The sequence below is a fragment of the Anolis sagrei genome, chromosome 2 (genome assembly GCF_037176765.1).
Source record: "Anolis sagrei isolate rAnoSag1 chromosome 2, rAnoSag1.mat, whole genome shotgun sequence".
Classification (NCBI taxonomy): Eukaryota; Metazoa; Chordata; class Lepidosauria; order Squamata; family Dactyloidae; genus Anolis; species Anolis sagrei.
Genome location: NC_090022.1, coordinates 155,002,490 through 155,130,561, shown reverse-complemented (window position 1 = coordinate 155,130,561; position 128,072 = coordinate 155,002,490). Strand labels below are relative to the sequence as shown.

Here is a 128,072-nt window from a genome sequence, read left to right as displayed (position 1 = left end):
TTCCCCAAACTCCACCAGTGTTCACATTTGGGCATATTGAGTATTCGTGTAGAGTTTGGTCCGGATCCATCATTGTTTGAGTCCACAGTGATCTCTGGATGTAGGTGAATTACAACTCCAAACTCAAGGTCAATGCTCGCCAAACCCTTCCAGTATTTTCTGTTGGTCATGGGAGAACTATGTGCCAAGTTTGGTTCAATTCCATCATTGGTGGGGTTCAGAATGCTCTTTGATTGTATGTGAACTATAAATCCCAGCAACTATAACTCCCAAATGACAGAATCATTTTTTGTGTGTGAAGGACATACATTGGGTTGTTTGGTGTCTTGTGTCCAAATTTGGTGTCAATTCATCCAGTGGTTTTTGAGTTATGTTAATCCCACAAACAAACATTACATTTTTATTTATATATAGATTTATATCTCGCCCTTCTCAACCCCGAAGGGGACTCAAGGCAGTTTTACATATAGGCAAGTATTCAATGCCTTGACACAACATATAATTAAAATAAGCATTAAAATTAAAATCAATACACATTAAAACATTTAAATACATTGCAATTACTATTAAAACCACGCCATCCATAATCGTAGTCCAGGCCCATTCCAGTAATCATTGCACATAATCTGAATCCATCAGTTCATCTATTTTACTGCAGTTATTCTCTGAAAGCTTGACCCCAAAGCTACATTTTCACTTTCCTTCTGAAGGCCAGGCGGGAGGGGGCTGATCTAATGTTGCTGGGGAGGGAGTTCCACAGCCACCACTGAGAAGGCCCTGTCTCTCATCCCCACCAGTCGTGCCTGCAAGGAAGGCGGGACAGAAAGCAGGGCCTCCCCAGACGATTTTAATCTCTGAGGTGGTTCATAGGGGAGATACGTTCGGACAGGTAAGCCATTCGCTTCTAGTCCTTGACAGATTTTTAGGAAAGAAAGAACTGTACCAAATGGTTACAAATGTCATTCCAGTCTCCAGCATACGGGAAAATAATATTTTCCATTTAATTTTTTATTAGGTTGTTTCATAAGCGAATTAAGGTATAACATCGAAAGAGTGAGAACAATCATTGGATAGAAAAGTTGGGAAAGAGAGATAATTTTGAAATAGCATCAATAGAGTGAAAGCAATTATTGGATAGAAAAGTTTAGAAAGAGAGAATTTTGAAAAGAAATCCTTCAAAAAAAAAAAACACACACACATGGTTTGACTTCCTTCTATTCATTGGTGGTTGTAAAGTCGTAGTAGTTGGCCTCTCAAGGAGGCTCAAAGTGGTGCTAGTCTAAACATCCCTGAGACTTTTGGTATTTTTTTGAGTGTTTGTTTGATCATATTATTATGTCTATCTTTAGTTGTTTAAGGTAGTTCTTAACCAAATCCCAGTTCATTTGGGCGCGGGGGGGGGGGGGGGGGATTCCTTGATTTGGAGTAATCCAATAAGTAAGCTTGTCCATATTCATTACTTCCAGAACTTTCTTCAACCAGTCCTCTTTTTTAGGAATCTCCTTTTGTCTCCAATTTTTAGCAAATGTAATTCTTGCTGCAGTAACTAGAAAGCAGGGCCTCCCCAGACGATCTTAATCTCTGAGGTGGTTCATAGGGGGAGATACGTTCGGACAGGTAAGCCATTTGCTTCTAGTCCTTGACAGATTTTTAGGAAAGAAAGAACTGTACCAAATGGTTACAAATGTAGTTCCAGTCTCCAGCATATGGAAAAATAATATTTTCCAATTCGCCACATCAGATTGTTTAAAAAGCATTGAGATACACAGTCCATTCTACCATCCACTGAGTGGTTTTAATGAACCCTATTTTTATCTTACCTTTTTATCATGAGCTCTACCAATGTATAGAAAGAAAGCTGTTCTCTTTAGGAATCTCTACTTCCTCGAGCACAGTGGTTCCCGATCTATGGTCTGTGGACCACCAGTGGTCCACAAGAACTAAGATATGGTCTGTGGCCTTACCGTTACAACACCATTGCAACAAGAGCAACTGGTCTCATAAAATCCTGTTATAGTGCAGAGGCCACAGGGATGTCGAGAGGGGAGAGGCTGACTATCCACAAAAGGCATGACAACAAGCCTTCTGACTGCTTCTCCTACTCCTTCCTCCTGAGCCGTTCCATGTGGTGCCTGGAAGCGGGAGTGGCTTCCAGGCACTGTTGCTGGGGGTTTGGGGGTGCTGATTCAGAAAAATTGCATTGGATAGACACATCTGCTCTAGATTATTAAATATGGTTTTCTGTGGGTGAGCAGATGGCAACTACTGGATGGCATATGTTCTGTATCAGAAACTAGAGCTGATATAGTCTATCCAATGCAATTTTCTGCATCAGCACCCCAAATAACCAAACCAAATCTAAAGCTGACCCAAAACTGATTCTTAGTCCTTTTAGTACTAATGTTGGAGAGTGGTCCCTGGTCAAAATGGTCCCTGGTCAAAAAAAGGTTGGGACCCACTTCTCTAGCACAACTCTGTGTTCAACTTCTGCTGTAAGCAGACCATAGAGTTGCATCAAGGACCAAGGGTCTTGAATTAAGTGTTAGCTTAACCAAGTTCAAGTTCACACAATAGGTCTGCTGTAGTTGGAACTAACAATTGAATTCAGGCTCTGTAACTTTAAGATGTGCTCTCATCATTTAATATACCATTTAGACTAAAATGCAGTTTGCAGATCTGTCTCTTACTTTAAGATCTGTATTGACTACTATGTACAGTCAGTTTTAACATGATCCTTCTTGCCAGCCACCCTTTTCACTTAGGAATGTGTACTGTTGGGAATTCGTAGCTTCCCACGATTTCTAGAGTGCAAACACAAATTCCAAAATTTGCAAAAGGGTAGATTTATTGGGCCAAAGAAAAAGCACAGCATATATGTGTATTATGCACTTTTTCAAAGCTCTACTGGCTTTTTTTATCAGACAAGAATGCTAAAATCAGGAGAAGAAGAAATTATTATATTATAGTCACAGGACCTAGATTTCATCTTAAGATGTTGGTTTTAGTGTCAGTTAAGATAGTTTGGAGCAGTAGTTCTCAACCTTCCTAATGCCACAGCCCCTTAATACAGTTCCTCAAGTTGTGGTGGCCCCCAACCATAAAATTATTTTTATTGCTACTTCATAACTGTAATTTTGCTACTGTTATGAATCATAAAGTAAATATCTGATATTCAAGATATATTTTCATTCACTGGACCACATTTGGCACAAATATCCACTATGCCCAAATTTGAATACTGGAAGGGGTTGGGGGAGGGATTGATTTTGTCATTTGGGAGTTGTAGTTGCTGGGATTTATAGTTCACCTACAATCAAAGAGCATTCTCAACTCCACCAATGATGGAATTGAACCAAACTTCCCACATAGGACCCCCATGACCAACAGAAAATACAGGATGGGTTTGGTGAACATTGACCTTGAGTTTGGGAATTGTAGTTCCCCTACATCCAGAGACCACTGTGGACTCAAACATTGATGGATCTGGACCAAACATGGCATGAATACTCAATATGCCCAAATGTGAATACTGCTGGAGTTTGGGGGAAATAGACCTTGACATTTAGGAGTTGCAGTTGCTGGGATTTATAGTTCACCTATAATCAAAGAGCATTCTGAACCCAGCAACGATAGAATTGGGCCAGACTTCCCACACAGAACCCTGGTGCAAGCCTCCGTCCAGCCTTGCATGCACTCCCTCGCCTGCACATGTGCACCACCCTGTCACGCACCAAGCACCCCTGCTCTCCTCTCCCCACTTGGAGACTCAGAAATGGCCCTACCCTTGACCGAGAGTCTGTCCAATCACGGTGGAGGAAGGCTTTTGGTGGGATGGGTTGCTTAAGCAAGTTAGCCAAGCTGCGTATTGGTAATTAATAAGAAGGACTACAGAGAGATCTTCAGCCTTCTCTGCCAAAGGGGTTCCTAAGACCATCAGGAATATATATTTTTTTCTGATGGTCTTTCGCGACCCCTCTGAAACCTCCTCGCGACCCCCCCAGGGGTCCTGACCCCCAGGTTGAGAAAGGCTGGTCTGGAGGAATATCAGTACAGCCAGAGGCCACTTATTTATTTGGCTATATAGGAACTAAGAAACAAAGAGCCATAAAGCCTGCAGTTAATGTTATTGTCTCAAATTATGGGCTAGAAAAGGTATTAAATGTTGAAGATTTTGAAATTGATGCTATTTTGCAATAAGGCCAACTTGACTATCTGGATTTTTCTATTTTGTGTTTCAATTCTTGATCAAGCCATTAGGTGGCATCATGACACAATGGCTGTAATTCAAAGTTCCTGGTAGGGATAGAAATCCCCTTGTAATAGGTATAATAAGGCATTCTGTGCAAAGATATGTCCATGAACTAGGTTGGAAAATTCATACAAGGACACCATTCAACTGTCCACATCTTCTAGTTATTCGTCAGCATTATACAAATGTAATTACAGAGACTTAGGTCAGCTGTAACAATTAATGACCGAGCAATGTTTTTACAATCTCTGAACATAGATCAGAAACATTATTTTGCAAGTCCCTAAGTTAACTTCATAAGTTCATAACGCAAAGATCTTGTGCCCACATTTCCCGTGGTTCCTTTAGAAAGTAATAATGTCAGTGCTGTGATGCTGGACTAGGTTTCTAGGAGACCAGGGTGCAAATCCCTGCTCAGCCGTGGAAACCATTGGGTGACCTTGGGTAAGTCATACTGGCTCATCCTCAGCGGACAGCAATGGCAAATCTCCTTGGAATAAATCTTGACAAGGGAATCCCTGATAAGTTCGCTTTAAGGTCACTATAAACTGGAAGTTACTCAAAGACAGACAACAACAATTTTTCAAAAATCTGAACAAGAACAAATTAAACTTGTTTACTAAAAATGAACAAATACTATTAAAAATTCATGCTATGGTTGCACATTGTTAATCAGTGTTTTTATTTGTCCTAAACTTTTGTATCCGGTATGATGACATAGGACCTCATCATATTAGAGAAATAATGCAGGTTGATTTGAGTTGATTCGGACCATAGAATCCTAGAGTTGGAAGAGACCTCGTGGGCCATCCAGTCCAACCCCCTGCCAAGAAGGACAATTGTGTTAAAGCACCCCATCAGTGCCATTAATGTTCAATGTTAGCCCATGTTTAAATAAAACAGAATTAATTCTCCACCATCACATTGTTCTTCTTAGGGGCCATGGTGGCACAATGGGTTGAACTTGCTGACCTGAAGGTTGAGAGTTTGAATCCATGGGATGGGGGGAGCTCCCGCTGTTAGTCCCAGCTCCTGCCTACCTAGCAGTTCGTAAACATGCAAATGTAAGTAGATCAATAGGTACTACCTCGGTGGAAAGGCAAAGGGCGCTCCATGCAGTCGTGCCGGCCACATGACCAGGAGGTATCTATGTACAATGCAGGCTCCCTGACTTGGAAATGGAGATGAGATGACGTTTTGCCTGCATCTATGGCAGGCATCCTCAGAGATTGTGGGGTCACAACCTCTGAGAATGCCTGCCATAGATGCAGGTGAAACGTCAGGAGAGAATGCTTCTAGAACACGGCCATATAGCCCAAAAAACCTACAACAATGCAGTGATTCCAGCCATGGAAGCCTTTGACAAAAAAACTTTATTTTTGCACAAATATATTTTTTTCTGTTTTAAAAAGTCTTGAATCACAAACAGCAGTTTACCATTTTCATAAAATGGTGCTTTGAGATATTCAGAGGTTCACTGAGGACAATTTTTTTAAAGAAATATTATTTACATTCTTATTATATATAACTTTTTTAAAATCAGTTATTATTTTTAATAATAATATTTGTATTGTCAAAGGCTTTCATGGCCGAAATCACTGGGTTGTTGTAGGTTTTTTCGGGCTATATGGCCATGGTCTACAGAGGCATTCTCTCCTGACGTTTCGCCTGCATCTATGTCAAGCATCCTCACCTCACTACCTCTGAGGATGCTTGCCATAGATGCAGGTGAAACGTCAGGAGAGAATGCCTCTAGACCATGGCCATATAGCCTGAAAAAACCTACAACAACCCAATAATATTTGTAATAATAACTTGTTGAAAAGTGGTGAAGCACATTCTGCAAAACCCTTTCTTAAAAACAGTCAATTCTCAAAAGTCCAAAGGAAAGACAGCAAAAGAAGGGAGTTCTAGAATTTAGGAATGGCCACTACAATAAAGAGTAGGGAGTGATCTAAACATGCACACAAATTCTAGCCATGTTTAATTTCTTAAAGTAAGACAAGTGGTAATTCATATTTTGAGGTAAAATGGAAAAACTCATGGGATTTTTTTCTGGACATTTTCTGTGTTTTTATATATATATAGGATTGCTCTTCAGTTACTCAAGTATGTCACTTGACAATGTGTTTGTACTCCAGATGCCCCGTTAAGGTTCTTGAATCTACACATCCTGTGACCTGTGTCTAGCTTTCCCCATTGGGGGGCCATTCATTAACGCAAATAGATGGCTGACTGAGGGCATTTGCGCTGAGGATGCACGTGCTGGGCACGGAATTCTTTGGCCTTTGACAATTGGACTCCTTAACTGTTTAAATCCAGCCTCAAGAGAGGCAGAAGGAGCTTAGCTAACTCATAAGAACAGGTTGATGATTTACAGCCCTCTGGTCAAGCACTGAGACACATGGGTTGGAAAGAGCTGCTAGGTAGGCTCCCTGCTGACTTTAGGGAGGTTGGTTCACATTGATTGGATTCACTGTATATATGAAGCAGTGCCTCTATGTCTTTCTTGCCGTGCTTCTATGTCTTTTGGAAGTCACATATCTGTTCGCATTTCTTAACAAACACAATTAAGTAAATCTAACTTGAGGAGGAGGAGGAGAAGTAGTAGTAGTAGTAGTAGTAGTTTACTTTTCTACCCTGCCTCCATCTCCCCAAAGGGTTGAAGTAGTCTGCAGTGCCTTTCATGTTCCTTGATTCATGTTTGGGTGCTGTGTTTGGTGGTCCCTATGTAGACTTGTCCACAGCTGCATGGTATATGGTAGACTCCTGCAGAGGTGAGAGGTCCCTCCTACATAGGGACCACCAAACGCAGCGCCCAAACTACTTCAAACAGAGAAGTCAGCCATAGCAGAGCACCTGATGAACCAGCCTGGACACAGCATATTATTTGAGAACACAGAAATGCTGGACCACTCCAACAACCACCATGTCAGACTACACAGAGAAGCCATTGAAATCCATAACCATATGGACAATTTCAACAGAAAGGAGGAGACCATGAAAATGAACAAAATCTGGCTACCAGTATTAAAAAACTCTAAAATTATAACAGCAAAACAGCAGAGAGGAAACAATCAGGCACATCTTAACACCTCTCAATGAAAGATTCCCCCAGGCTCAGCCAGGCCTTCAAATGCTAATGAAGGTGGTCAGTTGAAACATTCACACCTAGCTCCAGCAGAGAAGAGTTCTTTGCCCCACCCCAGTCATTCCACAGATATATAAACCCATTTTCCTAACTCCAACAGACTTCACTACCTCTGAGGATACTTGCCATAGATGCAGGCGAAACATCAGGAGAAAATGCCTCTAGAACATGGCCATGTAGCCCAAAAAAACCCACAAGAACCTAGCATATAGATAGGTGGGTGGAAATTAGTCAAAACAGACAGTCCGAGCAAGGCCTTCGATGTTCTGCCAGACTTCAACAGAAAAAGATAAGTGTCGCTCAAGGAAAGCAAAACCAGTTTCTGAGTGCTTGGAAAGGCTTAAAAGTACCAAGCATGGAAAATATCACCAGATGAAGCATTGTTTAGAATTTTGCTAAGTTCTTGTCCTCATCTCATAGAAGCCTTGCTTGGAAGATCCATGCTTAAAGATTTCTTGTTTTCTGGTTTGGTTTATGTCTCTTGTGATTACTTGCTCATGCCTTGGATCAACGTTTCCTGGTTCTTTAGATTTTGTTTGAGACTTGTGGACTTAGCTTTTGGACATTGCTGAACTCTACTTGGACTAATTTGTTCCTGCTTATCTTTTTACCTAATTGGATTTACCTATTCCTTTAAAGTGTTTTTTTACTTATTTTCAATAAAAGGATTGCTTTCCCTATTCAATGTGTAGTGTTTTAAAGTCAGAGGGTTATTCCTGTCCTGGAGTGCAACAAACACACTCACTGATTCCTTCCATGCTCCAGCATGGGGAATGTTTGGGAAATACTACAAGACCATCCTAATAATCCCTTACAATTAGCCATGTTGATTGGGGATTCTAGAGTTACACTTCAACAACATGTGGCAACTCATTGATTGAATCACCAAATATTGAGGACAGAGCCATGTTTGCACTGCAAAAAATGCTAATGCCATTTCCCCTGATCGGCTGGTTACCCTTTAAAAAATGTGAAGGGCTAATCTACAGGGTGTTTAAAAATATGGACCCAATTTGACAGTGTATTGCTGCAGTCTAGCCTTCTCTTCCCACAGCGGCTGCCAAATACTTATGGGAAGCCCACAACGAGGACATGTGTGCTCCCCTCCTCCTGCTCATGTTTCCAGCAGCTGGTCTAGAGAGGATTTTCTATGGGAGGAAATATATAGCCATCATAGCCAGTAACCCCTTAATAGCATTATCTTCCTTGAATTTGTCTAATCCCCCCTTAAAGCCACCCAAGTTGTCATGTTGTCAAAACAAGAGGCGGATTTTGGCAATATTTTGAAGTAGGCGAAGGGGAGAGGAAATTGCTCTGAGCACAAGCTTTCCTTACTATGTACTTTATATTCCTCAGTGGCAGATGAGGCGAGACATGAAAACATTGCACTGCATAAGGAGGTATTATTAGTGGGTCTCTAATCTGAATGGGATTAAACGTCACCTGTACAGGGCCATCATCTAATCAGTTCTGATTAAAACAGACAAATAAGCTTGAAGGAAACACTTTGAAGACTCTCCGAACATAGTATTTCGCTTGATATTTTGAAGTGTTCTGGTACATTCTGGTAGGATCATAGAATCATTGAGTTGGAAGAGTCCTTTTGAGCTATCCAATCCAACTCCGTGCCAAGAAACAGGAAAATCACATTCAAAGCACACCTGACAGATGGCCATCCAGCCTTTGCTTAAAAGCCTCCAAAGAAGGAGCCTCCACCACACTGCAGGGCGGAGAGTTCCACTGCTGAACAGCTCTCACAGTCAGGAATATCTTCCTAATGTTCAGGTTGTTCATAGTTTCTTTAGTCCTAATAGAAAACTAAAAGATGGAGAAAATGCTCTCTGTTCCCCACCTTGGTAATAAAAGACCCTCAAAACCCCAAGGCTTCTTGTATATACCCTAGACAAACAGAATAGAGAAGATGACTGAGCTATTTCTCATGAAGGTGGTAAATCTGATGGTCTGTTTTGGTTGCCAATGAAGGTCATAGAAAAGCCATTTGACTCCCCCCCCCCCCAAATCAATAAATTGGCTATCCCGGAGTCCTACTCATATCAAAACTCTCTATGGGTGAATCTACATGATCAGATTAATGCAGTTTGACACCATTAACAAGATCTAATGTATACTGGAAGGGCTAACAACTAGGCTCAAGACAGAGATCAAATACTGTGGAGTCCAGCTGTGCAATCTGCATTGCAGCTCCTGGGTGCATCTACGCTAGAGGTGTGCAAAATGCTAAAACTCATTTTGTTTCTAATTATGGCATTTGGATAACTCCCATTTTGTTTCTAAAGTGTTTCAAAAAATTGTAAGGGGTCAGTTTCATTTCCTAAAATTTTGTTATTATTTCGTTTTGTTATCCCCCATTTGCACCAATGGAGAAAATTATGGGGCTCCTTTCATCCTCATTTTTAGATCTATCAAGATGAAATGTATTACTGAGTCCCCTTCGAGGTGAGAAGGGTGGCATATAAATGTCGCAAATAAATAAATACAAGTGTAGCACACATTTACCATTATAAAACTCCCAAGACTCAAAACGTTTTGCTCATCCACTAATTTTTGAGACATTTTTGAAGTTTTATAAACAACTTTTTTTATATAAAAAAGCTACAAGAACTATCCCTTCAAATTTCTCTACAATGACACAACAGACCCAGGACAACAGTCCCTCCAAGTTTCAGAAAGATCTGCACATCTACTGATTTTTAGGAGATTTTAAAAGTTTCATCCCATTTTTAAAAAACTGCAAGACTACTGCACTTTGTAGAACGGAATTATACTTTTGAATCAATGATAATTTTTTAATATGGGAAAGGAAAGCAAAGAAAGAGGTTGGTAGTTGCAGTTGGTACTTGGTAATACTACAATCACCCAAAAGGAGAGGAATAATAATAATAAACTTTATTTGTACCCCGCCACCATCTCCCCAATGGGGACTCGGTGCGGCTTACATAAGGCCAAGCCCAAAACAACAATTACATAAAATAAAACCGAAAATGCAAATAATGAACAATAATAACGCAATTACATAAAACAAATGAAAACATAAAACACAAGTTGGTTGGTAGACTAAAATTAAAATAGACTAGAAAATAAAGAAGTTTCTAGAATTAATTAATTCTAATTAATTGATTGATTAATTTTAAATCAAAGAAACCCAAAAGGGAAACAATTAGAAAAAAAATGGAAAACTTCTCTTTCCCTCTCCTTCAACCCTGATAGGCAGCGGAGATCATGTGACATAGCATGTCTCGCTGCATCTCCCAGGAGAGTCTGCTTAAGCTGAAAAACAAGCTGACACACAGAGACCTGTGAAAATTAATTAACTTCTTACGAAAACTTCCTAAATGGGTGTTCTGATTCATTTGCGAAGAGGGAGAGTCTGGCTCTGGTTTCGTAAAGTAGGTCGTAAGTCCGGATTTACCGAAACACTTACAACTTCCGACCCACGACCGATTTTTTGCACAGCCTTAATCAACACTGTAGAATTAATGCAGTTGGATGCCAGTTTAACTGCCATGTCCCAATGCTATGGAATCATGGTGTTAGAGACCCTAAGTTTGGGTCTTTTCAGGTCCATGTCGCGGGAACACGGAAGGATGGAGACAGTCCCAATGAAAGATAAAAAAAACAAGGTTTTTATTTTAGTTTCTTCATGAAGAAAGATGGACAGCCAGGCAACTTGCACAGAAGTTACCTTCAAGTGACTGCCGTGCCGTCTTGGCTTTTGACCACCAAATATATAGCCTCAAGTAAACAGGAACATTTTTTGTCATGGAAAAGTACTCTCTTTCCAGCCCCCTCTCTTTGACCTTTTGATGGAAGTACCTTTTTGTGCACGTGGCCTCTGCACTTCAAAAACAGTCTTTGAAGCTAACCACAGGCATCCTGTGTAGGAAGTACCTTTTAAATGTCACTTCTTGTTTCTTTAAAAAAAACACTTTCTTCCATATTGCTCTTTTTAAGTCAGAGAAAGGGTATCTCTCTCTTTTGCTGATTTTTGTTAGCTTTTCACCCAAAAGCCCCTTCAAAGACCCTTTCAATTGAAGTTGTAGTTTTTGAAGGCCTTCTCTGCCTAAGAGTGCTGGTACCTCACCAAACATTGAAGGACTGCAAAGAAACTTAATTCTTTGCAGTCCTTCAAAGTTTGGTGAGGTACCAGCACTCTTAGGCAGAGAAGGCCTTCAAAAACTACAACTTCCATGATTCCATATCATTGAGCCATGGCAGTTAAACTAGTGTCCAACTGCATTGATTCTACAGTGTAGATTAAGGCTGTGCAAAAAATTAAATTGATTTATATATCTTTTACTTCTAAAGGTAAGGAAAGATACTAGAGATGTTTTCTCTGCCAAAACCAGTTTGGGTATTATATGGGTGAGGAAGAGAAAACCTTATCTTCCAGTATGCCTCAAGAAGCAAAATATCTGGGACTACTCCGGGTGAGCCTCCAGTTGCAGCTGAAATAGTCCAAGTTTACCTCCTTAGGGACAATTTGGAACATGTCTCAGTCTTTGTGGGGAAGAATCAGTTGTTGAACCCAAGATTGTTCCCTTTTCAACTCTTGTGTAGTATGGTCCTTGTTGTAAACGAACTATATGTCTATAAGTATTGTACATCCATGTCCAATCAGATCAAAGTGCTCTCTAGTCCCTTGTTCCTCCACGGTAGCCAACAAGATGCTTTAAGAAGCCCGCAAGTGACCATCTTCTCACTAATGTTCCCTAATAATTGGTATTAAGACCAATACTGAAACTGGTACTGTTTTATTATCCAGGTGGAGGCCACAAGGGGGGACTAGAGAGTGAAGGATAGTCCATTTTATGGGGGTGCAGGTTGGGTTGAAGTACTAAAACCATTTCCCCCATTTTCCTGTTATCCCCCCCCCCTTTATGTCCCCATTGTGGAAACAACCCGAGTGTATGATATGGGAAGGGGGGAGGGGGAATCATCAGTGATAATGAGGAAAATGGTTTTTCTCCTTCAACTCCCCCCGCAACCCCATACCTCTTCCTGGATAATGGGAGAGTACTGTGAAGCTTTATAGAGTCTAATTTTTATAGTATACTCTCATGAAAAACGTAAAAATCCAAATACTGTCACTTAAGAAATGCTGAGAAGGCCAGAACCATTCAGACCTGTAAGTAGTTGTTCCTGAGTGTAACCATGCCTTATCTAATAATAATTTGTTCTTGATCTAAGCTTATCTTCAGCCATTCAGTCTTGCCATCCTCAAGTACTGCTGATCTCCAAAGTCTGGAACAGTTCATGATCTTTTAATTACTCTTTACTAGTGGGTCATGGGTTAATCTTCTGAGACGGACGGACATTTGGTTTCCTTTGAAACCTGCAACGTGTTCTTCGAAGGCCATTTATCTTCCTCCCAATCACAAAAGGAAAGGGCCAAATACCGAACAACGTTCCTCTGTCTTAAAGGGTCAAGATGGTGAGAGAAGCCACAGTAGTCTATAGGACATATCTACCTGGTGGACTTACTTTTCTTGGAGAACTTTGGTGACTGCTGTTAGGAGATGGATATTTTTATGAAATGTCCCTCCTCATGACTGAATTACAGTTTCCAGATGTATTTGGAGAAAGCTGTGACATTAGATAGAGATGGGCCTAACAGCAGGAGAAAGCTGTTGATCTGTCTCCTTCCCCTGGCCGCAATGATGGCAGCTGGGAACTTGATGAAAGTATGCTAGCTATAGGCTTATGCAGAGTTATCAAGATCTGGTGATTGTGTTGATGTGAGTACTGTGCATCGTTGGGCGAGTAAGTTTAAAGATATTGAGGTGGGACCATCTGACTTGCGTGACAAACAAAGAGCTGGACGTCCTGTGACAGCAACTATTGAGTTTCACAAGCAAAAGGTTGACATATTGATTCACTCAGTATCACTCAGAGATAAATTTCAAGCATAATCGGCATTTCACAAGAACGTGTCGGTCACATTATTGCTTTGCTTGGCTACCGAAAGATCTGTGCACAATGGGTACCCAGGATGCTGACGCCTGAAATGAAAGCGCACAAACTTGAAACTTCAGAGACTGGATCTCACCACCATACAACATCCTCAATACAGTCCAGATTTAGCACCGTCTGACTTTCATCTGTTCCTGATAATGAAAGAAGATCTGCAGGACATCATTATGCTTCTGATGAAGATGTTGAGAGAACTGTGAGATCTGGTTGCGGAAACAGAGTGTCGACTTCAGAAAACTTGTTCATTGTTGGCAGAAATGTATCCAATTGTCTGGTGATTATGTGGAAAAGTGAATAGTGGTAGTTAAAGAGCACATTCTAAGAATTATTTCTGCGTTTGATTTATTAAAATATTCCCATCCAAACCCAAGTAACAAAGGTGGAGGCATTACTTTTCATTCAACCCTCGCAGACATGCATAATCTATTTACTAAGTGAAGATGTGTATCTACCAGCAAAAGACATATGATTTTAAGTCTTTGTTGTTCAGGGCAATAAGACATAAATAATGGTTTGAAGATAAATTAGTCAACTTCTTGCTTTTCTTTTGTGCTTGAGAAACTGCAAGTTGCTTCTTGTGTGAGAGAATTGGCTGTCTGCAAGGACATTGCCCAGGGGATGCCCAGATGTTTTACCATCCTGTGGGAAGCTTTTCTCATGCCCCCATATGAGAAGCTGGAGCTGACAGATGGGAGATCATCCCACTTCCCAGATTCCAACCGCCGACCTTTTGGTCAGCAGTCTTGCTGGGAGCTCCTAATTTCTTACTTTAAAGCAAGCAAGTCTGGTCTTGGCCAGAAAACCATCCGGAAACTCATATATAGTATTTTGAGCTTGTTGGGATGGCATTTCCTTTTTTGTATGATTTTAATGTTAAAACATCCTAGGTTGCATTTCTAATTTATTTGGCCACGTGCTCTATGGCAAAGGTGCTTCATTCATCCTTGTTGCATTGGTTCAAGATGATTTCTTTGCTTATGTAAAAGCTGTGTCTGTTTGGTAACAGCCAATTGACAATCCGGTGTGGGGATTACTGGTGATGGTTTTTACATAATGGATTATCCAAAGTTAAGCATCTTACTCGGGTCCAGGAGACAAATAGCCAATTAGGGCCGTTCCAGATATCTTATTTAAAGGTGGCTAGTCGAGAGTCATTCACTATCTGACTTCACCAGAGCAAGAAGAACACATCACCAGGAATAAATCCCAGAGCATTTCAACCAACCATCAGGTAGGTCTTCCAATAGCAATAGAGAATGCCAATCCATGTCGCGTTATTCCTGGTTTATTGAGATGTTTTACATTTCTGTCCATTTAGATGCCTGAATAATTTAGCGAGAGAGGGAAAACACATCTTTTACAACATTCTCAATCAATATTTATAAATTTAAAAAATGAGAATGGATCAGGAGATGGGAACGCAATGTAAAGGTGTTTGTTGTAATACATTGCTTTCAAATGTTTCTCACAAGACAGGGGGTGCATCTATACAGCAGAATTAATGCAGTTTGACACCATTTTAACGGACATGGCTCGATGCTATAGAATCCTGGGATTTGTAGTCTGATGAGGTACCAACATTGTAACTTCCTTCACTCCTAATATCGTCAACAGTGACAGGTAGCTTCAGTTGCTACCCAGCAAAACTGATGGTTGGTCAACTATAGCCTCAACATTGCATTAGAACAAAATAGCAGTTCACTTATCTCTACTTTTTCCCCAACCAGGGTGAGATGTGGCCATTACTATTTTTAGTAGCAAGTGTAAAAATATTCATCTCGATAATCCGTATAAGAATTGCAGTTTGATACCCCCTGATCTGCCATGGGATCCTGAGATTTCTAGTTTGGTGAGACACCAGTTCTCTTTAGCAGAGACGGTTAAAGACCATGTAAACCACAACTGCCCTGGTTCCATAACATTGAGTCATTGTACATTCCATCGATTCAGCGGGTCTGTTCTATCTGTATTTAACAACTTCACATAGGCCTGATAGAGCAAATTCATGTTGACTACAAACACTCGACTGATTCATGTCGAGTGTTTGTAGGGGTGCGTAAGTCACTGCAGTGTCCTTATTCCCACATTGCTAATGGTGGCATCTAAATAGTGGCAATTACTTGGAGGGGCCAATGATCAGGGCTGATCCAGGATATTTTGATGTCTCAGGTAAACGGCAAGCTGGCAACACTGGTCCATTGCATATACAGAATTCCATTTCTTGGACCTCGCTTCTTCTGGCCATGGCTGACAAAACTAGACTGGCAGGGCCAGTCCAGTCATTTGGTGGAGTATGACAGCTACTCTACCAGATGCTTCAACCTCCTCAGCCATTTCACTTCAGCCCTTTAGATTTTCTCCTCTCTTTAGAGCAGTGGTTCTCAACCTGTGGATCCCCAGATGTTTTGGCCTTCAACTCCCAGAAATCCTAACAGCTGGTAAACTGGCTGGGATTTCTGGGAGTACAGAAGTCAATGAGATTGGGTTTCAACTTGTGCATTTCCACTCTGCTAACAAATCAGAGTCCTCTTACCTAGTCAAGGGTAGTGGGGTAGCTTAGAGGATGCAGGAGAAACCTTATGACCTACATAGCTCCTACTCGGCTTCCTCTAAAGCAGTGGTTCTCAACCTGTGGGTCCCCAGGTGTTTTGACCTACAACTCCCAGAAATTCCAGCCAGTTTACCAGTTGTTAGGATTTTTGGGAGTTGAAGGCCAAAACATCTGGGGACCCACAGGTTGAGAACCACTGCTCTAACAAGAGGAGAAAATCTGAAGGATTGAAGTGAAATGGCTGAGGAGGTTGCAGCATCTGCTGAGTAGCTGGATTGGCCCTGCCAGTGATGGCCTTCTAATTTTGTCAGAAGAAGCGAGGTTCAAGAAAACTTCACCTCTTGACCCTACTGATAGCAAAAGCTCCCTTGCACTTGTGCCACCTGAAATCATTGGAAGGATGCCAAGGGATATCGCATTTTACGCACAAACCAATGCTCATTTGTTTAGGGTTTGGATTTGGATTATGGAAATCTGTTTACTTCTGATTGGCTTAACCCTCTACCCCCACTAATACTCTGGCTTGATACCACGTGGTGGATATCCTTTCTGGTGACCTTACAGGAAAAGGAGATTGCTAAGTATGAACCAAACACAGGTTGATATATACTTACTACAGACAAATTGCCCTGTTTCATCATAGACACTGCTATGAGTCTAGAAAAACAAATGGAAATGCACATCCCATCACAAGAAGTGGAGGAATCCCGATGCCAACAGACAGCATTCCCTGGAACATAATCACTCTCATTTTATACAGAATATTCAATATAGGCAGAGGCAGTGTGCGAGATGTGTTATTCATAAAATCAGAGTTGGAAGAGACCTCATGGGCCATCCAGTCCAACCCCCTAACAAAAAAGCAGGAAAATTGCATTCAAAGCACCCCTGACAGATGGCCATCCAGCCTCTGTTTAAAAGCCTCCAAAGAAGGAGCCTCCACCACACTCCGGGGCAGAGAGTTCCACTGCTGAACAGCTCTCACAGTCAAGAAGTTCTTCCTAATGTTCAGATGAAATCTCCTTTCTTGTAGTTTGAAGCCATTGTTCCGTTGCATCCTAGTCTCCAGGGCAGCAGAAAACAAGCTTGCTCCTTCCTCTCTATGACTTCCTCTCACATACTTATACATGGTGATCATGTCTCCTCTCAGCCTTCTCTTCTTCAGGCTAAACATGCCCAGCTCTTTAAGCTGCTCCTCATAGGGCTTGTTCTCCAGACCCTTGATCATTTTAGTCGCCCTCCTCTGGACACATTCCAGCTTGTCAATATCTCCCTTCAACTGAAGGCTTTCATGGCTGGAATAACTGGGTTGCTGTGAATTTTCCGGGCTGAATGGCTATGTTCCAGAAGCATCCTCTCTGGAACATGGTCATACAGCCCAGAACACTCACAGCGAGAGTGTGAGAGATGTTTTGGTTTGCCTCTCCTAGGTTAAGGTTGAGAGCACTTTGTTTGAGGGCCAGGGAAATGCTGAAAGTAGCTTTAATGTGTTCAGATCTGAATAATAATATTCCAAAGTATAGCATCATTATCTGACCACTACTTGACAGATGGATATCCATATTTCCAAGTTCATGGAGGTGTAGTTTCATTTGGAGAACATCCCATGATGGATGCTCTACCAACTGTAGTCCAAAATGGCACATTCCGAAACAGTAGTTATGATTTCAAGAAACAGATTCTAAATCTTATATTGGATTATTGTTCTGGATACTAAACAATAGAGAGGATGTATTGTCGAAAGCTTTCATGGCCGGAATCACTGGGTTGTTGTAGGTTTTTTCGGGATATATGGCCATGTTCTAGAGGCATTCTCTCCTGATGTTTCGCCTGCATCTATGGCAAGCATCCTCAGAGGTAGACCTCACTACCTCTGAGGATGCTTGCTATAGATGCATGCAAAACATCAGGAGAGAATGCCTCTAGAACAGTGGTTCTCAACCTGGGGTCCCCAGATGTTTTTGTTCTACAACTCCCAGAAATCCCAGCCAGTTTACCAGCTGTTAGGATTTCTAGGAGTTGAAGGCCAAAAACATCTGGGGACCCCAGGTTGAGAACCACTGCTCTAAAACATGGCCATATAGCCCGAAAAAACCTACAACAACCCAATAGAAAGGATTCGCATTAATGCAATAATAGTATGCCCTACATTGGGGGACTTGCTTTCAAGCCAACAAGTCTAGAATTGGGCTGCAGAGGGTTCTAGACAATTGAAAACAGGAAGCTGGGAACATTAATAATAATTATGTAGAAAGAGTTCGATCTAGCTGTGCAGTTGTTTTTTGTGGATTTAATAGTCTTACAGGAGGCCCTTTTTGGCAACCCTGTGTGTTATTTCAGTTGTCAACTGAAACAACACTCTTTCCTCCATTTCTCCTCCAGCATTTTGTACTTAATTGCTTCACAAGTTGGACCAAGACAAAATTCAAAGCTATTTTCCCACTCTGAGTTAGTAAAAAAGAAATATTGTGAGCTCACACATGCTTGCATATTTCAAACTCTGAATTCACATCTGTTTTGAGAATACCAGAATAAAAATAAGTTGGTCTCTACTCTTGTGAGGTTAATATCTCCTTCTGAATATAAACATACGCCTGTTTGTAGAAAAATATAATATATATTTGAAGTGAAAATAACGCAGCCCAACAAAAAAAAGAATCAGTGTCTTGGTTTTTAGGCCTGTTCTTGGGGTTATTTAAAGCACCGCATCAACTCTACTTTCTTAGATATGGTTATCATTGTTGTCTTTGGGACAGCAGATGAAGATTTGGTATATTGTGTATATGTTCTGTATCTCAAAAACTAGAGCCAATAAAAGGATGTTATTATGACCAGTATCAGCCCAGGTACTTACACAGGGTCTGTTTGGCTTTGCACGCATCACCTGCCACTTTTTGGATAGTGATGGGGGAGTAAATAGACTGTGAACCCTTGGACTCCAGACTCAGATGTCTTGGAGTCCTACTTTGCAGAAGACAGCCCTCTATTTGAAGAATGCATCCTCTGTTTGAATGGCTATTCAGTCCAAGTCCAGCTTAAAGATTAAAAAGGCCAGAAGACAGGAAAATCGCAGAGACTGTGGAAGTTTCCTATCAATCATGCTTGGACTGTGAACTGAGCAGGCAAACAAGTCAACAAGTACTATGTTCTAGGGCAATTTATGGCAATTACCATATCTAACTACTATACCCATAAATATGAGATAGTACATTCATAGTGGACACTCTGGCTTTAGACACCATGCACCTTGATAGGAGCCCCCAGTGGTGCAATGGGTCAGCGGTTTGAATCTGGGGAGTGGGGTGAGCTCCCGTCTGTCAGCTCCAGCTTCTCATGCAGGGCCATGAGAGAAGTTTCCCACAGGATGGTAAAACATACAAGCATCCCCTGGGCAATGTCCTTGCTGACGGCCAATTCTCTCACACCAGCTTCTCAAGTCGCTCCTGACACACAAAAAACTCTTGATTTAGGTAGATGGCAGGAAGGGTACACATCATTGTCACACCTCAGGTAAGAAAACATCTTGGGGTTTGGGCGGCCTGACCTGTATTTATTTATTATTTAAAACTTTTATATCCCAATCTTCTCAACCTCCGTACGGAGGTTGTGTAGAAAACACAGATGGCAAGAATACTGGCAGTTTCTTAGATGTGTTTGCTAAGATTTAGATGTCTATCTGTGGTAATGTTACAAATAGAGCATTAGATAATAATAATAATAATAATAATAATAATAATAATAATAATAATAATAATAATCTTTATTTATACCCTGCCACCATCTCCCCGGAGGGGACTCGGGGCGGCTAACATGAGGCCAAGCCCGTAGATACAATACAGCAAAATAAAATACAAAACAACCAAAATTACATCAGAATAAAATACATACAGTAGTAAAATAAAATAAATAAAGCAAAATAACATACTGGAAAATCAAACACAGTGGGCGGGCCAAATGCACAAGATAAAATGATAAAATCCTGGATGAGGTAGGAGTAGAAAAAGTGTATTTGAGAGGAGACCACAAAGGACCAACAGTGGGGATTTTTAGATATTTCATATTTGCAGTGTATTTGCATTGAGATATTTCATATTTGCAGGACAACCTGAATAAGCAAATGGGATTTTCACTCATGCTGAACTACTTTGTCACTTCACAGAATGAAATACACGCAGTATACCTTCCTGATGACCCTGATCTCCATTTTTGATTACTCTTCTGCTCAGACCTCTTGTACAGTTGAATCTTTTTCTGTGAAGGAGGACTTTGATCCCAAGAGGGTAACTATGAATCTTTTATATTAAATCCTTGTGTGTTATTGTTTATTGTTTATATGTGATTTATATTCATTGTATTGTATTTATTGTTTTGCTTATTGCTTTTTTTGTTTATTGCTTTTTTTGTTATTATTGTTGTGTTGTTGGGCTTGGCCTCATGTAAGCCACTCCAAGTCCCTTGGGAAGATGGTGGCGGGGTATAAATTTATTATTATTATTATTATTATTATTATTATTATTATTATTATGTTGTTGTTGTTGTTGTTGTTGTTGTAAAGGACAATGGTGGGCATACTTGGGTGTGTTCCAGATTGGGAGAAAAGCAGAATATACAGGGAAAGAATGAATGATTTGAATGAATGAATGCATGCCTCAAGGAATACAGTAGTTACAAGAGAGCTTTGAGACAAGCACTGCATACCTTTCAACTTGTTTATCTTGCATGAATACGAACAAGAGCACTATTTGGTTCTTCAAACTTGCTTTTAAATTTGCCGCCGCAGTGTTTTGCAGTCTATCTCTTTACTTCCAAACTTATGCTTCTTTCTGGTAAACAAATGGCAACCCAGCCTAATCCATCTATATGTTTATTAGTTACCGTACTTCTGTCTTCTGTTTTTCTTCCAGTGAGCTTAAGTCTTTCCTCTCTCCCAATTCACTTTGTCCCCATTGGAGTTTTGTGAGGTCAGCTAGGTTGAGAGACAATAAGTGGCCCAAGATCACCCAGCAGGTTTCGTGGTTCATTGCAGTCTTCAGTCTGAATCTCCAAACTCTTAGCTCAGCTTTCTCTAATTCCTACACAACACAGGTTGGATAGGCTAACTTACTAAGGTGATCCCTCGTTGTCCGAGTATGATGGTCTTCCAAGTCTAGTGTCTTGGAGGTGAATATGTAGGTGACTATGGAGTCCTATTCTTGATCTGCATGTTCTTCCACAGTGAGGGCATCAGTTTCCAGGTGGAAGGCAGTCCTGACCAGGATTGGCTTGACGTGCCTTCCTCTTGGCATGTTTCTTGGATAGGCTAGATCTGTGTTGGATGTGTGAGAAGAGGAGCTGCTCTGACCAGGATGGTTTCTTATCACTACTGGCAACATGTGAAGAAAATGATTGCACAAGTAGACCCAGCAATCATAAAACCACATAGCTATACAGCTGACTTTGTAGAGATCACTGATCCACTGATTTCAGGGAATGAAGAATTGAAGCACCTACAACAGATGGGACTTTGGTCTCTACTTGAAGATCTCTGGGACTGGAGTGTGGGAACCCCACTTAACTCATCCCATTGAGTTGCTCATATGGTCAATACTTATTATCTAATGTTCATCTGGTATTTGTGTTTCAGTAACTGAAGCTCATTAGTTCTAGTCTTATATTTTGGGAGCGATATCATTGGAAAACTCCAAGTGATTGTTGTTGTGTGTTTTGAAGTTTCTGATTTATGGTGACTTTAAGGCAGATCTATTTTTTCTCTCAGCATGATTAGTTCAGAATGGGGTTTGGTTTTTTCCTTCTTCTGAGACTGAGGGAGTATTACTTGCCCAGTGTAGAACTAATGGGTTTCCATAGTAGAGTAGGAATTCAAACTCTGATCTCAAGAATTGTAGCCAATGCTCAAACTACTGCCACACTGGTTCTCTCCAAGTGGTGTGCTCTAGGAAATGATTTTTTCCCCAAATTGTTTTTACTGAGAATAATAGATTTACAACAAAAGTGTGAGAACGATTTGTGAATGGAAAGTAGGAAAGGATAGAGAGGGTGCTCTAGGAAATGATTGATTACCTGATGGTGTGATGGAACCAGCTCTCCCCTTTGACATTGTGGTTTGCTTGGAAGGATTCCAGGGGATGTTACTACTCGGCTCTTCATCTGAACCAGTGCTTAATTGTTCTAAAGCTTTGGATTTGCCTGAAATGACACATAAGCAGTCTGCTGGCTTAGCCTTATTTCAAGTTACTGAAAGATTTACATGTACTTTCTGTCCTTCCCAGTAACCTTTAGGTGTTCTTTAACTTTCAGTATGCTGGTAAATGGTATGCCTTGTCCAAGAAAGACCCCGAAGGCCTGTTTCTACAGGATAACATCTCAGCTGAATACACCATTGAGGAAGATGGCACTATGATTGCATCGTCTAAAGGCAGAGTGAAACTTTTTGGGTAAGACAGAAAACCTCTAGAAGTAAACAACTAGTTTTTCACATGCATAATTGGGTTATCACTATGATATTACATTGGATTGCATCATTATATGACATTGTATGACTATCCCATTTTTGGTTATTGCTGGATTAGAAGATACAGGGGGGGGGGGGGAGGGCAAAATTTTCTGCACTCAGAATGACAGCAGGGAGCTTTGCTTGTATACTTAGCCCTCTAAATTCAGCAAGTTTAGGAATTCAGAAACTAGCACAAAAGTGGGGAAACAGTTAATTTTTGACCTGAGAGAGCATTTCTCTAGGAATCGCTTCGATCCTTCAGCATGACTCCATGGGCATCTTCTAATTGAAGTTGGCCATAGAATCTCCACTGGAGAACCTAGCAGTGGTTCTCCACTTGTGGGTCCCCAGGTGTTTTGGCCTACAACTCCCAGAAACCCCAGCTAGTTTACCAGCTGTTAGGATTTCTAGGAGTTGAAGGCCAAAACATCTGGGCACCCTCAGATCAGGGATGGGCAATTGTGAGAGGCCAGGAGGTCATGCTGCTAGCCCACAAGGAGACCTTGGAGAGCTGCATCTTCCTCAGTGCACCCTCTAGCGCTCTCTCTCTCTAATATTTAACGTTTATCTGGTGTGTGTGGGTGTGTGTGTTGTATTTGCCCTAAAATGCTCCCAAATTTAAGCATGTTTTCGCTCCTCTGGTCGTTAAAAATGGTGCAAGGACCCTCCCAAAAGAATATCGCACACCCACAAAAGCACATTTGGGACATTTTTGTTAACCTTTGAGGGGCCTTTGGAGCCAGAAAAAAAGCCCTGAAGCCTGCATTTTGCCCACTCCTGCTTTGGACAGTTATCTCATTTGTCCCTACCTCTTTCAATGTTCATGTATGTATTTTTCAAATATTTACAAATACGAAGAACAAATTCTGCTGCATTTGGCAGATCCTCCTGCTCTTTTTAAGGGTAAGGGCCTTGACCATTTCCTTTAAAGCCACTCCTTCGTCCCATTGCCTTATTCTGGCGAAATTATTCAAGGCTCCAATAAGCAAATGAAAGCAGAGCAATTTTCAGTTTCTTTCCCTGTGTTCTGGATCTTTCTATAGATGAGAGCAAAGGAGACTGAAGGTTGGGTTGGATCAGGAGAGTGCATTAAAGAGTTAGCTTCATAGTTTTTTTTTAATGTTTTTTTTTAATGTTAAGCAAATAATGTTGAACCTGGAATGAGGTGTCTGAATCCTACCATCTTACCTAGAATAAAATAGTAGTGTGCTGCCTGTACACTGAAGTTCATCTTATCCTCTTCCTCTTTCAGATTCTGGGTTATCTGTGCTGACATGGCAGCTCAATATTCAGTGCCCGACCCTACCACTCCAGCAAAAATGTTCATGAATTACCAAGGCCTGGCAAGCTATTTGTCAAGTGGAGGTGAGCAAAAGTTCCTTTCTTGCCCCTGGCTGAGAATGTGGAAAAAATGTGCATGGTACATACTCTTAAAACTGAAATGTCAAAAGTTGTGTCTTTCTGGATTAAGGTCCAATAAACCCCCAAACAAGGTGCTTAAATGAGGGGAGAGCTCTGTCCAACATTGTCAGAGTGGGGTTTGAGGCCGTGCAGATGGCTCCTTTCTTCACTGCCTGATGTGTTCTTTATATTAACATTTAGCTTTTCTATAAAACAGTCAAGGTGTCTTAGTCTAAGAATGAAAATCCATCCCCACAATCCCTCAAATGAGAATCTATAAAAGCATCATCAGAAATCAAAAATTAAAATTCCAAAGACAGCAACAACTCGTAAATTGAGAATTGAACTCTGCAATGAACCTGACAGACCCCTTTTGCAAGCTGCTGCAAATCTTGGGCATCGTAACTTTAAAAAACCCTTCAGTGGATAACATCTAGACAGAAAATCCAGATTAAACTGGGGAAGCTAGGAGTGGTCCTCCTCAAGCACAGAAAAGCAGGTGACGTAAGATGTCAGAAAAAGTGGAAAACTGTTAGTCATGTAAATTGTGGTTTTGTTTTAGTACTATATGTGGGATCATCTGCACCAGTTGCCAAGAAACTGGACTAGCCATGAATATCATATACCTTAATGCTGAAGAGAGGTGCCATGGTGGCACAGTGGGTTAAACCACTAAGCTGCAGAACTTGCTGACTGGAAGGTTGGCAGTTCAAATCCACAGGACAGGGTGAGCTCCTGCTGTCAGTCCCAGCTTTTGCCACCCTAGCAGTTCAAAAACATGTAAATGTAAGGAGATCAATAGGCACCTCTTCGGCAGGAAGGTTAACAGCACTACATGCAGTCATGCAGGCCACATGACCTAGGAGGCATCTTTGGCTTAGAAATGGAGATGGACACCACCCCACAGAGTCAGACACAACTAGACTTAATGTCAAAGGGAAACCTTTACCTTTACTAACTGAAGAGGGAGTTGCTGGAGGGAAATAATGAAATATCTTGTGACAGCCATGGGAATTGAACTTTCTTGCTCATAGGGAAGGAAGAGATTTTGGCTTAGTGATATCAATCTGATCATCTCCTGACATAGTTAGGGAATTTTTCATATCTCACCAGCTCCCAACCATTAAAGAAATATTATCTGAGGGATAGAGAGAGGGAAAGATTTACAGGAAGGGAATGAGTGAGAATGGCCCATAAACCAACTGAGATAACTGCTTGGTTGCCTGCTCTTCCTTACGTTGATTTCAAGCCCCTCCAACTTTCTTTCCTTGCTAGGCTCTCTAACAAAAAACTGTGTTTATTAAAAACCCCTTTTATTTATTTACTGTATTCCCTTGTACCATTGGTTCCCAACCTTTGGTCCTTCAGGTGTTTTGGTATTCAACTCCCAGAAATCCCAGCCAGTTTACAAGCTGTTAAGAATTTGGGAGCTGAAGTCCAAAACACTCGAAAGACCAAAGGTTGGGAATCACTGTGTTATACAAAACTGATGTTCAGAGAATCTCAGATATTCATCACTCTTGTGATTTTCCAATGGTCTCATGCAGCCATTTGAAAAACCAGAACCCTTCCCTTGACTTTGGATCTTTTGTATCATTCCAGGTGACAACTACTGGGTGATTGACACAGACTATGACAACTATGCCATTACCTATGCTTGCCGCAGCCTGAAGGAGGACGGATCCTGTGATGATGGCTATTCCCTGGTTTTCTCCCGCAATCCTCGTGGTCTGGCCCCAGCCATTCAGCGCGTTGTGCGCCAGAAGCAGGAGGAAATTTGCATGTCTGGCCAGTTCCAGCCTGTGCTACAGTCAGGTATGCAAAAATGCTTGTTTTGCTTCCCCCGTCCCCTCAAATGGTGAGCAACTGAGGTAGCTTTATGTAAAGCAATAATACATCTGTGAGATAAATTTTTTAACTATCAAAGTTGGTACAAAATGAGCTTACTTACAGAGCCTCACACAGATATTGTCATACACAAGTGACTCCTTTTGATATGCCATGATCCAGAAGGCAAGGCATACCAATGTTCAATGTATTGTCGAAGGCTTTAATGGCCAGAATCATTGGTTGTTATGGGCTTTTCGGGCTATATGGCCAAGTTTTAGAAGCATTTATTTATTTAGAAGTTTTTTATACCGGTCTTCTCACCTCTATGAGGGACTCAGGGCGTAGATGCAGGGGATAATCCTCTTGAAGGTGATTCCTGAGCCTCAAACTTTGATGACTGAAAACAATAAACAACTCAGTTGCAATGGTTGAAGTTCACTATCATATGTGGCCTACATACATGTTCCACATATTCTGATAAGTATGAAAAAGTTAATATTTTGGACTGCATGACCAACATAAGAACTCTTTTACACAAGGCAAGATCAAAGGACATTCTCATCTAGCCCTCCCTCTTTTGAATAACAAGTAGACATATCCTTGCCTTGGAAGATCAGGAAGGGATCCTGATGAAGATAGCTATGATCTGACACTTGCCCTCACCTTTTAGTGCTTAAGGGCATGTTGACCCTGAATGTGGAGATGACATTTAGCTTATACAGCTGATGCATGTAAGCCTTTAAATGCTATGCTAAAGGTCACCACCTCTTGTAGGAATAAATTACACGTATCACGTGTGTTTTGCATTCATTTCTTGTTGGAAACCAGCAACTGGTTAATTTCATTGAATGGCCAACTTCCAGTAATATGAATAATAACTTCTCTCTATTGAACCATTGAAAAATAAAGAATGCAAAAAAGTCTACCTGCCTCCCAATGATGATATCGCAACAACTGATGTGTTCTTGTTTTGTTTGTTGCCACAGGAGCCTGTTAAAGAAAGAAAAACTTCTGCAGGCCTGAGTTGGAGCAGAGGCCCAGCTTCTGCATCTTGAAGTTGTTTCCCACATATAGTTTGGATTAGAGCCTTGTCTCAAACACGCCTAAGTGTTGGTTTGTTGCTTCTGTTTTGCTTTTTTGCACTTGGGTATACCACACACCTGTGTAACCTCGAAGAATGGTACAATGTAATATTTGTCAATAAATGTTTTTAAGTAATCTTTTAAATGACTTCCTTGATCTGTGCTCACAAGCTTTGGGGTTGGCGACCTTCTATGGGACAGAGGAGCTGGGCAGGAATGGCAGCAAGCTGCTTCCCAAGTGACAAGGGAATGGACCCCAGTCAATTCCAATGGTTGCTTGCTGTTAAGTGGAGAATCAGCGTTTTCATGATCCATACATACTCCCTAAACAGCGGCAATGAATACATAAGAATCATAACTACATCAGTGGTTCCCAACTTGTGGGCCGTAAGATCTAAAATAAGATCAGTGGTTCTAGATGATTAAATATGATTTTCTGTGGGCAAGCAGATGGCGACAACTGGATAGCATATGTTCTGTATCAGAGCTGATGTGGTCTATCCAACGCAGTTTTCTGAATCAGCACCCCAAATAACCTAAATCTAAATCTAAAATTGACCAAAAACTGATTCATAATCCTTTTGATACTAATGAATGTTTGCCTTCTTTGTGTGTAAACTGACCTGAGTCCCCTTGGGGAGAGAGAGCGGTCTATAAATAAAGTTGTTGTTATTTTTATTTTTATTATTATTAATTAATGTTGGAGGGTGGTCCCTGGTCAAAAAAAGGTTGGTAACTACTGCTCTAGATTATACATTCATAATAGTGATACAAAATTCCAGCCATGACAGATATCACTACCCTGATCTCACATAAGATAAATCAAATAAGTTCTCGACTTAGATTCAAATGGAAAAATACCTGATTCATCCTTAAGGCCATTCTATAATACTTCCCTCCACTCTCAATATAGGCATATCATTTTAAGATTTCTTTTCTTTTGTTTGTCAGCCATCTTGATGGCCACCAATGCTGGGTATGGGTACAATAGTCGTCTAAATGAGAAAGCAGGAAAGAAACAAACACAGCAGGATGCAACATAGATAACAGCTTGTCTTTAAGGTTAAAGTGCATTGTGACCGCATTTAGAACACACTTCTCAATCTTTTGTGAAATCAAAGTCTGGCTCTTTTCTCCCTGCGTTCCGTCCAAATCTTATTTCAGGTGAACAAATATTTAGAGACAAACACAAGCAATAGCATTGCTCAGTAAGACTAGATAGTTCCACAGAAAAAAAAATCCTCCTTGCACAAATAATAAACTATGCTCTATGTTATTTCTGTTGCATTCCATTCCCAGCAAGGAGGGAAGCTTATTGTCCTCAAACGCTAGGATCTAAAGCTGCAGGCAGTCCCACTTGCTGATGCTACACAATACCGTAAAGGACCAGGAAAGCAAAACAACCTGGACTTTTCTCCCTCCTTTTCTCTGACCAAGACTGGAGGAAGGGGTTGCATGCTTCCTGAACAAGACCTTCACTGATTCAGAGTAGATTCGTAAGAATAACTGCACTCTCAATGTGGAATTTTCTGAATACCAGCTTATAATAATATTTTGGCATCTTGAACTGGAAAACAGGGCTGGTATGAATGCTACAAATGAATGCTCCTGCAAAGGATTGTTACCTTGTTGGAGGTGCTGAAGCTTGAGCACCTCAATGATGCCACAAGCAAAACCGTGAAGGGACACCCAAGACGGAAAGGTCATGGCAAAGAGGTCATACTAAATACAATCCCTGGGGAAGGTAATGGCAACCCACTCCAGTATTCTTGCCAGGAAAACTAAATGGACCAGTACAAGCAGAGATATGTTGGTATACCATCGGAAAATGGGACTCCCAGGTCAGAAGATGGTCAAAATGTTACTGGGGAGGAACAGAGGGTAAGTTCAACTAGCCCGAGACGAGACAGTGCAACTAGCTCAAAGTTGAAAGGAGGGCTAACGGCCAACGGTGCTGGAGGTGAACAACGAATTCAATGTTCTAAAGATCAACACACTATGAACCTGGAATGGAAGATCTATGAGCCAGGGCAAATTGGAAGTAGTTATTGGTGAGATGTCAAGATTAAAGATAGACATCCTGGGGGTCAGTGAACTGAAATGGACTGGAATAGGCCATTTCACAACTACTTTGGCCACATAATGAGAGGACAGGAAAGCTCGGAGAAGATAATGATGCCGGGAAAGTGGAAGAAAAAAGGAAGAAGGGCCGACCAAGGGCAAAATGGATGGATGGTATCCTTGAAGTGACTATTTTGACCTTGAAGGAGAAGGGGGTGGCGAGGGCTGACAGGGAGCTCTGGCGTGGGCTGGTCCATGAGGTCACAGAGTCCGAAGCAACGGAACGAGTAAACAACAATAAATGCTGCTCACCATCCCAAAAGCTTTTAAAAAATAATACATAATCACATCATATAACACTTAGTCTGAGATGATTATTCTACACTAGCTACTAACAGTAACAAGGTTGGTCTGCAAAAAGAGGAGTCCAGAAAGAACTACAGCTTTGTTCTAATGCAATGCTTGGATTGCCATCCAGCAGTCTTCTTGAACTGCATCTTGTCATTCCACACCACTGGATATATTGCTTAGGACTAATTGAAGATGAAGCCCAACACATCTGGGAGCTTGGAAATGTTGTAATATGTCTCTAAATATGTGGGAGTAATGGTTGGGTTGGGGGTCTCTGAAGTCAGAAACTGAAGGTGGAAATCAGGGCAAGGAAGATGACATGATACTTTGTGATTAAGGCTCTGGCTTGCATAGTATATAAAATATCCATGTGCAATCTGCAGAATTGATTCTGTAACATCTGTAGGGAACTCTCGATCCTTCTCAAGATGCTCCGTTGTAGTAAACTGGTAGAGAAAACAGGCCTGGCCTATTCCAATAATCCACAGCACGAACTTTGTAAAATCCTGTCACAGTCGTTCCTGGTAAGGGAAGGCCAAATGCATGTAGTTAGGCCACGGTTTCATATACTAGGGTATTTCTGCATGTATATAAGGACTCAGATTAATAAAACATAAAAATTGGGACCCAAAACTGTGTATTTTAAAAATGATGCATGAACACTGGCCCTGAATGAGCATCTAGAACAGGATAAGGCAGTGGTTCTCAGTGTGTGGATCCCCAGATGTTTTGGCCTTCATCTTCCAGAATTCCTAGCAGCTGGTAAACTGGGATTTCTGGGAGTTATAGGCCAAAACACCTGGGAACCCACAGGTTGAGAACCACTGCAATAAGGGAAACTGTGATCTTAGGACACATGTGGGGCTCTAGGGTCATATCTGTAGTCCTTGAGGATAAAAAAATGCATTTTTTTCCATTTTGGGTCTTTACAGGGTGTGGGGATATTTTTGTCATATTTTAATCCCCTCAGGTCAATGTAAGCACTTTTTGAAACAAGGTATGAATATAAAGTGTCTTCTATTGACTTCCTGTAGTTAAAAACAATGCATGTCTTGAGACTAAAATGTCTCAGGGGACCTAAAACATAGGGAAAACACCCCACTAACTTGTGAAAGATTCTAGAAAAATACAAACTCCCTGTGGGTCCTTTTTGTAAGGGAAAGTTCAGATGTGTAAATATGCCTTTCCAAAACCACTCTAAACCTTTGCCTGCAGCATCAGAAATCTTGGAATAATGTTCTAGGAGTGCAGAAAGAACCCCCTTAGCTTTTTACAATAATGAAAATGAACTCAATCCTGAATCTAAATGATATTTTTTCTTTCAAAGGTTGGAGGGAGTCCACATGAGGGATGGAAAACTGGGGTCTATGTTTTTGGACTACATTTCCTATTAATTCCCACTACCGGCTATGCCAGCTAGGAATAATGGGAGTTGCAGAGCAAAAAACATTGGATGCCAACATATTCCTTAGACAAGTTCTATACTTTCCACCATAAATCACATAGGTAAGGGTATCAAATGTCATTCACTAACTGATACAATATTAATTGACACTGATTCTAGAAGTAAACATAAAGAAAAAAGGGCTTTACCTGGACTATAGATTAGCATTGTAACTATGCTATCTTTCACACTGATCTGCTTGTATGCTTTCCCGTCTTGAGAGAACACTACTTCAAATTTTTTCAGACACCTATGAAGAAAAGTCATGGAATGAATTATAAGGTTTACAAACATATTGATGTATTGTTGAAAGCTTTCATGGCCGGAATCACTGGGTTGTTGTAGGTTTTTTCGGGCTATATGGCCATGTTCTAGAGGCATTCTCTCCTGACGTTTCGCCTGCAACTATGGCAAGCATCCTCACTACCTCTGAGGATGCTTGCCATAGATGCAGGCGAAACGTCAGGAGAGAATGCCACATAGCCCGAAAAAACCTACAACAACCCAAAAATATTGATGTTTATGTTTGCGAAGGTGATTCTTAGGTAAACATCTGCAGAAATGGAACAAATCTGTTCCAGATGCGTTTATTTCTAGGCAAAAGTAAACCACTACCACTCTACTCCACGGAAGTTATCTGTTTCATGATCTATTTTAACATCAGGGTTGTCTGCATAGTATTTTGGCTCACTGTATAAACTCGAGTATAAGCCGACCCGAATATAAGCCAAGGCACTTAATTTTACCAAAAAAAACCTGGGAAAACATATTGACTCGAGTATAAGCTGCGGATGGAAAATACAGCAGCTACTGGTAAATTTCAAAATAAAAATAGACACCAATAAAATGACATTAATTGAGGCATCAGTAGATTCGATGTTTTTGAATATTTACATAAAACTGTAATTTGAGATAAGACTGTCCAACTCTGATTAAACCTTCTTCAATGTAACCTTCTTCAATGTAAATGTGCTTACGTATCCTTCCAATAAATAATAATAATAATAGAGTAAAATAATAAATGTAATAAATAATAATAATAATAATAATAATAGAGTAAAATCGTGGAAATGTAATAACAGTAAAAATAGAGTAAAATAACAAATGCAAAAATAATAATAGAGTAAAATAATAAATGTAATAACAATAGAGAAAAATAATAAATGATAATAATAACAGAGTAAAATAATAATAATAGCAATAATAATAAAGTAAAATAATAAATAACCTTGACTCAAGTATAAGCCGAGGGCAGCTTTTTCAGCCTAAATTACAGCCTAAAAAAGGGCTGAAAAACTCGGCTTATACTCGAATATATACGTTAGCTAGACAACTGCCTGCCTTTAGCTTTCTCCTTGCCAAAAGGTATATTGGTTGGGTCCACTTTCACTAGGTTTAGAATGTGGCTATGTTTGCATACATTTCTTCCATGGTAGGTATTTTCCTATGTCTTCCTCCACCCCAAATGAATGCATTTCTGAGAGCATCTTTCCATGTCTTTTTTCTGACATATGTATATTTCTCCCAATGTATGTATTTTTCTATACTTCATTCCCCAATGTATGGATTTCAGAAAGCATTTCCTTGTATATAAAGAAGATCCAAATAAAATTCTCCATCCTTCCTGGAGATAAGAAGCAGGAAATGTTGGGGCGGCTGGAGACTGAAATGCTTGAGATAAAAGACATGGGGAATTTAAAAGACTAAGTGATTTCCCAGTGCCCTCAACACACTATCATTATTAGTTTGGGAGTGGACAGGGGAAGAAGAATGGTCTTTTTTCAACTGGAAACCCAAACCCAAACTGGAACTTGCAAAATACACTACAGTGAATATATTAGTAGCATGGTTTGATACAGAAAGTGATGGCAAAGACTCTACAAATGAATCAAACATAATTCCACATAGCTTTAGGGAGTAACTTACTTTGAATTCACACAGCTGTCATTCCACGTTACCAAAACTTGCCCCTTTGTGAGACCAATGAGGCGGATGTTGCTCACCTGGTAAGACAAGAGTGAGTTAGATGAAAAACCACATGTATAGAAAGTGTAAGACAAGACTTAGGTTCTGTAATGCAGTTGAATGAAAATTCATCATCTAAAGGAGACATGAGAGAAGCCTCCCACAAGGATGATAAAAACATCAAATCATCTGGGCGTCCCCTGGGCAACGTCCTTGCAGACGGCCAATTCTCTCACACCAGAAGCGACTTGCAGTTTCTCAAGTCGCTCCTGACACGACAAAAAAACAAACAAAACAAATCTAAAGCATGATCAGGGAAAGCTTACAAAGAGCTTCTGGTTTTAATTGTTTGGTTTTAATTGTAATTGTTTATTTGATATATGTGTAAGTCATCAAATTGCTGCCTGTTGTTATGTCGCCTTGAGTCCCCGCCGGGGTGAGAAAGAAGACATATAAATATGGTAAATAAATAAATAAATGGCTGACTAACTAACTCAGAAAACCAAACAATATTTATAATATTATAATGTAACACAATATAATACTAGTAATAACAATACAATATTATAATCATATATTTACATTACATGTAATATTACTAATAATATTACAATATAATGGTATAGTGCAATATAGTAATATATAATACTGATATTGTACTATACTAATAATATAATATATTGTATGAAAATATATCTTGTAAGCCGCTCTGAGTGAGTAAGTCTACCCATTTTTGAGGGGTTGAATTTTTAAACTAAATTTCTAGACCCATACAAGAATATATAGGGTACTTTTTCTGAATAAATATTTATTTATTTATTTATTTATTTCACTTACTTATACCCCGCCCTTCTCACCCCGGGGGGGGGGGGGGACGGGACTCAGGGCAGCTTACAGAGGAGGCACAATTAGATGCCCAAATCCATTGACAAGCAGTACAAAATACAAAACAATTCAACAGTTAAATTAAAATATCAATACATAATAAAATAATAAAACAATCTCATGCTCAGGGTTCAGAGTCCATATATCCATTCCATTCCATTTGTCCTTGTCTATCGTCAGATCCTTAAATTAGTTGTCAGAATGACCAAAGGCTTGGTCCCACACCCAGGTCTTCAGTTTTTTCCTAAATGCCAGAAGGGAAGTCGCCGATCTAATCGCCCCGGGGAGTGAGTTCCACAGGTGGGGGGCCACCACTGAGAAGGCCCTGCTCCTCGTCCCCGCCAACCTCACTTGTGATAGTGGCGGGGTCGAGAGCAGGGCCTCCCCAGAAGATCTTAAGCTTCGAGATGGGATGTAGAGGGAGATCCGTTCGGACAAATACACTGGGCCGGAACTGTATAGGGTTTTGTAGGTCAAAACCAGCACTTTGAATTGTGCTTGGAATTGGATCGGCAGCCAGTGGAGCTGACGCAGCAGGGGAGTGGTATGCTCCCTGTACGCCGCTCCGGTGAGCAATCTGGCTGCTTCTCGCTGGACTAGTTGAAGTTTCCGAGCAGTCTTCAAAGGCAACCCCACGTAGAGTGCGTTGCAGTAGTCCAACCGGGATGTGACAAGAGCAAACAGTTGCTTCCAACTCTGGATCATGAAATGTGGAATTTTCCTAGAATAGTGAGGCTCTTTCAGGCAAAATTTCGTACCCTCTGGACCTTTTGCAGCTGTCCATCTTATGATGCATAGGTTGCATACAGTTACCCACCTTTTTTATAATAATATTTATTAGAATATATAGTTAAACAAAATTAATATTAAAATGAGAGAGAAGACAAACAGACCATAGAATAGTGTTGTCAAGGACAGAGAAAAAGGAGAAAAAATAAAAAATGGAGGGGGGATAGAGAGATACTTATAGTGGTTATAAATATGTAAGTGAATATGAGTATACTAGTGATATAAAAAATAAACAATAGAGATTTTGACTTCCAGGTATCTTTCTGAGATCTTTCCTTTTCTTTTCTCCTTCTCCTTATCTTCTCACCCTCCTTTCTTGTGGTCTTTGTTTTCATATTGCCTATTTCTTTTCTACTAGTTCAACATCTTCTTGTTTCTTTGTTTATAATATTCAGTGACTTTTTTCCCCCAATCTATTTCCTTCACTTTTATTCCTTGAAATGAGGAAAGTGAGCTTGTCCATATTTCAAATCTCTAATATCTTCGCTATCCACTCGTCTTCTTCAGGTGTTTTTTTTTTGTTTCCATCTTCTCACATAAAATATTCTCGCTGCCGTGGTAATCAAAAATAGTAATTTGTCTATATATTTTTCTGCTTTCATCTCATGTATTCCTAACAAAAATACTTCTGGTTTCCAAGGTATCTGTATCTCTAAAAAAAAATGTATTTCTTTCTGTATTTGTTTCCAAAATCTTTTCGCTCTGTCACATGTCCACCACATGTGGAAATATGATTCCTGCAAGCATTACTCATATTGCTATAACATTTTCTAAGCTTCTTCGGGGTCATATACCACTTGTGTGACATCTTTATCCAATTCTCTTTTAAGTTGGTTGTGTATGTGTATTTTATTTTTTCTTCCATATTTCCTCCCACTCGTCTCGTCTAATTGTCCTTCCTATGTTTTCTTTCCACCTTTTCATATAATTGACTCTACTGCCCATTTTAATAGTTTTTTATAGATTTTACCCACCCTTGATGGTTTTACAACCAAGACACAACCATAGTTCCTTGATGAGGACTAGGTGCAGTTGTATCAGGCATGAGCAAACTTCGGCCCTCCAGGTATTTTGGACTTCAACTCCCACAGTTCCTAATAGACGGTAAGCTGGCTGGGATTTCTGGAAGTTGAAGTCCAAAACACCTGGAGGGCTGAAGTTTCCCCATCCCAAAGTTATAGGCTATGCCAGGGGCATCAAATTCATTTTCGCTGAGGGCCACATCAGCCTTATGTTTGCCTTCAAAAGGCCATTTGTGTACAATTGTATAAATGTAACTATGTTGTCCTGGCATTGAAAGTCTTGCAGGACACATAAAATGATGTGGTGGGCTGCATTCGGACCGTGGGTTTTGCATTTGACACACATGGGCTATGCTGTAAGAACGACTGATGAGCTGTTCCTTTTCCTTTGCTCCCTTCACTATTTGGACAGATTCTTTATCGAGTCCCCTTGGGGAGATGGAGGTGGGGTAGAAAAATAAAGTTCTTCTTCTACTACTATCACAGAACTATTTACAGTGTGGTGGGAGAACAGATCCATTAGGTGCATAGCAAGGTGAATTCTGCCTTGTATCAAATCAAAGTCACTGACAAGATTGACTTAGAAAAACAAAATCATCTGTAGCTGTTTCCTGAAATGCACCAAGAGATTTTGGGCTCCCCACTTTCCAAACAACGTGGTTCTATGGTGAACTCAAACAAGCACAAATATTTATTTTGAATTTGAATAAAGCTTCTACAAACATAAGCAAACAATGGCTAGGATGTGGTGCCCACCTGATTGGGAGCAGCAAGGGGCTTTGCGCAGATGTGGAGGAGCAAAACAGCTGGAACTGGGAGCTCTTGTTTCAGCATCAGATGGCCTGATGCAGGAAGTAGAAATGGCCCTTTCACCACAGGATCCTGTGAAATGAAAACAGGAACAAAGCCAGATGATTTCTAAGAAGCGTATATTGTATTGTAACCTTGTAAATATTAATTCTGCAGATATGCTGAGGGATATTCCGAAAGGTCAGAGTACATATGCACTCACTTCATTGTATGAAACTAATAAGTGCCTGGATAGGAAACCATCTTGTAATAGATGCTTTGAACTTTCTGAAGGAATAGTGTGAAAAGGTGCAATAAACCTGTTGCACTCCAGACCAGGAAAAGCCCTCTGACTTTAAACACCATGCAGTTGAGTAGGAAAACAATCCCTTTATTGAAGATAATTAAAAAGCAGTAAAGTAAAAAAGCACTTTAAAGAAATAGGTAAATCCAATTAGGTATGAAGATAAGCCAGAACAAAGTAGTCTAGAGAAATAGTCCATCAAAGCCCATGAAAAACAAAGGCAAAAACTTCTCTAATAAAATCCAAGAAACCAGGAAACATGAATCTAAGGCATGAATATAAAAACATAGAATCCAAGAATCAAAACAATGAAATAAAGCCACTTAAGCATGAATCTTTCCAAGCAAAGCTTCCAAGAAACAAGGACAAGAACTTGACTTGATTCCAAACGATGCTTCATCTGACTACATATCCTGCACCTGGGGCTTTTATCTCCTTGTTAAAGTACGTCCCAAGCGCTCAGAAACTGATTTCGCTTTAGCTTCGAGTCTCTTATCTTTCTCTCTCTGAGCCTGGCAGAATGCCGAAGCCACTTCGGCTCTTCTGTTTTGACTAATCTCCCCCCGTCTATCTATTTGCTCATTAATTTCTACAGCTGGGCCAGGTACCAGGTTGAAATAATTGGTGTGACCCATTTCCTTCTGACATATTGGCAAAAATAGGAGCACCATTTATAAAGACTTTTATTGATGGCCTATCAGTGACAACTGTTGGCTTCTATTTCAATGGGGTGGTGAATTTCCAGTAGGATTCAGCCGAGACATTAATGGAGGTATCCAAGGAACTCAACCATGGGCCCCCAAAAGGCTCTGTCTATCTGGTAGCTCTTTTTATATTTGGACTGCATGCCTCAACAGATTCACTACCCCATTGACAAAGAAGATGCCAATTATCCCTGTAGCCTATGTTCCCTTTTTCTAATGAGCTCAGGGAAATATTCATGGTATTTTCCATTTTTATCTTCACAAAAAACCTTATGTAACATGTTAGATATAGACTCTTCCAAAGACATGGCTGAATAGGGATTCACACCCAGCAATATTATTGCTTGGCACACTAACCACTATACCATATTTTCCTCCACAATTAATTGTTCACTCATGCGAAAAAAGATTGAAGAACTGATGGGCAAAGACAGGAGGGCCACAGATGGGAGACAATCACAAAAAAGTCGTTATGTAAAGCAGTGGGGCTGCACTTAGCTGCTATAGTAAGGTGGATTCTGGGGTAGACTGGCCCTTGATCACATCTAGTTGCCTTCCTTTGTTTTTACATTTTTTCCTCCTAATATATTTCCTCCTAATATATTCCTCCCGAATATGCAGTAATCTATTCCTCCCGAATAGATTACTGCAACACACTCTACGTGGGGCTGCCTTTGAAGATGGTTTGGAAACTTCAGCTAGTCCAACAGTTGGCAGCCAGATTACTAACTGGGGCGACACCCAAGGAACGTACCACCCCCCTGTTATGTCAGCTCCACTGGCTGCCGGTCTATTTCCAAGCCCAATTCAAAGTGCTGGTTTTGACCTATAAAGCGTCCAGGCCCAGCTTACTTGTCCGAACGCATCCACCCCTACGTCCCACCTCATAATCTAAGATCATCTGGGGAGGCCCTGCTCTCGCTCCCGTCAACAGCACAGATGTGTCTGGCGGGGACGAGAGACAGGGCCTTCTCGGTGGTGGCTCCCCACCTATGGAACACACTCCCGATTGAGGTAAGATCGGCTCCCTCCCTCCCGGCTTTCCAAAAGACATTAAAATCATGGTTTTGGGACTAGGCTTTCGGAAAATAGATGCAAGCAGCACTTTAGAAGGACATTGACCGGAACGGCGATACAGCTGATGAGATTGTTTTACTGTTTTAATGATTGCTTATGTATTGTTTTTAACTATGACTTATGTTCAATTGTGGTTTTATTATTGTAATTGCTATGTAGTGGCATCGTAACAGTGCCCATTGTAAGCCATCCTAAGTCCCCATTTGGGGGTTGAGAAGTAACAAGATAGAAATATGGTAAATAATAATAATAATAATAATATCAGAAATAAGCCCATCTGGTAATGATGATAAAGGGGAAATTTCACCAAAACAAAGGGTAAAGTGTTATCTTCAAATTAGATTTGTGGGTAAATAACGATGGGATGAGGCAATGATCCACCCCTACAAACCACCTTGGTCCTACATTAAAGGGTGTATGTTTGCTGAAAACAACTGAAGTTCTTCCTTTAGTAAAAGGTAAACACTAGATTAACTGTCCATTGAGCAGCAACCAGTTTGCCTTCAAGGGAGATCAACAGGAAACAGACTCCCCGGTGTTTAAGCATGTGTTTACAGAATAATATTGGATATGGATCACAAGTGAAACAAAAAGGGGAAGTATTTACATGAGCCTTGTTTGTCAAAATATTTTTAGCACAAATATTTATATATGACATACATTTCTCTATTGATATATATCTATATATGTAGATATTAGAGTGCTGCCTTAGCATACTGCAGAGTCGCCTCTAAGGAAAACAGCAATCAAAGCAAGCAACAAACGTCTAGAGAGCACAAAATTGATAATGCTGACAACTCTCGCCCCATATATGGAACTGGAGACTAAAACTGCAAGTGACAGGTAAGCAGAAAGAAAGTTGTATTATATTTTCTATGGACTAAGCTACACTACAATATCATTCATATTGATATAGGCTTCTCTGAAAGCATATTGGGAGTTGCAGTTTGATGAAGATACTGACCATTCTGCCTGCCCCATCTCTAAACTGCATTTACAGTATTCCCTGGGAAGAAGAGGGAATTACAATTAAGGGAATTTTAATATGCAGTGGGCTTTTAATATCTGTTGCTGGAGTTGAAGTCCAAAACACCTGGAAGATAAGAGTTTGGGAATATCTGTTCTAGAAGGATGGGGGGAAATTATCCAAGGTAAGGGACAACTACAGTATTACCAGGGATGTTGAGGAGGGAGATGGCAGCCATTGAGGTGTTCTAAGTAGATTCACCCAGAAAGAGAAATCTAAATTTTGCTTTGTTCATTTTCAGTTTTATTATTTCACAGTGAAACTGAAAACTTAAGATTAAGTCTTAGTCATACATACCTAAAACCCTGTCTATTCTTATTTGAGAGAAAAGCCCCACCAAATATTGTAGGTAAATCACTGTGGTCGGATCATCTCCAATTTTAATTGTGCGAAAGCCCTCCCGGCCACTGCCAACACCTGAGCTTCAAGAGTCAGCACTGAGTGCAGGACCCCCAGACTGCGAGACCTGTGTCCCCAGGGGGAGTGTAATCCTGTCGGGCATAGTTAGCCATCCTATACTTCGATTGGTCCCACGACTGATCAAGAGGACCTCTGTCTTGTCAGGATTGAGTTTCAGTTTGTTAGCCCTCATCCAGGCCATCACAGCTGATTCAGGACCTGAGCGGCTTCTGTATTTGGTGGGATTTGTTTTCCAATAATTATGTACAAACTGATTCTTGGTATTTGCTGGGGTTTGGTTCCAGGATGCTCATTGTTACCAAATTAGGGTGGGAGGATATTTTCAAGCTGTGGATGGTTGAATCCTTGGATTGTATATGAATATGGAGGGCTGACCATATTGCCCTGGATTGCATATGGAATTATTTCACACAAATAATACCTCAGCTTCTCTTATCTGCTCCATTTGCTTGAGAGAAGGGAAATCTGGAGCTCCCAGTTTCTTCCACTGCAAATATGGGTTGGTGAGGTTGTTATCCATGTAGTAAGTCACATAAACAAGTTCTTCAGGAACACAAGGGAAAGTAACATGTTACAAGTTTGAGTTTATTTAGTGTCAAGGTATAAACTGTAGACTTCAAATGCAGCACCCCATTGTATCATATTGCAGCAGAACAAATAGAGTTCACAAGATGACTGCTGTGCCCATACTTTGGGTACAGTGCCTTAAGGCGGCCAGTGTTATCAGGAATATGCTCCAAGGTCTCAAGTCTGTGGTCCAGTCTAAGATACCCAAATCTAAGATACCCATGACACCCAAATATGTTCTTTATAAAGTGACAGGTATTCTTAGAAATCTCAGATTAGGAAACCATACAGGAAACAGAGACAACAACAACAACACTTCATTATTTTATTATATTTTGTTGTTCGGGCTTGGCCTCATGTAAGCCGCCCCGAGTCCCCGTTGGGGAAGATGGTGGCGGGGTATAAATAAAAAAGCTGACACAAATATAAGCCGAGGCACCAAATTTTACCACAAAAAATACCCTGGGAAAACGTATTGATTTGAGTATAAGTCGAAGGTGGGAAATACAGATACCAATAAAATATATACCAATTAAAATACATTAATTGAGGCATCGATAGGTTAAATGTTTTTGAATATTTATGTAAAACTATAATTTAAGAGAAGACGGTCCAACTCTGAATAAACCATTATTCTAACCTTCTTCAATGTAGATGTGCTTATGTATCCTTCCAATAATCGTAAAGAGAGTAAAATAATAAATGTAATAACAATAATAATAGAGTAAAATAATAAATGTAATAATAACAAAAAGAGAAAAAAATAAATGTAATAATAATAATAATAATAATGAGAGTAAAATAATAATAATAATAATAATAATAATAATAATCCAGTAAAATAATAATTAGCTTTGATTCAAGTATAAGCCGAGGGAGGCTTTTTCAGCCTAAAAACAGGGCTGAAAAACTCAGCTTATACTCAAGAATATATGGTATATGAAATGCTTGTTTTTTCCACTTTCACAGAGGTCCTACACCCATAACATGCGTGAAAGTGAAGAGATTTTTTTATGCAAACATAGGACAGGTGCTAAAGTAAACTTTCTGGAAAACAAATCCTCTCACAAGATTTTAGATGCTAAAAACCTAACTCACATCAGAAGAACCAAAGAATATTTGCATCGCAACACTCACTAGTATTGAAACATGTGACTGTTGGATCGTATTCTCTCTATATCATGATTCAATTGTGTGGGACAAGTTCTGTAAATCAGCTATAAACTATGAATAATTTATCAATGGCAAAAACATGATTTGCATTTGGTAAATAGGCACAGAAACAATCAAGGCTCAATCTTACCTTTCTGTTTGGGGATGCTAGTTACATTTATTGTCACAGCACTGACGTTTGAGGAAGTCTGATTATCATTGCTGGAATAGATTAGTACAGATGCCTGCCAGCTGTCTGACTGTTGAAGCTCAATAGGTTTGTGAAGGCTAGCTATGACTCCAAGTGTATTTTGCTCCTCAGCATCATGACTGTAAATATTGGCAGAGACTTGTTCCTCTCCTGCTTAAGAGAGAGATAGACGTGAATAAAAAAGATTTTCGTTTAATAAGATATCGAAAATGTATGTATGTTAGAGAATGTAGAAGACGAAGAGGCTGTAGCTTGGTGACAGAAACAGTTCAATACCTGGTATGTCCCTCTACCACACTCAAGAAAAATCTAATGTTAACATGAAAATCTATAGAAACACTCGTAGGAACATCTCAGCAAACGAGAGACCAAAAGTGGTAGGCTAAAATCCGAAACCTGAAGTCATGGCTGATACCGAATGAAAGACTCTTCCACGGCACACAGAAGACTGGTTGACTGCGCTCTGGCCCCACAAGATGCAGAGCCAACCTTAAGAAATGGGGCTACAAAATGGAGTCCACAACATACGAGTGTGGAGAAGAACAAACCATGGGCCACCCACTACAATGCAGCCTGAGTCCTGCCACATGCACAATGGAGGATCTTCCTACAGCAACACCAGAGGCACTCAAGTGGCCAGTTACTGGTCAAAGAACATTTAGTATAATGCCAAGTTTTTAACTTTGTTTGTGTTTTTAAATACATTACAACTGTGCCCTCAATTTGCTTCTGACACAATAAATAAATAAGCATGAAAATCACTTTAGATGCATCTGTCTTGCTGCTTTGCTTTTGGAACCTGTTTCTGGAAGCCATGATAGATTGTGAGGTCTAGATTTGACTTTTTAAAAAGGCTGGAAATGATCTGCATGGCTGAGGGAGAAAAGTAGATGCCAGAAGAAGAGTAGGAAGAAGAGGAGGAGGAGAAGACAGCTTCTCAGAGAGGCAATCCAGGGGACACAAGGAGCTTGAAAAAGAAGGTTTGGGAAGCGGTTGTCCTGAGAAGATGAGAAGCACACACTGCTACTAGCACCAGAGGGACATAAAATTAGCAGAAAGAGTAGGGACAGAAAGGGTGAATATTGCCTTAGACCTGCACATGTGAGAAGGAACGGGTTCATATAGAAATCAAAAACAAATCCTTGGATGCAGATCTCTGCTTTTGTTGAATTGCAGTAATTCTCAACCTGTGGGTCCCCAGATGTTTTGGCCTTCAACTCCCAGAAATCCTAACAGCTGGTAAACTGGCTGGGATTTCTGTGAGTTGTAGGCCAAAACACCTGGGGACCCACAGGTTGAGAACCACTGTTGTATTGGTTCTTTGGCTTTGTTAACCCCCCACTCATTGCATCTCCAAAAACAACAACAATAACAACAACAACAACAACAACAATTTATTTCTAACCTTCTCCTCTCTGCCCGAAGGGACTCATGGCAGCTTCCAAATATAACATGAAAACATGGCAAACATTCAATGCCATAAAAAATAAAACATCTACACATACAATTAAAACAGAGGAACAACTTAGGCTAAACAGTGGTTCTCAACCTGTGGGTCCCCAGACATTTTGGTCTTCAACTCTCAGAAATCCTAACAGCTGGTAAACAGGCTGGGATTTCTGGGAGTTGTAGTCCAAAACACTTGGGGACCCACAGGTTGAGAACCAATGGGCTAAAAGGTTACAAATCAGTCAGTCAGGCATCGTTGATCGTACAAACAGTTAAACTCTGTATAAAAATATGAACTAATATATAGCTCTTCAATAAAATTAACTTAAATAGTCATTGTCAGCTTGGTCTACTAAGATGCCATCAGTGATATCATTAATCCTCCCTTTCATAAGCCAACAAACAAGAATAGGTTTTTAATTCTTTCTTGAAGGAGATGAGTGAGGAGGCTGTTCTAAGTTCTTTTGGGAGGAAGTTCCAGAGGGAAGGACCAACCACAGAGAAGGCCTTCTCTCTTATTCCCACCAGCCGCACTTGAGATAGTGGTGGGACCAAGAGGATGGCCCCCTCTAATGATCGCAGAGTCATTAGAGGGGTAGGTTTATAAACGTGGATGTGGGATGTCAAACAGCCTGGTCCCAAACCATTTAGTGCTTTATAGGTAATAACCAGCACTTTGTATTTAGCCCGGAAGCAGATCAGCAGCCAGTGGAGCTGCCGTAACATGGGAGTTGTCCAAACCCTGTATGGCGCTCTAGTCAGTAACCTGGCTGCCGATCTCTGAAGTAGTTGAAGCTTCAAAACTATCTTCAAAGGCAGCCCCACATAGAGTGTGTTGCGGTAATCCAAATGAGATGTGACTGAAGCGTGGACTACTATGGCCAGACCTGGCATCTCAAAGTATGAGCACAGCTTTAACTGTGCAAAGGCACTCCTGACCAACGCTGATACCTGGAGTTCCAGGGTCAGCAATGAGTCCAGAATCACCTCCAGACTTCAGACCTGTGTCTTCAGGGGGAGTGTGATCCCATCCACCACATGCTGTAACCCCACACTCTGGTTTGCCTTACAACTCACCAGGAATACCTATTTGTCTGGATTTAATTTCAACTTACAAACAACTCTTTCTCTGCAATTAAATGTGGTTGCTATCACTGTTAACCCAGCCATGATACTTCTTTCCGTTCTATTATATATAGCATGTGTAGCTTGCTAAAGAATGGGGCAGTAAGAATTAGACTATAGGGGGAACTACCACTGTTAATAAACGGTGACCCACAGACAACAGGAAACCTGAAACATCCATCATCTTAGATGCACTGATAGTTAGTAAAATATATTGTCTTATTTGACATTTGAGGAACAAAGGACTCTCCCATTCTAGTGATCTAGCATAGCAATTATGATTTTAAGTGTTTGCTGTACCTAGCAGGGCCAGCAAGCCCATCACAGTGAGCACAGGCTTCCTCACCATCTGGACGTGCGGGGGATTTGTGTTGTTCATCTGAAAGCGGGCTGTCAGTGTCCTCTGGGTGAAGTAATGTGGATGGTAGCTCAGAAAGGCATTGTCATTACTCAGCAAAGTGTAGTTTATAGTGTTGTTGGCTTGAGCAATCAGTAGGTTTTGATGCTGGGCAATAACCTGGCGAAGAAAAATGGAATTGCATCTTTAACCATTAGCAGCAATTACTGTGTTGGTCACACAGAGTACCATATCTGTGCCATATTGGTTAGATCTAAGAACTTTGTCAATCATCTCACTGAGGAATTAAGAAAAACATATTTACATCTTTTATTTCAAATTAATATATTGAAATATTAATTTATCTTGGGTTTTATGTAGACTGCACTTTATCAAAATTTCACATTAATTCAGTGATCTGCAGAACTTAAGTGATTTGCATGATTCTTCTGATTTTGCAGTAGTACTCTTTTGTCCTTAACCCAGTGGCACAATGGGTTAAATCCTTGTGCTGGCAGGACTGCTGACCGAAAGGTCAACGGTTTGAATCCAGGGAGTGGGGTGAGCTCCCATCTGTCAGCTCCAGCTTCCCATGCAAGGACATGAGAGAAGCCTCCCACAGGATGGTAAAACATCTGGGCATTCCCAGGGCAACCCCCTTGCAGCCAGCCAGTTCTCACAACAGAAGCGATTCACAGTTTCTCAAAAAAACCCTCTTTTCACATAAGTACTTCCCTATTTTTGATCACAAGGGTGAAGAAGAAGAAACTCTGCAGAGCATTGAATCAATACTTTACCTCTCTCCACAAGCTCTAGGGCTTCTGGTATTTCAGCACGTATTTATGAATTTGTATACTTTCAGACCTTTGCAAGCAACAAGACTAGGAAGTTGTTCATATTTATTAAAAGTTGAGACTCTCAGTTGCATCCAGAACCAAGATCACATTTTATAGATTTTCTGTGCTTTCTGCAGAAGCATATGCACTGCCTTAAGAATAAACAATAGGAGTGAGATCATAATTTTTCTTTCTCCCACCTCATTTGTCCCTCCATTGTACCATTGATAATACATTGGCACTCAGGACTACCTGTGAAAGAAATTAGATCCACGTGCAAGCTTTGAAAACAAGACTAACACCACCAAGATCCACTAAGAAGTCTCTCCAGTGGCTTTAGTTGACCTAATTCCCAGTCTTGCTAAAATTAGGAACTTAAGAGGAGGATTGCAATAGTGTAACTAATCAGATGTAAAGGGATTTGCGGCCTCTGCCCAAATACACAGGGCAGAAGGTTACCTTTTTAAGAATGTCCAGCTCTGCAAATAGGCAATCTGTTAAAAGTGTTTTTGAAACCAATATACTATTGAATGAGAAACTAGATTGTGCAACCAAGATTTTTGCACCCAACCGTGTTCTCTTTCAGCACTTTCAATTTGCTGTACACATGTTTAACAGAAACACATTAAAACCACGCCTCGTTCCCCTACCTTTTTCTAAGTCAGTGTTTCTCAACCTTCCTTATGCAGCCACCCCTTAATACAGTTCCTCATGTTGTGGTGACCCCCAAACATAAAATTATTTTTGTTGCTACTTCAGAACTATAATTTTGCTACTGTTATGAATCATAATGTAAACATCTGATATGCAGGATGTATTTTCATTCACTGGACCAAACTTGGCACAAATACCAATACGCCCAAATTTGAATACTGGTGGGGTTGTGTGGGGATAGATTTTGTCACTTGGGAGCTGTAGTTGCTGGGATTTATAGTTCACTTACAATCAAAGAGCATTCTGAACTCCACCAACAATGGAAATGAATCAAACTTGGCACACAGAACACATATGATCAACAAAAAATACTGGAAGAGTCTGGTGGACATCATTTATATGCTTATGTATTGTTTATTTTATGTGTGGCACTCTGGAATGCTTTTGTGAGCCATCGTGAGTCTCTTCAGGGAGATGGTGACAGGGTATAAATAAAGATGATGATGATGGTTATTATTATTATTGTTTATTTCAGTACCCAGCAGAAGCCTCTGCTTCTGAAAAAGGATGGCCAGTATTTTTTTTCAGGTTCTTTTGAAAAAACGCTGATGTAGCAATCATCCTCTGAGTCACAAGATGTGTGAGTCAGACTTTCCAACTTCCCAGGCTTACAAGCTCCAAAATCTGGACAGGTTTTTTAAAGTGCCTTGACTTTGTCTGCTGTGAACTGACTTTCACTTAGATTGACCTGTTTGTTCTGACTTCAATAGAAAATTACATTAGCCCCCCCCCCCCCCATTTTTCACAGTAGTTAGGGATGCAAGTCCCCCATGAAAATAGGGGAAGGGAGGGTTTGAAATATTTATTTTTTTTACTGAAAGAACACCTTTCTAGAAAATGCTACATCTTTCAGCACAACTACGTGGTCAACTTCCACTGGAGGTTGATCTCAGAATCATAGTGTAAGACTATAGTCAACTTCTGGTGGAAGTCCAAGGAGGACATATTAATAAATCTTGCAGATAATCAAATCTGCAAAAGTTAAGCCCACAGATATATAGGTCTGAATGTAGTGGTCTCATTTTCCCACAAACCGAATTAGAAAAGCAGAGTGCATACATGTGAATAGGTGGGAATGGAGGGGGAAAAGACCAAGAGATCAAAATTGAAAGGGACTAAGGGGATACCAACACACCATCAAGATGCAGCCCCTGATTCAATGCTTATGGTTGATCGTGGCTCTTAATGTTAAAAATGAATCATAGAGTTGGTAGAGACCTCATGGGCCACCCAGTCCAATGTCCTGCCCAGGAAAATCGCATTCAAAGCACCCTCGACATATGTTCTTTGGCATATGGAGGGGGAAGTGTCCATCCCTCTACTCCTAAAACTTTTTCTTGTATATAGAGATGGCATTTATTGTTGTTGTGTGTCTCCAAACATTAGTTACCAATGTACACTAACACTATTTGGGTTTTTGGGCAAGATTGGTTCAGAGGGGATTTTGGCTTTGCCTGCCAGTGAAGCTGAGAAAGTGTGGTTTACCCAACTCAGCCAGTGTATTTCCATGGGTGAATGGGGACTTGAACCTTGGTTTCCATGGTCCTGGTCTATACTCAAACCGTTACACTATGGTAGTTCTCTATTAGAAATTTAGTGATGATAGCAACAGTCAAAGATTTAGAAAGCAAACAGGGAATGCCTTCAGAAGCTGCTGACACAGATATCTGAATGGCTAAAAAGTGGTTAGAGATATTGCAGTGCTATGTCTGAGAAACATCTCAGCACAGTATCCTTTCTCCGTAGATAGCTTATCAGTAGAATGCCCTCTCATTCAATTGGAAGAAATTTGATAATTACCTATGTGTAAGCCACTTTGAGTCCCCTTCAGGGTAGAGAAAGTCGGGGTAAAAATAGGGTAAATAAATAAATAAAATAATAAATAAAAAGGTAAATGCAAATTTCCTTCTCTGTTTAACACAAAATAATTGCATCTGGCTGTAGACCACAAGTGGGAATTGCGTGGCATTTAAGATGTTTCTGGATTACAACTCCCACTGGAAAGCCAATGTGAGGAAAGTGGGACTTACAACGCAACAACCTTCGAAGGGTTGTATGATTCTCACCCCTAAGAGAATAATGCTGGTCCAGGCTAGTGCAGACTAGGATATGAAAGGCTGGGAGATGAGCCGGCTAGTGCAAACCAGGATATAAGGGGCCGGGAATGGTTAAAGTGCTGTAACCAGCAATAGTAATTATGGGCCTGTGGATGTTCATTTCCAGGGCCTATTAGAGGGCCATTCAGGATAATAGGTGGAATGTACAAGGCCGGATTCTTATAATGTCCAGGGCTGGGCTAATACTGATAATTCTCAAAGGCTTGGTGAAACCACTAGGGCTTCAAGCTCTTATGAAAAGAGGGGAGGGATGGGGCCTGACTTATTTCCCTTGGAAGGGCATTCCAGAGATGGGGGGCCACCACCAAGAAGGCCCTCTCTCTCATCTCTACCAGCTGTACTTGTGACGGTGGTGGGAGCGAAAGAAGGGCCTTCCCCGATTATCTTAGGGTTCGAGCTGGTTCATAGACAGAGATGCGATTGCGAAGATAACGAATATAAGAGAACACAGTGTCAAATATATTTGATGCTAAATAAAATATAGATTTTTTCGTATCTGTAGTATATGTGCTAGCTCCTCTTACTTGCCGTTCAAGTCAGGTACCTTTCAGCACTATGTATCAATGTGAGAAACGATGCCACCTTGTGTTTATTACAGAACACGTCTGGATTTTCAGGACTGAATTCTTGGTTTTGATTAAAACGTTTCAAAATTTGCTATAGTACATCTTTCTCAGTATCAACTTATATTATGAAAAATAGTCTTCTATATGTAAGCATGATAATAATGGATTCAATGCATTAAAATAAGCCATTGCCCACCAATGGCTGGAACAGTCCAGTCAGAGATTGCATGTGGCTGATATACTATGGCATACATAATAGAAGCTAAAACATTATTAGTGACAAGCAACGTTCCTTAGAATATATACAGTCTACTACCCCATTGCTAAATTTATCTATCAAAATTAGAAAGCAGTCATAAAACAGACCTTATTGTAAGATTATCCATGACCATCTTTTCTCCTACCAAGGTCAACGTGAAAATATTGCTTTTTTTTTTTACAAGGACTTGTAGGACTGTGTTGAAATGCAGATAGGAAATACTTAAACAAGCTAACAAACTCTATCCAACCCACTGACGCCTCATCCTGCTTGCTCCAGAATAAAGAGTGAAAAACCGCGATGTAAGGACGGTATACTGTATAAGTACAGTATAACTCTGCCCACTCCTCTCTCTCTCTCTTCTTTCCCCCTCCCCTCCTTCCTTTGCTGGAGCCATCCTTCTCCCTCCCTGCTTCCCCACTGGCATGGGGCTCTCACCCGGTTGCCCGAGGAAGAACAACCGGGAAGAAGCCCCTGTGGAAGTTGCCTTGGTGGCGGCCCTCTCCAACCCCAGAGGAAGAAGCCCCAACAGAAGCTGCCTTGACACCAGCCCTCTCCAGCCCCAGAGGAAGAAGGCCCGGCGGAAACTGCCTTGGCACTGGCTCTCTCTAACCCCAGAGGAAGAAGCACCGGTGGAAGCTGCCTTGGCGGCGGCCCTCTCCAACCCCAGAGGAAGAGGCCCCAGCGGAAGCTGCCTTGGCAGTCCTCTCTGCACCCCTCGCCGGCGCCACTTCGGCAAGTGAGCTTTATAGATCTGTGTATACAGTGTTCCCTCAGTACTTGTATTTTAATATATTTTTTTTGAAAAACCACGAAACAGCGAGTTCGCGGGAGTACTGAGGGAACACTGCATTGGTCCATACACTTCTACTGTATCTGTTGATTAGCCAGGTAAGAACACTGCCAGCTTTCCTTAGGCTGCGATCAAGTGAGAGGCACCTTTTGTTTGCCACATTTCTGTTATCAGTTTCTGGGTGAAAATCTCCATTGAATTGTGGGAGATTCCACTTGAGAATGTACTTTCCAACCCTAGAAGTTTACGGGTTTGGTCTAGCTGTGATATCTCAGATATCTATCTGAGCAAACAAAAAGGACTGAGAAAGAAGCTTCAACCGGTTTACTCTTTGTTTTGCTATATTCCAGTTACCAAAAATGAATAGAAAGGGATAATGCCGATATTGTTAATCAAGTGTGGGCTCACCTTTGCCACCATAGCTGCATAGGTTACATCCGCTCTCCAAGGCTGTGGGAACGACCAACCCACCAATGGATCTGCTTCATCGTTGTATATTGGCACAGAAGCAAAGCTGGGAAAGCTCTTCTGAATCTGTCCCACTGCTTCAATTTCTTGTTCTAAGATGTGAAGTGAGCTCCCACCTCCCTGTGATAACAAATATTGTTCTTGATCAGGTTATTAAATAGATTTTAACCCGATCTCTCTCATGTTATTGCTCCCCTTTAGAGATCACAAGATAACGTATATGAAGCATTTTGAATGTAAAGAACTATCTAGTATAAAACTATCTCTGTAACATAGAATGGCGATTTTTCAAATTCAGTCCAGATCATCAACATCACATTCATTTTGGAAAATGTGAAGCTCCATAACCATTTGGGAAATGGGATTCATAACCCTTTGGTAAAACCACTGGTCAAATGACCTTTTGGAAATATATATAGCAGAGTTACAGAAGTGTTCTGGTTAGCTGCCCAGAAAACATCTACTCTCCCTTAAAATATATTTGCCTTTAAATCACGCTCTCAAGAGACAAAATAAATAGTCTTATTTAAAAGTAACAGAGTTGGTTTACTCAAAAACTTCATGTATACAGCATACAAGCACTTTGCTTGTGAATCCAGTTACAATAGGATTTTGTAGTCGTTTCTCTGTATAGGTAGCACAGGGCATTTTCCTTAGAAACAATAGCCCATAGTCCAAAACATCTCTCTGTTTTATCTCTAAGCATATTGTCCCTGCATTGAAGTCTAAACTGAATTGCTCCTGCAGTTTTCCTAAAGGCAAACTGTTCTTATTGAAGTCTAAAGCAAAACACTGAACTGAAATGGAGTCACAGTCTCGAACATGTTCAGCTCTGATCACATGATCTGCAGCCCCTCCTACAACAAAAAAGGTAGGTAAAATTGCAAACCAATACACGCATACAATACAGTAAGCAATTATATACATAACAAACCACCAGTGCTATTTTTTTTTACATGAGAGAACACTTCTCTAGGAATTTCTAGGTCCTCCAACATGACTTCATGGTCAACTTCTGCTGGAAACTGACCACAGACTCATATTGGAAGATCCAGATATTACCAGAGAAGTATATTTCTAGGGTTTTGTGTGTCCTATGGAGGTCACAGAGATTCCCAAAGGGAATATTTTAATCAAATCCATGAATATAATCAAATATGTAAAAATCAAAACTGCAAAGGAGAAGGGATGACTGTAGTCATTTCCTTCGGTGTATGAAGGCAAACAAACATGAGTGTTTTCACTGGGCATTTTACAGAGCATTTTACATGTCATGGATTCCACATCAATTGAAACACAGATCTGACCTTCTTATGCATTGCAATGTAATCCAGCCTGACACCTGTTTCTCCAGTAAAGAAATTTGTTCCATTGTAACAGTGACTGAGGAGGTGCCAGCATATTGGGGACTTTGGAAAGGGGTGGAAAGAGTCTCCTGGGCCTCCCAGTTTCAGCTGAGGACTGGCTTTCCTTAATCCTTCAGAGCAAGCATCATAGTAGTTGAGGAATCCTAGGAGTGAAATAACAGAGTCATTGTAAGAAAAATATATTTTTAGATAACAGTATTATACAATCTAAGAGAATGAGTGTGGTGTAGGTCAGTGGTTCCCCAGATGTTTTGGCCTTCAACTCCCAGAAATCCTAATAGCTGGTAAACTGGCTGGGATTTCTGGGAGTTGTAGGCCAAAACACCTGGGGATCCATAGGTTGAGAACCACTGGTGTAGATCTAAGAGAGTGAGTGTCAGACTATGACTCCAGTAGACCTGGTTTTAATTTCTTCTTCACCATAGAAACCTACTCAGCTCAAGTCACACTCTCCAAGTCTGAGAGAAAGGCCATGACAACAAAGGCTGTATTCACATTGCACAATTATAGCAGTTTGACACCTCATTAACTGCCGTTGTCTGATGCTATGGATTTCTGGAATGTGTCGTTTTGTGTAATATTTACCTTTCTCAGTCAGAGAACTTTGGTGCCACAGCAAACTACAAATCCCAAGATTCCACAGGATGGAGCTACTACACTTAAAGAGGTGTCATGTTGCTGTAATTCTGCAGTATGTATACTCTGAATGGCAGGAACATATGTCTCTTTAACCTGACCTCATTCACAAGTAACCCCTCTAATTCAGAAATAACTCATTAGCAGCAATGGCATTGCACCTCCCAGCAGAGAAGAGCTAGGTGACCCTGACCCACAAAAAAGGATTGATCTGTGTCACTTTATATATATAATTGCAAACCAGTGACTCCCAGCTCATTTGGTACACCCAAATTCTACTTTTTAAGAGCAAAGGTCAAACGATTCATGGCTTCGTAAAAGGTTAGACAAAGAACACAAACACTCTACATCATTAAAATGGCTATAAACATTCAATTACTACAATTTACTTAGTCACATCTAAGTAATATACCTGAAGTCACCTTTATGTCCAGTTTGGTAAATGATTTATGTTGACTTAACTTTTAGAGTGTTTGAACGGCAAAGGAAGTATGTGTGAGATGAGAATGGAAACAGGCTTTTACAAGATCTAAAGTGGAATATGTCTTTATTATCCCTCGCCATTTATTCTCCCCTCTTCACTCAGTTAAAAACAAAAAGGACTGAAAAGAAGCAGTTTACCATTAATTGTCATAGAGACATTGTCAAAATCCTGGTGATCTGGCTCATTCCACGTCTCAAAATTCCACTTAGAAACATGATTCAATCCATACCGCTCTGGAAATGGAATTTGCATTAAGGATAACTTTGTGATATTACACAGGACTCTTTCATGTGATCAGAAATTTAAAAAATCCCAAATGAAACACTGACGTTCAAAATTGTGTTCTTCCAATAAAACAAGATCTAGTAGACCCCTTCCATACAGCTAAAAAAATCCCACATGATCTGCTTTGAACTGGAATATATGGCAGTATGGACCCAGATAACCCACACAGCCCTATATGCCAGAATATCAAGTCAGAAAATCCCATTATCTGAGTGTGGACTCAGATAACCCAGTTCAAACCAGATATTGTGGGATTTTCTGCCTTGATATTCTGGGATATATGGCTGTGTGAAAGGGCCCTCAGTCTTTTTCTCAACCTTGTATTCCAAAACGTATTCCTTTTTTATGAAGTACAGCTGAAGCATTTGCTTCTTATGGTTGCTAGTAGATTCATGTGAATGTCTGGAACAGCTACTAGGTGCCAAGGTACATATTTTTTTTACGACCCCAACATTCAATTACAGATACTCCAAATGAGGTCCTGACCCATAGTTCAAGAAGCTTTATCCAAGAGGACCCAAATTTGGGGTCCACTGGTAATCTAATTTAGTCCTGTCTATTCCATAGACCTATATGAATGGGTTCCTGAATTAATACATATAACACAATAGCCCACTTGTACACAGAAAGAAAAATAAATCAATTCAGCCACTAATGTGACTGGTGAAACTTATTATACAATTCCAAATAATAGCATTCAAAAAACAATATTATATATGTTTGGTACAGTCTCTCAAAAAAGTATCAACGCTGTATGTTCTTGAGTCGTATTGAACTTAAATCCATAGCCCACGACCGGTTTCGGTCTCACTCCAGGCCTTCCTCTGGTGGACTAAAATTATATATATATATATATCAATATTTACTACAAATAAATTCATAGACAATCATGTACATAAACACACATAAAGATACATATAAGAATACTAACAGAGTTATGAACTTGATATTTATCATATACATCAATGTTTGTTGTAAATACTGTATAATATAACTGTATAATAAGTTTCACCAGTCACATTATTGGCTGAATTGATTTATTTTTCTTTCTGTGTACAAGTGGGCTATTGTGTTGTATGTATTCCATAGAACTGTCTGCCAATGTCCTCCCATCTATAAAATTACTATTGTTTACAGCCATAAGCCACAGAGCACCCAAACAAAGGGTAAATTACAGAAATATTCAATGATAAAAATATTTTAAAATATAACTTTGTGTCAATACTGAACTGAAAAATGACATTTTTAAAACTCACCTATGTATCGCTGAGCCAACTGTGTTATCAAGTCCTTCCATTGTCTCACCTGATTTTTATCTTCAAAGTCAGTGAAATATCCTGAAGGGCTTCCCATCAATTCAAATCCTGTTTGAAACAACAAATAAATAAATCAATTCAATTATAAATTAACATGTTTTAAATTCATAGGTAATAATATTCCTTTAGTCCTGCTTTGAGCATGATGATAAAGAACTGAAGATCCATAGGATCAGTTTCATATATCGACATGGGGTGCACTATAAACACAAATAAGGAGGTGAGCGAGGGAGTCACTTTTTGCACCATCATAATGACTTTTAGGACAAAATTATGCACACATAACCTCAGAGGTACTCTATGTCAATGATAATCAGAGAAGATTCAGCCATTCAGGCTTCTATATTAAAAAATAAGGCTGAAGAAAGTACCCAGTGAGAGTAACAATAATATTATGTTTTATAGGGAGATTTTGCAGATAGGGGACTATGGAAGATAAGAGAAACATTTATTATTTGTGAATGGTAAAAAAAATAAAATAACTGGGGACTCTCCAGCTCATTCTTTTAATCAACAATTTTACTTCTCTGTTGGCATTTTATCTGATTTGCTGTCTTAAAAAGCTTTGATGTAACTGAAGGAGGAAATACTGTAGTTCCAGGAATGTTTTATTAGATAAACTCATATCAAGGCATGCCCTATCAGGCTGACCAAGGTCTGGCCTACCATACTTTAAATAATAATAATAACAACAATAATAAAAAAAATATAAATGATGAAGTAAACAGTACTTTTACTTATATTTGCTTCTTTTTACATGTAAACTTTATTACTAACAAATACAGTTTATGCATACTTATTATAAAACAAAATCTTCCCACTCATAATTAACTAGTGTTAAATGTACATTTACATATGAAGGAATCATGGATTTGCTGACATTAACTTTCAAATGATGCTGACAGTGGTGGTAAATATTCGTTTCAATCAACTACATAGTCAATATCATTCCTTTCCCTACCAACTACATCTCACCTACTGGTTTTCCACTAAATTTCAGTGGCAAACACAATGATAATTTTGTGGAGGAAAAGTATGGGGACAACCAAAAACCTAAAACAAAACAAAAGCTACCCCAAGTTTTTGTTTTGTTTTGTTTTTTTGGAGGACCCCATATATGAGATATACACCTGACAACGTTTCCACAAATTTTGGTGAATCCCATATATGAGATGCACATCTGACAATGTTTCCACAAATTCATCTGGCATCATAAAACTCCAGTATAGGCCTCGATTCAACTGATAGCCTCAACCAGGGCCCTTCCACACAGCCCTATATTTCAGAATATAAAGGCAGAAAATCCCACAATATCTGCTTTGAACTGGGTTATCTGAGTCCACATTCAGATAATGTGGGATTTTCTGCTTTGCTATTCTGGTATAGTCAATATCATTCCTTTCTCTACCAGCTATGGTTCTTAAGCAACTTTTAATGTGAATATAAGTGATTTTAATGTTTGTATATATTATGGTTTTATGTCCCCGCATTTAATGTTTACCATATATATGTTGTGCTCCACCCTAAGTCCCCTGCGGGGTGAGAAGGGCGGAATATAAATGTTTTAAATAAATAAATAAACTACATCACACCTACTGGTCTTCCACTAAATTTCAGTGGCAAACACAATGGTAATTTTGTAGAGGAAAAGTATGGGGACCACCAAGAAAACTCAAAACAAAACAAAAGTTATCCCAAGCTTTTGTTTTGGTTTGGTTTTTTTTGGTGGACCCCATATCTGAAATATACACCTGACAACGTTTCCACAAATTTTGGTGGTGCCCACATCTGAGATACACATCTGATAACATTTCCACAAATTTATCTGGAATCGTAAAACTCCAGTATAGGCCTCAATTCAACTGATAGCCTCAACCAGGGTCCTTCCACACAGCCCTATATCCCAGAATATCAAGGAAGAAAATCCCACAATATCTGCTTTGAACTGGGTTATCTGAGTCCACATTCAGATAATGTGGGATTTTCTGCCTTGATATTCTGGGGTATAGGGTTGTGTGGAAGGGCCCCCAGAGTGGATCTACTGATTTAATGGAAATTAAAGGAGTGTTGGTTTATTATTTTGCAGTGGATTCAGTAGTTTGCCTCCAGTTGGGATTAATACTTTGTTTTAATACATAGTTCCCAATTTGTGATAAACGTGGATGTAGCCTGGACCATTTTAGATTACAGGCGAGAGCTCCTCCAGTAAACGAAAGCAATAAAAGCCACACAAACCTTACACATGGACGATCTGAAATAAAATGCAGTCTTTTTGCTACGTTGGCGGAAAACATTCTGCTGCTACCAAAGTACTCAGATTCCCCTTGCCCTTGAGGCATGGCAAACATTCCTATTAGACTCAGCAGAAGTTTAACTTAAAACGAATTGTAGCAATGGTTTGTTGAATTGCCATTGCTTTCAGTAGCACAGAATTTTCAAAAATCTTTAGCTAAAAACTAGAATCTAGAATGCATATTTTTTTTACAAAACTCCACCTGGGCTTAGCTTGTTTTCCCATAGAAGATCCATGAATTTGTCCAGCTTGGTGAAATTGAAGTGAGGCATCCCATTTTCAACCCTGAAGATGAAAACAGATTTAATTACATCCTTTTTCCACAATTTCCTATCAAGCACCAGGACTACGGACTGCTTCACACATGTGTACCTATCCCATGATGAATATCACATGAAATGACAAATAACATTTATGGATGAGCTAGAACAGTGCCAACATCATAAACTTTCAGGTCACTTATATTCATCTTAAACACCGTATTTTTTTACCCAAGTTTCTTCAGATAGCCATGCACTGAATAAATATGAGCAGGTTGTCCTTAAGAAATTATGTGTCCAATCTTTTATGTGGGACAGAATGGAAGATAATGGTGTATTTTTATGCATGCTAACAAGAACTGGATAAAATACGGCTTTCAGCGGACCTGGTGATGTCAATAGAACAATGAGCCACAACTAATTTAAGTACTGCTGATCTCAATGCAACTGCTTGAAGCTTGACTTAACTTTGATCCAGTTCAATTATCTTCTCAATTGTAACTGAACTATATGAGCAGGTTACAGCACAACCAGTTCTAGCCTGACAGAGATTCTGGAGGAGAAAGGCCCACATTTATAAAAATAAAAATGTAATGTTCATTTGTGGGATTAACATAACTCAAAAACCACTGGACAAATTGACACGAAATTTGGACATAACACATGTATCAGGCCAACAAGTGACCATCACTCATAAAAACACTGAAAACTTAGGAGAAGATACTTAAAAAGTTAAAAAAATACATTACAACGCATGCGCAAAACAACATATATATAAGCAAACACACACACACACACACATACACACACAGAAAACACATATACACAGACTGGGCCACAGCAACGTGTGGCAGGGAATGGCTAGTAGTTTTATAATAATTATGTGTACAAATAGCAGAACACCATGGATGAAGGGGATTGGCTTGACCCCCATTTCAGTCTGCTTTCAGGCCTGGACATGAAATGGGGACAACTTTGGTAGTCTCGGTGGATGATCTGCACTTGGTACTGGTATTTATTTACCACACTTGTATCCCACCCTTCTCACCATGAAGGGGACTCAGGGCAGCCTCACAAAGGCAAAATTCAATGCTGTATACACATGTCCTTTTTGGTTTTGCTGGATTGCTCAGTGTTTTTGATACCATTGGTCACGGTATCTTTTTGGACCAAAGCTTGGAGGTATTCTTCTACAATGACTCCTTTCCTGAAGGGCTGCTCTCAAGAGGGTGGAGCTGTGGGGCACCTGTTCAACTTCTTGACCACTACCCTGCAGTGTGTCCCAGGTCTGCTTTCCAACCTTTATGCTTTTAACATATACATGAAAGGTTGTACAATTTGGGATCAGGTGTCACCAGTATGTTGATAGTGTTGTTTATTCGTTCAGTCGCTTCTTACTCTTCGCTTCTTCCTCTTTGCTCAGGGTTGAATCCAGAAGTACTTCCAAACTGTGAACCTGCTTTTTGTGGGGGAGTATTACCCCATCTAACACACCCCAAACCCATAATATTTCCAGCTCTGTCTTGTAGCTGTCCAGGAACACCTCTAACTTGTCTGGATTAAGCTTCAATCTGTTTGCTCTCATCCAAGCCATTGCTGCTGCTAGCTACCGATTTAGTACAGGAGCAGTTTCCTTGGAATTAGGAAATTAGTAATAGTGTGGGGTACTATCAGCATTCAGAAAATAAAGCCCAACTGCACATTGGAGGGAAGGATATTAGAGGCAAAGATGAAGTACTTTGGCCACATCATGAGAAGACAGGAAAGCTTAGAGAAGACAATGATGCTGGGGAAAATGGAAGGAAAAAGGAAGAGGGGCCGACCAAGGACAAGATGGACGGATGGTATCCTTGCAGTGACTGGCTTGGATCTGAAGGAGCTGGGGGTGGCGACAGCCAACAGGAAACTCTGGCATGGGCTGGTCCATAAGATCCGAAGCAACTGAACAAATAAACAACAAACATAGTGGGCCCTCATATCCCACTGGGGTTGGATTCCAGGAACAGACCAGGCATACCAAAATCTGTGGATGCTCAAGCCCCATTATATACAATGGCACAGTAAAATGGCAAAATCAAGGTTTGCTTTTTGGAATTTGTTTTGGAATATTTTCAGGCTGTAGAGTGTTGAATTCCTGGATGCAGAATCTGTGAATACAAAGGACCGATTGTACACCAAATGTAAAGGTGCCTAGGAAACATTTCAAATATATGTATCATGTCAAATGATCAAGGGAAGCGTCTCACATATTTTCTATTATTTCCCCTTCTCCTTAAACATGAGTAAACACAATTCTCACAATTAAAAGCAAATAATATTGACATTTTCTGTTGTGCTTATATGCATATGCATAAAAGGGGCACATTCAAGATACAGACATGTGCACAAACAATGAGAGCCTTCAAGCTGCTGAAAAACGCGGCCTGCGATTTCCTACTTCTCTGTGAGCCTCGCTCAGTTAGCTGATGCTCCGTTCCTCCTCCAGCAATGCATGCGCGGCAGGAATGAAGCCGAGAAAGAGACAGGCAAAGGAAGAGAGATGCAGACAAAGAATAACCCGCTCCCCTGCTCAATGGAGGTGAGTGTGTTTCTAAGCTAGCATCACACGTAATCATTGTGGCCTTTCATTTTAAAGGGGGAAAGCAGGGAAGTGAAACAAAACAAGTCTACCTTGTAGGCTTTTTGTTTTACAGCAGCAAATCTGCTCAAAGCAGGTAACATCCATATTTGAAGGTTTCATCTCAAAATTTGTGCTTCTGGAAATGCCATTTGGGCTGTACCATAGCAGATGGGGCATTTCCATAATGGGATATTTTGATAACAAGCTTAGAAAGCAATTGCAATTATCAATCCAAATAGCACTGTGGTTTTGAAAAATTGCATTCATACACACTCATAACATTGGTAATTCTCCCTCTAGCTCCCCATACATTCCTATTAATTGTTTAAAAATTGCTAGCATTGGGTAAGTATCTATATGCTTTTTTTAAAATAAATATTTGATAGCAAGTCAAATAGTGTTTGCTGAATGGGAACAAATGCTCTGAATGATCTCTAAACAGAATGCTTTTACCATTTATTTTAGTGTAACAGGTGCAAGAGGGCTTAGCCAACTTTCTCTAAGAGAGATAGAGTTAAGTTTTGTCTTTGCAGGATAGCCATGGAGTGAGCAACGGAAGTGGCTGAACACAGTGCTGAAATTATCCTTTAATGATGGTGTTGGGCAATTATTGGTGTTGTTTCTAAAAATAATAGTTTATTTGCAAATGCTCAAACCAATTTAAAAAGTCTACTCTCACTAAAAGAGTGGTTCCCAATCTGTGGTCCATGGACCACCAGTGGTCCGCAAGAACAAAAATATGGTCCGCAGCCTCACCATTACTACACCATTGTCTTGAAACCATGCGGCAACTGGTCTTGCGAAATCCTTTAATAGCACCGAGGCAACGGGGATGTCGGGAGGGGAAAGGCTGACTACCCACAATAGATTACTACTACTACTACATCAGCTCTAGATTATTAAATATGGTTTTCCGTAGGCAAGCAGATGGTGACTACTGGATGGCATATGTTCTGTATTAGAAAGTAGAGCTGATGTAGTCTATCCAATGCAATTTTCTGAGTCAGCCCCCCCAAATAACTAAATTGAATCTAAAGTTGACCAAAAACTGATTCATAACCCTTTGGTACTAATGTTGTAGAGCGATCCCTGTTCAAAGTGGTCCCTGGTAAAAAAAAAAAAAAAAAAGTTGGGAACCTCTGTGCTAAAAGAAACTTCGAAAGTTTGATTTCTGTTAAGAAATCAGGGAAAGGGGAAGGGGCGGCTCAACCCATTATGCAAAGTAAGCATTCGCAGTATAGTTGATTTTGCCCAGGGGCGCTCTTGGGGGAAAATAGACCTTGACATATGCGAGTTGTAGTTACTGGGATGTATAGTTCACCTAAAATCAAAGAGCATTCTGAACTCCACCAATGATGGAATTGAACCAAATATGGCACACAGAACTCACATGACGAACAGAAAATATATATCAATGATTGGTTGGGGGGGGGGGCAAAATACTGTTTGCTTACCATCAAAAATTACCTAGGGCCACCTCTGGAAAGGGGAAACAATGCACCAATATAGTTGCATTAAAATAAAACCTAATCAGAATTCATATTCATAATGCTCATAAAATTATGACACATCGATGATGCTTCTGTTCAGAGATCAGGAGTTTGCAAAATAAAATTGACCACACGTAATTACAATGGTAGAAGGTGAGGATATGATTTTTATAATATTGCTGGGATGATCTAACTCCAGTTGCAAGAGTTAAATAATCTTTCTTTCCTAAGCAATCTAAAGTGTAAAGCAATTTAAAATGTAAAGAAGAAAGGGGAAAATGTACCCCAAGAACATTCAGCTGTACTCTGGGTGATGGGTTTCCAAGCACTACAAACATCAAGGAGAATAACAATATTGTAATAATGGGTAGCAAGTATTAATACAGTTGCCCCTCTGTATCCATGAGTCCAACCACCCACAGCTTGAAAATACGGGGGTGGGGGAGGGTTCAAAAGCCAGACTTTGATTTTGCCACACACTGAGAATTACATTGACGTGTAGATATCCCTTGTTGTAGCAGCCTAAACATATTTTGGCTGTGTTTGCAGCCCATTCACCTTGCTTGAAGCCACAGGTGCTATTTGAAATGCAATCTGAAGTAGTACTATTACTACTACTACTAGTAGTAGTAGTAGTAGTAATAATAATAATAATAATAATAATAATAATAATTGTAGACCACCCTATCTCCCAAAGGGACTCGGGGCCGTTTCCAACATGTATGGTGAACATTCAATGCCAAAAAGGGGGGAAAAACACATTCAAACAAATTACATCAGGACAGACCATATTGAACAAAATAAAAACAACCTAACTTTAAACTTATTAACGAAGTAACCAACAGTAAGACCTTAAATAACCCATGAGTGTGTACACATGGCCTGTGCTGCCCTAGTCAGAAGGTATGCAACCAAAGTTACAAGTAGAAATAATATATCTGTCATATCATCCAGTGGGATTATAACCCACCCACCCCCACCCCCCCGTCACCTACAGCGAGGGTTTGATTTCCCACAGACATTACTATTATCATAAATGTTAGACTTGATGGTAAGAAGAATACTAGACAATACTTTAGTGGGGGACAGCAGGCAAACTACTTATTATTTGGTTTGCTCTGTGGGGTTTGGGCTTTTTTAAAACATTGTTTTGATTTCTTAAGTGTTTTGCTGCCCTTCTGTGGCTGTTGCACTGCCAGAGGTCAAAATGGAAAATGTGTGATGCCATGTTCATTTGACAAAATTTGAGTCAAGTTAGTTTTGTTCAGAGTATTAAAAATTTAAGAACTGTAATATTTTCATAACTTGTTCAGTATCATAGTAACAATTGAGGATGTAAGGATGTGTTTGGTCTGCAACTCTAAACAGATCTGGCCTGCATAGCCAATGGTGAAAAATCCTAAGAACGGCAGTTCTACAATATCAGGAGATTGGCATGACTCCTACTCCAGTCTGGATGATGGAGGCCACCTATCAGAGATGCATTAGCTATGGTTTCTGGGCTGGACTAGATTATTTTTGGAGTCATTCCTAATTCTTTGAGTCTAAGGTTTTAAAACCGGTGGCGCAGTGGGTTAAAGCACTGATCTGTTGAGCTTGTTGACCAAAAGGTCGCAGGTTCGATTCCGGGGAATCGTGAGCGGTGTGAGCTTCCGCTGTCAGCCCTAGCTTCTGCCAACCTAGCAGTTCGAAAACATGCAAATGTGAGTAGATCAATAGGTACCGCTCCGGCGGGAAGGTAATGGTGTTCCATGCAGTCATGCCGGCCACATAACCTTGGAGGTGTCTATGGACAACGCCGGCTCTTCGGCTTAGAAATGGAGATGAGCACCACACCCCAGTCAGACAGGATGGACTTAATGTCAGGGGACAACCTTTACCTTTACTTAAGGTTTTTAAAAACATTATTCTATTGGAATAACACCTTAAGCATGAACATATCCATACTGAAGTGTATTACAAAAGTAAATAACTTAACAGTTACTGTGAAATCATCATATTAAAACCCTGTAATGAATTATTTCATTTTATTTCTAAAATGTTGTGCTGCCCCTCAGTGGCCATTCCCAGGGCAGCTTTCCAAATATGACACAAGCAATAAAATGGTATAACACAGGATAAGATCTTGTAGTAGCTTAAAAGAATTAAAAGCTTTATAGGAACATAATAGTCTGGATTTTTTTTTTTTGTGGCTTATATTATATATGAAATCATGACTGGCCAAAATTGAGTCCTTCGCTACTAAAACCTGTGTTTGTTCTGGTTTCCATTTCAAGATTTTAACAGTCACTGTAACTGGCCATTGATGGAAGATCTGTTGCTTTGAAGTGATTGCTTCATTTGGTCCAACTGTAGGGCCAATTTAAGCTTAATTCTTGGCTTCCCCAAATAGTTTGACAATATTTGGGTGTTGTCATATATAATAGGTAGCCAACTGACAATATTTGACCAGTTAGTTGGCAGACATGCCAATTAAACTCTTGGTTAACCCCAAAGGCACTTGTTGACAAGTTAAATACTAACGGTCAACCTGTTAAACATTGTCTGGATGCAATATCAGGAAGAACTTTGGTTGTTTTAAGATCTGGGTGAAAGGAAGAAAAAAACATTTGCAGGATTTCAAATGCAACATATTATATGTTTCATTAAATAACCAATTGCAATCAAATATTCAATCAGAAAACTGGATTTTTCTGAAACAACTTTTCAGTGATAGCTAATCTAAAAATTCCTGCAAATGACACCCACTGGCTGCCTTCCCTATCTGGAACTTACATTAAGAAGTTCAAAGAAAGAGCAATACGTTTAACATTAAAAAGTAAGTTTTATGCATTCAAGTTTCCACAACTTAAATAAAAATAGTAGAACTTGGGATTTATGGTAGCAGGGTTTCTGATCCACCTAGGACCCTAAGATCATCCGGGGAGGCCCTGCTCGTTGTCCCCCCCATCATCACAATCGCGGTAGGTGGGAACAAGAGACAGGGCCTTTTCTGTGGTGGCCCCCTCGGCTGTGGAACTCCCACCCAAGCAAAATTAGATCAGCTCCAGCCCTCCTGATCTTTCGGAAACAAGTGAAATCCTGGCTATGGGATCAGACCTTTGCAGACTAGGCTGACCTGCTGGCAAAGCGACGGCTTTAATGGACTTGACGGACTGCTTTTAGGACGATTACTTAAATCAGACTGTTTGAATGTTTGATACTGATTTTATATTGTTTTTATTTAAATTGTATATTTATGTTTTTGTTTGTGGACACCATGGTGTGACGGTTGTTAACTGCCCTGAGTCCTTCTGCAGAGGTCAAGATAGGACGGGATACAAATGTCCGAAAATAAATAAATAAATAAATAGTTCCTCTTTTTCCCCATTCCCCTATTATGTGTTCATTACTGAACTTATCCTAGAAACCTTCATTCCAATTCGAAACCCATGAATGCATCGCAATTTACAAAGCAGTTCATAGTAAATGTACAATCTCTTTCTATATAAGTCAAAGTATGTATCCAATCACAAAGACTGTTGCTAGATGAAGTGGCCCTTTGTGATGTTACTGTATTGCCTGTTGCTACTGAAGATTTGCCTGTTGCTAGGTGAAGTGCCCCTTTGCTATTTCACTAGATTGGCTGCTGCTAGGTGAAATGGTCCTCTGTAATATCACTGGATTGATTGCTGCTAGGTAAAGTGGCTTTCTGAAATGTCACTGGTTGCCTGTTGCCAGGTGAAGTGGCCCTCTGTGATGTCACTGATTGGGCTGTTGCTAGGTAAAGGACTGCCTGTTGCCAGGTGAAGTGGCCCTCTGTGATGTCACTGATTTGGCTGTTGCTAGGTAAAGGACTGCCTGTTGCTAGGTGAAGTGGTCCTTTGTGATGTCACTGATTTGCCTGTTGCCAAGTGAAGTGGCCCTCTGTGATGTCACTGATTGGGCTGTTGCTAGGTAAAGGACTGCCTGTTGCCAGGTGAAGTGGCCCTCTGTGATGTCACTGATTTGGCTGTTGCTAGGTAAAGGACTGCCTGTTGCTAGGTGAAGTGGTCCTTTGTGATGTCACTGATTTGCCTGTTGCCAAGTGAAGTGGCCCTCTGTGATGTCACTGATTGGGCTGTTGCTAGGTAAAGGATTGCCTGTTGCTAGGTGAAGTGGTCCTTTGTGATGTCACTGATTTGCCTGTTGCCAGGTGAAGTGGCCCTCTGTGATGTCACTGATTGGGCTGTTGCTAGGTAAAGGACTGCCTGTTGCTAGGTGAAGTGGTCCTTTGTGATGTCACTGATTTGCCTGTTGCAGGGTGAACTGACCCTCTGTAGCATCGCTGGTTTGGCTGTTGCTAGGTAAAGGGTTGGCTGTTACTAGCTGAAGTGGCCCTCTGTGAAGTCAAATTGCATGTTGCTACTGAAGAATTGCCTGTTGCTAGGTGAAGTGGCCCTCTGTAATATCACTGGATCGACTGTTGCTAGGTGAAGTGGCTCTCTGTGATGTCACTGGGAAAGAAAGGGGGAAGGAAAGAAAGAAGGACAAAGCCATAAAAAGAGCCTGAATGTTGCCATGGAGACATTGTGAGGCAGGTCCTCTTAGAGATGGAGAAAGGAGAAAGTAGGTGGGCAGCTGTCCTAACAACACCTAGGCAACGCCAGGTGTATACACTATTATTGTAATAACCACATTCTCGCCCCAAGAGATAAAGGGAAGACAGAAGGAAGTTAAAGTGTTCATATACCCATTAGTGTTGACCAAAGTAAACTGAAGATCGGCTTTCAATTATCTTGTAGGCTTGTAAATGTTAAGTTAATGCGCTGCTTTCTGAAGATGCAGCAATTTTCATGCAAGAGTGGATAATTTCCAATGTGCTTGTAACTCTTTAAATAAATAGACAGATCATCGCATGCAAAGTCCATGGCACACTTCCCAATAAGTACTTTATTAAAAGTCATCTTCTCCACGTTTATAATTCGACACACCTAATCACAGATGGCTTTTAGATAACAGAACTGGGTCTCTAATGGGGAGAATCCATGACCATCTGTTTCATGTAGAGAAAAAAATATCAACGGAGAAGTAGATTTAAAGTTCAGTGATATTTGTCTAGAACCCTAGCTGTTGAACAACACACTTGCCCTTTATTTAAATGGCACCACTTGACTTATTTCGACTTGGCTATGGATGAGAAATAGTTCAACAAATGGTTTCTGCAAAGTAAAAGAAGGAAAGAAAGAGGGCAAGAAGGAGAGAAAGAGGGAGGGAAGGAAGGAAGGAAAGAGAGAAGGAAGGATGGAGCCAAAGAGCAAAGGAAGGTCTAATTTTGGTGGAAAGCTGGGGAGATATCCCTTAAGTTTTCTTCATTTATTCCAATAGGTCAGAAAGTTAGACTTTGCAATATGTTTTATTAGTAAGTACTTTTTCCTTTTTATTGTACAACTAGCTGTACCCATCATGCGTTGCTGTGGCCAACCTTCCCTCCCTCTTTCTCTCCTTCTTTCTTTCTCTCCTTCCTTCCCTCTTTTTCTTTCCCTTCTTCTTCCTTCTCTACCTGTTTCTTTCCTCCCTTCCTTTGCTCTTTGGCTCCATCCATCCTTCCTTCTCTCTTTCTTTCCTTCCTTCCCTCCCTCTTTCTCTCCTTCTTGCCCTCTTTCCTTCTCTCCTTCCTTCCTCCTCTACCCTTCTTTCGTTCCTTCCTTCTCTTATTCCCTCTTTCTCTCCTCCCTCCCTCCCTTCCACTTTTCTGTATATATATGTTTTGTGTGTGTATATATGCATATATGTGTGTGTATATATTTGTGTATATGTGTATATATGTGGTTTTGTGCATGTGTTTATTTATTTACTGTATTTGTATACCACCCTTCTCAGCCTATCGGTTGTAATGTAATTTTTTTTTTTTGCTTTTTAAGTCTCTTCTGCTGTTTTTCAGTGTTTTTATGAGTGATGGTCGCTCGATGGCCTAAGAGGTGTACTGTGTCCAAATTTGGTGTCAATTCGTCCAGTGGTTTCTGAGTTATGTTAATCCCACAAACTAACAGTACCTTATTATTTATATAGATTGCTTTAGTAATTATACTTGTGTGGTGTCCCATCCTGTTTCATCTCAGGACAACTGGCCCTTCATATCAATGTGTTGTGAATCCACGAATTTAACCCCCTACGGCTCTTTTCGTTAGTCCATTATGGTTGGAGAATGACACTACGTAGGTCACAAGATTCAAGTCACTACAAAGGCAGGACTATTGGAAACTTTCTTTATTTTCACTCATTATTAGGTTTTGATATAAGTTAATTGTCAGGTTAAAGATTTTAAACCAACAAAAACAAAGAAGACTGGAAGAGAAGTAATTTCATTTGAATCCAGGAAGGCCTCATGTGTTCTACACTGGGCACTATATACAGTTTTTTTTTCATCCTTCTCAAGAAAGTTAATTAAAAATAATAATTTTGTATTACACACAAACAACATTTATTATGGCCCACTGACACATCAGTGAACAAATAGCAGTTACTAAATTCTCCCATCTCAGGAGAAGTTCATTATCCAAGATTATTATAAATGGTTTGAAGTAATACCCCTATCCATGGTTAGTTTCTTTGTTGCCACAGCAAGGAATCTTGCACTATGAGGGTCGCCCTGTGGCACTTGTCCTCTAAAAGATATCTAACAAAAAGCCATGAAGAAAAGCCATCATCCAAACGAAGTCCAAAGCCAAAGAAATCGAAGTCCAAGGTAGCGAGATTCCTAAGTCCACAAAGCAGCAGCATCGTCAAAAATCCGCACTTACGAGAATCCAAGCCGAGAAGTAACATGAAGATAAACAGCAACCTGCAGATCCAGGACCCAAGCCCAACATGAAAGCAGCAGTGACAAAATCCAAGGCAGGAAACCAGCACTTTGCCTTCTGCAAAGTTCTAACATTTTGGTGCCTACTTTTATCTTACAACTTGATGATGAGTTGCCCTTCACCCCGTCCTCATCACTTTTAGCTGGCTTAGCCTCCACATCTGAGTGCCAACGCCCATCCCTCCAACTCTTCCACCTCTTGTCAAGACTTAGGCCTCCCCAGGATCCCACAGTATCACCCGATTGCCAATCCCTGCCACCAGAAAACCCTGCAAATGTGTCACTAGGTGTTGGTTGAGTACACACATCCTGAACCTCTTGAACCTTGGTCCAATCCAGTGATTCATCCCCGTCCCCATCACTCTCAGACCCATCATTCCCAGAGAAATCCATGAAATCCTCCTCTTCTGTGGGAGCAGTAAGTATCTCCCGGATCTTCTTCCTTTGACGCTCCTCATCTGACTCCTGCTCTCGAGTAACCCTCTTAGTTCCTCTTGCTGTATCTCCTTCCTCCTCTTCACTCATCTCGCTTTCAGAAAACTCCTCAAAGGAATCTTCATCAGTGGGTGACATAAGTATCTCCCGGATCCTCTTCCTCTGTTGCTCCTCATCTAACTCCTGAGCACACCTTTTCCCTCTTTACTCCTTGTACTACCAGTTGTATAATTGCCAACAGACTCGACTACAACAGTTCCATTAACCAGGTGGATGTCAAAGGAGTGCATAGACAGAGGATAGCCAATGGGGGGGGGGGGGGGGGGTTGAAGAAGGAAAACAATTTCCACCATTTTTACTGGTTATTCACCCTTCCCCCTTTCCAATTTCATCAATGAGGGTTGTTTCCACGATGTCAACATGGGTAGGGGGGAAAACAGGAAAACAGAGGGAAATGGTTTAACTCCTTCAACCACCTTCCCCCCATCCCCCATAAAGTGGACTATCCTTCTCTGTCTAGCACCCCTTGTAGTCTCTATTCAGATAATGGAACAGTACCGTTTTCTGCTAACATTCTTATTTCTGTGTTTAGTAAAAGCAACATTTTCCTAATGGCATGTTTGGCGAAAAACAAAAAACAGTGTGTGAAAGTCTAGATAAGCAAGATGGTCAAATCACGTCTAGACATTTCTTGTTTCCAAACAGTCTTTAGTAGACAATATGTCATAGGTGGGAGGAAAGTCAAAGTTAATCAGCTACCCTAAAGTTTTGCTGTTTGTCTTGTTACGCTGAGCAGTCAAACTAATCATTACAATATTGACAATCTGCAAATACATCCAGCGGTAAGAAAAATATGTGAAAGAAAAAATAATAAACTGAGCATTTATAGCAATTGCATCATCATAGGCATCTTTCCCCAAATCCAATTGGAATACATGGGAGCCTTTCCAACACATTCCAGAATTTCTCCACATAACTTACATCAGCAATTCTCAAGCACCATTATATTGTTGACCATTAACTCTGAACTAAATTGCTCGTCCCACTGAAACACAATGGCTGCATTTTTCCTTCATGGCCGCAGTTCAACACACGTAGCAACTCATTGAGAGAGGAGGGATCAAGGAGCAAGGCACACAGCTAGAGGTTCTTTCAGTGGCTCCTTCCACCAGCTGCACTGGTAAACAAGCCACCTGTTTTTTTAGTCTAGATTTTAATTATTAAACCAGAGGTCTTCAAACTAAGGCCCGCGGGCCAGATACAGACTTCTAAGGTCATTTCCTTGGCCCCTGCCTTGAACTTTAGACTTAGGGTCACCCTAAGTCTGAATCGACTTGAAGACACACAACAACAACAACAATCCAAATCAACTTCACTATCTCATCAGCCAAAAGCAGGCCCACAATTCCCATTAAAATACTGGTAAGTTTATGTTGGTGAAAATTGTTCTTCGTTTTAAATATTGTATTGTTCTTTCATTTTTTTTGCACAATAAATAAGGTACATGCAGTGTGCCTAGGAATTCATGCTTTTTCAAATTATAGTCCTCCCCGGAACAGTCTGAAGGACTGTGAACTGGCAAAAGTTTGAGGACCCCTGGTTTAATCCAAACGTAGGTTTCTTCATCAGCACATAGTGAACATTTCAAACAAATCTCCATCTCTTTGGTGCCTTTATTATTTTTTAAATAGAAGATCACTTAAAAATGGATGAGATTTTTAGATGACCCGGAGAGAAAATTAAAATGATCTCATGTGTGATGGGAAGTTGCTGCGAAATGTGAGAGAAATAAGTTTGAACACTGTGAAAGCCACCCACTACATGGCTACCAGCCTCCTCCCAGTAGACTCAAATCAAGGTAAAGCTTTATGAGAACTACCACTACTCTTGGCGTCCCTCCAGCAACAGCAAGGGTATCCTTCTGTGCAGCTAAACCAGGAAATCCCAACTGGATGGCCCCCACCAGGGTCTTCCTCTAGGGGCAAACCAAGAATGGGCAACTTGGAGGTCCCTGAACAGACTCAGAAGTGGAGTGGGCAGATCAAAAGACAACCTGGCAAAATGGCACTCCCTAAAAGAATCCCACATCTTGTGTGACTGTGGAGCAGAACAGACAACTCCGCATCTGTATGCATGTCCACTATGCCCTGCCTCATGTACAGAGGAAGAATTATTGGAGGCTACAGACAATGCTGTTGCTGTTGCCCGTTTTTGGTCAAAAGATATTTAGCCACCTGCGCTCCTTCTATTTTTATCGGTTTTATACTAATTTATGCAATGCTTTTGATACGAAATAAAATAAATGAAATTCCATAGGTGGATAAAAATGCTAAAACTTTTCATTTGGACTACAATTGGCATGCTTGACTTATACACACCTAAAATCTTTACCAGATGTAACAGGAGCTTGAGAAATTGCATGTTCTGTGGCTAAGAAAGCAGTTAAGCGTTGCACAGGACAGCAATACCATGATTCTCAAGAAAATTTATTTTTCTGTTGCTAATAGGACTGAAATGTGATTGTTTGTCATTTGTTGCCCTTTGTCCCTGGTCCCCACATAGCATACATCACTGCTTCTCAAACTATGGATCTGACCCTAATGAGTTTCCTTTATGTTGGAGTCCTGAAAAATTTGCAACAGTAAATGTTTTGCCACTTACTGGCTCCTTTAAGCATTTACATGACTCTGCTAGCATCAATGTGCAGCATTTACAGGGAACTCTGCAGAAAATGCTTCAGCTGTACTCCAGAAAAAGGAAAATTAGCGTGCTTAGCAAGCCTAGCAAATAATAATAATAATAATAATAATAATAATAATAATAATAATACACCCTCTTTATGTTCCACTTTTTCTCCGTGGAGGGACTCAGAGCGGATTACAATACACAAATTAGGCAAACATTCAATGCCTTTTTACACACATAGTAACCATTGACATACACAGACAAAGGTAAAGGCCTTCCCCTTTTTCCATCTATGGTGTCTGGAGGCGATGTTCAACTCCGGCCATAGGGAGGTGCTCTTGTTCCATTATCCATGCCAAGGAGCCTGTTGTCCATGGACATCTCTGACTGTGTTGCCAGCATGTCTTCATATCTGCATGGGGCACCCTTTTTCCTTCCCGCCAAGTCAGTTCATATTGATCTACTCACATTGCATACTTTCGAACTGCTAGGTTGGCAGGAGCTAGGGCTGACAGTTGAGAGCTCACCCCAACTTGCGGCTTTGAACAGCCAACCTTCCAGTCAGCAGCTTTTCTGCAGCTAGTGATTTAATCCACTGTGCTACCGCAGCCCTTTTACTGATTTGTTATCAGTAAATTTTTGATTTTTATAGCTATTCTATATACCTTTATAATTGGGGTCACATAAAAATTTCTTTAGTAGAAAGAAATCCCTCCAAAGTAAGTGAACATCAACAGAAACAACACCTGTCATAAGCCTGTGATGCTACGATCACCACACTTACTCTCATATATGTTTTTTAAAGAATCCTTTGCTTGATTTTGTGCATTTCCGTGACTCATTTGTAGATCTTGCTTAAGGGCCAACACTGCTACCTCCAAATAACTTGCCTGGATCAGTTCAGGCATTTGGCAGGAACGGTCTGTCCCATTTTTTGAATGAAGAGAAAATGGGCTAAACAGCAAGGGGAAGTGGAATCACGGAGGGGGATGGATCTGCCTCTTAGGCAGTGGTTCTCAACCTTCCTAATGCTGTGACCCCTTAATCCATTTCCTCATGTTGTGGTGACCCCCAACCATAACATTATTTTCGTTGCTATTTCATAACTCTAATTTTTCTACTGTTATGAATAGCCATGTAAATATTCAGAATGTATTTTCATTCATAGGACCAAATTTGGCACAAATACCCGATACACTCAAATTTGAATACTGGTGGGGTTCGGGGGTGGTGGTGGTGTGTGGATTGATTTTATCATTTGGGAATTGTAGTTGCTGGGATTTATAGTTCACCTACCATCAAAGAGCATTTGGAACTCCACCAATGATGGAACTGAACCAAACTTGGCACATAGGACTCCCACAACCAACAGAAAATACTGGAAGGGTTTGGTGGGCATTGACCATGAGTTTTGGAGTTGTAGTTAGCCTACATCCAGAGAACACTGTGAACTCAAACAGTAATGGATCCGGACCAAATTTGGAATAAATACTCAATATGCCCAAATGTGAACACTGGTGGAGTTTGGGGAAAATAGACCTTGACATTTGGGAGTTGTAGTTGCTGGGATTTATAGTTCACTTACTATCAAAAAGCATTCTCAACTCCACCAATGATGGAATTGAACCAAACTTGGCACACAGAACTCCCATGACCAAGAGAAAATACTGGAAAGTTTTAGTGGGTATTGACCATGAGTTTTGGAGTTGTAGTTCACCTACATCCAGAGAGCACTGTAGACTCTAACAATGATGGATCAGGACCAAACTTGGCACGAATACTCAATATGCCCAGATGTGAACACTGGTGGAGTTTGGGGGAATAGACCTTGACATTTGGGAATTGTAGTTGCTGGGATTTATAGTTCACCTACAATTCTGAACCCCAGCAACGACAGAATTGGGCCAAACTTCCCACGCAGAACCCTTTTGACCAACAGAAAATACTGTGTTTTGTGATGATCTTTGCTGACCCCTCTGACATCTTCTTGTGTCCCCCCCCCCAGGGGTCCTGACCTTCAGATTGAGAAATGTTGTTCTTAGGTAATATGTAGTCAGTTTAACCAAGGAAATTATATCCCTTAACAGAAAAAAAAAGGTTGGCCAACCTAACCGAAATGAAGGATCTGGAGAATTCACACATTTTTGTGATTTTTGTGTTGATGAAAGCACTGCCTTAATAGGGATTTTTGAATTGAGTTCTTATAATACTGTGAGTCATACAGTTTATACTGGGTTTGTATGGCAAGGACCAATACTCTTACCTAGTTCTGCAGCTTAATATACTAGAACGGATTGATCCAGCTATTCAATAAATCAATTGTGAGCTTCATAACCGCAAAATTAAAAAGGATAGCTGGATTTTTTACATCCAATTTCCGTACTGAAACACCTAGGTCCTGAGTCCTCTTTTTAAGGCACTGCTGTTGCCAGAAGCAAGTTCCTGAAATCAATTATTATACAAGGTTTCCTTTAAAGAATTACCACTTGTTTAATGTTTGTCCCTGGAAACTGAGCAAGTAAGATATTGAGGTCAAATGGTTTATGGTTGGGAGCAGCAGAAGCACAGGAGAGGTTTGGGATCACACTTTGTGGTTTCTTGTTTATGTCCTTCCGTGTTTACCTAGCACCGTCTATTGCTTGATGATGGTACTGCCCACTAGTATTAAAAAGCACATCCACTTCAGTTCTTAGCACTGCCCTGCCTGGATGAACTTGGCTGCAAAGACTACAAAAGACGGATGGCATCCTCCTTTGACACTTGCTACACATATGCTCTGCGCTATACGTCAGGTAAGAAAAGTCAGTTTTCCCTTCTTATTTTCAGATCTCTAAAAAAAGGGAACAGTACAAATCCAAATTGAGCATGAAAAATAGGTTTCTACTTGATGACACCTATCACGTTTTAAGCATTTGTGGCTGTCTATATTGTTGATTTTTGTTTTTGCAGAATATGTATTTTCGTTTGTTTTGGAGATCACAAAGAGTGTGTCTTTCTTTCAAGGGAATATTGATTTAATCTTTCATCGGGCTCCTCCAGACAAGGCAAATGTGTTGGGAGATCACACTATCCACTGATATAGTTCAAAAGATGTTTCTGTGTTCCTGGCAATATCTGGCTAAGAATTAATCCAGCCAAAATGATTATTCCAACCCTTAAGTCAGTTTCTTTCCAATCATGAGATACAACAAAATAAAATCTTATTTTCTCTTCCTTTCACTAGTTTTGCTTACAGTACTATAGTGCATCAGTGGATTGGCACTTTTGTACTGTAAGTAAGGTTTCAGAGGAGAAAAATTGCCTTTCACCTCAATAAACCCCCCCCCCCCCAAATAAAAGTCATTTGGAAGAATATTGGCAAAAATTCAAGAAATTGCTATGAACAACGACCCAAAATAATGGAATGAATGGATGTGGAGGCAACAATGCAAAAGAAATAGGAGACCAATCTGGGAACTATTGATTGCGAACTTTTATATATTTCTGAATAAAATTATTTCCATGTGGCTTGTAAAAATGTTTCTTGTACATATTGTTGATGCCACAATATATTCCCGATGCTCTCTTTGTACCTGGACAAGTTTTTTTTTTAAATGACAACCTTAATATTAGTGATAATTCAAAGAAAAATGCAGTGTTTTTCCTCAATGATCCAAATTAGGGTGCATCTATATTGTAAAATGAATGAAGTTCGAACCCACTTTAACAGCCATAGCTCCGTGCTATGGAATCAAGGGAGTAATAGTTTTACAAGGTCTGGAAAAGTGCCGGAACCTCTCCAAACTCCAATGATTCCATCAGCGATGATAATTAAAAGTGGTGTCAAATTGCATCCTGCAGCTTCCAATTATTGTTGAACTGCAAATCCAGAAGCCCTTGCCAACATAGCCAGCAGTAAGGAATGCTGGAAGTTGCAGTTCAACATCATCACCCCTGGAAGGCAAGTCAGTCTTATGTTTCAATTAATATTTTGATTAAGAATATAGAAACTGTTCATTCAGTTGGGAGGTAGAACTCATTTGCAATCAATCATGGAGCATTTTAACGCTGGTGTCAGAACTATGGAATACCATATATACCACTCATCAGGCATGTAGCCGGGGGGGGGGGGGGGCTTGGGGGGCTTCAGCCCCCCCCCCTGAAATTCTGATGGTGGTCTGCGAGAAGGCCTTACTGGTGCATTATTTAAACTGCTATGTTTATTCATATCATGATCTGATCACTATACTCAATATATCCCATATGCACGGGGGTATAGGGGTAACAATACAAAAGAAGACCCTCTTTCACTCAGACTCAGCCCCCCCCGAACCGAACTCAGCCCCCCCCCCCCGAAACAAAATCCTGGCTACGGGCCTGCCACTCATGTATACCCCGTATATCCCGTAGTCGCCCACGGATGTGAGAGCTGGACCATAGGGAAGGCTGAGCGAAGGAAGATAGATGCTTTTGAACTGTGGTGCTGGAGGAAAGTTCTGAGAGTGCCTTGGACAGCGAGAAGATCCAACCAGTCCATACTTCAAGAAATGAAGTCTGACTGCTCATTGGAGGGAAGAATAGTAGAGGCCAAGATGAAGTACTTTGGCTACATCATGAGAAGAAAGGAAAGCTTAGATAAGATGCTGGGGAATATGGAAGGAAAAAGGAAGAGGGGCCGACCAAGGGCAATATGGATGGATGGCATCCTTGAAGTGACTGGATTGACCTTGAAGGAGCTGGGGGTGGTGACGGCCGTCAGGGAGCTCTGGCGTGGGCTGAAGTCATGAATAGTCGGAAACGACTGAATGAATGAACAATAACAACACTCGTGTATATATCTATACGTTTTAGTAAAAACAACTGGAACAATTTATTCATAAGTCAATGTGAATAATGAATCTTAATGCTTAGCAGAAAACTCTTAGCAGAACCATCCCTTTCTCCGAATAGACTAGTGGAAGGAAAGGGCTTAGTCCATCCAAGAGAACCTGAAAAAAGCACTGATGCTGTCTACTGTCTCTGCCATGGCACCACTGCTGGCCTTTTTGAATACCTGGACAGGAAAATGACAGTGGCCAGGGATGACTAGCCTTCTGAATCAGCACTGGTGCTTTCGCACTACAGAAAATGACCTAATTGTGTTTGCCTTAATTCTCTGCCCTTTGACATGGTAGTTTGGAATGACTGCATAACAACTATGTTGATGTCTTTAAATTTTCACTCTGTTGTTAATCTCGGATTCTAAGCCACTTATTAATTATAACCCACTTTTAGCAATTGAAAAACAAGGATAAACTTATTTTGAATGCATAATATCCCCACATAACTGAGGCTAAGAAAATGATGTGGTAAGTGAAAATTGCTTTGCAAAGAGAAAACAAAGCATTTGTTCTTGCTTCAGCACCCAAATGCAGAACAATGTAGCAACACATATTTTAGGTTCATTGTTTGAGGCAAAAGCAAATGCTTTGTTTGACTGTTTACAGGAACCTAACTATCCTAAAAGGCACCAGATCCTATCAGTCCTTTGAAGCTAAGCAGAGTCTGCCCTGGTTAGTACTTGGATGGGAGAGAACCAGATGCTATAAGCTGTTTCCTAGGGAAGAATTCACAAAAAACACATCTGAGTATTTCTTGTCTGGGAGCACATCAACACTGCCAAGATATCTCATGATATGCATATGTGCATATGTTTTGTTGTTCATTCGTTCAGTAGTTTCTGACTCTTTGTGATCTCATGGACCAGCCCACGCCACAGCACCCTGTCGGCTGTCACCACCCCCAGCTCCTTCACGGTCAATCCAGTCACTTCAAGGATGCCATTCATCCATCTTGCCCTTGGTCGGCTCCTCTTCCTTTTTCCTTCCATTTTCCCCAGCATTATTGTCTTCTCTAAGCTTTCCTGTCTTCTCATGATGTGGCCAAAGTACTTCTTCTTTGCCCCTAATATCCTTCCATCCAATGAGCAGTCGGGCTTTATTTCCTGAGGTATGGACCGGTTGGATTTTCTTGTGGTCCAAGGCACTCTCACAACTGTCCTCCAGCACCACAGTTCAAAAGCATCTCTCTTCCTTCGCTCAACCTTCCCTATGGTCAAGCTCTCACATCCGTAGGTGACTACAGGGAATACAATTGCTTTAACTATGCAGATCTTCGTTGCAAATGTGATGTCTCTGCTCTTCACTATTTTATCGAGATTGGTCATTGCTCTCCTCCCAAGAAGTAAGCGTCTTCTGATTTCCTGGCTGCAGTCTGCATCTGCAGTAATCTTTGCACCTAGAAATACAAAGTCTGTCACTGCCTCCACATTTTCTCCCTCTATTTTCAAAAATCCAAAACTATCCCAAATCCATGTCATTCCTGGTCCCAAGCATTTCACCTAGGGATACTCTATCTGAAATGACGTACCTCTTTCTTCCAAGTTTGGCTACAGGAACTCTGTCAGGTACAAAACAGCCAAGCTGAAAAGGCTGTTTCCAAGGCATATCATAGATAATTGTGACTTGGCAAGTATAACTGGTGACTTCACTACACTTTGCCCAGAGTGGACTTTTCAACAACTGGGGAAGGAGCCCTCTGTGTTTATGCCACCTCCATTCCTTCAAGGTCAGCTTGGTTCCAAAAATGCAAATGGAATTCACAGAAAAGAATCACAACAGTTTTATGATGCAGGCCCTCAACAAGCAAAGAAAGAACAGGGAGCTTTGTGACGTTGCTCTCAGTGTGGACCAGAACGTCTTTCATTCTCACATCTGTGTCTTAGCAGCGATGTCTTCCCAAGTAAGGAATCTGGTCTCCAGCAACGATATAAAAGCAGACGACGAACTTGTCATGATAATTGACTCCAAGTTCTTGAGCTCTGCCTTGGTGGAGGAGTTGCTGAACTACTTTTATACCGGGAAGATTGTGATTACAGAGAAGAACGTGGAAGACCTTCTGAAGGGAGCCAAGTACTTCAACTCTCAAACACTGAAAAGCCACTGCTCTGACTTCCTCCAGAAGACACTCAAGAAGAACAACTGTCTCAGGTACCTTCTGTTGGCCACAAAGTATGACCTAAAAGAGATAAAAAATTCAGCCTATGATGGCATCCGAGACAATTTTGATTACTGGGCAGGACCACAGGGCAGAGGAGAATTGATGAATTGCCCATCTTCCATCTTTGGCAAGCTCCTCAAGGATGAAAATCTTCATGTGCAAAATGAGGACCAGGTCTTTCTGGTTCTCCTTCAGTGGGTGAAATATAGAAAGGCAGAAAGAGAGAAGTTGTTTAAAAAGTATTTGCGTTACGTACATTTATCTGCCGTCTCCACCAAGACACTGCTTGCTGCCTGCCGTGAAGTGTTGCTCTTTACCGACCATAGTGGCCCACTGGCCCAGATAGAAAAAATCTTGAGTGAGCGTAAACAGGGCAATCCCCATAGTCTGATGCTGAACCAGAGGAAGGGGGCACTCACAGATTCTGTAGTGATTCTTGGAGGGCAAAATCAGCAGGGGAGTTATAGCAGTGGTGTTTTTGCCTACATCCTTGGAGAAAATATCTGGTTGAAGCTGACAGAAATGCCTTACAGAGCTGCAGCTCTTAGTGCCACTTCACTGGGTAAATATATTTATGTCTCTGGGGGAACAAATGAGCAAATAATTGGCCTGAAAACAGCATGGAAGTATGACATGGATACTAACTCTTGGCTTAAGCTTCCAGACCTGCCCATAGGTTTAGTCTTCCACACCATGGTGACTTGTGGGGGTGCTGTCTACTCCATCGGAGGAAGCACAGCTCCAACAAAATATATCTCAAGTATCTATAAGTACGATGAAATCAAAGAGAAGTGGCTTCTCGCTGGGAAAATGAGCATACCTATGGATGCGACAGCAGTGATCACCAAGGAAGACAAGATGATTTATATTGTGACAGGGAGGTGCCTGGAGAATGGACGTGTCACTCGCGTAGGTATGCTGGATTGTTTTGATACAGAAACCCGGAACATGGTGCAATGCATGACATTCCCCATTCAGTTCAACTACAAACCCTTGTTGTCCTTTCCACAGGAGAACATCTTGAGTGTTCAAAGCCACAAAGAGAGTATGGAAATCAGCCTCCAGAATATTAAAATTAATAGATCCACAAAACTTCTTCCTTTCTTACCAAACAATTATCGGTTGGATCTCTCACAGGCAGTGTGCCCAGTTGGGAATAATGAAGTCTTTGTGTGTGGGGGTCTCATTTGTCGAGCTGACCAGCGTCCCAGGGAACTTTCCATCAATCGACAAACATACATGTTAGATCAAAGCACAGGGGAATGGAGGTTTTTGGCTCCACCTCCAGAAGCTCTGGATTCCCCAGCTTGTTGTACAGCTAAGTTGCCATGTAAAGTGCTCCACAAAACAGTCATCAACTAATTTGGGAAAGCAGAAACACATCCAAGTTCTAGCAATAAAGAATGACTGAATAACAGATCAAAGTTGCTTCCTTTTGTCTCTTAATCAAATTTTTTATACATAGTATAACCAGGATTGGATGACCTGACCCATTTCCTTGGGAAAAACTCAAAGTAGGATCTGAAAATGAGCATCTCAATCAAACAACATATATTTACAATTACATCTTCAATTATGTGATGTGATTTTCAATGCAGAACACACAATATCCACTGGGCCTTCCACATTTACTGGGGTCAAGGGCACATAATAACTCAAAAATTGAAAAAAATACAAATAATTAAAAAATAACATGAGAGAACATCTCTTTAGGAATCCTTTCTGGCCCTCTATGGCCAGAAATTGACTAGAGTTGTGCTAGCAGACCTAGAGATTCCTAATGATAACAACTTAATAATGAATAATCAAATCTGCAAATGCAGAGGATTGACGGCGTTTTAAAAATTGTAGCTTGAGGTGTACAACATACATACCCACCCACAACCACCCATCTGTTTCTGTGGCTCCTTCTAACTTGTCTTGGTCCCATTGCTACTACTGTCAAATGAATAATGTCATCCAAAATTGGTAGACCCAAACATTTTCCTGCCTCTTACCCAGTTTTCCTGCTTTTGGGAAGGGAAATGAAGAGAGTCTGGTATATAGTAGAAGACAGTGAAGTGTGAAATGGTGCTTTGGTACGTTCCAGAGCCATATAGAAGATGCCATGCTATCATATTTTAGAGACAATCGTGGTTGGGCCAGAATCCCATCACCAATGCAGATCCATATATATATATATCTCTCACTAAGGCAGTTGCTATATTTTTTGCCCTTGCAACTCCATAGAAAATATGCTCACTAAATTTTAACAGTGTTTTCTTAGTTAATTGCCATGTTTTGTAAAGAGAGGGGCAGAGTTTTACAACCCCTAAAAATATCCGAAGGCCGTTCACTTTTTCTTGTAACCTCATCTGCTAGATAAGGTAGTAGGCATCACTTTCATTAAAACTGATGTTGGAAGGGACATTATAATTGTATCTAGCCTTCATCCAAGCTCTGTTACGCAGGGTTAGGGGGAATGCAGCTGATTTAGCATCATTGGCATTACGAGGATGCTAAGAGCGGACCAAAGAAAGGCTTTTGATGTCAGGGTGAAGGTTTTTTTTTCATGTCAGGAGCGACTTGAGAAACTGTAAGTCGCTTCTGGTGTGAGAGAATTGGCCGTCTGCAAGGACATTGCCCAGGGGAGGCCCAGATGTTTTACCATCCTGTGGAAGGCTTCTTTCATGTTTCCGCATGAGAAGCTGGAGCTGACAGATGGAAGCTCACCCTGTTTCCTGGATTTGAGCCTCTGACCTTTTGGTCAGCAGTTCTGCTGGCACAAGGGTTTAACCCATTGCACAACTGGGGGCTCCTTAGGGTGAAATAGCTTTTCTGTTTGCATCAACAATGCAATAAACAGAGATGGAGCTGGGAAAGGGTAGCATTGTAACTTAGTCAACCCTATTGGATAATTAAACTGTATTATGTAGGTCTATACTGACCTTCTAATGCAGTTTCAAACTGCATTATATGGCAATGTAGATGGGATCTAAGAAAACTCTATAAAATTTATGGAGTCACCATAAGTCAGCACACAACTTGAAGGCACACACACAGAGTCCTCCCCCCATATTATTATGTAATTCAAACAACACTCTTAGTATTCAAGTCACTTAAAAGATATATCCTGCCAAGAGGCTTTCTTTGGTTCATTCATTCATTCATTCATTCATTCAGAACACAGACACATGTCCTTAAGTAATACATACTTTTTGTTACCAATGGCTATTAAGGTTAAGGTCCAGGCAACTGAGGACAGGGGCATTTCATTGGTTTTTGAGCTCTATGGTGTTCAGCATTTTCATTTCCCTATTCTTTTAAGTACAGTAGGAGACATGTCATACAGTGCTATACTACATGCAGGAAACTATAAATATATTTTATGGCAAAGCAATACAAAGGTTTTTCAAAGCAGAAGCTTATAATTATGCTAGTAGTATGCAATGTTACTTAGGTTTTCTCACAGGTTCAAATCCGAGTCTCTGATTTACTAGAATAATGTTCCTTTTAAGCTTCGTATGAAGTCAAGATGCCTGATAAGAGTTCTGCTCATAGTTAAAATTCCAGACTTAGATTTACTATAATTAAATGATTTCCCTGCAACCACTATTTTTATGATTTAGCTGGTTCAATGAGGCTTATTCCCAAAAGAATATTTACAGGCTTACTTTACCAATGTTTGATGTTTTGCTAACTGGCAATTAAACTGAAAGCCACCTTATTTAAATAATACTTCTCCAGAAAACATTGAAAGCCTGTGCGTCATAGTGGTCTGAATGCTGCATTAGGACAATGCAGTCTGACACCACTTTTAATTACCATGGCTCAATGTTCTGGCATCATGGCTGCTGTAGTTTGGTGAGGTAACAACACTCTTTAGCATGGAAGGCTAAATGCTTGCAAAATTACAATTCCCAGGATTCCAGAACATTGAGGTATTGTAACTAAAGTGGTGTCAAGCTGCATTATTTCTGCAGTAAGATGCATGCCAGGATTCAAATTTTCACCCAGGATGGTTCGACACAGACACATATTGAGGGCTGGAACCTGCATCAAAAACAACGGTTATGGAGCTTCTTAGCAGTGGCAAGGCATCCCTACTGTCCAACTGCACTGAAACCGGTTCAGTGCCACTGAGTAGAGACCCAACTGTCACCCTCGTTTGCCAGCTACCGGGGCAGGATTTGGGCTTTCCGATTTGTTTTAATCCAGGATGCAGCGCATGAAGCGGCTTCCCCCAGGATAATCTAGATCAGTCTGTGCGGATTTTGTGGCCACCATGGGTTGATCCAACCCCAAACCCAACTAAATGGCCAGTGTAGATGGGGCATCGGAAAGCCACTAGATGGCCTTAGATATGTCACATTCTTTCATCCTTAACAGGAAGATAATGCCAAATCTCCTCTGAATAATTCACTCTGAATTGTGGAGTCAATCCGAATGCACATAACAATTCTGGGAGGAGGGATAACTGGTTCTTAGGATGCTACCCTCCTCCCAAACAGTCCTTGAGGCCTTAAAAAGAGAGATATCCTTCATTTTTAGAATGCTGTGGTGACAGCAGAAGAATGAAACCATCCTAATGCAGGACAATACTTTGGATTTCTTTTGAAATACTTTATCAGCATAATTACATAATAACAAAGTTCTGGAGAGACTTATTTTGCATAGAATTATGGAAAAAATAGACCCATGTCTGATTCCACAGCAAGCTGGCTTCCAGAAAGGCAAAAGCTGCACATCGCAAGTGCTGAACCTGACTCAGCACATAGAAGATGGCTTTTAAAGGCAGCAGATCACAGGAGCTGTCTTCATAGACCTGTCAGCGACTTATGATACTGTAAACCACCGCCTCCTCCTGAGAAAAATGTATAATATCACAAAGGACTACCACCTCACCTGCCTCATAGGAAACCTGCTACAAAACAGGAGCATTTTTGTTGAGTTCCAGGGCCAGAGAAGCAGATGGTGGAAACAGAAGAACGGCCTGCCTCAGGGAAGCGTGCCTGCTCCATCCATGTTCAACATTTACACAAATGACCAACCACTGCCAGGAGGGACAGAGAGCTTCATCTATGCTGATGATTGTGCCATCACCGCTCAAGCAGGGAGCTTTGAGATGGTAGAACAGAAGCTCTCCAAAGCTCTAGGTGCCCTTGCCACCTATTACAGGGAAAACCAGCTGATCCCTAACCCATCTAAAACACAGACACGTGCTTTTCACCTTAAGAACAGACAAGCATCCCAAGCTCTGAGGATTACCTGGGAAGGAATCCCACTGGGGGTCATGGGGGTTCTGTGTGGGACGTTTGCCCCAATCATGTCATTGGTGGGTTCTGAATGCTCTTTGATTGTAGGCGAACTATGAATTCCAGTAACTACAACTCCCAAATGTCAAGGTCTATTTCCCCCATTCTCCATCTGTGTTCATATTTGGGCATATGGAATATTTGTGCCAAGTTTGGTCCAGATCCATCATTGTTTGAGTCCACAGTGCTCTCTGGATGTAGGTGAACTACAACTCCCAAGCTAAAGGTCAATGCCTACCAAACTCTTCTAGTGTTTTCTGTTGGTCATGGGATCCTGTGTGCCACGTTTGGTTCAATTCCATCATTGCCGGAGTTCAGACTGCTCTTTGATTGTACGTTAACTATAAATCCCAACAACTACAACTCCCAAATGACTAAATCATTTTTTTAGTGATGGTCACTCCTTGGGTTAGTAGGTGTCTTATGGCCAAATTTGCATTTCGTCCAGTAGTTTTTGAGTTACGTTAATCCCACAAACGAACATTACATTTTAATTTATATACTAGCTGTCCCCTGCCACGCGTTGCTGTGGCCCAGTCTGGTGATCTGGAAAATAAAGTAATGAGAAAGTGTTGGTTTCTAATATATGTAATTCCTTTATGCTTTGAGTAAACAGTATTTCTTGTTGTTTCTTTGTCAGTGTTGATGTGGAGAGTGTCTGGTTTGCCTACTCTGGAATATGCAACATATCATAGTCCTTCTTTAAGGGTCTTTTTCAAATCTATGATACTATATCTGTGTGTGTGAGAGAGAGAATCATATCTATCTATCTATCTATCTATCTATCTATCTATATTTATGACTGGATGGCTCTTTGTCAGGAGGGCTCTGATTACATTTTCTTGCCCTGGTGAAGAGAGCTGGACTGGATGGCCTTAAGTATTTTCTGTTGGTCATGGGGGTTCTGTGTGGGAAGTTTGTCCCATTTCTGTCGTTTGTGGGTTTCAGAATGCTCTTTAATTGTAGTGAACTCTAAATCCCAGTAACTACAAATCCCAAATGTCAAGGTCTATTTCCTCCAAACTCCATCTGTGTTCATATTTGGGCATATGGAATATTTGTGTCAAGTTTGGTCCAGATCCATCATTGTTTGAGCCCACAGTGCTCTCTGGATGTAGGTGAATTACAACTCCCAAACTCAAGGTCAATGCCCACCAAACACTTCTAGTGTTTTCTGTTGGTCATGGGATCCTTTGTGCCACGTTTGGTTCAATTCCATCATTGGTGGAGTTCAGAATGCTCTTTGATTGTAGGTGAACTATAAATCCCAGTAACTACAAATCCCAAATGTCAAGGTCTATTTCCTCCAAACTCCATCTGTGTTCATATTTGGGCATATGGAATATTCGTGAGGATGCCTTCCATAGATGTGGGTGAAATATCAGGAGAGAATGCTTCTGGAATGTGACCATACAGCCTAGAAAACTCAGCTACCCAGAGTTGTTTCGATACCGCAGAATATCAACAGAGAAAGGTAAAATAACAGATTACGTCGAGAGTTGGGAAATATCTTTTTAAGACTACAATTCTTGCAGTTCCTCTGAAAGTTTCTGGGACTTCTTGTTGCTGTTTTGTGCCTTTAAGTCATTTCTAACTTATGGCAACCCTGGATTTATTCAGAAAGAGCTTGCCTTTGCTTTCCTCTGAGGCTGTGATTTGCTAATCTAGATCTAATCTAATGGTTCTCCTCCAGCTCTATAACATATTTTGTGGGTGCAGAAGAGATGGATGCAGAACATTTTCTTTCCACGAATAAAAGCAGTTATGTCAGCAGAACAAAAAGCAGATCCTAGGCATGGTTAGCTTGAGCTTTCATATGAGAAGCACAAATGCTGTATTGAGATCACACCAATTCAAATGTTAATCTCTTTCTCCCCTAGGAACTGATTAATACAGAGCCAGAATGGAAAAGGAAATGGAAACAACTAAGTTGGAAAATGGATCCCATCTCCAGTTCTATATGGAAAGAAAGATTCCACCCAGGATCAGCAAAACAGCAGTGATAAAAAGTCAGCTGATGAAAAACTGTTTCTGTACCAGAGAAAGAATGAAAAAAACAGTCATGGACTTTTTCCCTGTATTACATTGGCTTCCCAAATACAAGTGTAAAGAGTATATTTGGGGAGACGTCATGTCAGGCTTGGTCATTGGAATCATTTTAGTGCCGCAAGCGATCGCCTACTCCCTGCTAGCAGGCCTGAAGCCCATATATAGTCTTTACACCTCTTTCTTTGCCAACATTATCTACTTTCTCATGGGCACCTCCAGACACGTTTCAGTCGGCATTTTCAGTTTATTAAGCTTGATGGTTGGACAAGTTGTTGACAGGGAACTGCTGTTGGCAGGGTTTGACCTCAACGATGATCCTCAGGAGGCCACTGGAGGCAGAGAGTCTTTGAATGTCACCGTTCACAATTTAACCCTCGGCACAATGAGCATGGAATGTGGGAAAGAATGCTACGCCATTGGGGTGGCGACGGCACTGACTTTCCTGGCTGGGGTTTATCAGGTAATGTCCTCTTCTACCACTTTCCAATACTTAGGCATTTGCTTACGTATGATGTATTTTACTTCTGAGAAAAAGCATTTTCCAAGGCAGCAGTAGAGGGGAAAAGAAAGAACTGTCCCTTTCTTTTTGTTTCTTTTTTCTAAAGTATTAGATGGGTGTATATAATCACACATTCTTCTATGTATTTACGGTAAATGGTTCCCCTTGACATTAAGTCTAGTTGTGTCTGAATCTGGGGGGTGGTGCTCATCTCCATTTCTAAGCCGAAGAGCCAGCATTGACCGTAGACGCCTCCAAGGCCATGTGGCCTGCATGACTGCATGGAGCGCCGTTACCTTCCCTCCAGAGCAGTACCTATTGATCTACTCACATTTGCATGTTTTCAAACTGCTAGGTTGGCAGGAGCTGGGGCTAACAGTAGGAGCTCACTCTGCTCCCTGGATTCAAACCACTGACCTTTTGGTCAACAAGTTCAGCAGTTCAGTGGTTTAACCTGTTGCACCACCCGGGGCTCCGGTATTTAAGGTATATGATGCTAATAAGCAATGGTGTGGGAGAAGATGCATCTTTATTTAGTGTACAGTTAGCCCTCCATATCCATAGATTCTGTATCCATAGATTTCACCTGTTCCCACATTCCAAAAAGAAAAGCTTGGCTTTGCTATTTGAAACAGAGGGGGGGGGGGGCACCATTTTATGATGCAATCTATATAAATAAAAATGTAATGTTAGTTTGTTGGATTAACATATCTCAAAAACAACTGGGCGAATTGACACCAAATTTGGACACAATACACCTATCAGGCCAACGAGTGACCATCACTCATAAAAACACTGAAAACACAGCGGAAGGTACTTAAAAAGCCAAAAAAGCAAAAAGATGCTACAGCGCATGTGCAAAAATGACTCCCCCGGCAAAAAAACACACACAGTAGCTTATCCACACTCTCTTCCAGACTACAGCTCCCAGCATGCCCTAGACCAGGCCCTTTAGGAGAGGAGGATGATTCAAATACACTGCTTCCAAGATGCAAGCTTTCTTCTCCTTGGATTTCTTTGAGAGCATCTCAATCCCTGCATATTTCCAATTTTCTATTCCTGGACTGCAACTCCCAACAATCCTCCAGATAGATAGATTAGAAAGAGATAGATAGAGTGATCAGGAGGAATGCTGAGAGTTGCAGTCCAATAATAGGTAGAGAAGGAAGAACAGGGAGAAAGGGGAAGGGAAATAAAAGGGGGGAAGGAAGGGAAGACAAAGAAGGAAGGAGAGAATGAAAGAAAAAAGGGACGGAGAGAAAGAAAGAAAGAAAGAAAGAAGGAGAGAAAGAAGGAGGGAAGGTTGGCCACAGCAACGCATGGTGGGTACAGCTTGTTATATATAATGGAAATTGAGCATCCACAGATTTTGATATCGACCAGAGGTCCCGGAATCAAATCCTAGTGGATATCAAGGGCCCACTATGCAACAAACATTGGTGAGAGGGAGAAGCAACTCAAGAAGGCATAAAGGTATGAATGACGTTCTGTTGTTAACCAATGCTTCTCTTTCCCACTTCTTCTTGTTTATTTTCCAGGTTCTAATGGGAATCTTCCACCTGGGCTTTGTGTCGATGTATCTTTCAGAGCCAGTACTTGATGGCTTTGCAACGGGTGCTTCAGTAACCATTCTAACAGCTCAGGTTAAGTACCTTGTTGGCATCAAAATCCCTCGGGCCCAGGGATACGGTGTCTTAATCACCACCTGGGTTAACATTTTCAGCAACATTTCCCAGGCTAATGTCTGTGATGTGATCACAAGCACGATATGCATCACAGTACTGGTCACTGCCAAGGAACTAGGGGACCGATATAAGCACAAGCTCAAGGTTCCTCTTCCCACAGAGCTGATTGTGATTGTGATGGCCACACTGGTTTCCCATTACGGACAGCTGAAGGAAATGTATGGCTCCAGTGTTTCGGGCGAAATCCCCACTGGATTTATTCCTCCCCAGGTGCCCAGCGTGACCCTCATGCAGAGAGTTGCCGTTGATGCCCTCCCTCTTGCCATTGTTGGCTTTGCCTTCACTGTTTCACTCTCAGAAATGTTTGCCAAGAAATATGCCTATACTGTCAAGGCCAACCAGGAGATGTTTGCCATCGGCTTTTGCAACATCATCCCAGCTTTCTTCCACTGCTTTGCCACTAGTGCGGCCCTGGCCAAGAGCCTGGTCAAGGCATCGACAGGATGTCAGACACAGGTATCCAGCCTGGTGAGCGCTGTGGTAGTGCTCCTGGTGTTGCTTTTCTTTGCACCCCTCTTTTTCAGCTTGCAGAAGTGCGTCCTGGCGTGCATTATCATTGTCAGCCTAAGAGGAGCCCTTAGGAAATTCAAAGACCTTCCCCAGCGCTACCGCCTAGATCGAGTGGATGCCCTGGTGTGGTGCGTTACCATGCTCTCCTCTGCCTTGATCAGCACTGAAATGGGCCTTCTGGTTGGGGTCGTGTTTTCCATCCTGTGCATAATCGGCCGCACCCAGCGCCCCCACGTTGCCTTACTTGGGCAGATTGGGAACACTGTCTTCTATGAAGACGACGAGGAATACACAAACCTCCTGCCTGTTCCAAAGGTGAAAATCTTTCGCTTCGAAGCACCGCTTTATTATGCAAATAAAGATTTTTTCCTCAAGTGCCTCCACAGCAAAACGGGGTTTGACCCTACGATTGAAATTGCCAGGAGAAAAAAGGCCAAGAAGAAAGGGCAGCCAAATTTTCACAAGGGACATGAACACGGAGATACAGGTTTATCTCTTGTCACTAAACCCAGAGACATTCAGGCCATCATCATTGACTGCTCTTCCATTCCATTTTTGGACACAGCTGGTGTGAGCGCATTACAAGAAACATTCAAAGACCACCAAGAACTGAAGGTCACAGTTCTCCTGGCTTGCTGCAGTCCCTGTGTGATAGCTTCCCTGGAAAGAGGGGGCTACTCAGCCAGCGCAAAGAAAGACATGCATGAACTTGTGTTTCATAGCATACACAGTGCTGTCCAATTTGTAAAGGAGAGGAAGACTACAGCAGATGATTCAGTTGTATAGCCCAAGGACCCATATTGTATCGTCAATAATCAGCAGTTGTGAGGATTCAGCATTCACTGCATTTATGTTGTGGCCTTCAAAATGTTCAGACTTGGGATCCTACTTGAATCCCAACATACAATACGGGGTCCTATTCTGTTTTTTAAAATCTTTTTATAGATACTCAGTAGTATAAACATAACATGAGATAATGTAATTTTAAAATCTAGGTATGATGAACTGTACAAGTGGATCCAGTTTGGACATAATACGACACCATTGTTGAATGTTACAAGAATGTGCCATGCCTCCTTGCTCTTCCCTTCCAACTTTTTTGGTATCCAGAGTTCAATACAGGCAGTCCCAGAGTTTCAAATATCTCACTTACAGGGTTGTTGTAGGTTTTTCCGGGCTATATGGCCATGTTCTAGAGGCATTCTCTCCTGACATTTCTCCTGCATCTATGGCAAGCATCCTCAGAGGTAGTGAGGTCTGTTGGAACTAGAAAAGTGGGTTTATATATCTGTGGAATGACCAGGGTGGGACAAAGGACTCTTGTCTGTTGGAGCTAGGTGTGAATGTTTCAACTGACCACCTTGATTAGAATTTGATGGCCTGGCAGTGCCTGGGGCAATCTTTTGTTGAGAGGTGATTAGATGTTCCTGATTGTTTCCCTTTTGTTGTTTTACTGTTGTAATTTTAGGGCTTTTTAATACTGGTAGCCAGATTTTATTCATTTTCATGGTTTCCTCCTTTCTGTTGAAATTGTCCACATGCTTGTGGATTCCAATGGCTTTTCTGTGTAGTCTGGCATGGTGGTTGTGAGAGTGGTCCAGCATTTCTGTGTTCTCAAATAATATGCTGTGTCCAGGAAAAAACCTACAACAACCCAGTGATTCCGGCCATGAAAGCCTTCAACAATACATCTCACTTACAAATGAAGAACAGAATGAGACAATAGGAAATGAGTGAAATTTTCCCACAAGGGAAATTCACTCCTGGAAGAGTTAGCATGGGGAAAAGGTGTCTCCACTGAAGGCATACCAATACTTGTTTCCACAACAAGCCAATTTTTTCAAAATCCAATTATTGCAGGGACAGAAAGTGGGGGGAAATCTTCTGAACAGGGGCACAAACAGTTGACCTTTCCCTGTGCTCTATGTATGTGTGTGCATGTCTGTGTGCGCAAACACACACACACACACACACACACACACACACACACACTTTGGATAGCATATATATGTGGTGTGTGTGTGTGTGTGTGACTGGAGTCATATACATATAACTGGCGTTACACTTAAAAATGTATGTGTTCAGACTTACATCCAAATTCAGTTTAGGAACAATCCTATAGAACCCATTTTGTTCGTAACTTGGGGACTGCCTGTATTAAATTAGCTGGAACTTCTCTCTTCAGTGATAAACAAATTGGTTTCTCTGTAGTTCCAAACCTAAGAAACTGTTGTACGGTTAGCCCAAACAAATCTGGATGAAAATATAGTATCTAATTGATTAATTCACCATAACCCATTGTTCTATTGCCATAGCATTCTTTCATGTTACAGCTGACCCAGGCCATATTGTCCCAGTTCTCTTTTGAATCAATAAAATGAGTATCCATTTTTTAAACTCTCTAGCCCCTGTGCGCATGTACGGATCACCAGATCACATGTTTCTTAATTGATTTCATCATGCAAGAAGATTTACCCCTGCATGCACTGATGCGCATGATGGGATCTATTCCAGAGTATTCCCCCAGTTTTGCTCTTAATTCACATTGCTGTGTGGGTTCTCACTGTGTGTCATTTAAACATTGGATTTTCAATCTGCCTTCAATCCACATTAAGGGATGTATGTTCTCTAGGCCAGGTCCCTTAAGACTGGAGCTAGAACAAAATTTGGAAAACTTACTTTTTGGACTCAACTCTCCATATCCATAGATTCCCTCAACTATGACTTTGAAATATTAAAATAAAAATCCAAAAAGGAAATTTTCATTTTGTGAAGAGGGAACACCATTTTATGATGTCATTGTATATAATGGGACTTGAGATCCATGGATTAATATCCGCTGGGAGTCTTGGGGCCAAACTGCAGTGGATACCAAGAGTTAGGTAAAGGTAAAGGATTCCCCAGACATGAAGTCTAGTCGTGTCTGACTCTGGGGGGTGGTGCTCATCTCCATCTCTAAGCTGAAGAGCCAGTGTTGTCCATAGACACCTCTTAGTTCATGTGGCCAGCATGATTGCATGGAGCGCCATTACGTTCCCGCAGATGCGGTACCTATTGATATACTCAAACTTGCATGTTTTCAAACTGCTAGGTTGGAAGAAGCTGGGCCTAACAGAGGGAGCTCACCTCACTCCATGGATTTGAACCGCCGACCTTTTGGTCAACAAGTTCAGTGGTTTACCCCACTGGGCCACCACGGGGCCCTATATCAAAAGCTAACAGGCTAATCAGAACTTGGAAATAATGAGTTACAAGCCAGGTAGATGCTTATGATTTCCTTTTCAGTTCCTCTTGATAATAACAGTATAACAAAGTGACATTTCAAAAATAACATGATGAGTGGGAACAACGATACCCCTTTTGGTCCTGGTTACTTTTAATTTTGAGGATAATGTTTCAATGTTTGTGCCAGTCATTCCCCAGAGGGGCAATTCACCTGTTTTATCACAAAAAAGGCAATTTGGGTGAATTGTGTGTGAGTGTGTGTGGTAAAAACAGCCTTGTAAGGGGCACATGCAGTCCCAGAGAAGCCTTTTTCCATCCTTCATGTAAAATCACTGGGAGTTCGCTTCCACATTGGCCCTTAGAAGAAATTCCTGAGCTCAGACAACAGAGGGTCCTCCACATTTACTGGGCTTGCAGATGCAGGAATATTGTGAAAGGAAAAACAACAGATAAAGAAATTGCTACGTTTTGGTTTTTGACTTAAGAACACCTCTCCAGAAATGCCTAGGTCTTCCAGTTGGAAGCTTCCCATAGAGTTGCACTTGAGACCTGGACAGCCCTACAGCGCTGTTCTCTCTAAGATCAGTAGTTCCCATCCTGTGGGTCCCCAGATGTTTTGGCCTACAACTCCCAGAAATCCTAACAGCTGGTAAACTGGCTGAGATTTCTAGGACTTGTAGGCCAAAACACCTGGCGACCCACAGGTTGAGAACCACTGAACTAGTGGAAAAGTGGATGGAGAGTGTGGGAATGATTCAGACCTCAGCATACACACCATTGGTACACCTCTTTTGTTTTGAAAAGCAGACTCCCTGAACTTAAGGATTTTATAGACAGCTGGGATAAATGCATGCATAAAGAGACAGACCTGCCATTGCTGTTTCTAGTTGGCTCCTAAACATAATCAAAGCAAACACTGTGTTGATTGTTTGTTTTAGGTGAAAGCATACAGGAAAGAAACAGAGCTAAATAACAAAACATACCCCTTTCATGCAGGGGGTCAACTCCTAGCCACCTCCATTCAGTTAAGTCATCTTATTTTGTTAAACTGCAAAATATATTTGCTGGAGCCCTTGCAGACTTTCCTGCCATGACTGGAGGAAGCAGACCAAAGTAAGGAGGACTTTGAGACTCCTAGAAATGATGTTTTTAAATAAATCCAGGAATAATCAAGTCTGCAAACATCAAAATTGTAAACTGGGAGGACAACAATACTGTAATTCTAAGTATGTTTGTTTACCAGGTTCCAATCCAACATTTTTGATATTTTAGTAGAAATGCAGAATTCCAGAAGTCTATCTACTGCTATCTTCAAGCAAAAGCTGCATTTCATACAACTGATATTTCAGGGGGGATTAATATAAGTGATCAGGAAATATTGCAGGAAACCTATGTACCATTAGAATCAAAGAATCAAAGTGTTGGAAGAGACCTCATGGGCCATCCAGTCCAACCCCCTGCCAAGAAGCAGGAATATTGCATTCAAATCACCCCTGACAGATGGCCATCCAGCCTCTGTTTAAAAGCTTCCAAGGAAGGAGCCTCCACCACACTCCGGGGCAGAGAGTTCCACTACTGAATAGCTCTCACAGTCAGGAAGTTCTTCCTAATGTTCAGATGGAATCTCCTCTCTTGTAGTTTGAAGCCATTGTTCCGCGTCCTAGTCTCCAAGGAAGCAGAAAACAAGCTTGCTCCCTCCTCCCTGTGGCTTCTTCTCACATATTTATACATGGCTATCATATCTCCCCTCAGCCTTCTCTTCTTCAGGCTAAACATGCCCAGCTCCTTAAGCCGCTCCTCATAGGGCTTGTTCTCCAGACCCTTGATCATTTTAGTCTTTACATTGACAAACTTACTTGGCATACAATGTAGAATTGTTTTGTTTTTAAAAAATTGGACTTCTCTTCCAGTTGCAGGCAGCCAGCCATGCAATTTTAGTGGAACTATTTGAGAGATTAGTTACCGTAGTCATTTTCTTCATACCCAAACAGAACAGATAGCAAGGCATCCATATAGTTCAGTGGTTCCCAACCTGTGGTCCATGGACCACCAGTGGTCCGCAAGAATTAAAATATGGTCTGAGGCCTCACCTTTACTACACCATTGCAACAAGAGCAACTGTCCCGCAAAACCCTCTAGTAGTGCCAAGACTTATTAACTATGGTTTTCTGTGGGCAAGTAGATGGGACTACTGGATGGAATATGTTCTGTATCAGAAACTAGAGCTGACGTGGCTATACAATGCTATTTTCTGAATCAGCACCCCAAATAACCAAACCAAATCTAATGTTGACAAAAAACGGATTCGTTACTAATGCTGGAGAGTGGTCCTTGGTCAAAGTGGTCCCTGGTCAGAAAAAAGTTGAGAACCATTGATATAGTTTCAGGACGTACTCCATAGCGACATAACTAACTTACAAGAATAGGTGTGACTAGCTTAGGCCACAGGACTGTCAAGTCATTCAGACAAGACCAGAAAGAAAAAGCAAATTAATACAGAATATGACTTACCCAACTTGAACAAGTTCCAGAAGCCAGTGAATTCTGATTTGTTTGATGCCATTGTGTGGTACAGAAGAAATGTAAGCCAGATTAATTGCCTGGTCTTTACTGAGATCAAATAGATCTGCCTGGCTGTGTGGCAAAGGAGGACTGAAAAGATGAGGAAAAACAATATTAATCATTTACACAGTATAGACAAACCCAAAGTCGCAGGCTTTACATATGACTCACAGTTAAAAATGGGGCTGAGACCACAGGAAGTGAGAGACATCTGCCCCTCAAAGGGAAATTCACTCCTGAAAGAGTTATTATGGGGAAAAAGTGTCTCTGCTGAAGCTTCCAACATCAATCCTTGTTTCCACAACAAGCCAACTTTTTCAAAATCCAATTATCACAGGAACATAATCTCTATGCTCATCTCTATTATTAAGCCGAAGAGCCAGCGTAGACACCTCCAAGGTCATGTGACCGGCATGACTGCATGGAGTGCTGTTACCTTTCAGCCGGAGCGGTACTTATTGGTCTACTCACATTTGTATGTTTTCAAACTGCTAGGTTGGCAGAAGCTGGGGCTGACAGCGGGAGCTCATGCTACTTCCCGGATTTGAACCTGCGACCTTTCGGTCAACAAGTTTAGCAGCTCAGTGGTTTAACTCACTGCACCACCGGTGGTTCCTCATTTAGCAACACAGTAATTTAATTTTGCTAGCGAAGTAGAGGTTAATCCAGGCATGGGCAAACTTTAGCCCTCCAGGTGTTTGGACTTCAACTCCCACAATTCCTAACAGCCTGGCATAACCATCCCTTATATGAGTTAGAGACACATACATAAATTTTAATAATGAAATCTATGGGGATACAACATAAAAGCTTTCGTTTATATTTTTAAAATACATGATTTATTGCTTATTTTACATTGGCTCAGAGGTTTCTTGTTACGGCATATTATTCGTGCAACAAACCTACACACTGCAGCCAACTCTCTAACATGTTATAATGCACAGTTTGGAAAGCTCTGCTCTAACTGCTCTTCTGTTGTTGTTGTGTGCCTTCACGTTTCAGACCTATGGCAGCCCTATCAGAGGGCTTTCTTGGAAAGATGGGTTCAGAAGAGGTTTGCTGTTGCCTTCCTCTGAGGCCCCTTCCACACAGCTGTATAAACTCCACATTGAACTGGAATATATGGCAGTGTGGACTCAGATAAACCAGGACCTTTCTACACAGCCTTATATCCCAGAATATCAAGGCAGAAAATCCCACGTTACCTGAGTGTGGACTCTGATAATCCAGTTCAAAGCAGATACTGTGGGATTTTTACTGTGGGACCCTGATATTCTGAGTTCTACGGCTGTGTGGAAAGGCCCCGAGGCGGAGAGAGTGTGATGTTCCAGAGTTATGCAGGCCCCTCTACACCAGCATATAATCCAGTTTCTGGATCCAGATCTTTGAACTGGATTATAGGGCAGAGTAGATTCATATACTCCAGTTCAAAGCAGATGACTATGGGCCCTTTCACACAGCCATGCAACCTAGAATATCAAGGCAGAAAACCCCACAATATCTGCTTTGAACTTGGTTATCTGAGGGCCTTTCCACACAGCCCTATATCCCAGAATATCAAGGCAGGAAATCCCACATTATCTGAGTGTGGATTCAAGGCCCTTCCATACAGAAAATCCCACAATATCTGCTTTGAACTGGGTTATCTGAGCCCACACTCAGATAATGTGGGATTTTCTGCCTTGATATTCTGAGATATAGGGCTGTGTGGAAGGGCCCCCAGAATATGAAGGCAGAAAATCCACAATGTCTGCTTTGAACTGGGTTATCTGAGTCCACACTGTCATATATTCCAGTTCAAAGCGGATAATGTGGGATTTTATTCAGCTGTGTAAAAGGGGTCTATATCACAGTGTAGATCCAGCCTGCGGGAGACCAATTAAGGACCTCCAAAAGGGCATCTACACTCTAGAATAAATGCGGTTCGATACCATTTTCACTGCGATAGAATCATAAGAGTTTGTAGTTTGGTTAGGCACCAAACTTCTCTTTGGTGGAGAAGGCTGGAAGAGGAAACTTCTATACACTATCCCAGAATACTTGTAGGGTGTCAAAACACACAAAATAATCTGTGTCAGGAAATAATACTCAAGGAACATAAAGTATATGATATTTAGTATATAGTTCAGTGTAATTCAGTGTGATTCACATAGAGTGAAGGGAAAAGGAGCAGCCACTTTCAAACATAATAGTTGTAATACAGTCATGTAAAATTATATATATAGATCTCTATATAAATAAAAATGTAATGTTCATTTGTGGGAATTACAGAAATCAAAAACCAGTGGGCGAATGGACACCAAATTTGGACAGCATACACCTAACAACCCAATGTATGTCCTTCACTCATTTTTTTTAATTTTGTCATTTGGGAGTGGTAGTTGCTGGGATTTATAGTTAACCTACAATCAAAGAGCATTCTGAACTCCACCAATGATGGAATTGAACCAAACCTGGCACACAGGACTCCCATGACCAACAGAAAACACTAGAAAGGTTTGGTGGTCATTGACCTTGAGTTTGGGAGTTGTAGTTCACCTACATCCAGAGAGCACTGTGGACTCAAACAATGATTGATCTGGACCAAACTCTACACGAATACTCAATATGCCCAAATCTGAACGTTGGTGGAGTTTGAGGAAAATAGAATCTTGCCATTTGGAGTTGTAGTTGCTGGGATTTATAGTTCGCCTACAATCAAAGAGCATTCTGAACCCACAAACGACAGAATTGGGGCAAATTTCCCACACAGAACCCCCATGACCAACAGAAAATACTTAAGGCCATCCAGTCCAACTCTCTTCACCAGGGCAAGAAAATCTAATCAAAACCCTCCTGACAAAGAGCCATCCAGCTATAAATAAAGATAGATATATATGATTCACACACACACACACACACACACAGAGAGAGAGAAATAATATCATAGATTTGAAAGGGACTCCTAAAGAAGGACAGTGATATGTTGCATATTCCAGAGTAGGCAAACCAGATACTCTCCACATCAACACTGACAAAGAAACAACAAGAAATACTGTTTACGCACAAGCAGAAAAAAATAACATAGATTATAACCATTACTTTATTTTCCAGATCACCAGACTGGGCCACAGCAACGCGTGGCAGGGGACAGTAGTCTATATAAATAAAAATGTAATGTTCATTTGTGGGATTAACAGAACTCAAAAACCACTGGACGAATTGACACCAAATTTGGACACAAGACACCTAACAACCCAATGTATGTCCTTCACACAAAAATTGATTTTGTCATTTGGGAGTTGTAGTTGCTGGGATTTATAGTTCACCTACAATCAAAGAACATTCTGAACCCCACCAGTGATGGAATTGAACCAAACTTGGCACACAGTTCTCCCATGACCAACAGAAAATACGGGAAGGGTTTGGTGGGCAATGTCCTTTGGTTTTGGAGTTGTAGTTCACCTACATCCAGAGATCACTGTGGACTCAAACAATGATGAATCTGGACCAAACTCTACACGAATACTCAAAATATCCAAATGTGAACGCTGGTGGAGTTTGAGGAAAATAGAATCTTGACATTTTGGAGTTGTCATAGCTGGTATTTATAGTTCACCTACAATCACAGGCATTCTGAACCCCACCAATGAACCCCATGTGGGCCACAGCAACGCGTGGCAGGGGATGGCTAATGTATGTGTGTGTGTGTGTGTGTGTATGTATGTATGTGTGTATATATATATATATATATATATGTAATGTTCTTTGTGGGATTAACATAACTAAAAAACCCTTGGGCAAATTGACACCAAATTTGGACACAATACACCTGTCAGACCAACAAGTGACCATCACTCATAAAAACATTGAAAAACATAGCGTAAAGGACTTAACAAGCCAAAAAACAAAAATACATTAGAATACATGTGCATAACCACACATGTACACAAATATATACACACACATATTATGCACATATATGCAAACACAAAACACATACACAGACTGGGCCACAGCAACACGTGGCAGGGGACAGGTATATATATCCCTGTAGGATTTTTCCCGGCGAAGATTTCTCTTGAGAGCTATGCTCCATCGTCATTTGGATATTACTGCCATTTGAACTCTCTTCTGGACGGTGGACTTTATGACTCATTGTCTTCTTGCCTTATTTGAAAAGAGTTATATTACTTATGCTTCCCTGAATCCCTGTATACATTGGGATCTTGCAACTGTAATGTTTGACTGTATTACAACTATTATGTTTGAGAGCAGTGGCTCCTTTTCACTTCACTCTATGTGAATTACACTGAACTATATACTGAATATCATATACTTTATGGTCCTTGAGTGTTTTTTTCCTGGAAGAAGAAGATTGTCAAAGGCCCAGGGATTCCACAGTATTATTGAGCCATGGCGCTTAAAGCGGTGCCGAACTGCGTTAACTCCAGTGTAGATGCCCCCACAGACCCTTTCTGTTTGGTTTCCTCCTCCTTCCTTGATTCCTACCAGAAGCCGGTGCTTTCCCAGAAGTGCTTCAACTCCCTTTCCGCCTGGGAGGCGTCCACATTGATAAGAACCGTAGCCTCCAGGCTGGCTTTCCCCATTAAACCCAAAAGCAGGAAGGAAAGCCATCTCCTGAGAGGCTCCATGGGAGTCAACCCAATTAGAAGAGTCCTCAACCCCAGGCTCAGCTCCCTGGAAGCTTCCATGCCTACTTCTCTGTGGGGGGGGGGATCACAGGGGCATCCCAACTCATGCTCCCCATTTCCTGGGGTCAAAAAGCATGGTTTACCCACCCGGGGCCTTCCTTAAGACATCTCTCTGAAAGGACAAGGTTTGGCTCTGAAAACTGCTCCGGTTTTGTCCCCAAATTGGGATTGAGTGTTTAAACACCCCCCTCCCTTTCAGACAAGATGGTCTCTTCCTGGGAACAAGAGAGTCCTAAGTGAAGCCTCGCCTTGGTACTAGCTTGATTCAAACTAGCTTTTGTGCCTCCAACTCCCAGAAGCCCTGGTCAGCTTGTTCAATGGCAGGGAATTATGGGAATTGGATGAGATTCAACCTGATCAAGAGGGAGGGCCTTCACAAAGCACGCGCAGCACGTGTTTTGGCCCTCCCCGGATGCACCAATCAGCGCTCTGCCGCTCCCTCTCCCCGGTCCTCTGATTGGCCGCTCCGCCTCCCTTCGAAGAGAACGCCTCGCCTCCTAAACCCGCCGCGCTTTGTGATTGGTCGACCCATCAGGAAGCGCTTTTGAAAAGTCTGGCGCTTTGTCGTTGAGCCTCAGTTTGAGTTTTGGCGGCGGAGGTGGATCTTGTGGAGGCTTCTTTTTCCTCTCATAGGCGGTGGGATTGGAAATGCCGAAAGCGATGAGGGAAAGGTAAGCAGATAAGCTTGGGATGGAGGAGATGAGGTGTTTTATATCCCGCTTCCCTTTACCTCAGCTCTTTCCAGAGGACAAAATGGGTAGGCCATTCCCCCCAAATAAGCGTTCTGTGTCCACAGTAAGTTTATTCTCTCTCTCCAAAGCTTCCTTCCCTCAATAACACTATGTAACAAAATGTGAAACCTTTTCCATTCCTGGTTTGAAAGTTATTTCCTGTTTAATTCTTGAAAGTAGTTGTTATTTTCCAGAAACGTCATTTTTGTAGCTGTCACAAACAATCTATATACATCAAAATGTAATGTTCGTTTGCAGGATTCACATAACTCAAAAACCACGCGGCAAATTGACACCAAATTTGGACACAATACACCTATCAAGCCAACAAGTGACCATCACTCGGAAAAACACGGAAAAACACAGCAGAAGAGACTTAAAAAGCCAAAAAAGCAAAAAGATGCTATAGCGCATGTGCAAAAATGACTCCCCCGGCAAAAAAACATACACAATACCATCCACACTCAGAAAAACACAGAATAAAAGACTTAAAAAGCAAAATTAAAATTAAAAATACATTACAATGCATGCACAGAACCACACATATCTATATAAATAAAAATGTAATGTTTGTTTGTGGGATTAACATAACTCAAAAACCACTGCACAAATTGACGCCACATTTGGACACAATACACCTATCAGGCCAACAAGTGACCACCACTCATAAAAACACTAAAAAACACAGCAGAAGGTACTTAAAAAGCCAAAAAAGCAAAAAGATGCTATAGCGCATGTGCAAAAATGACTCCCCCGGCAAAAAAACACACACAATAGCATATCCACACTCAGAAAAACAGAATAAAAGACTTAAAAAGCCAAAAAATTAAAAATACATTACAATGCATGCGCAGAACCACACATATCTATGCAAATAAAAATATAATGTTCGTTTGTGGGATTAACATAACTCAAAAACCACTGGATGAATTGACACCAAATTTGGACACAACACACCAATCAGGCCAATGAGTGACCATCACTCATAAAAACTGGAAACACTGCAGAATGGACTTAAAAAGACGAAAAACACATTACAACGCATGCGCAAAACCACACATATACACAAACACACATATATACACATATATATACACGCACACATATACACAGACTGGACCACAGCAAAGTGTGTCGGGGATGACTAGAACACATATATACACACACATTAAACACATATACACGGACTGGGCCACAGCAATGTGTGGCAGGGGACGGCTAATAAACTATAAAAGGTGCTGCGGAATGTCCCGCAAAAACAAAGTTTGTGCATTATAATAAACTTTTTCCACGTTTTTATGAAAGAACCAATTTAGTAATGACATTTAGAACACAGGAACAAAAATCATGTCACATACTGTAATATTTAGTATTAAGTCTATGCATTTAATTGGCTTTCAGTGTGATTTAATTTCCTGTGAAGCAGACGAGGCGTAAATCCTTTGTGAAATTATACATTTTTCTCAGGAGAAGCCAATATTTATAGTTTCATAAGCTGTTGACAGGTCTGCAATCTGCTGTCTTTCAAAGCCACCTTCTATTTCAAAGCCTCTCAATTACACTTTTTTTATTCCTACCTCATCCATTTGCCTGCCAATTGTATTTGATTTTATATTATGTCAATTTGCATGGTTTATTTTATTTTGCTACTTTATTTTATTTTGCTGTCATTTCTGTTGTCTATATTCTGTATTTTATTTTGCTGTATTGTATCTTTGGGCTTGGCCTCATGTTAGTCACCCCGAGTCCCCCTCGGGGAGATGGTGGCAGGATATAAATAAAGATTATTATTTTACTGACACAAAATGACAGTATGTCACAGCAAATGAGATCTATATGCTGGATTTCGTATCAAAAAATCACAAGTCGAACACTTCCCAAACGTCTAGGACTGTGTTATGTATTTTCGAATGATGTGTGCAGATCCAAGTACGGCGGCCTTTTGCAGTTGTCAGATCATGATTTTGTCGATGTTTATTGTTTCCAAATGCCAGCTGAGATCTTTTGGCATGGCACCCAGTGCGCCAATAACCACTGGGACCACCTGGACTGGTTTATGCCAGAGCTTTTGCAGTTCGATTTTGAGGGCTTGATAGTGGCTGAGTTTTTCCTGTTGTTTTTCCTCAGTGCGACTGTCACCTGGTATGGCAATATCAATAATCCAGACTTTTTTTCTTTTCCATAATTGAGATGTCTAGTGTATTGTGTTTCAAAACTTTGTCAGTCTGGATTCGAAAGTCCCACAGTAGTTTTGCATGTTGTATTCGCCACAACCTTTGCGGGTTTATGATCCCACCAATTATTTACTGCTGGCAGGTGGTACTTGTGACATAAGTTCCAGTGAATCATTTGGGCCACAGAGTTGTGCCTCTGTTTGTAGTCTGTCTGTGCGATTTTCTTGCAACAAGTGAGGATAAGGTCCATAGTTTCATCAGCTTTCTTGCACAGTCTGCATTTTGGGTCATCTGATTTTCCAATCCTGGCCTTAATTGCATTTGTTCTGATGGCTTGCTCATGGGCTGCAAGAATCAAGCCTTATGTCTCCTTCTTCAGGGTTCAATTCGTGAGCCATAACCAGGTCTTCTCCCGTCAACTTTTCCTTCAATTTTGTCAAGGAACTGCCCATGCAATGCTTTGTTGTGCCAGCTGTCAGCTCTGGTTTATAGTGCAGTTTTCTTGTACTGGTTCTTTGTCTGCTGTGCTTTGAGAAATTTCTGATTATTCACTTCAATTAAAGCAGGTTCTTGGCTTTCCTTGACACATTCTGCCAGGGCGTGTTTTTCTTCTTCGACTGTTCGCTTTACTTGTAAAAGTCCTCTGCCACCAGACTTTCTAGGCAGATACAGCCAGTCGACACCACTGTGATGATGTAGTGAATTATGAAAGGTCATGAGTTTTCTTGTTTTTCTGTCCAAATTGTCCAGTTCTGCCTGCGTCCAGTTTATGATGCCAGCAGTATATCTTATGACAGGTATGGCCCAGGTGTTTATGGCTTTGATAGTATTGCCTCCCTTGAGCTTGCTTTTGAGAATTTTTCTGACCCTTTGAATGTATTCTTTGCTGACCACAGTTTTCATATGTTCATGTTTGATGTTGTCCAGCTGTATTATGCCCAGACATTTATAGGCCTCTGGCTAGTGACACTTTATTACTTGGCCATTGGGCATATTTATGCTCTCACTTTCAATTATTTTTCCCTTCCTCAGTGCCACTGTCGAATATTTGTCCAAACTAAACTCCATGTTGATATCAGTGCTAAAGATTCGGACAGTGTTAGTCAGAGACTGGATTTCCTTTTCGGTCTTCCCATATAGCTTCAGGTCATCCATGTACAGCAGATGTGAAATTTTGTGAGATCTCTGAGACGTTTGATAGCCGAGGTTTGTTTTTTGTAAGATTGTTGACAGAGGGATCATGGCAATGATGAAAAGCAGTGGGGACAATGAGTCTCTCTGGAAAATTCCTCTTCTGATGTTGACAAGTTCCAGGATCAACGAAGCAGATGGCAAAAACAGAGGAATGTCACAAATGGCTACAGCTCCAAGCCTGAAAGTTGAAGAGGGCATGCTAAATTATTACAGATAATCCACAAAGGTGGTGAACACTATCTTGCCCTTAGATAGAACTATATTAACAGAACCTATGAGTATACTTTTGGGTTGTTTTGCAGGTGGTGCAGGTGCAAACAGTTTGACTGCCTCAACCTCATGGGTTGGTTCCTGTTAGAATTCCTCCAGGAAAACATTGGGCATTATCAATTATTAATAATAATAATTTTAATAAAATTATTATTTTTCATTTTTGGGGCATTTGTCTTTAGAGGAGCAAAACCAGTCCGTAAGAGTTTCATCCCTTATGTTCTGGAAACACAGTTATGACAAGTAAAAGCCATAGCTACTTTGTCTAGAATTTCATCATGACTGCTAGATCCTTGGAGCTTCTACGTTCTAGAATAAAGAGTGCACAGGATGTTTTTATATCAAATAGGCTTAGTTGATCAAATACTCTGTGTGATTGGTGTTTTCCTTATGTACCACTATCCAGAGTTTAAATTGTGTGTACAGTCACTTAGATTTTAGGCCCATACGTCTTGGTGACAAAGTACATATTTTCCATTTAGAAACCTCAGATTCCATGCACATAGAAATCATCATGATAGTGTGCAGACTTTGAAGTTTAACTAGACTCTTCAAACAAGATTTTTTTTTTTAAAAAAAAAGGTAGATTTATGAGTGGAAAATGAAGCTGATGTTGAAGATATGAGATTGTAATAATTTTAGTCTTAACACAGTATGTGGCCAAGAGGTTTCAGGCATTCAAATTAAGATCCACCAGATATTGCAATTGTTTATCTTTTTCATCCCAAAAGTTCCATGCAGCCTGAAACAATTAAAAATCCTCCCTTTCTAAAACTATATTCCTATCTGTTTTTGTGCTTAGCAAAACATACATGATCCTTGTTGCTGAAGTACAGAAATAAAGAACCTCAACAATTTTGATATTTTTCAGTGTCCTTTATAACATCAGTAGAAGCTAAACTGAACAGGATTCAAATGCAGAAGAAAATGATTGTCTGGGTAAAACTATCACAATTGGAATTGCTTATTTGATGTTTTCTATTTTTTGTTCAGTGAGGTCTTGGCTGCCGCACTGGTAAACAGTGTGACTCAGGCCCTGGGAAAACTGCAGGATTTATGGAATGAAATGGGCATCAGCAGAGAATTGCAAATGGAGCGCATGCAGGCAGCAAAGGGCCACATTGAGGTATGGAAGAAAGAGATTGCTGTATGAGTAAGGGTCTCTTAACCTGGGGGCCTTTCCAAATGGACCCTTTATTCTAGGATCTGATCCCAGGTTTTCATTTTATTCCAGATTGTCTGGCAGCGCAGACTCATATAATCAAGTTTAAAGCAGAAACTCTGGGATCATATCCTGGGATATAGGGCTTGTCTGGAATGGTCCTCTCCTCACTTCAGACTTTCCTTGTATGATATGTACTAGTAAACATATGGCTAGGGGTGTGTATGTGTGCATTTCATTGATACAATTGATCTATTCTAGTTTGGGCTAGCAGTTTTGTTTAGGGTTGTACCAGATGCCCCCTGCTCAAGATAACTTACCTAACTCGTGAAGACAAGGAGAAAAACTTCTTTAGATTTGAAGAGATTTTATAGACAATATTCCAAAAACAAAGCAAGAGGAGAGACAATGTGATGAGTCACAAAATCCACCTTTTAATGCTAACATTAATTCCAAAATCAGCTGTATTCATAAACCTGCACAAAATGCCTTTAATAGTATAACCACCTTAAAATGATAAGTGATGTGTTGGTGGACTTCCCTGTAAATATTCAGTTATCAAAGGGTCGAAAATCTTTACTTACATGATATATTGTACCATGTTTGCATACTTTATATGAATTCTGGATGTTAGTAGTGGGGAAGTGCTGCTTATAAAGGCAACACAAAAATATTTAAAAGTTAGCGTAAATAAACAAAGTAAAATAAATGTGCTTTTTTAAAAAAAAATCACTAGAATGTATGCAATGCATAGAATACAAGTCACTTATTGAATATCCTGTCTCCTTTGCACCCTTTGAGATACCAAGAGTTCTGATTCTTTCACTTTTTCCTGTTCCCACTGTAATACATAATCAAATACAACCATTATACTGGCAATCATATTTGTACTTGAATTCCTCCCCTTCTGCATATTTTTGAAAAATTAATAAAGTTTAGGAAGGGAAAACAGTACCCATGTTCTTAATTTAGCAATTGATGTAGTATTGCTATTAGGAAAGTGCTGAATATGTACCAGTTACTACATTTGATATTAAAGTATGTGGACATTCTTGTATGGGTTCTGGACAGATTCTTTTGAATGAAATGATTGAAGAGGAGAGTATCATGAAAGAAAAAATTCAAAATGACATTGAAATGCACAAACATGAATTGGATCTTCTCATACGTGAACTAAAGCTGGATCCGTATAAGGCAAGTCTCTTCTCAATTGTTTTATCCTGATGATTACAGCTGTATTAATATGACAGACTGAGGCTATCTCTCATCAGTATTTCTTCATAACCTGTTCTCCACACAGAACTGTTCTAGATTATTAGAACTCTTGCTTTCCACATACAAGGTCTTTGGCTGAACCTTTAACCTTTCATATTATAAGAAGAGGAAAATATTAACTTCCTGAGACAGATATTTATTTATTTTGAGTATTTATTTCCTATCCTTCTCACCCCCGGAGGGGGGACTCAGGGCAGATTACAAAAGGCAACCATTAGATGTCAGCCATATACAAGTACAATATCACAATTAAAATACTTATGTACATTCAATTTAAGACAGTCCGCCAGTTTAAACTCATTGCTGATCTGAGAATATGCCAGTCTCTCTGCCTTATGTGCTGCTGTAGCTTTCCAGCTGATTTGTGTAAACTGTACTCATAACTTAATTTCAGCCATTAAAGAGGACAAAGATGAGCTCATGTTTCTTAATCCTGTATTTTCCCTCCTACTCCAAATGTGTGCATTGGTCATTACAGAAAGGGAAAGGCACATAGTGTTTGAAAAGAAAGCAAAAGAAACCCTAGAGTTGTCCTATTCAGCAGCTCTTTATATAGATTGAAGAGTGAGCAGTTGTCTTTCTGTTAGTAAGTTTTTGCTGCCCTCTGCTGTTGGGCTAAACTACACAGTCCCTTTATTAAGGAGTATGCGAGAAAGTGAACTGTGGGCTGATAGAGCCCATTTTGCACTCTCTCCCACATACATTTCCTTTAAAAGTCTGACACTGCAAATAAATGCTGGTTACTGAGCAATCATACATTTCACTGATATCAAGAACTGTTTCTCACAATTCTGCTCACTGTGGCTCTTTCTGTTGATGCATGCCCATTTCTATCCTTTATTCTTGGAAAAGAAAGCATATTTTATAACTCTGTTGGAAGCTTTTGTTTTCCTCCCATTTTTATTGAAGGGCCTGGCTTTCTATGCTGGTCCTATGGGAAGATATATATAAGCTTCATCAAGTAAGCCATTAAGCTTTGCTGTCTGGCTTGACCCCATTATAAGCCAAGGGAGAAATTTTCATCCCAAAAAAGGGCAGAAAAACTTGGCTTATCTTGGAGTATATATGGTATTTTAAATTTCCAAAGGCTTATATGCAAGGCTTTAGTATCCCATTTAGCTTGTTATGTGGAGGAGGATCTTGATGGTACTTTGGCAGCAATTTTCAATTACAATTCTCCATATCTAACAATTTATTGCATTCAGTGTTTATCACACTGTTGTTATGTCAAAACGTTTTGATTGTTTAAATGCCAAAAAATATCTCAAAATGGTTGTAGCTGGCTCGAGCATGATGTGTGATCACTCAATACTGCATTTCTTACTGTATTGGCTGTGTGTTTCTTTAACTTTGTTAATGTACAGGTTGATCCAACATTAACCATCCTTCAGTTAGAAAAAACACTTCGCCTGACTTTAGAAGAGGCTCTTGAAGAAAAAAACCAAAGGCTGACAAAACTGAAGCAACTGCAGCAGGAAGAGCAGGCGCTGTGCACAGAGCTTTGTGCAACTCCCTACTACATACCCACAGGCAGCATTCCAAGTTACTTACAGCTAAAAGAATTAAAAGAGCATATTGAGAAGCTCTCAGAAACGAAGGTATTGTGCTAAGTTATCTCTGTGTTAGAAAACATAAATATGACTCGTTTCTCTGAACTTTTATTTGTTAAACAGTTTTGTTCACCAAGTAATAATTTTCCATTATACTTAATTTGCCAGTCAGTTACTTTGAAATTATTTTAAACATATTTCAGAAAATCCAGCTGTTAAGCAAGGGAGGTGTTTTTATGCAAAGCTTATAAAACGGTTACAGAGTGAGCACATACTTGCTACATATGAGAGATAGCATATAGTTACGTATAAAACTACATGTCAGTGTTTCTTATTATTTGTGTCAGAAGCGAATTGGGTATGGTTACAATGTATTTAAAAACACAAACAAAATTTAAAACGAGGCATTATGTTAAATGTCCTTTGATCAGAAGCTGGCCACTTGGAGTGCCTCCTCAAATGTCGCGGTGAGAAGGTCCTCCATTGTGCATGTGGCAGGGCTCAGGTTGCATTGTAGTAGGTGGTCTGTGGTTTGCCCTTCTCTGCTCTCGCATGTCATGGACTCCACTTTGTAGCCCCATTTCTTTAGCTCTGCATCTTGTGATACCAGAGCACAGTCTGTTCAGCGCCTTCCCAGTCGCCCAATCTTCTCTGTGCCTAGAGAGGAGTCTCTCATCTGGTATCAACTATTGATTGAAGTTCCGGGTTTTAGCATGCTACTTTTGGATTCTTGCTTGCTGTGGTGTTCCTGCAAGTATCTCTGTGGATCGTAGGAAACTCTTTCTTGATTTAAGGCATTGGCTTGCTGGCTGATATCCGAACAGAGGATGGGCCGGAGATGTCAATGTCTTGGTCCTTTCATTACAGGCTGCTACTTCCTGGTGGATGTCAGGTCATGCAATGCTGGCTAAACAGTGTAATTTCTCCAGTAGTGTTGAGCGTAGACATCCTGTGATGTAAATTACAATTTTGGGCTCCAGGGAAACAGTTTTATCTTTATGACCTAGTCTGGTATGAACATGCTAGTCTGCCATAGATATAAATGTGTAATTTAACCATATTTATGACAAAAATATTGAGATTATTATGAATTTGCGTGGAACACTCTATCCTGGACTGATATATTTCATATTTTCATGTCAAGTTGTATGATTTAAATATTCTCATTCTCTTTTTGGAATAATAGTTGACAACCCTTTAGAAGTTCTTGGTATCTTAAGCTTAATGACGGCATTAAAATTTGCCTGTTCAATCTGGAGCTATTTAAATTGCTTGAAACATTTATTTTATTAGGAACGACGACTGGAAGAGTTTTTTCAACTAAGAGAAGAAATTAGACAGTATAATAAAGAAATTGGACACATCCCTGATGGCACGTTGGAAACTGAGATATTGGACGAAGAATGTATTTGCCTTACAAAGAAGAACCTTGAAGATATGCGTATGCTTCTTCAGCAGGTTGGAGTTCTGAATATAAAAATATTTCATTCAGAGAGGTGAAACCTGTTCAGGTTGTTTAGCCATGGGTTCATAGTTGTAGTACACAAGGCACAACGTAGATGCATCTAATATGAGAAGATGTGGGACCTTTCTAACCCACACCTCACTTGCTTGGTAAGATTTGATCTGTTCTAGTGCAGTCACCATGTGAGTTGTTAATCTGCTACACTTCATAATGTCACAAATATGTTTATGTCTATAAGATGTATTTCTGAATGTGCTGGTGAAAATGGGGCACTACAATCTTTTCATTCGTGTTTTTCTTTTCTGGGTCCCATATTTTAAGATTCAAAAACCCTAAATGTTTCTAAACACTTGACAAGAGAATCTGACCTTTCTATGTTTTGCTTGTGTCACCTGTGTGAAACCTGAAGGTCTGCCATTTCCTTTGAGGCAGAGAAGTTAATTGAATCTTTGAGGATTCTCTCTTATGGAAATAGCAAACTGGTAACCGTTCTAAGCCCTCATGTCTCTTCTATGGCATTGTCTTGCATTATATACTTAGCAGGTGGGGGATCCTAATTGGATCTAGGTGGACATAGGAAGTGCATTTTCCTTAATCATCATCATCCCATCTTTATGTCAGAGCTGGAACTCAAGGCCTTTGGAAATTAAAGTAGATTCATGACTTCTCATTCTTCTAGTCTAGTGGTCTTCAACTTGGGGGTCCCCAGGTGTTCTGGACTTCAACTCCCAGAAATTCTAACGGCTGGTAAACTGGCTGGGATTTCTAGGAATTGTAGGCCAAAACACCTGGGGACCCACAGTTGAGAATCACTGGTCTAGGCACTTACTCTTTTGATTATACGTTTTATGAACTATGGCATTCTAAATATGCTTATACTCAAAGAAAGCTCTTATGTTCTCTCATCAATTCTTTTTGCCATGTTTGTTGCATTTCAAAATTTATTTAATTGCTTCTGTGGGGAGAGCAGCTGGAATAATACTCTCCTATATAATTATTTGGGCCTGCTGCTTTGTCAATCTTAATTTCAACACTTGTCTCTGATTTTAATTTTTTCGCCAATATAAAAGCTGTGCCAATGCGTCCTTCATAAAGAATTGCTTTATTGTACTGTCACACTTTATTGTCTTAGAAATAAATTTCTTCTTTAAAGTGTAACACGCTAGTGAGGGAGTGTGTGCTATCCATACAAAATTGAAAAGTTCTGTTTTCAAAATTCTGTATAATGTACACAAACTGAACATATAACTGTGGTCAAGGAGGGTAGTGCTAAGATGTCTGTACAGTTAGCTTTTTGTATCTATGGATCTGCATTCACTGATTCAATCAACTGTGCCTTGGGAATATTTGTGGTGGATGGAGTGCAGAATCCAAAAAGCAAACCTTGATTTTGCTGTCTACCAGGTGTTATGCTGATACATAGCCATGCTCTTGCTGTAGCTTCCTGCCATGCCATAGATCCTCAGACTATGTACCATTTTATATAAGGAACTAGTATCCACAGGTTTTCTTATCCATGCTGGGTCCTGGAACCAAACCCTAGCAGATATCAATGGCCCACTGTATTTCTAAGACTCCCCTACTGCATACAGTGATTCTGTTGCACAGAAAAGTTATGCATCTTGTTTTTACACAAAGCACTTCATGTTATTTTTAGTATTGATTAGGAAATAATATCAGTCTGCACTTGCACTTTCTTTTGTGGGGTATTGGTGTTGATTATCTTTTTCTTGAGACTACAACTTGAGGTTATGTATAGTTTATGGTCCCTGTTGCTATCTTCTTCATGCAACTTCTTTATAAATTGATGTGGACATGCCTTTGTAGTTGCAGATAAAAAAGGAATCCCTGACTGCTTCTAGAGATGTTTTAATGAAAGAGGTTCAGCTTCTCTGGAACAGACTCCAGTGGCCAAAGAACAAGTGTGAAGAATTTCTAAGAACAACAAGCAAATGCTCTATTTCAGAAGCCATGAAGATGGTAATAAGAATTCTGATATCATTATTCCTTACTAAGCACCCTAATAGATAAACCGAAAACAATTTTTTTGTCAGCACAACTGGGATTGTGATCTTCCAAACATAGAGATGGTTATAAGTTGTTACCCAAGTCTCTGTGTGCTTTCAAGCTTAGGGTTTTCGTGATGCATTAGATGTTTTGCTTTCTATCATTATACTTTCTTTTTTTTCTTGGTGAGTCATCTGCCGGGGCTCCAGTCCATTGTAGAAGATTTCACATGATATTCAAGGGTCCACAAACTGGCAGGAGCTGCCCAAGACTAATGAGATTGTTTCCTTTACAGTAACAGAGAGGCACAATTGGAGATGAACAGCTATCCTGGCATTTAACTACTTTTGATGCAGAAGCCTTGAACATATAATTCCCCAGAATTCTAAAGCCACTGATGCAGAAAATGTGTTGGTGTCATATGTAACTACTGTATATACTCGCGTATAAGTTGAGTTTTTCAGCCCCTTTTTTAGGCTGAAAAAGCCCCCCATAGCTTATACTCAAGTCAAGGTTATTTATTATTTCACTTTATTTTTATTATGTTTTATTACATTTATTATTTTACTCTATTTATTTTTATTATGTTTTATTACATTTATTGTTTTACTCTATTTATTTTATTATTACATTTATTATTTTACTCTATTTTTATTACATTTATTATTTTACTCTATTTTTATTAATACATTTACATTATTTTGATCTATTATTGTATTACATATACATCATTTTGCTCTATTATATTTATTTTTTTACTCTATTATTATTGGAAGGAAACATAAGCTCATTTACATTGAAGAAGGTTAGAATAATGGTTTAATCAGAGTTGGGCAGTCTTATCTTAAATTAGAGTTTTGTGTAAATATTCAAAAACATTTAACCTACTGATGCCTCAATTAATGTAATTTTATTATCTATTTTTATTTTGAAATTTACCAGTAGCTGCTGCATTTCCCACCCTCGGCTTATACTTGAGTCAATACGTTTCCCCAGTTTTTTGTCGTAAAATTAGGTGCCTCGGCTTATATTCAAGTTGGATTGTACTCAAATATATACGGTAATCGGGGCAGGTTCTGAGTGGTTTGTACAATATATAGACTAAGCAAAGGAGTAAACAATATGCTGTTGGCCCTCCATGTTTGCAGGTTCAGTTTTGCGGATTTGATTAATTTATTATGTCCAGGAATCTTGAAAGCACACAACAATTCTATCTCATCAGTCAAAAGCAGGCCCACACTTCCCATGGAAATACTAATTAGTTTAAATTTGTTAAAATTGTTCTTCATTTTAAAATATTGTATTGTTTTTAAGTGTGTTTTTTTTTGCACTACAAATAAGATATGTGCAGTGTGCATAGGACTTCATTTATGTTTTTTTTTTCAAATTATAATCCAACTCTCCAACAGTTTGAGGTACTGCCACCTGGCCCTCTGTTTAAAAAGTTTGAGGACCCCTGCCCTAGTTGGATGCACAATGCCTTATGCTGAGTTTCATTCATGAGTGGTTCATAGTTGCAGAGATACATCAATTCCAAATTGGGCCCATCTTTTTGAAGCACTATATATTTTGAGAATGGTCCTCTTTAAAAGTTGATAGGAGATGGAGGTCACAAAACAATTTAAATTCAGTGTGGAAAAAGAATTTTGAAGCTGTGGTATATGAATGTCTCTTGGTATCAAGCAGGTATTAAAATGCTTGGAGATACAAGTGTAGCTTCTATTTAGTTCCTTCACTGCTATAGCTTATACAATATTAAGCTTTGAGTTTTATGAGGATAACAAAAGCAAGGCCTATATTGTTAGATGTAATAGATTTCGTTCTGTGGTTCTCTTGTTTTCCTTAGTGGGAAGAGGAGTTACTGGTCTTGGAAGAACTGAAGAAAGAACAACTTAAAGAAATTATTTTGAAAGTAAGAGAAGAGCTTGAAACTTACTGGAACAAATGCTGTTTGTGTGGTGAACAGAGAGCTACCTTTCAGGCATTTTATAATGGTAATTTCTTCTAACTTTTGTCTTTCAACTTTTGATACAAAGGCGTTGCCTACATGAAATGTTAGTGATTTTATGATTTGATTCTGAAAGCTTTTTGTTTTTTGTATTGTTGAAGGCTTTCATGGCTGGAATCACTGGGTTGTTGTAGGTTTTTTGGGCTATATGGCCATGTTCTAGAGGCATTCTCTCCTGAAGTTTCGCCTGCATCTATAGCAAGCATCCTCAGAGGTAGTGAGGTCTGTTGGAACTAGGAAAAAAGAGTTTATATATCTGTGGAATGACCAGGTGGGACAAAGAACTCTTGTCTGCTGGAGCTAAGTGTGAATGTTTCAACTGGCCACCTTGATTAGCATTTGATGGCCTGGCTGTTGTTTGGTGTGGCTTGTTAGTGCCTGTTAGGGCAATCTTTTGTTGAGAGATGATTAGATGTCCCAGATTGTTTCCCTTCTGTTTTGCTGTTGTAATTTTAGAGTTTTTTAATACTGGTAGCCAGATTTTGTTCATTTTCATGGTTTCCTCCTTTCTGTTGAAATTGTCCACATGCTTGTGGATTTCAATGGCTTCTCTGTGTAGTCTGACATGGTGGTTGTTGGTGTGGTCCAGCATTTCTGTGTTCTCAAATAATATGCTGTGTCCAGGCTGGTTCATCAGGTGCTCTGCTATGGCTGTCTTCTCTGGTTAAAGTAATCTGCAGTGCCTTTCATGTTCCTTGATTCGTGTTTGGGCAATGCTGCGTTTGGTGGTCGCTATGTAGACTTGTCCACAGCTGCATGGTATACAGTAGACTCCTGCAGAAGCGAGAGGATCCCTCTTGTCCTTTGCTGAATGTAGCATTTGTTGGATTTTCTTGGTGGGTCTGTAGATAGTTTGTATGTTGTGTTTCCTCATCAGCTTTCCTATGCGGTCATTGGTTCCCTTGATGTATGGCAAGAACGGTTTTCCTCTGGGTGGATCTTTATCTTTACTCTTGTGCCTTGTTCTTGGTCTTGCTGCTCTCCTGATGTCAAAGTGTTCCATGTAGAAATTAGCTATGACCAGACTGAGAGGGCTCCCCATAGCTACTCCATCTTTCTGTTCGTAGAATTCATTGTCCCACTGAAAGTTGCTGGTGGTGAAGCAATGAACGTCTGGTTGATTAGTGCAATGGTGTCTGCTACCAGGACCATGGTAAATAGAGACATCACATCGAAGCTGAACAGTTTGTCATTGGTATTTAGCTTGAGATTGCTGATTTTTTCTATGAAGTGGGCTGAGTCCTTGATGTAGTGTATAGTGAGCTCAATATGGCTTTGAAACTGTGCAGCAAGAAATTTTGCTAAGTCGTACATGGGGGATATTTATTTATTTGTTTGTTTGTTTGTTTATTTATTTTGGACATGGAACAAAATCCTATGAGGTCCTAGAGTGCTGTGTCACAAGAGGGACACTATATAATCCTTTGACATGCACATTTTCTTCTTTTTGTAGACGATTATTCAGAAGAAATGTTGAGTCTGCATGATGAAGAACTAGTAAAAATTAAAGCAATTTATGAGAAAAACAAATCTCTGTATGAAAGTGTCGAGAAATGGGAAACTACCTTAGAAAAATTTGTTGAACTGGAGGTGAGCATAATTACATGCTTGTTACATTTTAATGTTGAAGAGAAAAATATTTTTTTATACTGTACTAGCTCAACCTAACCAAACACATTCAATTCAATATCCTGCCTTGCGTTGCAGAAATCATTTTTATTGCAAAGCTAGTGGATTGACTACATTTATGGTTTGTCCGTTTTCTGCATAAACATAAAGATCTGGCAGTTTACTGACTCTGGAGCATGCGTCGTATAAGTGCCCATGAGAGAAGCAATTGTAGTTCAAATCGCACACTAGCAAAGATTTCCCCTGCACTTTATTGATAGTCCTAGCGAATGCAAGGCGTATTGGAAATTGAAGTTGTTAGTACTCAAATGCTATGTTGGTCGATATGAGTGGCATGCCAATAGAAACCAATCATAGCTCAGATTTCATTTCTTATACTAAGGTGAAATGACAGCTACTGCGTGATTGATTGGTTTTTCTTCTACTGCTAAGATAAAAAGAAGCTGCACTGCGAGTGGTTATTTATTCTGCTGAGGTAAAATGATAGCTGTTCTGTGATAGGTTATTTCATTTACTGCTGAGGTAAAATGAAAGCTTGGCGGTGAATGATTGCTTTGGTTATCACAGATTCCACTTTGTTTACTTCAGGACTGCTAGTTTTTTCTCTAAATACGCGTGTGTTTACGAATGTACCGTTGTATCCAAATTTAATTTTGTTATTAAAACACCTGTGTATTGGAATGCAACGTTGTGTCGGAATATCAAGTCAATCGACCGACTACTTTTCGAGTTTTGCGAGCACAAACACACACATCGATTGTAAGGTGTACTCTATTTTCAGTACCACCACCAACAGAAATCGATAAGTTACACCTGCAGTTCTAAGACACACCTCCATTTTAGAGATGTTTATATAGGGAAAAAATATGTCTTAGAATTGAAGAACTGCAGTACATTGGTAAATGCTAGTGTTGGGGAATAACATACTGATTTTTTTTTTTTGTCGTGTCAGTAGCGACTTGAGAAAAAGCAAGTTGCTTCCTGTGTAAGAGAATTGGCCATCTGCAAGGACATTGCCCAGGAGACGCCAGGATGTTTTGATGTTTCATTATCCTTGTGGGAGGCTTCTCTCATGTCCCCGCATGAGGAGCTGGAGCTGGTAGAGGGAGCTCATCCGCACTCTCCCTGGATTCGAACCTGTGACCTGTCCATCTTCAGTCCTGCTGGCACAGGGGTTTAACCCACTGCGCCACCAGGGGCTCCAACATATTGATGCGATAGCACAGTTATAGACAACTCTGAATGTGGACACATGTGAGGGGCAGCAAAGTGGATTTTTTTTTAGGTGGGAAGAGGTTTGCTTTAGATCAGTGGTTCTCAGCCTGTGGGTCCCCAGGTGTTTTGGTCTACAACACCCAGAAATCCCAGCTAGTTTACCAGCTGTTAGGATTTCTGGAAGTTGAAGGTGAAAACATCTGTGGACCCATAGGTTGAGAACCACTGCTTTTGATTGAAAGAAGATAATGTGTATGAATGTGTATTCATTAGACTGGGAATACGTAATATATCTACCCAAAGTAACACAGAATCCCTCTTACTATAGGCAGATTAAATCTGAATCCAAAGGATCTCATAATCATTTGTACATGCGAGTGAATCATGATTCCAGACAATCCTGAATTAGCAGTCTTTTGTTGTAATTTGTGCACATAACCCAATCAGATGAGATTGGCTTTCGCTGGCACCTGAAGGAACAAAACTAACTAAAATCATGAAGAGTAGCTTGTTGTCCAACCCAGGACTCTGATCCATTGTGATTCTTGCAAGGAAGAATCACGGCAACAGATTTTGTCCTTGTGTCTTGACCAGAAATCTTGGTTTGGACTTTGGTCATAATGGAGTAGTTAGGTAAAACCTGATCATCTAGTTGGATGTTTGATCAGACAGGTCCACTGAGACAACTTACTGAAACACGTTCTCTATACAAGGCCTCTTCAACCTGAAGCCATTCAGCTGTTTGGACCTCCAAATCCTAGAAGCCGTAGTCTGCTTGCTCAATGGTCAGAAATTCTGGGAGTTGAAGTCCAAAATGACTGGAGGGCCACAGGTTGAAGAGGCCTATGCTACACTGCTTCATATTCTTGTGATCATCCAGATGTTGGGGGACTGCAGCTCCAAGTATTCCTTGCCTTTAGCTGTACTGGGTAGGGATTTTGGGATTTGCAATCTAACAGTATTTACAGGACAACAAAATCGCATTTGAAGCCTTCCACTACACAAATGTATCAAGAAGTTCTTACTGAGCTTCCATGGAAACGTTTCTCTGCAAAATTGAAGCACGCAATTGTACAACATCACGTCCACCTCTCCATTTGAAGGGAAAATACTTCTGACTAGTTCTAGCAAGGGTTCAGAAATTGGCCCCTTGCCTGATCTGTAGTATGTAGGCCTTCTGTGACCTGTTCTGTGTCTTACGTTCAGAAAAAATCAACAGATCCGAGCAGACTTCTGAACAGAGGGGGTAACTTACTCAGAGACGAAAGGGAACGATCAAAGGCTCAAAAACAATTGTTAAAGGTAAGCACCTGGATAATTTTTGTGTGGTTTCATTTCCATTGGATTTTTTTTTATGGCACAGTGCTGGTGGAAAGAACAAAAGCTTTCCATTGTGACATGGATGTCACAAAAACCTAGTTGATTTTCCACTGTGACATTATTCTCATCACTAAAAATGTATTTTGTTCATGTAGAGCAGCTTGTGGAAAGTGCAAATTGATCAACACCTGAATATGAGATCCAAATGATATTTGTATATCAGAATGATTGATTGTCTGTTTCTGTCTCTGTTTTGCAATTCAACAGCAAGCTGAGTAGGAACTGTTCTAATGCGCTTTGAGTAGGGATTTTTTGGTGTGTGTTTTTAGGTTGTCCTCTTACAAAGGTAGCAATGAATACTATTCTAAAGTAGAACATTCAATAATATTGGTAGGAAGTAAGGGATAAATTTGAGTAGCTGGTTAAACCAAAACTCATAGTGAATGAGCCATCATGCCATGCTTTTCACTCCCACTGTAAGTAGTGCAGATTATACAAGCCACATATCTGTAGTGTGCCTTATTTCTTATTCAGGATTCACTGGGAGAGAGACAAGTCAGAGTTTGCATGTCCTAAGTAGAAAGGCCATTAGGGGTTTTTTTTAGCCATTTCCATTTGCAGTGTGAGCAGTTGGACAGTGAACCCCAGAGTTAGTTCGTTTCCTATACATTATAATTCAAAAACAATTCTGAGTTACTATGTTCTCTGTAAGTATCCAGTATAGGCTTCTTGAAATGGATCAAATAGCTGATTTTTTAAAATTGCTTCTCCAAAACTAGTTGGAAGAGGACCTGAAGACAAATATTGAAAACTGGGAGAAGGAAAATGACTCATGCTTCTTGATTAATAATCAGAGGTTTCTTGATACTATGGCCCAGCAATTGCAACATCACAAACTTAAAAAAGACCCTCAATCTAAAATAGTAAGTCTTTGCACGGGTAAGTTACTTGAAGGAATGTAGCAGCTAATTTCATGAAAAAGCATTGTCAAGTGTGGATGATGTAATTTGAAGAAACGATTAAGGAGATCACCAAAATAGATTGCCATCTGTTTATCAAGTATATTGTAGCTTACAGCCTTTGCTTGCCATTGGTGTTGTGTGTTCTCCCAGTTGCTTCTGCTGAGTTAATCAAATAATTGAACAGCAGACAAATGCTAACCATTTAGACATTAATTTTGGCTAGGAATCCAGGTCATTAGCATTTTATGTCAAGTGGAAAGAGTACCGCAGAAGGGGGCATGAGATCTTAGCCTTATATCTTAATCCTATTTTTAAGGGGGTTGGCATCCCACCCCATACATTCACATTAATGGATCTAGCAAATGGGTCTAATCTGCCAATTTGTGTTACTGCTTGTAGCAAAAGGGACCCTTCATTTTTAGTGCATGAAAGTAGTCTTTATCAGACCTACATTTTTCGATCTACTAGGTGTGCAAGGGAGCTGGACTAAAGGTCAGGAGCTCATCCTGACCCATCTTCAAACTGTCATCCTGTTTAAGGTTTAAATATGGTCTTTAAATATGTGTGTATATGGAATTTTAGAGGTATTTTTGTACTTAACCCCCCTAAAGGCCTTCTCTATTGAAATGTTTATCTTTTGAAAAGTTTGATGATTGTGCGGCGAAGGTTGTAGTGTTGCTTGTAGGGTTTTTTTTTCTAAACTGACCCACTTCAGAAAGGACCTATGCTACATTTGCTAATGTTTATATAATGGTTTAACATTTTTTTCAGTCAGCGAAAAGGGATGAATTTGCAACTTCCAGGAAAGCTGTTAAAAGATCTGCAGATGAGAGAACTCCAACTACTAATAACAAGATGCGTAAGGTAAAGAAGTATATATCTGTCTGATATACTATCTGGCAAAAATTGGTTATAGCCTTCCAAACTGAAGTCTTCTGTAAATAGATGATCCAATGCATGAACAATTTAGCTAGAAAATGCCAAATTTCATCTCATTATAATTACACTTTTTATTATTTATAGTACTTATATTCCACCCTTCTCACCCCGAAAGTGACTCAGGGTGGATCACAGAACACATTTATGGCAAACATTCAATGCCAATTATACAATGACAAGATAGAGGTTTATTTAGGCTTTTTATCATAATCTTTTGAAGACTGCTTGGTTCTGGCCACAAAGGAGGGGGGGGGGGGTTCTATCGCTCACCTTGCCAAAGACCTTTCTTTGTAAATGCCTGCCTAAAATACTTCTCTGTTTAATGCAGTTCCAATACATCTACTATCATTGCTGTTTTAAACTGTTTTGCTGAGGAGGAAGGAGAAGGGAAGATTTCCCCTCCTTTCTTTCATTCTCCAAAGCCAAGGCAGTTTGCAAAATCTTTGGTAGGAAGAGGGAAGATCTGCATGCCAGACCTCCATTTCAGGTTTTTAAAACTTCCTTCCCTTTGGAAAAAGGAGGCTCACCTCCAAACGACTCTACGATTACTATGCAAGGAACACAAAAATACAAATTTTGCTACCCCCAAAAAATGGAGGTGCAACTTACGCAGTGATGGCTATTCGACTATGAAATACGATAGTACCATGGTAACTGTTAGCTTGGTTTTCTCTGTGGTAGAGGACCATAAGGAAGGCTGAGCGAAGAAAGATAGATGCTTTTGAACTGTGGTGTTGTAGGAAAATTCTGAGAGTGCCTTGGACCATGAGAAGATCCAACCAGTCCATACTTCAGGAAATAATACCCACTAGAGAGAAGGGTATTAGAGGCAAAGATGAAGCACTTTGGCCACATAATGAGAAGAGAGGAAAGCTTGGAGAAGATAATAATGATGGGGAAAATGGAAGGAAAAAGGAAGAGGGGCCAACCAAGGGCAAGATGGATGTAATCCTTGAAGTGATTGGCTTGACCTTGGAGGAGCTGGGGGTGGTGACGGCCGACAAGGAGCTCTGGCGTGGGCTGGTCCATGAGGTCATTCGGAATCGAATGAATGAATAAACAACAAAGAGGACATCTTTCTATTTCTACATGGGCTATAAAATCTGAGGCTGGTGTGAAGCATTGCTGCTTTGGATTAGTCACTATTTCTAAACCCTTTTCAAAGGCAGCCCCACACACAACACATTACAGTAGTGGTTACCACCACCTGTCAATCAAAGCCATGAGTGGAAGTCAGGTGACGCTTTGAATTCCAGAGGTTATTCCGATTTGAGATTATCTTTGCAATTCTTAGGATATTTTCAGAGATTTAAATCTGTTAGAATTCGTAGCTAAATATTCTGCTTGTTAAGTCTTTTAAACTTAATTTTTATCTGTGTTTTGTAGGTAGGCTCTTGCCTAAAAGCATCCAGCTGCAGCAATATATCAACAGGAACTGCCGTTGGTGGCAAACAGGCATTTCAAGCGAAGGTGGGTGACGCTAATCAGATTTGTCATTTAATTGTCAAGAACTTTAAATCTTTTTTTTTCTTACTTAAACAAGCTTTACTTGTGCGTTCTACTTTGTGCACATTGTGACAACTAGTTTTGAACAAAACCCTAAACCTGTAGACCTTCAAACAAACTGCACTATGTAGACATTGTCACTGTCCTTTGAAGACAGATGTATTTTCCTGTTGCCCCCGGAGTATATAGTACGCATACACAAGCAAGGTCTTGATGTCCCCTTTCTTATGAGCCAGACCTTAGGAAAGGTACATTTTTGAACAGCATGTTGACTGGAGGATTCTGGAGCTGTGCTCCACAAATAATTTGTTCAATTTAATGAGAACCATAACAGCAAAAGTGAGCTTTCTTTGAAATGAAAGTGGGAATATTCTGCTCCTGCTTGTCTTTTTCTTGGAATTACACACACAGTCTCCACTTGCTAAAGCATTTCTGTTGGCTTGGATAAATATATCCATGTGCAACAAAGGTACATTTCTCTTACACTTTCTCTTTGTTAGAAATGAGTAATATTACAGCATGCAAGATGAAACAGCTTTTAAAAGGTAGAGTTCATTATGCAGGTCATTCTGTGTGACAAGCAAATGGAAAAAGTTACCTAAAGAGTGAAAAGAATCCATGCTGGCCAGTCTGGTTAAAGGGAAGATATGTGAAAATATGTAAATTTAGAGCTTCACTTGGTGGAGGAGTTTGTAAGCTTTCGTATGGTATGGAAATTGTTCCTTTATGCTATATACAATTAGCTTTTTCCTCCCAACTCATGACATCACATTGGATGTTGTCATGTTTCATGAAATATGAGACAAGTAGGTGTATTTACAATTACATTTTGCAGACGCCTTACAAAAGTGTACGTCCAGAACCCCCCAACCAGCTACCTTTAGAAGAGTGCAAAGAAAGCAAACCAACCCAGAAGCCTAGTTATTCAGATTTCATGGTATGTCCTAACTCTATTTCCTTATTGCATAAAATGATAGGAAATGAGTGGAAGCTGTTGCAGGGAAAATTCAGATACACAATACATAGCTTTGTTTCCTGTAATGCTTGAAGAAACTGTTGCCATGATAAATATTTGACATCAAAGTTTAAATGCTTTCAAAGTATTGCTGAGTTTAGTAATGGGTTAAAGAGGAATGTAGGGTTTTTATAAATCTTCTCTGAAGAGCAGACAATCAAGGATTGTGTGGTTGCTTTCCATTGTGTGGTGGTGGTCATCCTGTCTGGTGGTAGTTATCTATAAATTTCATTTACTAGCTAATACAAGAACATTGCTTTAGTCTGCAGTAGATTGTGAGGTCTTTTACTGATTCTTCTGTATGGTGAGGGAAACTTGCTTTAAAGGTACCGTAATGAATAGTGAAGTGTCATCTATTACACTTGATAAGATGTTAAATAGTAATCTTGGGCCTGTTGGTCCATCCTTAACCTCTGCACATAACTGATTGATTCTAGGAAATCCTGTAATAATTTCTATCTTAAATTATTGGTATGTTTCTTTTGTATATAATTGGTTTCTATTCATGTACCCCATCACCATATTGCAGCAAAGTTGTGTGATTTGACTAAATTGTGTGGGTCTTTTTTGCTATCATTATCCTTCAGTAGTAATAACTGTTGCAAAATCACCACTTCAGTGCCCATTTTTGAGCCCTCTCGCGGTGAGTTTCACCTTATGATGTCCCAAATCCTCTTTTGTTTTGGGTTGTATATCTGAGCCCTCCAGTCCTTTGATCCTATTTATACGTTGTTAATGTTTCCTGCTATTACCGCACCCATATAGCGTCTTACTGACCTCTTAAAATTATCCCTCATGCTTGTCAATCTCCCTTGAGCTATGTTAGCCAAACCAGAAGGCAGCTGTGTTCTGCTTCTTGCTTGTAGAGTCAGCCCTCCACTCATCATTTTGATTATTTATTGTGAAAGCCACTGCCTTTCAAAGTTACTGAGTTGAGGGCATTGTTTGGGAGACATGCATGTCTCTGTTATGTCTAGGGTGAAATAGAGTCCTGGCACGCAGGTAAGAGGAGGAACCAGCCCTGCGTCACTTCACTTACTGGCAGATCTGTTTGCTCCGCGTGTTTTACAAATCTGTTCCACCTGGAAAAGGGAGAGGAATACTTCCTGTTCCTTGTGCTGTCTTTTCGTGAGTTTGTTCTGCTTGGTATCTCCCTTTCCTGGACAAAGCAAAGATTCGTGACACATAGGCATAAGAAGTAGCTGGCCCCATGTCACTTCGTTTGCCGTACAGATGGGGTTCTCTTTCTCTGTGCCATGAATCTATGTTTGGCTTAGGTAAATGAAGAGTAATACGAGGCAAACAGAAACATACAACACACCAGAAGAGGAGGATCTGGTTTCTCCTCCAGTGTGTTGTGTTTTTCAGTTTGCCCCGTATTGTGAAACCCACTGCCTTGCAAAGTTGTTGAGCTGAAGGGACTGTTTGGGAGGAGATTCTTCTCTTCTTCCGGTTTGCTGTGTATCTGCCCCCCCTCTCCGTGTAAGTGGAGTAACAACTGTGCTCTCTATACTCCTTGTTGCCACTGAAGTCTGGCTCTTTCCAGGACTGCTGTCATTACAGTCCTTTCAGTCTATCCTTCCCTCCACCATGACAACTATGATGTTGATGACACCCTTGTTGTATTCTGCCACATAAATATTCTATTTTTATAACTTCTTCTGAAATGTCAGCTTTTTTCTGTACAGTCTAATCTCCCTCATTTTCTTTTAGCAGCATTGTCTGGTCCACTTGGCCTGAAAACTTAACTTGAAAAATTCCTACCTGGTTTCTTAATAATTTCAGCATTTATTTTGTGAACTTTGCAGACCTGCCTGCCTCCCACCTTCTAAAGTTATTTAAAACACTTACACTCCTTTTTTCTGCTAACTAACCTTCAAGTGAGCCTGCAATATATTTTAAACAACCAGCCACACAATTAGCCCAGCAAATCAATCATAATAGAAAAGAGAGAGAGAGAAAAAAAGAATTTTCCCTGTAAGGCATTTGTGTCAAACTCAAGGCTCATGCCAGATGCTGGGCTATAACCCCTGTATCCCTCATCATTAGACATCATGAATAGAGCTAATGGAAGTTATGATTCAGTAACACCAGGAAGTCTGCGGTTCGCTCTATTTAATCAGGTTAGTGGGGTTTGGATTTAGATAAAAGGCTTGTGGATATGATATGCCCTTTAACCTTTCCTCAATCTCAGAACCCACAAGTTCTGTTGGGTTGCAATTTCCATTATCCCCGGTTTGCATGGCAGATAATCAAAAGTGATGGGAGTTGTCATTCAGTTACATCTGGGGATCCAAACTGGGTGGAAACTAAAGAGTACCAACCACTATGTTTAAACTTGAAAGTCCGCCCTGTGTATTTATGGATTCTCTATGACAGTGGTTCTCAACCTGTGGGTCCCCAGGTGTTTTGGCCTACAACTCCCAGAAATCTCAGCCATTTTACCAGCTGTTAGGATTTCTGGGAGTTGAAGGCCAAAACATCTGGGGACCCACAGGTTGAGAATCGCTGGTCTATGAGTTCAATGGCCCTATAAAGGCAACCATGAAATTGATGTGGCCCTCGATGAAAATGGGTTTGACACTCCTGTTCTAAGGGCAGTAAAGGGATGTTGGGGAATGCCCAATTGAAGATTTTTAGACACACCTAGAGAACAACTTTATGAAAACAAGCTTATTCACAGTCGTGTTTCAAATATCTTGACATCAGGCCACTCAAAGGTTTATAGATGAACACCCACCTTTCTAATAGCACCTAGAAACAAGCTAAAAGTTATTGGATATTTCTTGAAATGTTTTTCAAATGTTTGAAAAACATGGGAGTAGAGATCAATGAAAGTGCTGTTTGATCATTTCATAATTGGCAATATCTTTGTCTGGTGGCTTGCTTGAAAGCCTTCTCTCACTCCATCTCCTACTGCTTTCCTGGAGTTGTTGTCTCCAATTATTCTGTAGGTTCCACTTTAAAGTCCTTTACATCTCATACTCTGTTCTTGGCTCAGTTTGATTTAGGCCACTCATCTTGTAACCTTCATGCAGTTTTATTCCATCTGGGTTTTACAGTATGCAAGAGCAAATATTTTAGGTTTAGTTTGCTGACCCTTATTTATAAAATGAAGATTTTTTTTCCCCGTAAGTTGTGCTTTTGTACCACAAGCAGGTCCTATAGATATTTTGATAAAATACTCCCCCAAAACAGATCTAGTTTTCTACCTTTTTTGTTGGCTTCTACTCTTATGGAGAAAATGAAAAGTCCTTTCACACCGCTTGCTTTAAGACATGCAAAAAGAATTGTGCAGAAAATTAGCATATTGGAAAAATTTCACTACGATTCAATATTGTGTTTTGATAAAGCAAATTTCTATAATAGAATGCAGTCTTATGATGGGAACCATGAGGTAAGATACTTAATAATAGTGAAACAAACTTCAAAAATGACTAGAGGAGAAATTAAATTAAAAAATACAACAGTGCCATCATTTCATCTTCTTTGAACTCTGTTATAGCACAAGTGATAGAATAAAGTTGTGGTTTATTCTGTCTGTCAGCATCCTGGGAACTTATATGATTAATGTTTAGAGATTAATTATTGTGGGCATCCATTAAAAAGATGAATACTGAATTTTAGGCATAAGTGAATGGGTGTTCCATAAGTCTGTTTCACTTCTAATCTGGCAGTAATTTCCATTTTGGCACTTCTTGCTACTGAGAGATATCACTGTTTCTTTAAAACATTACAGAAAGAGTTGTCAACGAAGTCAAGCACCACTGGAATTATTTTTAATTCTACACTCAAGGAGAACTTACCTGAATGAACCAATCCATCCTCTCCTGCTCATTGGATAAATGGACATTCAAAATATATTAAAATAACAAATGCTATCTGTACAGCAATTATATTTTTATTCTTGTAACTTTTTTTTCTATCAAAATAACTTTTACTATCTATTCTTTTATATGTATTATGAATAAAACATCAAACATTTAGACTGGGTTGCCTTTTTTGAAGCAAGTTCTGTAGGCAGACTAGTAACGAAAAAGATGAAAGGGTTTTTGGATTCCATCAGTGTGGTAGAGAGTCACCATGTAAAGCAGCGGCTTTAATTTGACCAAGCGGTAATTTAAAAACCACAGTGGTAAAGGGCAAAGTGGTTTGTTGTAAAATATGAAGATGAAAGCTAGACCCATATTAAGATGGATTATTCAAGCAATCTTCTCTTTATACTTTCAGCAGGTCAGAACATGCAATATTCACAGGATGTGCGTTTTATTAGGTTATGCATTGTTGTATTTTCTAACTATTTGAAGATAAAATTCATAGCTGAAAAAATGTGTTTCTATTAATTTGTTTTGAAAATAGTTGATTCATGTATTTATCAAGATTTTTTTCTTTTTCTTTTAAGTGTTCCATGTATTAATATTCCAGTTTAGATGCATATGAAACAGTCATCAGATATATTAAAAATTAACTAGGTACTTTGAATTACAAAAATGTGAGTCAAGCAGTGAAAGGGTTAAATGGATGCAATAACTCAGCAAAGGCTGTAGTTCAGTGTTTCTCAGCCTTCCTTATGGCGCAACCCCTTAATACAGTTCCTCATGTTGTGGTGACCCCCAACCATAACATTATTTCCATTGCTACTTCGGAACTGTCATTTTGCTCCTGTTATGAATTGTAATGTAAATATCTGGTAAGCAGGATGTATTTTCATTCACTAAACCACATTTGGTACAAATACCCAATATACCTAAATTTGAATCCTGGTGGGGTTGGGTGGGATTGATTTTGTAATTTGGGAGTTGTAGGTAATAGGATTTATAGTTCACCTACAATCAAAAAGCATTCTGAATTCCACCAATGATGGAATTGAACCAAACCTGGCACACAGAACTCCCATGACCAACATAAAATACTGTGTTTTCTGATGGTCTTTGGCGACACCCCCCCCCCCCACCCAGGGGTCCCGACCCCCAGGTTGAGAAACGCTGCTAGTTCAATATAAGCAGGTGTATCTTTAGCTTAGTAGCCCTCAGTCTGAGAGTGCCCTCAGTGTTAGTTTGCCTCCGTATTAGTAAGCTTTGGTGCGCCCGTACCTTGGGAAGTCTGACTTGGCCACGGTAGTCCACGCTCTGGTTACATCCCGTTTAGACTGCTGCAACACTCTCTACGTGGGGTTGCCTTTGAAGACGGCTCGGAAGCTCCAACTAGTCCAGCGTTCAGCAGCCATGATACTAACAGGAGCGGAGCGCAGGGAGCATACAACTCCTCTGCTGCACCAGCTGCACTGGCTGCCGATCTGCTACCGGGCTCAATTCAAAGTGCTGGCGTTGGCCTATAAAGCCCTAAACGGTTCTGGCCCAAGCTACCTATCTGAACATATCTCTGCCTATGAACCCACCAGGACTCTAAGATCTTCTGGGGAGGCCCTGCTCTCGATCCCGCCTGCATCACAGGCACGGCTGGCGGGGACGAGGGACAGGGCCTTCTCTGTGGTGGCCCCTCGGCTGTGGAACGCCCTTCCCATGGACATTAGATCAGCCCCTTCACTAATGGTGTTTCGAAGAAAACTAAAAACCTGGCTGTTTGAACAGGCGTTCGGATAAATAGTGCAATGAACACAATGAATATAGGAAACGGAATTATGGATGACGAATTGGATCACGATTTTAGTTACGAGACGTTAATGTGTTGTTATTGAGATGTCATTAGTTTGTATTTTATACTGTTAATGGTTTTAATATTGTATGTTGTTGGATTGACTTTTGCTCTTGTTGTGAACTGCGTTGAGTCGCCTATGGGCTGAGAAACTGCAGTATACAAGCAAAGTAAGTAAATAAATAAATAAATAAATGAGTAGGCCTGGTGTGTGAGAAGCTCTGGTGAGAGAAGCCCCAGGTTGAAGGCCATCGCATGTGAAGCTACAGTGTGAAGGCTGCTGTGTGTAAAAAAAGCTACTGTGTGAAGCTGTTGTGTAATTTCGGTGTGAGAAGAGGCTCTGTGAGAGCGAAGCTGTTTATCTGCATGAGAAAGAATTCCAACGTGGAAGAAAAGAATGAAGTGTAAAGAACTTTATTTGTGTTATGGAAATCTTGCTCTTGTAAATAGTGCATCCATATTATTTTGCTATAAAGAAAAGCCTCCTATGGAAGAGATAACATTGGTCTGTGTGTTTTTGTTCTTTTTATCACTTTGGGCTGCTGGTGCTGGATCACGCTGCTGCTAATAAGTTACTCTGCTGTACATTTATGAGGAGGGTATAAAGCCCACTCGCCCAACAGTTTGCTCCTCATCCCTAACATTCCTACTCAAGTCAAACATCTCATCTCATCTGCCATGTGGGTTGGACCTCAAACATCCTACAACAGACTGCTATGCAGGAAAAGCACAATCAAAGCACTCCTGACAGATGGCCAGGCAGTATCTGTTTTAAAGCTTCCATAGGAACGGCATGCCTATGAATCAATTTCTCTTCTTTCAACAGATAGCATACCTTTGAATGCTGGACTTTAACACTTTGTCACCAAAACGATTTACTGAACATAAATGTTCCCTTGTTTAGAAAGTGCCCAACTATATTAAGATGTCTAAAATCAAATTATTATATAACAAATTGTCATATTCCACCATGTGTTAAAGAGCTATGGTTGTTATCTCTTGTTATAACATATATGCCCAGTTTGTTTCCTTGGCACATTTCTTGTATCTAGCTTACAAATACTTCCCATAACTAGACAGGCTGCTAATATGTAGTAAATAGATATTCTGTTAAAAAAGGGAGTGTTGTTATGTTTGAAATGTGGTATTTTCAGTCATTACTATTAACTTTATTTATATCCCGCTTTCTCTCCATAAGGACTCAAGGTGGCCAACAATCCCACATTTAGTCAAGTTTAAAAAGCGCAATACAAAAGGTACAAAACGAATAGTACCAGTGTGGTAAAGATAGAGAAATAAACATACTTTAAAACTCACAGCCCCCTCATCCCATCATGGCATGTGCAAACAAGCAGAATTGTTTGATTGCAACTCAGAATTAATTTACTCAAGTTTTTTTATTTACATGACGGTCCTTCTAAATGCAAACTGGGAGAAAGCAAGAAATGAATGAATCATTGCTTATTCACTTCATTGCTGCTACCACATGGGGGTGCTCCTCATGCTTGCACTGCCAACCTGCAGCTAAA

At 40.4% G+C, this 128,072-nt stretch overlaps 5 protein-coding genes across 9 annotated transcripts; 4 read left to right on the top strand and 1 right to left on the bottom strand.

The window, feature by feature from the left end:
• The first annotated feature begins 14,509 nt into the window (after nucleotides 1-14,509).
• Nucleotides 14,510-26,893, top strand: LOC132768105 (purpurin). Its single transcript, XM_060763717.2, has 6 exons — nucleotides 14,510-14,622; nucleotides 20,102-20,222; nucleotides 22,240-22,376; nucleotides 23,688-23,800; nucleotides 25,439-25,651; nucleotides 26,653-26,893. Exons 2-6 carry the CDS (start codon nucleotides 20,103-20,105, stop codon nucleotides 26,661-26,663), a joined length of 594 nt encoding a protein of 197 aa, XP_060619700.1. The 5' UTR covers nucleotides 14,510-14,622; nucleotide 20,102; the 3' UTR covers nucleotides 26,664-26,893.
• Nucleotides 26,894-27,781: 888 nt separating this feature from the next.
• Nucleotides 27,782-98,447, bottom strand: IDUA (alpha-L-iduronidase). Of its 2 annotated transcripts, XM_060763714.2 has the most exons (14): nucleotides 98,264-98,447; nucleotides 93,722-93,862; nucleotides 56,764-56,846; nucleotides 54,209-54,316; nucleotides 52,805-52,900; nucleotides 51,488-51,690; nucleotides 50,121-50,300; nucleotides 44,391-44,607; nucleotides 41,457-41,666; nucleotides 40,008-40,129; nucleotides 36,022-36,147; nucleotides 32,531-32,607; nucleotides 30,754-30,854; nucleotides 27,782-29,681 (listed from the first exon to the last, which is right to left on the bottom strand). In XM_060763714.2, exons 1-14 carry the CDS (start codon nucleotides 98,404-98,406, stop codon nucleotides 29,584-29,586), a joined length of 1,905 nt encoding a protein of 634 aa, XP_060619697.2. In that variant the 5' UTR covers nucleotides 98,407-98,447; the 3' UTR covers nucleotides 27,782-29,583. The 2 variants fall into 2 exon arrangements, with proteins under 2 accessions (XP_060619697.2, XP_067320072.1); XM_067463971.1 differs by lacking the exons at nucleotides 93,722-93,862; nucleotides 98,264-98,447 and adding an exon at nucleotides 59,259-59,341.
• On the top strand, nucleotides 38,865-89,955 carry SLC26A1 (solute carrier family 26 member 1). Of its 3 annotated transcripts, none has more exons than XM_060763711.2 (4): nucleotides 38,865-38,982; nucleotides 73,558-73,663; nucleotides 85,063-85,691; nucleotides 87,269-89,955. In XM_060763711.2, exons 3-4 carry the CDS (start codon nucleotides 85,086-85,088, stop codon nucleotides 88,769-88,771), a joined length of 2,109 nt encoding a protein of 702 aa, XP_060619694.2. In that variant the 5' UTR covers nucleotides 38,865-38,982; nucleotides 73,558-73,663; nucleotides 85,063-85,085; the 3' UTR covers nucleotides 88,772-89,955. The 3 variants fall into 3 exon arrangements, with proteins under 3 accessions (XP_060619694.2, XP_060619693.2, XP_060619695.2); XM_060763710.2 differs by lacking the exon at nucleotides 38,865-38,982 and adding an exon at nucleotides 59,303-59,399 and having other exon boundaries at nucleotides 87,269-89,937; XM_060763712.2 differs by lacking the exons at nucleotides 38,865-38,982; nucleotides 73,558-73,663 and adding an exon at nucleotides 59,304-59,399 and having other exon boundaries at nucleotides 87,269-89,937.
• On the top strand, nucleotides 77,475-79,250 carry LOC132766572 (calicin-like). Its single transcript, XM_060760915.2, has one exon. It carries the CDS (start codon nucleotides 77,475-77,477, stop codon nucleotides 79,248-79,250), a length of 1,776 nt encoding a protein of 591 aa, XP_060616898.2.
• A 538-nt stretch (nucleotides 98,448-98,985) lies between the features above and the next one.
• On the top strand, nucleotides 98,986-127,043 carry LOC132768106 (protein regulator of cytokinesis 1-like). 2 transcript variants are annotated; one of them, XM_060763718.2, is made up of 14 exons: nucleotides 98,986-99,137; nucleotides 103,829-103,961; nucleotides 105,069-105,191; nucleotides 106,637-106,870; nucleotides 108,116-108,280; nucleotides 110,115-110,267; nucleotides 112,141-112,288; nucleotides 113,756-113,892; nucleotides 116,353-116,448; nucleotides 117,246-117,389; nucleotides 118,200-118,292; nucleotides 119,754-119,837; nucleotides 120,709-120,810; nucleotides 124,628-127,043. In XM_060763718.2, the coding sequence occupies exons 1-14, from the start codon at nucleotides 99,115-99,117 to the stop codon at nucleotides 124,700-124,702; spliced, it is 1,710 nt and encodes a 569-aa protein (XP_060619701.2). In that variant the 5' UTR covers nucleotides 98,986-99,114; the 3' UTR covers nucleotides 124,703-127,043. The 2 variants fall into 2 exon arrangements, with proteins under 2 accessions (XP_060619701.2, XP_060619702.2); XM_060763719.2 differs by lacking the exon at nucleotides 120,709-120,810.
• Nucleotides 127,044-128,072: the final 1,029 nt, after the last annotated feature.

Excerpts from the sequence above, each read along its gene's own strand:
- LOC132768105 (XM_060763717.2), top strand. The coding sequence starts at position 20,103 with ATGAAATACACGCAGTATACCTTCCTGATGACCCTGATCTCCATTTTT. Across the intron at positions 22,377-23,687 it reads GGCAGAGTGAAACTTTTTGG|ATTCTGGGTTATCTGTGCTG; the intron begins GTAAGACAGAAA and ends TTCCTCTTTCAG. Across the intron at positions 23,801-25,438 it reads AAGCTATTTGTCAAGTGGAG|GTGACAACTACTGGGTGATT; the intron begins GTGAGCAAAAGT and ends GTATCATTCCAG.
- LOC132766572 (XM_060760915.2), top strand. The coding sequence starts at position 77,475 with ATGCAAATGGAATTCACAGAAAAGAATCACAACAGTTTTATGATGCAG.
- SLC26A1 (XM_060763711.2), top strand. The coding sequence starts at position 85,086 with ATGGAAAAGGAAATGGAAACAACTAAGTTGGAAAATGGATCCCATCTC. Across the intron at positions 85,692-87,268 it reads TCCTGGCTGGGGTTTATCAG|GTTCTAATGGGAATCTTCCA; the intron begins GTAATGTCCTCT and ends TTTATTTTCCAG.
- IDUA (XM_060763714.2), bottom strand. The coding sequence starts at position 98,406 with ATGGAGCCTCTCAGGAGATGGCTTTCCTTCCTGCTTTTGGGTTTAATG. Across the intron at positions 93,863-98,263 it reads TGGGAAAGCACCGGCTTCTG|TCCTCCTTTGCCACACAGCC; the intron begins GTAGGAATCAAG and ends TCATCTTTTCAG. Across the intron at positions 52,901-54,208 it reads GTTGGCTCAGCGATACATAG|AGCGGTATGGATTGAATCAT; the intron begins GTGAGTTTTAAA and ends TTCCATTTCCAG.
- LOC132768106 (XM_060763718.2), top strand. The coding sequence starts at position 99,115 with ATGCCGAAAGCGATGAGGGAAAG. Across the intron at positions 103,962-105,068 it reads CAGCAAAGGGCCACATTGAG|ATTCTTTTGAATGAAATGAT; the intron begins GTATGGAAGAAA and ends GGTTCTGGACAG. Across the intron at positions 106,871-108,115 it reads AGAAGCTCTCAGAAACGAAG|GAACGACGACTGGAAGAGTT; the intron begins GTATTGTGCTAA and ends TTATTTTATTAG.